At 33.5% G+C, this 144,179-nt stretch overlaps 2 protein-coding genes across 2 annotated transcripts; both read right to left on the bottom strand.

The window, feature by feature from the left end:
* Positions 1-39,623: 39,623 nt before the first annotated feature.
* On the bottom strand, positions 39,624-100,796 carry LOC129807025 (protein artichoke). The gene is made up of 6 exons (XM_055855969.1): positions 100,320-100,796; positions 63,010-63,439; positions 56,540-56,802; positions 50,018-52,886; positions 46,939-47,231; positions 39,624-44,300 (listed from the first exon to the last, which is right to left on the bottom strand). Exons 2-6 carry the CDS (start codon positions 63,203-63,205, stop codon positions 43,710-43,712), a joined length of 4,212 nt encoding a protein of 1,403 aa, XP_055711944.1. The 5' UTR covers positions 63,206-63,439; positions 100,320-100,796; the 3' UTR covers positions 39,624-43,709.
* Positions 100,797-122,781: 21,985 nt separating this feature from the next.
* LOC129806735 (uncharacterized) lies at positions 122,782-128,508 on the bottom strand. The gene is made up of 2 exons (XM_055855507.1): positions 128,417-128,508; positions 122,782-128,342 (listed from the first exon to the last, which is right to left on the bottom strand). Exon 2 carries the CDS (start codon positions 128,155-128,157, stop codon positions 122,782-122,784), a length of 5,376 nt encoding a protein of 1,791 aa, XP_055711482.1. The 5' UTR covers positions 128,158-128,342; positions 128,417-128,508.
* Between the last annotated feature and the right edge of the window lie 15,671 nt (positions 128,509-144,179).

Raw genomic sequence — 144,179 nt, 5'->3', positions numbered from 1 at the left:
ATAGATAGTGATGCGTATGGGGAATGATATCGCAACAATTTTGACAAGTGATGCGTGACCAGCCGGGTCTTTTGGCAGCGTGGGAAAACTCGAGTTGTTTGGGTCTTATCCTGAGTTTTTGATATGACAGCTGAGGAAAAATATGTTACAACTCAGAAAATATTGTAATAGTTATTAAAATACACATTATTTTGTGAAAATTTTATGGAATTAAGATGGCTATTATAGAATCCTTCGTTTGATGTACAATATTAGAAAAGTGAAGTTAAGTTGGCCATTCGCGAGTTGTTCTTTTCTTATTCTCAGGTATCGATATAATAACCGTCAGTCCACATTGTTCTTCCTACACCCTAGATTAGCCCTTTCTAAATCATTACCAATGATATATTTTTGTATTCCCTTGTTGAAAGATATTGATCCAATGTAAATTTTCGCCAACTGGATCTTTTTGAATTATCTCAATTCAATCTCGCCACAAATTTCATTTGATTTAACGTAATTTATCTATTAGATTGAAGGGTTTCCCCTTCTGGAGTAGCGCATCTGACTCAATATACTGAACCACATTGAGGAGAATTTTGATGAAAATCGATTTGGAAGCTCTAACGAGAGCATATGGGAAAAGACTTTAAGCTCTCCGGAGCACATTGAAGTCATTGAGATTATTATTGAGAATATTGATAACACATGAGTGACTATATATATTCTGTCCAGAAATGCAGTAAAGAGTGCTCAATGCCGTTCATGTCAGAATGATAAGAATATTTTTTCGAGATTACATAAGAAATACATTTAACTTTTGTCTCATGGGAGTCCTTTACTCCTTTTTCCCTATATTCTCATGAGAACCGATAGTGACTGGATGAAATGAAACAGAATATCGTCCAATTTTCCACCCTGAACATATAGGGTGGCATTTCAAGTGATACCCGAGAAAATGTTCTTTGTTACCAAATAAAAAACTTCGTAGAATTAGGTTATCAAATCAACTATTTTATTAAGATTAAAAATATTTTGTAGAAATATTGTCTTAAAGGTCTTGTTTGCAATACTTTGTCAGTTCGATATCTTGTTATGTTAATATAAATATTGATTAGAAAGAGATTATTAACGGTATAGTTAGTCAGGTTCTCAAGAAATATCAATTTTATAAGTATTTATAATTATCGAAAAAACTGATAAGCACGTTTTATTTGAAAACATCTTGATGAATTCCCGAATGTTTTAAATGAAAAATTTAGAAAATATAGGTTATGTTAATGTTGTATTTTTATATTCCTAAGAGCTTAAATTAAATATTTTTTAATATGCTGAAAAAAATTGAGAAATTATTATATTTTTACAGTCTTCTTGATCCACGTAACCCCTTATCTATCATGAGAATTCGTAATTGAGAAAAGGAAATGTATACTTAGTTTTTTTTATGTAAGAAATATAAGAAATGTTAAATTATTTCATTTAATTAATCATCAAATAATTGCAATTTCGACTCATTAAAAACAATGCAAAATTCATGGATAAATATTCTATTTTAATTTTTTTAATATGTTTGAGAAAATATTTAAATTTTTCACAAAATTATTGTTTGACTTTCCATACGATTTTAACCAATTGCATTAAGCACTTCAATCGATCACTCTATTAGATTAGATGTATCAGGCCATTTAATAGGAGATTAATTTCTTCTCTACCATATCATACTACGAACAGTTTACTTAGAACATTATCTTAGTTTCGAGTTTTTAAAGTAGGGCATTGGAAGTTTTAAGGTAGGGCATTACACCTCAATGCCCCCCAGCGCTACGGCCCTGCATTAACCGTCTCTTATTAAACGGTAAAATGTACAATCAGTTTCAAAAATTGTCAATTAATAACACAATTGTGTATATTTTAGTTACACATTTTTCTAAGGACGGCAAAAAAGGAAGTTATACCTTGGGAGTTTTTAATGTTTTGAAAAAGGCAAAATCTGCTCTAAAAATCGCAATTCTTAAAATTTCTCAATGAAAATCATCTTAGAATAGGGGAGACTGGGGCAAAATTTGTCAAAACGAAAATTTCAATATTCACTATTTTCTAAAATAAAAGAGATCGAGGCTTGAAATTTTTATTAAAGATAGCCTTCATGAACCTTCTTGAACTTACAAAGTTTCAAGGGATTCGAGGTAGAATTACATAAAATAAAAAAAATAATGAAATTTCGAGCCCTATTTTTGGAATATTTTTGGCTTACAGAAAATCTCAATACTGATTAGCTCAATTTAAACACATTTCTCGTTAAGATAGAGAAAAATTATCTTCAACAAAGTTGCAGAGGAATAAATTTCCTATACAAATATGTCTATTTGATATTTTTAACGTTTGCGAGAGTAAAACGTCACAAATTATCCGAAGACTGACAAAATTTGCCGCAGCAATTTTGAGAATCTCTACAAAATCGACTTTTAGAAAATGATTCGAAAATCACATTTCTTTCGAGATAGAGGAAAATAGTCTTCTGCAATATTGTAGAGCAGTAAATTTCCTATAAGAATATGCTCATTATAAAACCTTTAAGTTTTCTCAGAGCTCGTGAAAGAATTAAATATGCATTTTGACAAGTTTTGCCCCAGTCTCCCCTACTTCAAATGATTCCACTAATCAAATAATATCATTAGTTGAAATTTTTTTTTTGGAAAACTTTTCACTAAAAATTATCATGAACCCGGATATATTGTACACATTGTTATTGTCTATGAATCAGTTAGTTGACAACGTGAATATTCTTCCCAGTGTATCTTTTTATATTTTTTTTCTTAATATCTTCCTTCTATCAACCAAATTTACCATAGCATCCGCCCTAAATAATAAACCAAAGTCTTACTTGGAATATTCTGACAAGTCACGGATTTTATATCCAAGTTCGAGATGGGAAAGTTTGCACAAAAAACACATCACCTCACTTTGGTGGGAATTCTGAAGAAACTTTTGATATTCATCCTAAAATTTAATTATAGATATTTCAATAAATAATACGTTCTGAGTTCTGATCATTTTCATACTTTTCTGAAGTAGTTCAAGATGTATAGGGGCAACTGGGGTACTACTAAACATCGGGATTGTTGTAAACACTGTGATTCTTTAAAAATGATGAATTAGACTTCAGAGGCTGAGACCTAGGGGAAGGGTTTCAGGCTTCGCACACACACTTTGGCTTCGAACACTTCATATTTTTCCCATATTCCTTTAATGAATTTGATCTAATAGCAATATATTTTAATAGCTAGTATTAAGTGACACATTTCCTGAAAAAAATTAAGTCAGACCCATTAAAGGAATATGGGAAATTTATGAAGTGTTCGAAGCCAAGGTATGTACGAAGCCCAAAAGTCTTTTCCTATATGAATTCAGAGATATTATAGGAATCCTTATCCATTGAAGAAATAGTAATAAGAACTACAAGTACTGTAGACAAAAAAAATCTGTGTTTAGTACTACCCCATGTTTACTACTGCCCCAATTTCCCCTAGACTAAATATGCTTTGTTTATATTTCACTCAGCAAATTCTTCATATCTTGATTGTTTCATTAATTGCAGAAGACTAATTTTGCTAAATACTGTCTCTAGAATTAAACAATTAAATGTTTACAACATAAATAGATATGCACTCAACTGATTTAATGAGAAAGCTCATAATTTTTTTTTGGAAGGATACATTTTCCAACGAAATTCTTACATTATTGAAATATAATTCCATATTCTACATTTGGACGTAATGGAAATGGTAAATATTTGTAGATATTTTTGCAAGAAGTGCCTTCGTAATGGGAACAAGATGGACAGTTGCATTTAATGTAACTGCTGTATAAAATGCTTCGTGAACCATGATACAGAGAGATGATACAGTGCTGTCAAAGTATAAATTGTTTTCGTTCAGTGGAAAATCTTAGACGAGATTGCTACTTCACACACTGTACCACCCTATCCTAGCCCAATGGACCCTGGAGAGTGTGAAAGATTGGAAAAATATAATCAGTGCTTAAAAGGATTTTCGTCTGGATTTCATTAATCGTGCGTTTGAAGAAATTTCATCAGTATCATAAATAATAATTCATTTTTCTTCATTCGCCCGTCACACCAGAGAGTCGCCTCTTTTGTTCAAAGACTTCAATGGATTCTCATTGAAGATTGTTTATGTCAGAAATTGCCATCCCCGTAACATAGGAAAAGATCAAACTGAAGAGATTGTGGTGGGTGTCTGCCTTATAATTAACTCCCAGTGAAAAGCTTTCTCAGCTTTTGTCATGCTTTTCGTGCTTTTTTTCCCCACCATCGTCGTTCCCAGAGAATAATGTTCAACATGGAAATCTCAATATTAGGTGCCTCTTTATTATTTAATAGCTTCAGCCTCCCTCGCAAATCCCCACCCCTCTCCATTTGAAATAAAGAGGAATTTCACTGGGATTTTCCAGAGGGAGAGAAATGCCTAACAGATGCTTTCCCAGTCCTATCTGTTTTTTTTTCTCAGGGCATTTTACAGCCAAAAGAAAAATGAACGGGAATTTTTCTGTTATTACACAAATTTCCCCAATAATAAAAGGAAATGATGTTGAAGGGAAAGCAGAGGAATTTAGGAGTCCCAACCCATACAAATTCAATATACGGGTATTATTGTGATGAATTTGCATACAAAATAGACAGTAAAAGTGTGAGTTTATGCCAAAAGAGGCTTCATTAGAGTGTTTATGCAATAAAACTGAAGCTTCCATGTGTCATTTTCATGCTCGTTTTCACACTGAATGAAATATGCAGCAACATTTTACTGGCAGTGTCTTTAACCATTAACAGAAATTTCACTTGAAAATTAATTTTAATTGCAAAAACCTTTTGGGCATGAATTTTTTCCTTTTTTCTGTATTTTAATTAAATTCAGGGAAAATAATGTTTTAATTATTCCCGACCAGTTTTAAAAACGAAATAAATTTTAGTTGATTCTGTGACTGTTTAAAAAAAAGAGAAAGAGAAGAATGGAAAAGCATCCAAATTTTGCAGATGGTTCTAACTACACAGATCTCCATCCGCAAAGTTTTTGGTCCATACCGGTTTATGACCGATTTAAATTGATTCATAAACTACCAGAAAAAATAGAAAAATAAAGTTTAAATTTCGATCACCTTGATAGGGGAATGTTGGCATGGTTCGCACAGAGTGAACCTTCAAACAACGCAAATTTTCTCTTTGAATGCAAAGAGGTATTTCGTCATTTCTTAGCCATAAGATAGTTAATTATTAAGCTCATGAAACGAGATGAGAAATGGTAGTTCAGCTCTTTGCAAACAAAGAGAAAATTTGCATTGTTTGAAGGTTCACTCTGTGCGAACCATGCCTACATTCCCCTAATTTGCCTTGAAATAACATTAAAACGGATTAAAACATATCGCTCTTTGAATATTGCAGGAGGTAATGTCCCCAACATACAACAAAATTGAATCTTACATGCAGCCTCCCGAAAAATTGCTCAAAATGGGCTGGTCTATTAAAATTTCCAAGGACATTGAACATTAAAGGATTTAAAGGTCATAAACGAGATGGTTTATGATCGGTATATATATGTGTGATCGGCATAGTGATCGGCAAAGTTTCTCAAACCATCAGGTTGTCTCTGTATTGTTGTTCCAAAATAAAATAATTTTTTATTACTCGCTACTTTTTAGCAATTAACTATTGCAAGGATGCATTGTGTTAGTTCACATTTAATTTATACAACCAATTTCCCGCGACACATCTGGTTAAATGGATTAAGTTCATGGTGATCCGATGAACAGAGTGCATGTTTGCAATTACAGATATTTTCCACGAATTTTTGTATATCCAGCGAGCACCAAATGCTGACCGATTTCAATTCATCTGAAAACATATGTATTTTCAGCTGAATTCAAATCACATGTCCTATTATGAGAAATGTACATTCAGAGTTCGAAATTTAATCCATCCTTTGCAAAAGGATCAAATTTGAATCAATTTGATCCTTTTATTTTTACCAGTAGTGGTTAATTTTAAAACAAAACTCGCGAGGCAGTGCCATTTCCATATAATTAGTCAGCAATTTTTGTTCGAGAACTGCTGACTGGTCAGCATATTTTTGCTGATCGATTCAGCAAAAATATGCTGAAATTGCTGCTTTTTTCAGCTAAATATACTCGCTGGGTAGTAAAAATTAGGAATAGTTCAATGAACCACTAACAAAATACTGCTTTGGGGCTTATTTTAAACTATCCGTGTAAACAGACGGAATTCCTACGAGCAAGTTGATAAATCTACTACGCTAGTACCCTGTGCAAAAATGCAAGAAACTGCCCGTCCATCTATTTGCACGGTAAATCTGGACCACATCTCTTGGCATTCTAATTCGTGGTATCCTTCCCTTATAGGGGAAGGGCACCATTCAACCTTGGATTTTTTCTTTTATTTTTAAATGGAACTAGACCTTATCATGAAAAAATTGACAAAGAACATACGAGCAGTAAAAAATTCAAAATGGGCAGTAAAAAATTAAAAATGAGCAGTAAAATATCGAATTATGGCCAGTAAAAACTTAAATCTTTACCAACTTAAATCTTTAAAACGATATACGAGTTTTCGTATTATCTGCTCAAGTTTTTTTGTAACCGTCTTTTAATTTTATTTGAAAAAATAAAAAAAATAATTTTTCTCAAAAACCCCATTCTCAAAAATTTTCATTTTTTTACTATTGATCAGTAACATTGAGTACTACATTCCAAGGCGAGCTTCCAATTTTGCGCTTATTTTTTTAAAAAAATATTCAAATTTTTACAACATTTTCAAAAAAGAAAAAATACCAGTTAAACTCAAAATTTTGAGTTCAATTTTTCAGGGAATACAGTACTCCACAATACTTATAAACAGTTAAAAAATCAAAATTTTTTGATTTCCCGTTTTTGAAAAAAAAAATTTTTTTGATTTTCATATAAAAATGCATTTTATTGACAAAAATAAAGCTTTAAATCATATTTAATAAATGTACTAATTATGTTTTTTGATTTCTTTAAGTTTCTCTAGTTTAAATTTTTGAGAATGGGGTTTTTGAGAAGAACTAATTTTTAATTTTTTTCAAAAAAAATTCAAAAAACCGTTACAAAAAAAACTTGAGCAGATAATGCGAAAACTCGTATAGCGTTTTAAACAGTATAATATTATCTTTCAAATAAAAAAAAAAGGCAAGAAGAAATCTCAACCCGTTCGCGAGATAGAGCATTTTCAAATATTTGCCAAAAGTCTCATTTGACGAATGAAGCACGAGACGTCATTTTTGGTGCCATGTATCTCCGGCCAGAAATTTTTTTTTGGGCGAAAAAAAATAACGGTACAGTAGAGTCTCGCTATAGGCCATATTTGGTTCCAGATTTGACACTTGGGTCGCACTATAGTCCATGTTATTTTTTAAAATTATCAACAACTTTTAGTATTGAAATTGCTCGATGGCTTCCACTTTCTTTGCGATTGTGGTACTTGTCCTTTCTCTCTTCATTATGGATCACAATTATCACAACTACTCAATAAAGTTTGCCAGAAATATTAAAATGATTATGAAAGCATTGCACGTCGCGTACTAAAAAACATAACCTAACTCAAAATCAGTGCTTTTAAATCAACGGTCGATAAATTGTGGACTATAGAGCGATGGCCTATAGCGAGACTCTACTGTATATTATTTGATCGTGTATTTTAATATATGTAAAATTCAGAAACATCTGACACCATGAAGGGTACCCCTATGGTTGTCTTGAGATGGATTGGCCCATATACATTTAGTACATGTTTTATTTCGTCATATAAATTCGATAATAAGGCTTCCGAATCACTAAATTTACTTAGCTTATTGCACTGTTTGTGTTATTCAAATTTTAATTGAGGTTAAATGCTAAATGGGATTTGCTGCAAAATTTTATGAAAATGTAGCTTATTCACTGTAAAAGCTATAATTCATTTAAACCTTTGTTAGTACAGCTTAATGAAGTGCCCTTGTCCATCACTGTAATAGGCCCAAAAACAATGTAAGAGCAATAAAATAAAATTTTAACGAGTCTTTTTACTTTATCCATTTAGTGCTGAACAATAAATTCAAGAGCCATGCAATTCCATATGAATATCAGGTCACAGTCATTTCAACTGACTTTTTGATGGTCCATAAGTGACCTAATTGAAAAGTCTCAGACTTTTTAGTGTGGCTTTTGTGAAAGTTCAACATTTGGGATGCTTTCAAAGGGCACCATGAATGAATTCCTCATCAATTTAGGTACTTTTCTATGAGGATGCCACAAAAGTCTGGAGAGGAGTATTAATACAGCAGACTAGCTTAATTCAAGGAAAAAGGGATGTTGAATATGTCCAAGAGGCACGCTCTGTGATGATAGGTGAGCTCTGGAGAACAAGAAAAGATATCAAAAATCCCAGGGAATTCTGAAAGGAAATTAATTTTCAAGAGAAGAGCAGTGTTAATTCATTCTGCTGGAAATATATTCAACACCCGCACATTGAATCTCACCTGCATAACTTTTTCCACGTCTAGAGACTATGAGGGTCTGGTGTAAAGGGATGCATCTGCATATTAAATGGTGACAGATAATGGTGCAATTTATCACTCTACTGTCTGTGCTTTTTTTTCTTCACATCGTCCTAAGGGAAAATTAAGTACAGCCTGTATCTATACCATTTCCTCCCACTATTCTCATTGCTTTTAGAACTGCAAAAGGCAAATTATTAAATTTCTCTGTATATCCTACAACCATAATACAAACATCATGATATTTCATTCATTGAATCACTCATTCGCGTCTCTGCAAATTGATTTATTGTTGGAGTTTGTGGGGAAAATTTCTCCCCAAAAAGGAAGCCAAAAGGAGAGAAAATGGAATGTCAATCTGTTTAATTGAATATTGAATTACTTCTTAAAATTGTTACCTCTTCATGCCACTAGTTAAATCCATCAAAACTGAGTAATTTATGTTTCCGATATTTCGCTTTTGACGGAGAACTTTTCGGTTAGCCGCAGAGCGATTTGTAGTTGAAATACAGCGTTATGTTCTCAATAATAATTTCTGAATTATTTGCGGTAAACCTGGGAGTTGTCATTTCATCAACCCATCACTGATACCACGGAAATCCTATCTGTTCCAGTACTGAGCTTGTACATTACAAATTTATGTTATTACTTGCTAGTAAGTCTCTACCAGTCCTGTTGCTATTCTGAACTTAATGGGTTAGTAAGGACATTTGTTAATATAATATTTCAACATATAGGGGAAAGTACTCTCCCTTCGAACGTTCATGCCTTCGAATAATATGAATTTTTTTTAATTTTCCTAAGAGACTTTACACATTTCTATTAAATATTAGTTGACTGATCATCAATCGTTGATAATTCCGTGACAATTTAGTGTAAATCTCTTACGAAAAACAAAAGAAATTCACATTATTCGAAGGCAGAACGTTCGAAGGGAGAGCACTTTCCCCTAGGTATATGAACATGAAGTCCTTTCCACAGGAAATGACAAAACTTCTAAGCATTTTAAATAAAATTGGATAAAATTGGATCTTCTCCAAACCTTCAGCTTCTCTTCTGCCCAAAATTGTAAAATTTGTGAAGGGTCAAGCGGGTGCGGAGGACTTCGGGGTCTGCTTTGGCGGGGGTGTTTTCCTGGGCCTTCGTCTGGGCCCCTAGTGGCGGGGGCCTCTGTATCGTGCCCTCCTGGCTGTGTTGAGTCGCTCTCGTTTTTATGATAGTCCTGTGCAAGCCTTGTGTGCCTTACCGTGGTTTCATTCCATTTTGGATTTTTCCGGACTGCTACTTGCAGGCATTGCATCCTACCTTTGCCTATAGCTCTTTGTTTATGGTCCCCTCACGCGTCGATTTTTTTGCCACTTTCTATTGCTTTCTTGGTGGTATGCTCCACACATTTAACGTACCCGATTTGTTTTATGCTATGATCTCCTTACTCTTTCCTTATATGTTTCCCTTACAATTAATTCTCCTACCGCCTTTCCTAATCCTATCCTAATCCTATCCTTCCAAAACAGCCGCAGCTAATACGTACTCCTCTTAGGAGTCCTTGCTGCGACTTACCTTTTCTCATCTGCAAAGCATTTCACTGATTCATATTTGTACTGTAAGTTATATAACTGTTTTTTTTTCCCTTAATTTATTAAATTGTACAAATTATGTAATGGCCTATACGACTAATGATTCGGGATTTTCTGCCGTCTTGCCCGATGAAGTCGGTTGTGAAGTCGGCGGCAGCCGCAGATGATAAAAGAGAAATAAATTATTATTATTATTATTATTATTATAAAAATCTTATATCTTAAATCATTTTTTATCTCTTAAAAGAAATGGGATAAAATAAATATTTACATTATTAAAGCGGTACCTGAGCTCCATGTTCACTAAAGTTAACTTCGTAGTTCGTAACGTTTCTCGTTTCAATTTTACAATGAATTTTATAAAACTTTTTGAATTGTCTTATGTTGATCAATTTCTGAACCATTATGCCAAACAACATAACTCAACTAAAGTAATAGAAATTCCATTGCTATTGCAGTAAGTTCTCTACCACTGAATATGTTCTGGTTCTGACTATTTTTCTGAAAGTTTCAAAAATCCATCTAGGATGTAAGCTCATGGGGATTTTATTCTATATTCAACAATTAAGATGAATTCTATTCACTACACTCTTCTCTTCGTTATCGGGCATTTCAATGTTCGACTGACAGCTGCCCACAGCTGCCAAACACCGACTCTTGATAAATTCAAATTTCTTTTTTTTTTATTAAGCATGCAGATTTTTCACTTCATCAACGTTTTTCAGTAAAACTTATACATGTGATATAAAATGAAACGTAAACACACCAAGAAAAAAATTCGGTTGTTTTTAGACGGACAATAAATCTACACAGTACAAAATAGTAAAACCTTTAATCAGATTAAAAAAATATCCTAAATATAATTTGTCTCCAAATTAGCGAGATATTGAAGAGCTAAGTGTACCAAAATCTTTTAAAATCCAAATGAAACCGTCTTCTTTGAATCGTTTGTCCGTTATACCAAAAATACACACAGGCCGATCCTGGAGAATATTCAGTTCCAAAAAATTGGAACTTTCCAAAAAAAGCTCAGAGTATCACAGACTGGTTTTAGGATCAGGGATAAGTGTTTTTTTACTTAATGTGCTAGACAAACCTACGGCTTAAGCCGAGAAACGGCCTAACGTTATTATAATCAAAAGAATGACTAGAACACTCAGAAAAAAAGAGGGTGCGATTAACTTGTTTTCCTCATAACTTTAACACTTTATAGGTGTAAAAATATATCAACATTTTTTAATGTCAGTTTTAGACATTTTTAAGGGTAAAATTAACGTGGCAAAGGTTAAATTTAACCCCTAATACTCTTAAAAAGCATAATATTTACACCGATTTCGCATCAATACTGCAGGGTAAAATAAACATTTCCGAAATGTTATTTTAACTTTTTCCGATTTCTCTTCAGTGAATGTATTCCCATCAATTTTCCACTAAGCCGTTTCTCGACTTAAGCCTTAAGTTTATCTAAGGTGCTTGACACACTTATGATTTAAGCCGAGAGACGGCTTAGTGATTTAACTATTACTTTGAATATAATTACGTTTAGTCGTCTCTCGGCTAAACCTTAGATCTGTTAAGGCCCTAAGAAGGCATAACTTCCTAATAAATGTAGACTCTTTGATTCTTGTAAAAATTCTGAAGTGAAATATCAATATTCTTCTCAACGGGAGAAGAACACTCTGATCTTCTCATCACTCAAATCTTCATGTGTTTTAAGATTTTGTGACATTGCGTATCATTGTCACTATTTAGTCTTTTTGTGCACTTTTAAAAGACTTAAATTGAGAATTTTCTGTTTAAATTTCTATAGAAGCTCTTAAGATATCCTTAAGAGTGCGCCATTTTAATAATAATAATAATAATTCTGGCACAACATTCCATGAAGGAACAAGGCCTTCCCGTAAGGGGATTTCTAGACATGCATTAGGGGAAGTTAGGCATGGTTCGCACGACAACAATATAAAAGTTTCCCGACTGCACAGAAAAATGAATATGTAGGGGAAACTAGGGCACCACCAAACACGGGGTAGCACCAAACAGTAATTTTTATTCCTTAACTACTTGGACTATCTCAACCATTTTTTTAGTAGACAAGCATCCCTATAGTACCTAAAAATTCGTATAGGTCTTGTCCTAAGTAGAATAGCTGATTAAAAACTCACAGTGTTTGCTGCTACCCCGTATTTGGTGGTGCCCCAGTTTCCCCTATATACAGTAGACTCTCTCTCAATTGGGCATTTGGGGCAAAATGTTATCCGATTTATCGAGAGATTTGGGCATAAAAATCGTTGTAAATTCTACAAAAAGCGCTCAATTATAAAGAATCGCGATAAAATAAGAGGAACTACAGCGAATTTGAGCAAATTTGCTTTATAATTATTAAACGTGAAAATTGTCAGCAAAAGTTTTCGATTGAGCAAGAGTCTACTGTAAAGGCTACCCAGGTTCCTTAAAAAATATGTGTTACCCGTGAGTTCGTTAAAAAAATGTATGGATTCTTCTGATTTCTCGACTTTCCAGAGTTCCCTGAAAAATATAAGGATTCTTAAAGTGCTCTGAAAAATGTATGGGTTTCCTGATAAGTTATTTTAAAGCCTTTAACTTTAATGTTTAAGAACGGTTCTCACCGATCAGACATGGTAGCCCGGATCGATAAAAACCATCCTTAAGTTCTAGATAAGGAGGGGGTCAAAGTTAAGCAGGGTACAAAGTCACCTGCACTTACGGTACTAAAAAGCCCTCTGAATATTGTCACTCTTACTATATCAATGGCAAGTGGAACCTGAAACGTTTCGCTTACTAAGAAACAAACCACGCTCCTTATAGGGAGAAGTAGGGTAATAATGCTGAATTGGGACAACTCTGAAATGGATTTTTTCCCCTACTGTTAAATGGAACTGGACTGTAACATGATATAATTTAGTTCTACAAACCAATGGGAAGTCAAATTACATCACGATAAGGCAAAGTTCTATTTGAGAATAGGAGAAAAGCCTTGCTAATTCAAAAGCAGAACACTTCCCCTAATATCTTGTTCCGTAAAGTATGATTTTAATCAAATACAATTTGTCAAAAATTATTAGGAAATTATAAATCAAGTTTGTCAAACTTTGTTATAACGGATTTAAAGTAAATACATCCCTTGGGTAACACGCCTAGTAATTTGCATATTTAATCAACCTAAGTCAACCTGAAATTTTGTGATTAAGGTTAAAAATTTAAGGTCAAAGAGCGGGAATCTTTGAAAAAAATTTTTTTTTTAATGGAACTAAACCTTAACGTCACATAATTTAGTTCCACAAACCAATTGTGAAACTAAATTACGTTATAAAAAGCCACAATTTCTTTTAAAAATAAGAGGAAAATGTCCAAATACAAAGGTACCCCAATTCTGAAGAATATTTAAATATTTTTAAAAATGTCTTTAGGGGATATAGTCTGTAATGTAGTCAACCAGATTCTTCTAAGTATTATTTGTGAATGAAGTAGTTATAGTGGTTGATTTGGCAGTATTTCCTGGTGGGAACGTGACCTGAATTCATAATGCACTTAGGCTTTTAAATGGCTTATTACTGTCTTCCTGTAAATTGTACTATTTTAGAAATGGAAATCCTAATGCAATTCTCATGTTGTTAAATAAACCGCGCTCTAACATCAAAATTATAGATTGAGGTAATTTGCTCTATTTAATTTAGCAGAGACAAATTGTTGAAATTTCAGTTTGAATCATTTTACTGCAAATCATAACATTTATTTCATTGATGAATATAAAATATTCCGTTCAAAATCATTGAAATAAATATTTGAAACCATATCGTCCAACAAAAACAGCAGTAAATCCGCGTTGACTCTAAAATGCAAAGCTTCTAAACCGCGAATGGTGAGGAAGGGAAAAAAGCTCCGTGTGGACGGGTGCTGCAGTGAGCTTCCCCAGGAAATCCTCATGAAAATTTACAGTTAAATTGAAAATGTGTACATGAATCTCCGGCGCATAAAGATGTCACATATGTTCAGCCACTCCAAGTGCTCCGCATGGTGAATCTAGTGCGACTTCAACGCTTCTTTTTGGCCACATTTCCATATAAATGGTATTTGCCATGGGAATACGAAGAAAAGCGCGACATTGGCACTCATCGCGATGGACATTTGGATGCTGGGAGAGAATTTACGTGTTAAATTGAAATACCGCCCATTTTCGATTGAAGTTAAAGTCTCTTCCTGTTTCACCTGCTCCCATATGGGTTGAACCCTTTCACGTGGCGGAAGTTTATTTTGTTCACTGCACTTCACTGATTCCCTCTCAACTCACCAGAATTTCGTACATTTTGCTCCTGTTCAAATGATCAACAATTTATCAAACTTCCTATAGTTTATTTATAGTACAAAAACAGAATTGCCTTTTGGGCATCTTTGACATTCTCCTTCTTCTATATGCTGTAAATTAATATTGAAATTTAATTCTATGCTTTAGAATTCAATATGAACCTTAGATTTCAATATTCAGCAGTTGAATGTCGAGATGCTCAATATATAATTTTATTAAATTTGCATAGCATTCAAGTGCATAACAAATGTGCAAGATTATAATAAACTCATTCTGAGTTAACATAAATTGATCGGGAATGAAAAGCCCGCAGAATTGAAAATACTATTTAGGGTAAGTGTACCAAATTTCGGCCAGCTTGCAATTTCGGCCACCTCTTTTGTTCCTCAAAATTCCATGAATTTTTAGTTTCTGCAAACTCTAGAGAATAAACAGTGCAAAATAGTAGCAAAAAATGTCCATTCTACGATCGAAATGATGTGAAAAATACTTTGCAAGAATTCCGGAAGGACACGGTACTATGAGAACCAAGGTGGCCGAAATAGGCAACCAAAGCTATGTCTACATTTTTATTCATATTAAAATGCATTAAGAATGATTCAAAGGCAATAAAGATGATAAATTGTCTACAAGATACCAAGCAACACTCCTTAAAAAGAAGTAACAAAAAATTCAATTTTTATTAAAAAGGACAGATAATCCTAACCGGCTTATGTAGGTGAGATTCTTAACGTGAGCTAACTCGGAGTGCATGCAAATTCGATTTAGAGCTGAAGTTGGGAGACGCCATTCAGTTATCTTGAATCAAATTCGTGAAATTATACAAATTTTGTATTTAAACCAAAATATCAAAGATTTGGATGGAGTGACAGAAAAGTGATATATGGGTGAAATGTAGACCAGAATGTACTCTATAATTTTCCTATAGAACATGATCTCATCGATTACTCAGAAGCCAAGATAAGCGAGGTTTTTTGTTTCTTAACTCGTTTTTTCATCCAGAGCGCCCCAAGTAGTCATTTGTTGAACTTCAACTATATCAAGGAATTGTTGTATTTTGTGGGACTTTCCATTTAAAACCCTATTTTAAGTGTCTTGGTGGAGTAGAGGCAGTCAAATTGGCATCTGAGTGATTTCAAAGCGTTATTATGGGAAAAATCAATTTTTTCACACTTAAACGGCAAAATCGAAGTGATAGCGTAGTCTGAGCGGAAAATGATGTATGGACGAAATGTAGAGACAAATGTCCTCTACAATTATGTCGAAGTAATCATCAAAATCAGTTCAGCGACAGTCGAGATAATTGAGGTTATGTGATATTGAAATTGGTTTTTCGACTGTGGCGCCCCTGGTGTTGGTCCCACGAAGTTCAAATGTTCTAGAAAGTTGTAGCATTTGGTGAGATCTTTCGTTTAAGCCCTCATTCATCAAAATCGGTCACATAGAACCGGAGATATGATTTTTTGAATTTTGTGAACTTTGACCCCTCATATCTCCGGTTCTATTGAAATCACAGCGCGCATACGCACCATTTTGGAAACGTCCTAGACTGGACTACAACATACTAAAATTTCATTAACTTGCACAATGCCGTTTTTGAGAAAAGTGACTTTGAATTTCGATGAATTTTGACGCTATCACAGCGCCACCTGTGGTGACTTTTTGAACTTCCATCTGAAAGTGCTCATCGAGACGAAACCAAAAAGGTAAAATTTAGGTCGATATGTTAATTAGAACCGGAGATAGAGGCCGGTCAATGTTCGAAATTTGACCCCTTATAGCTCGGGTCAGGGGTTATGGATCGACTTAAGGTTTTTTTTGTTTGATAGGTATAATCAACGGCTACAACATACTAAATTTTCAGCCCGATGCACAATGGAGTTTTTGAGTTATTTAACTTATAAGATTTAAAAATTTTCTTTTTAATAATAGCGCCCCTAGCGGTGGTTTTATGAACTTGCGATGTTAGAAGGGGAAGTGGCATTTCACGAGAGCTTTCCAAAAAGCCCTCACTTTTCAAATTCTGACAATTAGAACCGGAGTTATGGCCATTTTAAGAAATTTTTTTTGGACCCTTATAGCTCGGGTCAGGGGGGTCGGGGGACCTTAAGTTTGGTATTGATGGAACGCTCTAAGGCCCAGCTATAACATACTAAAATTTGAGCCCGCTCGATGCCATAGGGGCGGAGCTATTGAGAAAACAAAAAAAGGGGGGTCTTCAAAATGGCGGAAGGAGGGGTGGGGGGTGGGGGGTCAATGCACCAAGTTGCAATTTTCACCCGATATATAACCTTTGCCGAAAACCGCAAGTCGATATCTTTTTTAGTTTAGGAGCTATTAAGCTCCAAAGAGCGGCCGGCCGGCCGGCCGGGAACGTAAATTAGCCACATATATATTCGTGATCAGGAAGTGCTGAAACACATTTTGGCCAAATTTGAGGTCGATCGGACGACATGAAATTTTGTTAGGATTATAGTAGGTGAGATTGTTAAGAATCTCACCTAATATTACATTTAAAACCTAAGACTTTAGCGCTTGCAAGCAAATATGCCGAAATTTGGCACACTTACCCTACCAAATATTTGCTTTTAATATCGTTTTATTTAATTCATTTTATTGAAGTAAATGAGATCTGCCTTTAATGTTCATAATCTGATGAATTCATGAATTTTTCATATACCGTTTGTCGACCGATTTTGCTCAAATTAATAATTATATTTGCGGATTTTGAGATTATCTCAATGTTTCAGATAAAAAGAAAAACCACAAAGAAGTACAAGACTTTACATTCGAAAATACTTCTCCGTTATTTTTTCTTTTTGCCATATAAAACTGTTAGGAAATTTCAAAATTCTAAATTAGACATGATTTCAAATGCCCTATCTTACCGTACTATCCAAAAATAGGACATTAAAATGTCTGCCTCATATTTAATAAAGACTGCAGCAGAATGGTATTTTGGAAAAATGGTAAGTAAAAAAAAATCAAATATGGTAAGTAAAAATGCAAATTTGGTAAGTAAAAAATTAAAATTGCTAAGTAAAAACTCAAAATTGATAAGTAAAACATCAAAACTGGTAAGTAAAAATTCAAAATTGGTAAGTCAAAATCAAGATTGGTAAGTAAAACATAAAAATAGGTAAGTAACAATTCAAAATTGGTAAGTAAAAATCAAGATTGGTAAGTAAAACATAAAAATTGGTAAGTAAAACATAAAAATTGGTAAGTAAAACATAAAAATTGGTAAGTAAAACATCAAAATTGCTAAGCAAAATAATCAAATATAGTAAGTAAATAAATCAAATTTGTAAGTAAAAAAATCGAAAATGGTATAAGTAAAAAAAAAACAAAATTGGTAGGTAAAAAAAATCCATAATGTTAAAATGTTTCACTGTTAGGAAAATGGAAAACTTTCTGTTTAGGAATTTATCAGTAACGCCTGTTGGGGTAAAGAGAAATTTTCTGTGTTAAGTTCTGCCCTTTGGGGAAAAGGGAAATTTTCTATGTTTTGGGAAATTATTAGTTCTGCCCTTAGGGGCAAAGGGAAATTTTCTTTGTTTTGGGAATTTCGCAGTATCGCCTGTTGAGGCAAAGGGAAATTTTCTGCGTTTTGGGAATTTATCGGTATCGCCTGTTGAGGCAAAGGGAAATTTCGGTGTTTTGGGAGGTTATTAGTTCTGCCCTTTAGGGCAAAGGGAAATTTTTGTTTTACTATTTTTTGTATTATTAGTTTTGTATTAATAGTTTTGTATTACTATTTTTGTTTTTTTTACTTGACATTTTTTGATTTCTATTCTTACCATTTTTTATTTTTTTACTTATTATTTTTGATTTTTTTACTTACCTTTTTTGATTTTTTTACTTTCCAATTTGATTTTTACTTACCTATTTTGATTTTTTATGGCTCTGGCACACCTTTTAGATCAGGAAAATTTCATTAACTCGAAATTTGAATCATTTTCTTTCTCACATGCCTTGCATATGACTACTTCATTCTTCAGCACTCTTCTTCTTTTAAACATCACTCCAAATTTAATTTAGCTTAATTGAAATTGGAGTTCGAAAGAATGAAATAGACACATGCAAAACGTGTGAGAAAGAAAGAGATGTGAATTTTGATTTCATGAAATTTTCCTGATCTAATAATTGTGCCGGAGCCATATAAATCCAATTTGGTAATTAAAGTAATCAATTTTAGTCACTTCATATTTTTTGTAAATAAAAAACTCAAATTTGGTCAGTAAAAAATAATTTTTAGTCAATGTAAAACCATAGTGTAACCATAGTGGTGGAATGAGGGTTGTGCGAGCTGGCACTAAAAGATGACGCCAGTTTGAATCATTCAAACTTGTTCAAAAATTAACGACTTTGTGGCTATCGTACGGCCCCCACTTAAAATAGTTTTGTATATTTTTCTCTGTCGCTCCTATTAGAGAAACCCATTAGACTATCTCAGTATTTTTCATGCCACGCACACAGTGAAACATCATCTGCGCGCGACACTTTTTCTCGCGCTCACTCCAGAGAGTTCACTGGAGTGAGCGAAGAGAGGAGAAAAACACTTCAGGCGCATGCGCAGTTCACACGCTCAACACACACACTGAAATTCTGAAGAGTGTGCATTGCCAGTAAAGGCAGACAACGCTATGAATGCTATGATTCGCAATGTGTAGCAGTAAAACATGATACAATTTGCTTTTCAAAAATAAATAAAATAAATTATTAGTAATTATATGCGATTTTTTTTATATTATTATCAACTATTATATAAACACTGTAATAATAGATCGTATAGTTGCGTAAAATATTTCATAGTAAAAATTTCTGTACTGCAACTTATTTGAAAATTCTTGGTTTGTTGCCACTCATTAGCGACAAATTCTTTTTCCACTATATTAAAAAACATTTATTGAGTACTAGGTGAATATTTTTGTAGATTGCAATGAATAACAAAGACATTGAAGAGAGCAAAACAATTGTCTAATTTTAAACAGTATTTTTCTTAGTTTACGTGGCATTTTTTGTATTATTAGAATTTTTTCATTAACAAGTTATGAAAAGAAAACAAAATTATAAAAATTTTAAGCAAAGTAGATATGTAGGCGCCTACACACAAGTGACAGCAACACGACACTCACGGCCTAAATCTTCACGACACGAAAACATCCAAAATCCCAATGCAATTAAAAAAAAAACAGTTTAGACATGTAATGCTTCACAAATTAAAACCATAGAAACGGTTTATATTTTGGAGATGCTATGCTCTATGCTCATACCGAATACTCTTACAAAAGCTCCATTTCTTTTTCCTTTACTTTTCATTCCCTTATTTTGTGCTGTGACAATTGCTAAATTTATTTTGTTTATGTAAAGCAGACCTATGCCGGTTAAAAGTAGTGTAGTTGCGGAAATTTTGTGTTGATAGTTCTAATGAAAATTGCACCAAAATTTGCGCCAAATAGACATAATAGAAAGAAAAACTTTAATAAAAATAAATTGTGTTCTTTATATCTTTGTCGGAAGACGGATAGCTGTCCACTAAACAACTTTTTACTTGAATCTTGCGAAAATATGAAGAAATTTAAAGTAAATCATTTCAAATGGCAAGCTTCCTAAACCGCGCGCAATTTAACTCGAGGTAGAGATAGAAACACAAATAACGCACTTGATAAACGTTTGGCGGCGATGCAGTTGCAAAATATCTCTGAAATGCGACAAAATATTTTCTTCTCTAATTTTTGCTTATTAGCTCGTCTTGCGCCTTCTCGAAATACGTACTTTTGCATTCCTTATTAATCAAAGCAGTGCCAGTGTTGTACAAAAGGGTTTTTCTTAAACTATCCTGAATTTTGAGATACCTAAGAAGAATATGAGCCTTCCAGTTCAAAATTTCTTCCTAATGTTTTTGTTGTAATATCAACAATTATTCACAATTAATCCAAATAGGGGAAAGTGGTCTGCCTTTGAATGCGGCAGCCTTTGAATGCTTCAATTTTTCTCTTATTTCCCGAAGCTGAAATTCCATTTTGTTAATCGAGGTTAATAGAAAATAGTTAATAGTATTAGTTGTAGTGCACAAAATAGAATTTTTGCTTTGAGAAATATGAGAAAAATTGACTTTCCTCTAACTGCAATCAAAAAACGATTTTTAGTGAAAACGACTTAACTTTTAAGGAATTAAGCAATTTTCACATTAAAAACCTCTCATTTTCTCTACGTATTTTCGCGACATTTCAAAGAATCCCAACTGGCACCACCAAATTCACTTCGGCTTTTATTTTAGCTCAGAGCTCAGTAGAGTCTAAGGCCCCGGATACACTTAACCTCAATTAAAGTGTGTAATAGTTTTAACTCCGGGTAAAACATATTTTTTTATGTAAGGTACGTTATGCCCAACGCACAATAACTTTTGTTTAGTAAACTTGTTTTTGACATTTCAATGAGGGTGAGTGAGATCTAAATCTAGTCATCTCGCTCATTCTCATGGGAAATTTTGAAAACATGTTTAAAAACAAAAGTTATTGTGCGCTGGTCATTAGGATGAAGAAAAATAAGTGCAGAAACCAGGTTCTTGTGTGCCAGATGTAAAAAAAAAAATTTGATATTGAGACATGATTTCTACGATGCCCGGAAAAGTGGATGAAGAGACTGCCGCAGGAGCTTCATCATACAAAAAATAGGTTTTAGAGGATGTACTGAATGTAGTGTCTTTCATCCCGGAGAAGATCAAACAAGGCGTCCAGGTGTAGCGGTAGTTAAAATTTTCCAATCTACCGCAAAATATTTGTGGCTAAGGAACTCTCCACTTTAAATAAGAAAACACAACCTGCCCGAGGGATAAGGATCTACTGGTGTTCGTTTCTCACAGAGACATCTTAGAAACTTGAGGGTAGGGAAGACTGGGGTAAAAAGTCACAAGTCGAAAATTTCATAATTCAATATCTTCCAAGATAAAAGAGATAGTGGCTTCAAATTTTTTCCTTAGATAGCTTCCATGGACCTTCTTCAATGTCGTAAGTTTCTTAGAATTCGAACAGGGGATTTAGAAAATAAAAAATATTGAAATTTTTAGGCCTGTTTTTGAAATATTTTTATTCCAAGAGATATCAATTTTTACCTACTTAATTTCCAAAATTGATACACTGGCGAATATTTCCTAAATGATTTGGATTCCCTGAGTACGAATCCACTATCCGTTTTAGCTTTTTCCAAATATTCTTCTCTCCAGAAATATTTTTCTTAAAAATGACCACTTGGGGTAAAAAGTATCAAAAGGTATGGGGCAGAAAGTAACAAAAACCGAAGCAATTCCTGATGTCTCACGGCGAAAAGAAACGTCATTCATTGCCATGTGTCGCCGCTTGTTGTTTATTTTGCATGCGTCAAACAATTTGCAGTTTTATTGGAATAATACTTATGAATCACAGAACTGTGATTCGTTACCTCATTCCCCTTAGCCCATCAACCATCGATGTTCTCTGAATTACTCCCCGATTGAGAAGTTTTGCCTGGTTCTCCACTTGATCATCGTGCTCATTTTTTTGTGAGACACAGAAGCAATTGAACAGCCCGGATACCCCATGGAACCTAAAAAGATTGCGATGACACGTTGAGAATCTGCATTCCTCCGTTTATAGGCATCAACTATATTATATAGCACTACTGAATGGACATACATAGTTAAATTATGCCACTCAATGAAAAAAACTCTATTTTGCGCTAGCACTTCTTCCTTTTTCTAATTTGTTTTTATTTTGAACTTAAGTGACGTTTACTCGGCAACTCTTCGGCAGATTTCGTCAAATGCATCTCGCCCAATTCGCCATTTTCGCCTTTTCAGAATGGTTAAATAGAATTTTCTTGCCAAAAAAAGCCTTTGGAAAATAACTTTAAAAATGCTTTTCTCGTTCAGATAGGAAAAACTCTGTTGCACAAAGGTGTAGAGAAATAAACATCCTATGAAAATATGTCATCTAGGCATTTTTTAATGTTATGGGAGCCCGTAATAAAGGGCCAAAATGTGATAATTTTACCCCATGCCTGATACTATTTGCTCCAGCATTTTTGAGAATGGTCACAAAATCACCTTTTAGAAATCGGCTCAATAAACGTATTTCCTTACAAAATAGAGGAAAAATTACTTCCACAAAGTTGTAGAGCGGTAAATTTCCTATAAAACTGTGCTACAGTGCCCGCTCTCTAATCCGGATCGCCGTAAACCGGACGAGTTGTCGACGGTTGCTTTTAAAATCATTTTAAGGTCATGTATACATGTATGTTCAGCAATGAAAATGAATTATCCTGTGATGTTTTTGTTTAATAAATGAAGTATAATAGCATAGAATTCTCTAATTATGTCTGTTTAATCTTCTTTAAAACTTTTATACTAATTCTACAAAACAAAACTTGTTTTATATTTTCGAGACGTTGAACAAATTCAAAAAATCTATCCGGATTACGAAGCGGACATCTGTCATATTGTCTCCCAATCATCCGGATTACAAAGCGGGCACTGTAATTAGAAATTTCTGAAGCGCTTGAGTAGCTTGTAAAAAAATAAAATATCCGTTTTGTGACTTTTTACCCCAGTCTCCCCTACCCTGTCCGTATTCAACAATAGGAGATTTCGGAAGTCGTCGGGAAGTTATTATCACTCACACAGAAAAAAATATTTTGTAAAAATGTTCGTATATGTTTGTAAATTTCTATAAGGGAGTTACGAAATGCTCGTAAATCGTATAACCCACAAACAAGTTCGTAAAAGTTTATACTTTTTGCACAAACATTGTTCGTAACATGATCATTTGACGAACATTTTTTGCACTTTTACTAACATTTGTTCGTAAATGTTCGTAAGCACACAAACAATGTTCGTAAAGGAGAATGGTCAAATCCGGTTCCAGAATCGCCATGAACGAGACCTATGTCATTGGATAGACATTAGTATAGGTAACAATTTTTGTTCTGAGACCAATGTTCTAAACCATGGAGGAACAGTTCTAGAACATAAAAACTATTTCTTAGAAGGATGAAGTAGCGTTGGTTGATCTTCATACAAAAATGAGAATAGGCTCATTTTGAAGAAATTTATATAAGGTTAACCCTCTAACGTCTAGCTTTTAAATACGCAAAATAATGTGGTGTGATATTATTTTCTAGACAAATTTCGGTTCAGTAAACTCAAAAATACCATCCGTTCTTCATTATCTCTTTTAGTTTAGGCGAAAAATGCGAAAATATGAAAAAATTTTGAAACTCTTCTTGCTTCTAAAATTCATATTCGTACTTTTTTCAAATGTTTTAAATAAAATACATAAAGTAGAACGATATATCTTTCAGTAAAAAATAAATTTATTTTAGTCAGATTACTTTTAAACAGGTTTTTTTCTTGATTTTGGAAATGAGATTTTTTCCACAAAAAAATCCTACTTTTTCTCTGACCTGTCACACAAAACTTTGGATAGCAACTAAACGAACAGTCAAAATTAAGTCAAACCTTGAATATATGTTAGCAAGACTATTATAGAGAATTCTATATCAATTTCGAATAAATTAAACCTTTATTGTCGCTGTAAATGCGATTTTTTGGGGCTACCCTGAAGTGACACTTAACCGTTAGAGGGTTAAGAAAAATGTCGGGACCCAGAACGGTAAACGCTGGGAGTCCTTGTTAAAAAAGGTCTTTATCCTTCCGAAATGTTTTGATTACGAATTATACAACAACAAACTGCTAAAGTTTTTTTCCCCTAAAGGTCTAAAGCCCTTCGGCTTATTATGACCAAGAACCATTTCTAAAAAAAAAAAACTGAGATGCTAAATAAATAAATAACAAATACCAAACACGATGAATAAATTCCAATTTGTCTCCTTATAAAATTGACTCACACACATTAGAGACTGTCTCTAACTGCTAAAGCGATCTTGATGAAATTCGGTATAGGGTCAATGTATGACTTAAACTTTTTATTCATACATACCGCTCCCTCACTCCACCACCCATTCTGATAGCCCACATATAAAATGGGGGCCCTTTACCTCATAACTCCCTTCTAAGAGGAGTTAGAAAGTTGAAATTTTACAAGGGAACAAAGCTTATAGAAGACTTTTCAGCCATGCATGTTTACCCTGTCCTCCATTCTGAGAAGAAATATAGTTGATTTGAAAAATAATGAAAAAATGAATAACTAATCACGTTAAAAATAATTTTCTAGATTTTATATGCATTTATAGACATCTAGTCAAATTACAGCTTTCTGCCTCCTCTTAGAAAGGTGTTATAAAATAAACTGGTTTAATTTTGTCTGAGGGCTACCAGAAAGGGGAACAGAGGGGAGATTGGTATGCATAAAAGTCTTTCATAAGCTTTGTTCCCATGCCGAATTTTAGCTTTCTATCTTTTCTCATGAAGAAGATGTAGATCAATGTGCTCACATTTTGTATGAGACCTACCAGAACGAAGGGCGGAGAGAGGGGGTGGTGTGAACAAATAAAAAGTTTAAGTCATACACTGGCCCTATACCGAACTTCATAAAGATCACTTTAGTAGTTTTTGCGTAATTCGTTGTCAAAACAGCGATTTTTCGGATTTTTTTTACAAGGACTCCCAGTGTTTATCGTCCTGGGTCCCGGCAATTTTTCAATGTCATATCAGTACCTACAAAATACGCATACTCTCGTTTTATCAAACGGTACAGAATGCGCTAAAAATTACGCACAACTTATTCGTAAAACGGTTAAGAATGCGCCTAAAAACACGCACAGCTCGATCATAAAACGGTACATGCACTTAAAATCATGCGCAGTTCAATAAAAAAAAACGGGAAATGCGTTCAAAATCACACACAGCTCGATCATTAAACGGTAAATGCGCTTGAAATCACGCACAGATCAATTACAATATGCTTAAGATTGAGCATCAAAAAGCGCATTTTTAAACTTTTTATGATTCACCTGCTCGTGATTTAAAACGCATTTATGATTAAGCGGTGCGTGATATTAAGCGCATTTACCGTTTTTATGATTCAGCAGTGCGTGATTTTAAGCACATTCTTACCCGTTTTCGTGCTGTGCGCGTTTTGGGCACTCTATGATGAAATCTGCGTTTTCTGCCAATGTTGTCTGATATAACAACTTATTTAAGAAATATTAATCATCAGTCGTTAAAAGAATATCGAGTACATTTTCATAAATGTTTCAAGGTCATTAGTACAGTAAGTATGGACGAAATATCTTTCTGAACAATGTCGAAAACATATCTGACAATGAAAACTATCGTAAAAGTAGTTTTCGAGATAATCCAAAAAACAACATATTTTTTAAAAATAAGTTTTTGAGGGGTGGGGGAAAAATGAAGGTCATATTTAAATTCCCAAGGTTAACTTATGGGGGTTTCATTCACCTGAAGACCCCAAGTCGCTATTTCCAACCATCTGGCTTCTAGAGCCAAAATAAAGATTTTCTACCATTGAATTTGTCGTACCCAAATTAGCTCAGATTCAAAGTTTTATATGGAGCGAACGCTGCACGGTTCGAGACCTTCCCGTGATAATAACTTCCCGGCAACTTCCGAAATCTCCTATTGTGGAATACGGACAGGGTACCCTCAAGTTTCTAAGATGTCTCTGTGAGAAACGAACACCAGTAGATCCTTGTCCCTCAGGCAGGTTGTGTTTTCTTATCTAAAGTGGAGAGTTCCTTAGCCACAAATATTTTGCGGTAGATTGGAAAATTTTAACTACCGCTACACCTGGACGCCTTGTTTGATCTTCTCCGGGATGAAAGACACTACATTCAGTACATCCTCTAAAACCTATTTTTTGTATGATGAAGCTCCTGCGGCAGTCTCTTCATCCACTTTTCCGGGCATCGTCGAAATCATGTCTCAATATCAAATTTTTTTTTACATCTGGCACACAAGAACCTGGTTTCTGCACTTATTTTTCTTCATCCTAACGTACCTTACATCTAAAAAATATGTTTTACCCGGAGTTAAAACTATTACGCACTTTAAATGAGGTTATGTGTCACTCAACGCGCAAATGCTGCAGCTTCCCAGTGACATTTTCAGTGTATATGACGTTACCGTCCGGATAGAACGGTCACTTCCAATCTGATCTAATCATTTATTTTAATTATAATTACGTCAAGCCGTCTGTCGGCTTAAGCCGTAAGTGTATTCAGTAAGATTTAAATGTTTATAGTTTATATCCTATAATATTTGCGTTTTAAATCGCGGGAATTATAGTAGGATTATTTCATGATTTTCTAATGGGATTTTTGTAATTTTTTAGTTGGGAAGATTGCATTAGCCATCCGAAAAATTCTCCAGTTCTCAAATCAGCATAAGAACCGTCCCAATTAAAAAATGACAAGAAATCCCATTAGAAAATCGCAGAATAAGCCTACTATGATTACCAGAATTAAAAACACAAATAATAGAATATTAACATTCAAATGTTAATATTTATAATATTCGTGTTTTTAATTATGACATTCATAGTGGGCTTGTTCAGAGATAATGAGATCTCTATGATCTTTTAGTTGGGAGGATACCCATGGCGATCCGAGAACTTTTGGAGATCTCAAATCACCATGAGAACCTCCCCAACTAAAAGATCATAAAGATCTCATTATAAAACCTCAGAACGAGCCTACTATGACTTCCACAGGAAATAGACGGAGACACTGAACCTTTCTTGATTTTCACAATTTTATTCTCTACGACGTTTCGAGGATGGATGTCCTCTTCATCAGGTATCGAATATGGCAGGGAAAATCACGTACAGGTGGGAGTTGTTACACTGCACTTGAACTTTGATCACGAATTGATCCGTGATGTTCACCATTCGACTGACTGACACAGAATTGATTCTGTGTCAGTCAGTCGAATGGTGAACATCACGGATCAATTCGTGATCAAAGTTCAAGTGCAGTGTAACAACTCCCACCTGTACGTGATTTTCCCTGCCATATTCGATACCTGATGAAGAGGACATCCATCCTCGAAACGTCGTAGAGAATAAAATTGTGAAAATCAAGAAAGGTTCAGTGTCTCCGTCTATTTCCTGCTACATTCTGTCGAACCGAAATTCTTCTGATGACTTCCACAATTGAAAACACAAATATTATAGAATATTAACATTTGAATGTTAATACTCTGTAACTGAAAGTGGAACATATCAAATGTTCAAAAGCATACGATATACGATATCGTCGGCTCCGATGAAGACTATGGTAAGTCTACTTACAGTAGTATAAAAAGATGGTATCATTGGATGCAGAAACCTTAGATCTACATTCCCACAAAATTTTATATTGATCAAGATATTCCTGGAAAAGTTACAAGAAAAAAACTGAAAATCAGCCTGCTCGATTATCGAGTTTTTAGCCCACAATTTTACTGTAAATAACTTAAAAGTAGCGTTAAATAGAAGGTATTCAATGCGTAAGTATGATACAATAGTTTCGAATTTAAAAGTGTGGGTCCGTTGGAAAGGTCATTTAATTTTTATTATTACAAAAAACTTCGTAAAACCACTCCTTCAGGGTGTAAAATTAGATTTTCTTTAAAATTTACCAAAAAAAATGGTCTTAAAGTGAGATTTTAAAAATTTTTATAAAATAAACTAAACAAAACATTAAAAATTCATTGACGCCAGACGATAGGCAACACTTATGACTACAATTTTGTTCATCTAATACATCGCGCTCGGATCACTCTAAATGCCTCATTTGTTGGTTTTTGTCATTATCTAAAAATATGAAGTAGGGTAAAGGCTCGTTAATTGGGACAGTCTGCTTTTAAACACCGATGATGTTCCAAGTTTGAAGTGCGATATTTTCAATACAAATTGACCATTTTTGTTACTAACTTTTCAAAAGGGTTGTTTAGAAACTTGGAAAGAGTTTATTGTCTTTTTTTTTTACTAAAATTAGTCTTGATACGTTTAAAAATGACTTGATACATAGAGGTGAAATTGACCTTAATTTTGGACAACTTGATTATTACTTTTGAGAACTTGGCTCTAAATTTGGGCAGCTAATCCGCCTTAACAGGATGCCCATTGTTCTTCATTTCATGAACCAATTTTACCAAGTCCTCTTTCTGTTCATGTAAGGGGAACGTATAATGTCACAAGAAGCCCGGAAACTTTCCATATCATTCATTAAATTGAGTTGACTTCGATACTCCAAGTATGTGCGCATTCGCTCATTTAGTGACCTTTCCGGGAGCTTTTCAAGGCTTTTCTCACTACATCTCGTTCGTAGAGATGTTCCTTTGTTTCTCCAGGCATTTGTCCATCCTAGTCATCACAAAAGCTAAAACTTCACGAAATTTCGAGAGAAAAACACCTGTGCAAAATAAGGAGTATCACCTCACTTGTGAATGTCTTAGAAAATTTCCCATTTTTCATACGAAAAATCTAATTTACAAAGCATATCTCACTTCAGATCAAATGTAAAAATCATCATTAACGTGAATCAACACAATATTCAATGAATATTCAATAATATCACTCAATAAAAGCGAAGATACTTTGTTAGTACTTCACCAAAACTAAATAAGATTGAAGTAAACACAAATTTCTGTCATATTTATTGTAAGCAATTGCTCACACTGAATTTTCAACAAAACAATTTCAACCCAAATCATATTCAAAATTTAACGTATTTTATGTTAAACTCTTCCAAAAAGAACAAATATTTAGATAGAATTCATTATTCATCAAATATTGGAATAAAAATCCACAATTTTAATCAAATAATTTTTAGTGTCCAATTTTATCCGCAAAGTATCCAAAATAGGAAACTGGACAAAATTAAGAGCCTTTACCCTACCTATTTTAGAGCAAATTTCATAAAAATTTTTGAAAAAATATTTTTTTTATAACTAATGTAAATCATACATGAATGTTGTGATTTTTCTTTAAATCGATCGGGAAATCATTGACATGATTGTCATTTACATTCCCAGTGAACCCTCGTTAGAAAGCTCCCAATTTTTCTTTAAAGTAGTCAATTTTTGTTCCTATTTATTTCAATACATATAATACGATTTCTAGTAGAGGTTAATTTTAAATTAAAGTTTGATCTAAAGTCATTGAAATGTATTTATGAAATTTTTGCTGATATGTTTTCTACATAACATAAAAAAGCATTTCAAAATGAGTGTAGGGGTTTCTTCAAGCCGCTGAATGTTGATGAAAATTATGTTGATGGTCCCTCTATCGATCTAAAGAAGAATCTTAACAACTTTAGGAAATCTTTAGGAAATTAGCTGTAAAATAGGTATTTCATATTTTTGGAAAATGACAAAAAACAATAAATTAGGCATTTAGAGTGATCCGAGCGCGATGTATTAGATGAACAAAATTGTAGTCATAAGTGTTGCCTATCGTCTGGTGTCAATGAATTTTTAATATTTGGTTTAGTTTATTTTATACGAATTTTTAAAACCTCACTTTAAGACAATTTTTTGATAATTCTAAGAGAAACTCTAATATTACACCCTGAAGGAGTGGTTTTACAAAGTATTTTGCAATAATCAAAATTGAAGCACGCCTAATGACCTTTCCAACGGATTCACACTTTTTAAATTCTGTTCACTAGAACTTGAGATATAACGGATATTGTAAGGCAAAACAGAAAAAAATATAAAAGTATTTATAAAAAAACATTGTCACGTGATGGAGCAAAACCGAGGTCAGATTCTTAATCAGGGGGCTTGACTCTATCAAATGTACCATGTGAGATCACCGTTAGTAAAAAAAAGTTGTAAATTTGTTGCATAGTGTTTTTTGTTTAACTACACACTGAATAGATAGATAGATAATTTTATTCTTCACATTACTTTGCGAGTGTTTTAGAGGATTCCACTTAATTCAATACCATATTTAAAACAACAATCAAAATATTGTTATTTGGAAAAAATTGATTTTTAGGATTCAGGTGGAAAAGACAAAAATTCTAAGGTTTCATAAAATCGATGGATTACATATTCTGCTCCCGTACTATAGAAAAGTTCGAGCACAATGCAAGAGAATTTCATTTCAGTGTGTGTTGAGCGTGTGAACTGCGCATGCGCCTGAAGTGTTTTTCTCCTCTCTTCGCTCACTCCAGTGAACTCTCTGGAGTGAGCGCGAGAAAAAGTGTCGCGCGCAGATGATGTTTCACTGTGTGCGTGGCATGAAAAATACTGAGATAGTCTAATGGGTTTCTCTAATAGGAGCGACAGAGAAAAATATACAAAACTATTTTAAGTGGGGGCCGTACGATAGCCACAAAGTCGTTAATTTTTGAACAAGTTTGAATGATTCAAACTGGCGTCATCTTTTAGTGCCAGCTCGGACCCTATCATTCCACCACTATAGATTACACTATGGTAAAACTAAGTTTGAAATACCATTAATAGAGTTTGAATTTTCCCTTGATTAAATTTTAAATTTGATTGACTAAACTTAATTTTTATCTGACAAAAATCATCGTTTTTTCTAACCAAATTTGGGTTTTTAATTGTTATGGCTCCAGCACACCTTTTAGATCAGGAAAATTTCATTTAATCGAAATACGAATCCCTGTCTTTCTCACTCGCTTTGCATATGTCTATCCTATTTTTTGGACTCTTCTTCTTCTATTAACCATCCCAACAAATTCAATTTAGTTCAATCGAATTTGGAATGCAAATGAATGGGATAGACATATGCAAAGCCTCTGAGAAAGAAAGGGATGTGAATTTTGTTTTCACGAAATTTTCTCGATCTAAAAGGTGTTTCAAAGCCATTACTTATATTTTTGATTTTTTTACTTACCATTCCAACATTTTACTTACCGAACCTAATTTTTTACTTAATAAAATTGATTTTTTTGCAATTACCAATTTCGATGTTTTACTTACCAAGTAAATTTTTTACTTACCGTTTTTACCAAAATACTTACCAAAAATATTTTAGTCTTTAATAAAGTTGTTCAACAATCAAACTCATATAAGTGAAGCTTCATAGTCAAATCATCCAGATTACTATTGCTCACAATCGATTTTCGAGTAAGAATTAATTATTCATTAGATTTGTTCGAGGCTTTGCGAACCGCTGGTTCTCCCGAGAAGGAGATCTGCGTTACATTCTTTTTAGCAATTTTTGTAGATGCTTACATAAGATTGAATTTGAGTAATTAGTCTATAAATTACCACAAAACCATCTTGAATTCGAAAATTGTTCAAGGGAATGTTGACTTGTGGAGGGGTCACCGAAGACCAGAAGTCAATATCTCTTACCGTTTGGCAGCCAGGACTGTGAGAAGTTAAAGAAAAATTGATTGTGGAAGCTGCTCTCTCTTGGAGTTCGAGCAGTTAAAATATTTATGTATGTAAATTAGGGAAAATTAATCCAAAATCGTATTCATATCAAGTTCTAGAAATGTCTATTCGATGATCACTGGGCTTTAATGTTACCCTGCTCTCGAATTTACCACGAAAATTTGTCATATGACATTGTCATATCGTTACAGAATTCTGCTACTGAACAATATGTTTTTTGGAAGGGAAAAAAGTCTAAGAAAAAATATTGTTCAGGTTAATGATTCAGCTATAAATTTATGGGGGTTTCACGTTGATTCCATGTCGCTATCTCTAACAGTTTTATCTGTAAAACTAGTAACGGTTAGACAGATGGATATGAATGGTCAAATGAGCTGAAATTGCATAAAATTTCAACTAAGAATGAATTCAATTTTGACTATATTATGAGTATTCAAGAATTCTACAGAGAGTTCTTTAGAGAAATACTTCGCCGAAGGAGTGACGTAGTACTTATCCCTGCTTATTGTAAAATGAGAATGATTATGAAAATATTACCATTCCTCTAGTGTAGGGCATTCTTACATTTTAACATAAAGAAAAATAGCAACTTGAGAAAGTCTCGAAAAGTTTCCCAGTGTTTCTCTTAGCTTGCCAACTGAAATTCAATATGCAAATGAAGTTTCGGTGTATCTGGTGTAGAAGAATTAAATTATTGAATTATTTCTCTCTGACTTCTTTCCGGCATATTTTCTTTCTCGGGCTTTCCATCATTAACATTTTTGCACCTTCAACCCTCTTCAGTTGAAAATAATTTAGGTTGAAATTTTCATTTTGACTCCCAAATATCCAAAAAGTTCTGTTTTCTGTCAGTCCAATGGTATTGTCCAAGGATCATTTTAAACTTTTTGATAGGGAACCATTGACTTTTGTCTGTAGGGAGGGGTGAATTTGTATGTTTAGTTGACCATTTGAGATATTCTTTAATTAAATCTCACCAGAAAATACTCAATATGCTTGGCATATGTCGAGAGTCTGGAGAATCTGGGATTGAATTTGTGTGGATCGTTTGGGGGTTGCACATGGTGTTGAAATGACTTAGAAATTTGATTTGCTTGATGAATGTTTAATTGAAAAGGCCTGAGCATCTGTGTCTTGAAGAGACACCTTGTCCAATGAAACACCTTCTGAGAAATCCAGATGAGGACACACCAGCCTCTCCCATTTGCTGTTGCCCAACTTTATTAATTCACCCTCGGCTTTGGCCATTGATGACACGAAAATGAAGCGATTTAATCTCTTTGGGATACATAGCACCAAGAAGACTTGCATGGCAATATAGATACGGTGAAAGAAAAGGTGAGTAATTGAAGTGTCATCAATAGGGTTCAGGTTTGATCTTTGCTTAATCTCTGGAAATTTCCAATTCCAACGCTTGACTTGTAAAGGATGCTTGAACAATAACTTTTGAAATGGGTTCATGATGCCGAACAACATGCAAGAAATCGTATAAAGCATAACAAAATGACGCATATTGACTTTCACATGTCTTAAACTAATATGAGAATCTCAAACAATATCAGGTGTAGAGGAAAGTGCGGTACCTTTGAACCATCGACCGACGCACGCTTGGAACAACTTATCCTTTTTTTTCATGTTACTTAACCCTATAACGGTGTTTTCTTTAATATGCGAAAAAAAGTTCTAAAAGAATGTTTTCTAGGATAATTATGATCCAATAAAGTCGAAAAAATCATCAATTCTTCATTATCTCTTTTAGTTTAGGCGCTAGGTGAGAAAATATAAAAAAAGTTTTGAAACTCTTTTTGCTTCTAAAATTCACATTTTTAGTTTTTTCAAATTTTTTTAAATAAAATATACAAAGTAGAATGACATATCTTTTACTAAATATAAATTTATTTTAGTCAGATAACTTTAAATCGGTATTTTTATGGAAATTGAAAATCAGTTTTTTTGCACAAATATTTTTTGTTGCTTTTCTCTGACCTGTCACACAAAACTGGGGATAGGAACTAAACGAAGAGTCAAAATGAGCTCAAACTTTCAAAAGATGTTAGTAAGACTATTACCGATGACACTGTAGCACTTTTAAATAAATAAAAGCTTTATTGTCGCTGTAAATATGATTTTTGTGAGGCGGTCTTACCTGCACTGAGGGAAATGGATCTGGAAGCCGGGGTTAGAAAGAGGTGTTGAATATGCACCATAGCAATCGGGGTTTGGATTCACACCAGAAAATGGAGAAAAAAGTGAAATTCACACCAACTTTGCTTTATAAAAATTAACTCCGCTGAGTGTTATATCTGCACTGTTCATATAATATGTGAAAAGGTGCATAAAAATGTAGTCTTTGTCATCCAAAAACGTTACAAATATATCTTGTATTAATTTAATACCTTTCTCTTCCATAGTAATATGCAAAACATATCAAAAAGATTTTATTGAGTGAAATAATTCATAGTGGAAAATTCAAACCTAACCTAGTGTTAAATTTACACCACTAACAGCAAAAATAAGAGAATATAAGACGAGTGCGAAAACTACACTTAAATAGTGATTTTTAACACCTTTTTGGTGTTGATGAATAACAAATAGCTATTGTATTTAAGTATTTCTCTTTTGGCTTCAGTGTTCTATTAGCGTCCCCGTGAATCAGTGGTGCGCGAGTTTTACCGTCAATTTCGTGTTTAATTGTGTGATGTTAAGGACAAATTCTTTACGTAAAAAGACGGTAAGTATGTAATTATATCAGGATATTGTGAAGTAAAATTAGTGAAATATTTGGAAGCAGAAGAACGATACTCCGATTTTCTAAATAATATTGTGAGATAGCTATGATGCGTGGACAAACAAGCTAAGATGCTTCATTCTTTTAGAATACTGTATTTTTCTCAGTTACAATGAGTAAAGTGAATCGTTTGAAAATGTAATAATATCAAAGTAAATATTATAAATTTTGAATCAAGTATTCATACGGGGGATAAAATCATCAGAAGAAAAAGAATGAGGTGTAAAAGTATAATCTCTAAACTAAAAAGTGCAAATCTTATCGCATTTTCTTAATACAATATTTCACGACTTTTTCAATTTCTGTGTTATTTGTTATTAAAATTTACGACTAATAGAGTTTTTGTTTAAATAATCTATTCTACAGTAATGTTACCGTGACAAAATCTAGAGAAATTTCTATCCCTGCGACAACTGAAGATGCTGTCGTATAGCAAATTGTTGCTACAGAGCCAATATAGGATGCACTGGATTTCATAATCTAACAAATTCTTAGGTATATTATATATTCACTTATTTAAACATAGTAGATATAGATTGTTCTAAACATTATCGAACTTGTTTTTCAGGGCAAAATGGCTGCGAACACGGAATAGGAGCTAGTTTTGTCGCATGGTATATATGTTTTCTGAACAGGAACTTCCAGAGGGACCTTCTCGGCATCATCAGAAAAATCAGGGCCAGTTTTTTTTGCCGTTTTCTGGTTTCAGCCTGATAACTTCTGTAGTGATTTTTCCAAACCGCCTAACATGAGCAACTCTTGCGGCCATCATCCTGAACATTCTGGAATTTTTATCTGTTTTTTTTTTTAATCCTGGCTGCTAAGAGAAGACTTCCTCTTTCAAAAAAGAGATTATATTCTTTCCAGCAGATTTAATGGGAAAAATCAATTTCCGGACATAATTATGCATTATGTGACACCGAAATAAACCTCAACGATGAGTCTTTTACGCCAAAAATACTCTTTTACAAAAAGGTACAGTCTTTGATAGCCACTCACTACTATTTTTTTAAATTAGAGTTCTTATGTTTTTCACTTATATAATTTTTTTTAATATGTTTCTTAAATCTTAACCGCAACTTGTTAAATTTTATTTAAATCATCAGTAAATAAAAATTTATTCAAAATTTTGAAATATAATAAGAAAATTATAATAATTTTCTATTCAAATTGCTTCAGTGTTAAAAATATGAAAAAAACTATTTATTCAAAAATATTTTCTTAAAATCAAAAAATAGAAACACTTTAAGTTAAATTCTACGGGCACTTGTTCAATATAAAAGAGCAATTTTACTACATTCCTTGATGAATAACAATTTTTCTAAAAATATTTAGGTAATTTATTTTGATTGTAGTTAAGTGTAGATTTTAATTCAAACAATTTATTTTATAAATACCTAGTTGCCCTGTTTATTTCTTGTTTTTTTTGTCTTAGTGTATCTCAAAATCTCAAATACCATCAAATACAGAAAGTCTAGTAAAGCAAAACAACACGAAAAGTAGTTATCAGAAGATGATTTAGTAGAAATTATAGTATTAATGTATAAAGAAATTTATGTTATAAAAAAGTTTGATAATAAAAAGAAGAATCTTTAAGACTATATTTCCTGTTTTTTTTTTATTATTCTGAAAGGAAAAATCTAAAAGGAAAAGTAATTCGTACACTCGATGGGGGTACTAAAAATTTTACAATAAAAGGTGTGAAAATAACACTCGAAGGGGTTTTTAATTTATTTTATAGCGTCGGTGTAATATTCACACTCGAAGGGGTTTGATTTTTCTATTCCATATTTTTAACCCCCGCCAGTTACCAAATTTACTACTGGAGAGGTTTGGTTGATTCGGGGTTAGAATTTGGTGTGAAAAATAACCCCCGATTTGTGCATTTTCCACACCCGTATTTCTCTCAGTGTGTTAGAGGGTTAATGAATCAGACGCATGAAGGGGAATTCTGCTACCATATGACAATGTCATATGGCAAATTTAAAAATTTGTATGTAGTAGATCCGAAATAATGATCGAAAATCAGATTCATATCAGTTACTAAGAGCTTCATAGAGTTCCTTACAATGACCATTTGATGCTCAGTGGGCTTTAATGTTCTCCTGTTCTCGAATTTACAACGAAAATTTGTCATATGACATTGTCATAACGTTACAGAAGTCTCCTAATGGTCATATATATTGCAATACTTAGTCTTATGCCTCAAATTCCTTGAAAACATCTATGGAGTAAATTCATCAATAAGACAAAAATAAATTAAGTTGCCGAAAGGTTAAGTTGATCGAAGGTATCGCGTTCTCCCCTACTATGCATAAATTTTCTCATAAAAAAAACTGAAAATAAAGTAAATTAAGGTAATACTTATGTTAAAGTCCATTTAAAAATGAATGTCATTCAGCAATAAGTTTCGTCTTGAAAAAAATAAATTGTAGAGGGTTACATTAAAATCTTTAAAATCATGAAAAAATTAGATTTTTGAAAAATTGAATAATTTTGAAAAAACTAAAAACTAATTTTGTTGTTCGTATTCACATGCCTTTACTTTTTTACCCCTCAAAACTTCCGCCTTCCGTTTCTCTCCGGAGATCCTTTTGTAAACATATCTTCGCGATAAAGATGATATCTAAAAAATAATATCTCATTGTTTGTCTAACATAATTCAATCAAGTGACAGAGGTAGAGACCAAACGGTTAAAGATAGTGACTTTGGATATTCGGAGAATCCCCTTAAATAAGACGACTTAAGGATTATTATTTATCTTATGATCTTTATTCGACCTTTACCTTACTCCACTTTTTTCTTATCTCAAAATTCACTTTATAACTAAACTTTAGGCAGCAAAAAATATGTAAAATTGTAACACAATAATATGCAGTCGGACATTTTAAGTTTTTAATTGCAAATTGTATAAAAATTGTCACTGTTAAAGTCATAAATATTATTAACAAACTTGTGTGATATAAAATTTCAGATAAAACCATTTTTAAATTTAAAAAATGCTTAAAAAAGCATATCTTAGAATATTTAGCATGAGCAGCAAGCAAACAGACAAATAAAAATGTAAATTCGAGAAAGAACACAGAGAGATATCCGAAAAAGTTAAAATAACATTCCGGAAATGTTTATTTTACTCTGCAGTATTATTGATCTGAAATCGGTGTCAATATTATGCTTTTAAGGTATCTTAGGTGTTAAAGTTATCCTTTTCCATGTTAATTTTACCCTTAAAAAGGTATGAAACTAACATTAAAAATGTTGATATATTTTTACACCTAAAAAGTGTTAAAGTTATGAGGAAACAAAGTTAATCGTATCCCCGTTTTTTTCTCAGTGATATAACATTTACAACATGTACTTTACCGGTTCATTACCAATTAAATTCGATGCAGTCGAATTCGATTCGATTCGATTAAATTGGATATTTCAAGTTCTTCCAAAAAAGCCTAATTTTAATTCAAAAATTTTAAATTCAAATCGATTGGAAAAATAGGTTCTCCAAAGTTGTTGAAGTTTTACCTTCGAATAATTCGACATCGAAATATTTTTCGGACATAGATGTCTCAGCAGGAAATATTCATCTTGACCACCTTCAAAACATATTCGAAAATGAAAGAAATTCCAGAAGCCGTTTTCGAAATAAACCAAATATATGGTTTTGGAGGGGCAGAACTTCAAGAAGTTTGGACTCTGTCTCAAATTGAAAAAAGGGGTGGCAAAGTGTCCCAGACTTTGAGAAATGCTCAAATTCGTGACTTAGATGCTATATTTCAAAACTTATTTCGCATCATTATCTGTTTACCGGTGCATAACCGATTTAAATCGACTCATAAATCACTCAATAGATTCCACAAAATAGTTTAAAGATTAATAAAAATTATATTCGAACAAAAATTACTTATTGGTACATAACCAGTTCATTACCCGTACATAACCGATTCGAACCGATTTATAAATCACTCAAAATATTTCCCAAAATACACCTCAGGAATAATTTAATTGAAACGGGTAAAGAACTAGTGTGATGAGTTGATTTGAAAGATTCCGGTGATCACCGCAGTGAGATTTTTCTTCACCTCAAGACTAAAAACACTTTTTTAATCTTGCCCAGAGCTGTCGGTCCGAAAATGAATCTGGTCGATCTGGTGATCACCGGAATCTTTCAAATCAATTTAATTGAATTTCGTACAAAAATTATTTATCAGTTACGAACCGGTTCATTACTGATTCAAAACCGTTATTAGGTATGATTCAACGGTATTTTCGTCTAAGGACGAAATGTCCGCCTAGGTAATCTCTAAAACATAGTTTGGAGGGGAGAAAGGGGATGGGTGGGGGGGGGGAATGAGGGGCATGATAACCATCCTTGGATCGACTTATGGGGGTGTCCCTCGAACGTCCCAGGTCGCTATCTTTAACCGCTTGACCTCTAGAGCTGGCGACCTTCGGACGGACAGACGGACAAACAGCGTGATGACATTTCTCAGAAATCGTCTGAAACGTGAAGATTTGTTAACAAAAGTGATCTTTGAGGCGTGGCTGGTGGAAATTTTGGGGGAAGGGGTGTGAAAAAATCGAGGGATTATATACTGCTCTCTCCGTGAAGTTCGGGCAGTAAAAATGGATTAAATATCTTCTCCTTCTTTGAGTTTAGATGGAAAAAAAGGAAAAAGCCATATTTCACAGGTACCCCAATTCAAAGTTGCCCCACTTGCCTCAAAGTTTTCAATTATCACAAATTTTCCATTTACAAAAGCACAAAAGCGATTTAACATAGCGAATTAATGGTAAACGAATTGAAAAACCATACTTCATCTGTCAATCAAAACATTCCAGACAAAAATCAACACAAATTAAAGTCGATAAAGCAGAAGCAATTGAAAGACACGTGTATTTTTTGGTATAGCACCATAATGGCTGAAATAAACATAAAAATGTAAAAATGTAATTAAAACGATTACTTGTTAATTATCGAAGAAAACTTACCTTTCTAAACAAATCTCACATTGTCTGATACATTTTATATTTCTCCTTGATTTAAATAAAAAAACAAGATTAAAGTATCCTCATTTAATACTCTTTATTGTTATACTTATAACAATGACTAAATTAAACAATATGTTTTCTAAATCATGTATATATTGTTTCTCCATCATTGTAATGTGGTGTAAGGTATAAATATTAAATTAAAATTAAGGTATTATAAAAAATGTATTGGAACGATGATCTCAGTGATGAGAATCGCCTCATTAAATTTACATTACACAAAAACACATCGATTTTATACTTTAACGCTGATGTTACCTCTGAATAATGCATGCTTAATTTTCTCAAGAGTTCCTCACATACTTGTTTGATGTTCACAAATGGTAAAACTTTGGGTGTATGTGTGTGGAAAATCGACGAATAATTTTATTTGTTCTGAAGATGGTGTGGCTTGAGGAGACACAAAAAGGAAAATGTTTATTATGGGAAGAATCTGTGGGTATTTTTTTTCCTTTCTCCCAATTTGACTGAATGTCTTTCGAGGATTTGCAGGAGGATGAGACAAAAAGTAAGATTGAGAAAAAGACAAGAAGTGGAGCATAAAATTCACTGAGAGAAACATCCAAAAATGAATGAGTTTTTTTCTCATGATTTTCCACCCATGCCCTGCAATTACGAACGAGCCTTTCTGTTAAGGAAACTTTCTCGTATAGCGTCGTTGAGGCAGAAGAAGGGCAATTTGTCATAAAGTTGCCATCGGTTTTCCATCAGGATTCCTCCTGGTGCCCACAGAATCTCGCCGGAGAGGCAAAAATTGTGGGGTGTCGATCGAAATTATACAAATACTGAGCTCACAATTGCAGGAATGTGAGGCATTTTGTTGGGGAATAAGGAGTTGGCATCCAAAAGTGCCTTTGGGGAGAATGTCTGCACCATGTTCAGGCCTCCGGAAGATGGTAGTTAATGAGTAGGAAAGATTCTCATCAGGAATTCCTTTCTCTTGCCACCCGCCTCAAACGGGTGAAAGTGTGAAAGAGACATCCTAATGAGGTTGGTGATTTTTTTTCTACTTGGAAGCTCGTAAGTCTTAATTTGCCCTTCTTTTATGGTGCCCCATTATTCAGCATCTTACATGGTATCCTTTGCAGTGAAACGATTCACTTTTTCTACTCCTTTAACTATCCCGGCTGACATTCCGTCATGAATCTACTAAGATCACAATTTGCTTAGCCGATCGCATTTTACTGCTAACATTGCACATTATTTTTCAGATTTATTGCGAAAATCTCCAAAAATGGATTTAAAAACAACAAATTTGGACTTTAAAACCTGTGATTTATTATTAGTTTACGTCAAATTGAATCAATATTTTTATTTTAAATTCATTCTAAAGTTCATTTCTACGCTTCAATTAGATCATTATCCTTATTATACATATTCCTACTTAGAAATTTCAAAAACTTTCTGTATTTATGGATTATCTGACTATTGACTAATTAGGCCCAACGCAAAATATTAATAAAAAAATAGTAAGAGAAAAAATGCTTTTGATTTTTTTTTCATACTGAACCGTTGATTGAATTAATTCTAAGTGTATTTGTTCAGAAAATCGATAAATCAAGTTACCTTTTTGTAAGTTCAAATTAATTAATCGTGCATTATGGACCTCGAACAGAGGGCTTATATTTAAAAATAATCTATTGAAATGTTTTAATTTAACACTAAACCTACCATGACCCGGTCAAATTGACCGGTTTAAAATTAACACATATTTAAACGGTACAATGTCACTATCAAACTTTATGAATTTCTTAAAATATGCATGTAATATATTTTCAGAGTTTCAATTTTAATTTTTTGGTATTTTCCAAGACAAATTTGTTGAGTATCCTACCCTATCGCGATTTGTCGTTTGACCGAGAAACGACTAAAAACGGTCTGTAGGTTTAGTGTTAAAATTCTCTTTTGTAAACTAAGTGAAAATTTCCATTTCTTTTAAATAAAATTCAAAATCCTTATCGGAGAATGAAAATTTGTTTCATAATAGAAGTAATAAAAAAATAATGCTGGCACAATACCCCATAAAGGAACTAGGCCTTCCCACAAGTGGGATTTCTAGACATTCGTTATTATTTTTTTCTTATACAGGGATGAAGTTAGTCCCATCTGTGAAAACAAGTCACTTGATGCAAGTCGAACACCTTCTATGCCAAAAAAATTCCTGATAACCTAAAGGGGATTCGAACCCGAAACACTACTTGCAATATAGAGTGGGTCCTCTATCATTTTATCCATTATGCGCCTAATTCCGCTGTTGATGCCAATTTAGACCAAAGTATTTTGATTCCAAATTTTACTATCTGACTGAAAATGTCCCACTGCGTTATACCCAGATTCATATTTCACTTGGAAAACTTTATGATTGAAATATTTTGGAAAATATTTCAGATTTCTGGCAATTTAAATATCAATGAATTTTATAAAAATAATCAACCAAGATGAACTGTATTTGCATAATTCTTTATATCATCAAGTAAGGAAATTTCATTAAAAAATAGATTATTTGCATTTTCGAACTCATGTTATATGAGAAAAAAAGCTCGATTGGCGTTGTCAGATTTCAAACTCACGTGTGATAATGCTATAAAAATCACAGAATTCCCCTACTACACACGTAAAGTATAAAACGCTCGAGATTGTGCTGAAAACACTCACAGTTCAACCACAAAACGGTTAAAATGGCACTGGAAACAATCACGGCTCAAGAATAAATCCGATTAAATTCGCCTGAAAATATGCACAGTTTAAACATAAAAGAGTTAAAACTGTTTTAGAAACACTTAAGCTCAATTAAGAAATGTTTAAGATTGTGCATAAAATATAGATAACTCAAGATAAAGATTGTGCTAAAAACACGTACAGTTCTAGCACAAAACGCTTAAGATGCTGCTAAAACGGTTAAAATCCAGCATAAGCTCAGATCTAAATTCTTGACAGTTTTCTTAATCTTAACCGTTTTAGTTTAATCCAAGTGCGTGTTTTCAGCACAATATTAACAGTTTTATGCTTGAGCTGTACGGGTAGTTAGCATGATCTTGATCGTATTATTCTTGATCTGTGCGTGTTTTAGAACAATCTAAAGCATCCGAACCATCTTATTCTTGAACTGTGCGTGTTTTCAACACATTCTAAACCGTTTTTTGCTTAAACTGATTTCATCGAAAGAATAAACGACTAGGTGAGATTTTCCAAGTCTTATTCGTATATGACAGTCGTGAGATATATTTCGAAATACTCCCGTTTGAACGAATACTTACAGGACAATTTGAAAATGTAGGGCTTTGAAAGGCATATATGCAATTTCCAGCAAATAATATTTTCTTTTAACACTTGCGCACAAAAAAGCTATTTTCGATTTCATCCTTTCAAGTCAATATTACTCAGTGTTTTTAAATTTTAATACTTTTCTTTGAATTTGTGTGCATTGTGTGGTCAATATATTATTATTATTCTTTCAACTTAAGGATAGATAAGCAATTCACATGGCAGTAGCATTCTTATTTTTTATATAATTTTAAATCGGACATTATACAAATTTGAATTTGGGCTTGTCGAAAAGACTTTTCCCAAAGGCAGAGGTCTCATTCTAAGTGATAAGTGGATGAAAAACTTTGCTATTCGTAAGAGGTAGTTTAAAATCTTGGTCTACGAATTCAACTACGTCGAAACACTTACGAGAATTCCTTGAAATACCGAATCACTAAGAAGAAGGCCTATGTGTCAGCCGGGTAGGTTCGCATTGCCTCTACTTTTTGTCCTTTTCACATTCACTTTTTTTTACATCTTTCATCCCGAAAAGGGCATTCAGCGCTGTTTCTTTCCTCGGAATACTTTTTTTTCATGCGCTCACCACAGATTCATGAATTATCACCCGCAATATGAACGCCGGGGAGGCGACCCATGAGGAATATGGACGTGTGATGGGAAGGGATGAAGGAAGATGGAATGGGATGCTCAAGAAATGTCGCATTCTCCGCACTGTCGCACTAATTAAAGGCTCATTTTCAATTAGTTTAATTGCTTGAAGAGGAAAACGTCATACATGATGGCCTTGTATCTCTCGGAGCACGCTTTGCACTGGATCCTTTCACTTTGTTACGCATTGAGAGTCGTCATACCCAGCAAATTGGTGTTGGTGGCTATGAAATTGGGATGGCAATTATCCACCCGATTTGCTTCTTCATTGGGAATCGAAAAGTGTCGGTATGTTATAAATTCTGGTTGCATTGGCTGCAGACGTTTATTGGCCTCAATAATTCGCTGCTTCTTTAGCTTCAGCCATCCCAAAACCGATATCAGTACGATGAAAACAATTATTCCCAATACGCAGCCAACAATCAGTCCCAAACGTCTAGTCAGAATTGAATGTATAAAACTCTGTCCAGCTACACCATTATCATCCATCATGAGACTCGGAGAAGCGTCCAAAGTCGTAACTTCCTGGCACTTGGTCGTTGCATTGTCACTCAGGAGCCGCTCAAGTTCTCCTGGAAAATAATCTCCACCTGGTCCAGAGCTTATCTGATTAGGAGATGACCATTCCGTTGAGTCAGGATCTATCATTGGGGCTTGTTGGAATGCCACCCAATTACCAATACCCAGTACGCAAATCCTATACCGTGTGCTTGAAGCCAGCTTAACAAGCTTAGTCGAACTAGCTGAACGATTGAGAGTCTTTGTGAAGATCTAAAAATAACAATTTACGTAACAAAAATTGCAAATTTGTTCAAAGAAACAATTTAAGTACTCCCAAGCATTGCAACTTTTTCTAGCTAAAATTATCTTTCAAATCTCTTTCACACATTTCCCAGCTTTAGAGATTTTCTGAAAGCAACATAATTCGCCGTTTGCGGCTTTAGAAAGGTAAATTTATTAGGAAGATAACTACCACACGTTTTTCGTGAAGAATTCATGATTCTTGATAACAACTAAATTATGTAACTTTGCAGAAAGAAAACAGCCCATTTAATTTGCAGAGGATTTCATGAAATGCTTCCGCAGAATATTACTCTCAATTTTTTCAAAGCTCTCAAGAGGGAGACAAGTGTTCAGAAATATGTACACCACTTTTGAAAGTTATACTTTATAAAAAATTTTAAAACTTTTCGTAATGTAGGAGAAAGGCTCATAATTTTGTCCAGTTTCTTATTTTGGACACTTTGAGGATAAAATTGGACACTAAAAATAAATTGATTAAAATGATGGATTTTTATTTTAATATTTGATGAATAATGAATTCCATCTAAATATTTGTTCTTTTTGGAAGATTTTAACACTAAATACGTTAAATTTTGAATATGATTTGAGTTAAAATTGCTTTGTTGAAAATTGAGCAATTGCTTACGAGAAATATGGCAGAACTTCGTGTTTACTTCAGTCTTATTTAGCTGTGGTGCAGTACTAACAATGTTTCTTCGCTTTTTTTGGGTGATATTATTGCATATTCATTGAATATTGTGTTAATTCACGTTAGTGGTGATTTGTACATTTGACATGGAGTGAAAGCGCACTACCTTCGGACGACTCAATTTTCGGACAACGTAATTTTTTCTCTATGTTCTTATGAATTTCACCTATGGATCTCTTCTGAAAAATTGAGGCATTAGACTAGCTATTACGGCGTTATCACACTTGCGCATTAAAATTTTAATGTGATTCACATTAATTGTCGCTTGTGAGCGTCCAAATATGCTATTTGTGTCTTTGAGTCAATTAATATTTGGGTTTTTTCTATTTATTGATAAAGAAGTGGACTTGGCCTGCAAAAATAAATTTAAATTTACCTAAAGCATAAATATTTTTCACATTAAAAAATTAAAGAGAAATTCGTATTAATTTTTCACATTAATGCTATAAATCAATTTATATCAAACTTTGAGGGCCAAGTCTAACTTTTTAACAACAAATAGATCAAATTTTTTTTTAGATTTTTTTTTTAATTAGATAGATAGATTTATTTGCTCTTAAACTTTGAATTTGAATTTGAATGTAAAATGATTCAAACACACAAATTACACATTTAGACTCTCACCAGCGACAATTAATGTGAATCATATTAAAATTTTAATGTGCAAGTGTGATAACACAGTTAAGATATAATATTATAATGGGCCAAATTCATTTATAACACATTGAAAAAGATGATTTGTGCGAAGCATAAGTCGGCCGAAGGTAGCGCGCCTTCCCCTACTCAAATCTAGATTTTTTTTGCTTTGTCAATTGGTCTGGGGTTTCACAGGGCATGGGATTTGGGGCTCTGCACTTTGAATTATTAATATTTTTCTTAATTGTAGCTTTTAACGATTTTTCTTGTTGTCTTTGATATGGATTTCTTTGTGAGACTCGTTCAAAGTTCATTTTATCATGTAATGGACTTTCATTTAGTTGTACACCACTTCTGTCTACAGTCTCTCACCCTTGAAAGCTCAGTTATCGCATGTTTATGGCACAAGCATGAGAAAAAAATTATGCAATTAAATTAATTATGCGCTGAAAAAGTAAGGATACAAAAAGTGATGAGATATTTTGCTCAGAAGTATTCTTTTACATGGTATTACTAAAATTTTTATTGTGATTAAAAGCTTCAATTTCACTTCATAAAATGGAAAAGCTCATTGAGTTCATACACTTTTTTTTCAACTTCATTATATAAAAAATATTGCAAAAATATTGCTTTTTGTCGACATCAAAGTTCAATTTCTAAATGAAAATTGCAATGAAGCATGGAGAAATGATAACCAAATATATTCCTTTTGTGCTGGAAACCATAGGGAAATTAGATTTTAATTAATTTACTCGGTAATATTAAGCTTTCAAGCAAGGTTTTTTTTTATTCTGACTAATGGGTTTTAACGTTCTTATAGCAGCGTTCACTCTATGAACTCACAAAATAAATGGATAATATCAAATAACGTTGTTGTAGCTTATATTAATTTTAGCGCATATAAAGTTTGAAGCTCCACCACAAAAGGCTAAAGAGATTATGATGTAAATCGGAGTTTAAGTGACAAAGTTATAAGTATTGCTAACAATAAAGTACACCATACATAATGCACTTGATAAGTGAGAAAAATTCGAGAGAATTTTAAAAAACCTCAAGTTGTGCTGAAAATCTTCAAAACACCGCAAAAGAACGAGTTTTATGAGGCAAGATTGTCATACTTGACACGATTGACTTGCGGAAGAAGGATTTTTTTTCTTCATTTTAATTTATAATCTCTTTGGAAACTCCATGAAAAGTTCAAGTCGACGTTACGGGAAAAGTTCCTGTGGCTAACTAAAAGTGCAAAAAAAAAGAAGAAAGAAAGAAATTATGAGGACTCACCTCATTGCCCAGAATGTCGAGAGGGTGAAAGACTACATGGTATCCAGTAAGACCGGTATACTCTCGACTCTGCCAGGAAACAATCACAGAGTAGGGCTGAATGTCCTGAATGGCCACTTTGAGAATTAGTGGTGCATCACAGAATTCCTGAGGCTGCATCTCGAACAGCACCCTCCCCCGCAGTTCCATCGGTTGATCACAGTGCACATGATGCTGACCCATCATCCACTTCTGATGGTCACGTAGCCACTCCCATAACTCTTGGGTGTCGCAGGAGCAAGATATAGGATTATCTAATTGATATGGTGGGAGAGAATAGCTCCATTAATCACAGGGTATAGTAGTGGTATTGAGTCATGGATTACGGTTCTTAAGAAAAATTGCAGTATTTATGGATTTGAAATGCATTTAGTAAAGTTCTTAAGCTATTTAACTGCTTTTCACGAAAAATACCCAAACAGCAAAATCATTTTTGCGTTATTTTTTGTTATGCTTACGAAAATGTTGGCATACCAAGTGGTAAAGCTCACTTCTAAAAATTACACACTGTACATGTTTTTCTTTAATTTTTAGCTCTTTAAATTTACAATAAATTAAAGCACCCCAAATAGCAATTTGGAGTAAGATTACTGCTGGATATATGTATTCTGGATTCCAAAATCGGGTCCTATGATGGTCGTCAGAGAGTCGAATGACGGTAATTGAGGAATAATATGACGGCAATTACTGAAGTCAATTGGCGTCATAATAACTCTGAAATTACTCGCTCACGACTAAAATATGACGCCGACTTCCAGTAACTTCCAGTGTCCCTATAAAAAATATTCCCCTCGCTGGGTATATCTCAGGGGTAATTTAACGTGTCAAATGGCAAATAAAACTATTCAGTGCTGTAAATTCGCAAAGTATTTCGCGTGTTTTCTCAACAATATTATAGTGCGTATTGAGAAAAAAAGCTCTCCCGATAGACATGTGTGTTGTGATTCGAAAAAGTACAGTGCCAACAGGAATTAAGTGAAAATTAGGCAATTTTTGGCATGATAAATACACAAACATTTTTCTGTAAAATGAAATTTTGTGGTACAGGAGTTTGCTCCAGTTTCTGTAGTGTCCTGTGATTGAAATTTTGTGTTGAAAAGACCTATTTAGTGAAAATTTTAAAAGATTTTTTTGTGTTGTTGCTATTCAGTTGGAAAATTTTCAACATGTCGGATGCCTCATTCAGCAATAGTCGAATGGCAAAAATCTTCGCAAATACGAGTAGTAAATTAGGGAAAAAATAGAGAAATTTACAAGATTCCCCAGAAAAGCTATGCAAGCCATTGTGAGGAGACCTCGGCCTCGAGGCAGACCTAGGACAAGGTGGCTGAATCAAATTCAGAATCTTGCCTTGGAACGCCTCGGGATCGAACCCGAACATCTTCCTGAAGTGGCGGAGGATCGACAAGCGTGGGCTGCTAATTTGGATGTCATGGGCCCGCGACCCCAATAGGGATAAGCGGTTGAAAATGAATGAATGAATAGAGAAATTTACATAGAACGTAGTAGAAAACGACAGAAAATGTGATGAATTGTTGAGAAAATAGTGTCTGCGATGGTAGTACAATACAAAGTAGTAAAGTTCACTTGACGTTTTCATTCAAAGTGCGTACGTCGATTTCGTACCTATGCGTTAGTAAGGAACTCCAAATGCATTTTTTGGCGCGTTACTTTTTGTACGGAAAAAGACCGTCATTTGGAGTCGCTTTTGTTACCGCATGGTAGAGTAAACTTTAGAACCATAAAATAACGATAATATTACTAATTCAATCTATAGTAATGCTGTGACCAAAATACGACGCGAATATGACTAATTTTTAAGATTCCAATTAAGAGAAATCTTTTTGACCATTTCTTGTACACCAAAATCCAGTCATTTTTGAGTCATAGTAATTTTTTGCGGATTGAGACTGCGCATATGTGCAGTAAAAAAACAAATTTGTTCACCAGAAATATGATTTAATCAGTATTCAATTTAAAACTCTGTGAATTTTTCATGCTAGTTTCGACAAGTGGAAAATAAAATGGTCGTTATTTACCTATTTTGTTATATTAAATATCAACTTGTCAGAATAAAAGTCAAATACGTCGATTTTCTGCAAAATTCGTTTCTTTCGCTTTTCGGGTACTGCTTAACACCCTCTACCTTCCCCGTGAATATTATACCGGAATGTTAATTTATTCCCAAAGGGTTAGAGGTCTCAAATCTTAAAAACCCTATACTTAACATGTAAAAGCTCATCTTGATATTGTTTTTTTTTTTTGTAAAATTGGCCTTTCGCGACTTATTCGTTTTATATTCTGAACCATTGATATATAAATTAAACCAATTTTTATAAATATTATTTAAAGTGTTTACTGACCAAATTTAATTTTTTTAGTTATCAAATTTATTTTTTTACTGCTTATGTTTTTCCGTACTTTAATTATAAACCTTTTTGAATAACTCACTTTTCATCTCGTAAGTAATCTTCCAAAAGAATATGCTCTTCTTCTTTTAGGATGTACTGAGTGGCATGTTTGAATTGGAATACCTTTAAAATTGAGTTTAATACAATAGAATTGAGACATATTACAATGTAATTGATCTTCACGATTAGTTTATTGAGCTAAATTACATCATGGTAAAGTCCAATTCCATTTAAAAATAGGAGGAAAAAACTCTATTTCAAACGTCTTCAATTCAAAAGTGCCCCACTTCCCCCTAATGCTTGAAAATATTGGGGAGATTAAAGCCTTTTAATAAAAAAAAATAACAAAAATATGACAAATAATTGGAGAAAAATTTTACCGGTTTGAGATATATAAGAAGAGTAAAGCAAATGTCATTATTTAATACGAATATATCATTAGCTTCCTTTTCCTTAAAAACTACATTGTAATAAATTGTAAAAAAAAAACAATGAAATGTATTAATGTAGAATGAAAATTTAAAGAAAAACTGTGAATCGTATTTACCTACAATTCTAAGTAATTAATCTGATTTTGCTACTTGGATATCTTGAAGAATACTGATAAAGAAAAGGTATTTCAGACTCACCTTCAGCTCTTAAGGTCTTAACATGGGTCTCAATGGTCCTTAGTGCTCTCAAAGGAAGATTCTCGAAGTAATTCATCCTCAAATCCAGTACATTCAGCTTTCTTAAATTCCTGAAAGCCTCGGCTGAAATAGTCGTCAGTCTGTTACCCCGTAGATAAAGGTCCGTCAGTCTAATCAGATGCCGGAAAGCAATTTTTCCAATCCTACTCAGTTGATTGAAAGAGAGATCGAGTGTCTGCAAATTGCCTAGGTCATCAGTGAACTCCTCAAGTTCCTTAAGGCTATTATGAGACAAATTCAGCATTCTCAGATGCTTAAGGCCCTGGAGTCTTTCCCTGGGTAAAATCGTGAGTTCATTAAGACTGAGATCTAGAGTCAAAAGTTGCGAGAGCGTTGAAAAGGCTCCTGGAGATATTCTTCCAATACGATTTTGCACGAGATAGCAATGCTGCAGAGCTGGGAAGACCACAAAATCCCTACTTGTAACAATTGAAATGTTCGTTCGGGTAATGTGAATCTCTTTGAGATGGGGAAATCTCTGATTGTCGTTGCCGTAGTAGAACTCAGTGAGAGGATTTCCCGTGAGATTGAGCCAACTCAATCTTGGTAGGGAGTTCTCAGATAAGGCTGAACTCGGTATTTGACGGAAGCGATTCCGAGCCAGATCAACACGATGCAAACTGTAGGAGTTCTGGAAGAAGTTGGCAGGCAATGACAAAAGAATATTCCCACTGAGATCTACGAAATCCAGTTGCGTCAAATTAAAGGTGTTGAACCCACTGACGAGTGAAATAGAGTTGTCACTGAGATCCAGATGCCTAAGACTCGGTAATCCGTTCAATCTGAAGAAATCCACACTCGTAAGAGTATTCTTGGCCATTGTTAGTGTCTCTAGCGTTGAGATATTCTGCAGAGCAATATTGGGAAAATCCGTAAAGATATTACCATCGAGTCGTAGCTCCTTGAAAACATTGAGGCCACTAAAGACGTTTCTCTTTATGATCTTCATCCGATTTCTGCTCAAGTCAATTCTAACGAGATTGGTATTTTTGGCGAAGATGGCTTCTGGAAGCACCTGTATGCTACAGTTTGTCACCACAAGACTCTGAAGTGAGGGAAGTTTGTCAAAGATCCCTGTAACGATTTCTGTAAAGTTATTGCTCCCCACTCGTAGAGTCCGTAAGCTAGGGATATCCAGTTGCTTAATATCAGCCGGGATTAGGTTATTCTCTTCTAGATTTAACTCATTGAGATTGGTCATTCCACGGAAAGTGCCTATATCTATTCTGGATACAGAAGAATTCCGAATACTAAGGACTGCAACTGGTAGTCCGTCAAAAATATCCCTATTGAGGAGGGTGATGAAATTGTTGGACAGGTCCAGTGTCTTGAGTTTTTTCATCTTCCCGAAAGCCCTGCCCTCAATGACTTGAATGTTGTTGTTGGCCAAATTCAGGTCTTCCAATTCAACCAAATGCTCAGAAAACATATCTCTTGTCACATGTTCGAGACGATTGTGACTGAGATCGAGCAATCGTAGGACCACCATGGCTTGGAAAGCATCAGCAGAGATGGAGGAGATCGAATTGTTGTTAAGATAGAGCCGCTCTAAGTGATGCATATCCCTTAAGAGGGTGCGGTTTAGGGTCTGTAGATGATTGTTACTGAGCCAGAGGACTTGAACACTAGATTGACCTGCCAATGCACCTTCAGCTATGTTCGTGATCTCATTGGATTCCAGCTGAATGGATACGATGGCTGATTGATCGGCTGGAAAGACGGCTTCCAACTGATTGAGCTCATGATTATTCTGTAGCGTAATGGCTTGAAGGCTCATTAGGCTTGCCAATGCTGCTGGTTCAATGGCTCCAATTCGATTGTTATGTAAGTGTAGTTCTAACAAACTCGGCAGTGGATAGAAGACACTCCGCCTGATCAAACGTATACGGTTGTTCTGTAGTCTCAACAAACGCAGGTTATTTAGTCTGGAAAAAGTACCCCGTTCCAGTTCACTGATTTCATTCGCATCCAAGCTCAGGGATGTAAGCTTAGCTGTATTTTCCAGGAAATTGCTTGGAAGATGGGGTATAAAATTGGAATTAAGATGCAACTGCTCGAGATTCATGAGTGTTCTAAGAGCATTGCCATCCAAGCGCCTAATTGCATTGGCTTCCAGGTATATCACGATGATCTGGGTGGAATTTGTAAAGGCATCACCAGGCAATTCGAGAATATTGTTGCCAGTGAGAAATACTTCCCGCAACAAGGGTAGATTGCAGAAGACACCATTGATGTAGTGGATGTGATTGTGACTCAAATCCACAGTCTGAAGCTTCTTGTTCCACGCAAAAATTCCCCCATCCAAGTGGATAATATTGTTGTGACTCATGTCGAGACTCATGAGCTCATGTAGACTCCTGAAGGCATTTCTGTGGACTGTCTCAATAAGATTGGAATAGAGGGAAAGTGTCTTGAGTTTGGTAAATGGGATACAGAAGTCCTCGTCAATCTGTTCCAAACTATTGGAACTAATGTCGAGAAATTGGAGTGACACGAGCCGTGATACACCATCCCATCGGAATGCGCTAATCCCATTCAATGCCACACGCAGCGACCGGAGATTATCCAAATGGGTGAGTGCATTCATTGGAAATAATTTTAGCTTATTATCTGACAAATCCACCTCGGCCAGAGACATTTCCAGCCCCTTGAAAGCATCCACGGGGATTGTCTCCAGGGCATTGCTCTTCATGTTGAGCTTCACCAAATGGAGACCATCGAAGCCCCCATTGAAAGTCTCAGTGATTTCATTTGACTCCAAATCCAGCACCATGAGCCGCTCCAGGCCAGACAGTGCTTTGTGCGGAACCTAATTTAAAGGAAAACTATTTACACACCCTCACCATCAGCAAAAATAGATACAATGGCATTTTCCACGAAAATCCTTTTTTTATTATTTTAAGGGTGAGCTATAGGATTTTGAGTCAATTTGAGATCTTCCTTAGAAACATGTCCTTGGGTACTCATTATTGTGTAACTTTACCCCCTTACTCTCTCTGTGGTTTTGTACTAGCAAAGTTTCCAACAGCACTGCAGATTTTACGATATCGTCATAAATATTTGAACACAGAAGAGTGAAAATAATTTCCCTAAATAAATGAATAATGGTTAATTACTAAAACCATTGAAAATTTTGTGAGGATTAACGCACCTAATACAATAAACAATAAATGAAATCCATTATAAATTCGTTAAAACTATGTGTTATGTATTGAAACAATAAAACAACTTAACTATTTTATTTTAATAGGAATATCAACACAATAGTATTAAAAACAATATTCCCAATAATCCTATTAAAATTTAACAAATTATTTGCAAATATTCTCTTTATGTAAATCTTCAATAATGAAAATGTTTTGATTAAAAAAAATTGTTTATGATTTTGCAGAGTAGTACAGGAATTTGTTTTTAGATTATTTTGCTGGAAGTGAAATAAACCATTTAGAAAAAAAATCAATGGAACATGGTAAATCACAAAGTCGTATAAATCATTCGATAGAATTTTGCAGATTATAGGAGATTGCAGGAGCTATTCGGATAATATCTTGATGGTCTCATTCAATATTAGTAGTTTATATGGTGAAGAAGTTTCTGTTTAATAAATGGACTATAAAAATAAAAGAATCCTTTAATATTATCTGTTTAATTATTTTTTCTTTAAATACTTTATTCTTTATTCTCATAATATAAAAAAAAAGCTCGTATTAATAATTTACTCTCAAGACGTTGAACAAATTCGATAAGTCCAACGAAGCGGACATCTGTCATTTTTCCTCCCAATTATTTGTAATAAAATAACTGGATAATTTTGTATTGTAAATATTGTATTATATTGTGTGAGATGAACCTAATACTCTAAGACGGCGGTAGACGTTAAGCGAAAAATTTTTATTGCTGCAAATTGTATTGACATCGTGTTCTGGATTAATTAATAAATCGTGTTGGAAGAAGTAGGGAAGTCCAAGTAATTGAAAACATTTCAAGACTCGTCTTATGCTAAATCTACATGAATTTTCTTTAAGCCATGTAGCTTCAATCAGTTCTTCTTGGATATTGGCCATTTTATATTACCAGGCACATTAGAAGTAATAAAAGTTATAATAATTAGTATTGAACTGTAAAGTCCAAAATGGACAGCCGTTATTAAAAAAAATATTATTATAATTAATAAATCTTGAATTATATTGGTATAGCGGATGTCAAAAGGTTGTTGCCTAATATACATTTGTCGAGAATCCATATGGAAAAAAATGATAGCATTTTTTTTTTATTTTTCTAAAAAAATTTATATATTTCATTTCATATAAAAAATAATTGTTTTTCAAAAGTTAATCATTTTTTATGAGTCAAAAGTTTGTTGCCTCATTTGTAAAGTAATTCAAAATTATCAAAAATGAGCAACTAGCATAATGTAATCTGATTATATGTTGAAGTTATGTTAATTTATATGCAAATGGTGGCTTTGAACACTTCTAAAGTTTCCAGTGTTCCCGTTGTGATTTTCCATAAAATTTGGCAATTGACAATACAGATTTATTCTTACAGGTATCTCTCGACTATTTCCCTTCTTTTAACTTCTTGTAAGATTCCATTTTTAACCTAAATCATAAATTCACAAAGAAACTTATTCTTTATCACCACTTTTATATAAATATATTGACCACTGAAAACTTCAGAAATATACGAACTCATCATTTGCTTCCTAAACAAGATAATTTCAAAATATAGTCGGATTACATTAAGTTAGTTCCATGTTTTTGATCAATTTGTATTACTTTTTAAATGATGGCCCCTACACACTGAAGAAATTTATGTCCATATTGAAGCAAATTCCTTACGATTGTGTAAGAAAAGCTCTTTAATATGGACACAAATTTATCTAATGTCTAGAGGCCATGAGGTAACAAACTTTTGATTCACAAAAAATAATCAACTTTTGAAATTTTTTTTTGCATGAAATTAAGTGCGTTTTTTTAAATACATAAAAAAAGATATACGGCTTACAGGCAATTCTAAAAGAAAAATAATTATTTTTTATCATTTTTACCACATTGTTTCCTGAACATACTTTAGGCATTAAGCTCTTAACACTCATTGTGAAGAGAGATTTCATCCAGATAGCATAAATTGACAGTTAAAAAATGAAGTTCCAGAAAAAAGGTTTGTAAACTTTCTCAAAGATAAATTAAAACGTTATAGTAAAACTTAATGTGATAACAGAAACTGCCCTATAAGTCTGCTTAAAACTGTCCCTGATTCACGTCTTAGAATTCAAAACGAAATTTGCAGAAAAAAATCCTAATTAATTCTGTGCTAAACACATTACTGTCAAAAAGTAGTAAAAATATAGTCATAAAAAAGTACCTTTAGGTATTGACTAATAACGGTCAAAGAGATATTTTTTATAGAAAAAACTCAATTTTTTTTCAATGGTTGATAAATTTGAATTTAAATATTTACTTTGCTGCAAATAGGGTAAGTGTGCCAAATTACGGCCAGCTTGCAATTTCGGCCACCTTTTTTGTTCCTCTAATTTCCATGAACTTTTAGATTTTACGTACTCTAGAGATTATACAATGCAAAAGAATAACAAAAAAATGTAGATTCGACAAACGAGATGACGTGAAAAAGGCATTGGAAGAATTCCCGAAGGGCAACGGACTATGAGAATGAAGGTGGCCGAAATAGGGTACCAAAGCTATGTCTATATTTTTATTCATTTTAAAATGTATTAAGAATGATTTTAGAGTAAATTAAGAAGGTAAACTCTTTACATGGTTCCCAGCAACACTCTTTCAGAAGAAAGAATAAAAAAATCAATTTGTATTTGAAATATTACATTTCAAACTTGAGACTTTGACGCTTGCATGCAACTATGCCGAAATTTGGCACACTTACCCTAACCATTTTACAATTAATCATTTTGATAACTATATCATTTTGCAAGCTAAAGGGTTAACATACAAACTTGAGCCGGAAGTGTGGGCCCAACAAGAGAAAGTGAAACATTTAACATTTAAATTGATCTCAATTTTCGCACTATAGTGACACCCACTGCCAAAAAAAGAGGAGTGTGCACAAGAAAATAGACACAGCCGCGAGTTGAAATGTTGAACAAAAAGGAAAGTGTGTTGAATAAAAAAAAAGTTCAACATAGAAAAGGAAAATCGATTGAAACAGTTTACCCTCTCCTCGTGTGGTATCTCTTTCAGCAACATTCTGTGTAAGAGTCAACAAGAATAGAACAGCGTGTCGAAAATTCATTGTTTGCCCGAAAACGACAGTATTTTCAACTTTTGGTAATGTAGCAACTGCCAAAAGAGAAATTGTGTATCCTATCTCCTCATTCATGAGCATGACTATTGATTTATTATCCCATACTCCTTCAATAAGGATGTGCCATTTTCATTCATGGTATACTATACGTGGGAAATTATAAGAAAAGTTCTCTTGCCATACCTGCGTCAATTTCCCATTGACAATGCTGAGAGATTCGAGCGATGAGTGGAGATTACGTAGACTATTGTCCGCTAGAAATTGCAGGTGAGAGTGCGAGAACTGCAGATGACGGATATGAATTTCCCCGGCGAACAGTTCGGATGATAATGAAGTCACTGATCTGTCGAAATCATATACGGAGAGTGACTGAATTGGTGCCCTAATGAGTTGTAGTGTACTACGCAGCGAATGAGCCGTTGTTCCTGGACACTCCAGGAAGAGTCCTGCGGACAAAATAGGCACGTACATCATTCAAAAAGGTCACATTGCATTCACTGTTACTTATGACAATTCTCACTAAATAAACGGCTGATTTGCCAGCAATATTCGTCAGAATAGAGAATAGTTACGTTTTGTACCTTCACCATTGTAACTCCCCTTCACCTTCATCCTAAACCCTTCTTTCATTAAAAAGCAGTTCATTGCTAAACATAAATTCTAAAAACAGCAAACTAAAAAAAAACATATTTATCGAAGCGTATTAAAGACCTTTTATAATAAAATTTGTTAAATTATCAAATCTAAATTTCATAGTCAGAAAAATCATACTTCAGAGAAATATTTACAAAACCTATTTGACCGAAATAACAAGTAATTTGTATAGCATAATAAATTTTAATAGGAATTTCTGTTAAATTCACTCAGCTCTATTGGGTATAAAAACAACATTATGAAATTGCAGAATTTTGCTTTTTCCAGGAATTTTCCTCCAGGAAAATGAAAAATAAAGCTTAATGAGATGCAAAACACGTTGTCAAAATTATTGAATATTCATTTAACCAAATGGAAACAAAATAAAGAAATCTTAACATTTTTCTTCAAATCAATTACAGAAAAATTAGGCATTCGAATTACAATGATAAACTCCGTAGCATAAAAAATGTCACATTACAATAAATTTTACCAGACAGTGTGGAAGTGGGGCAGTTTAAATCATCAATTACTTTGGAAAATAAATTATTCACCTATAATCAATTGTTATTAAATAATTATACTACAAATTTTCGAACAAAGACACAAGACATACCGTTATATATATGCATATAGTTAAGTTTAGTACAGTTCGTATCAACTTAATACAGAAAAAAATAGGATAAGCGAAACCGTGTAAAACCGCCCCACTTTCCCAATAATGAATTAATTTTAGGCTATTCATCTATCGTTTCTCATAATTTTACAATTCGCAGAAGAGAGACTAATGGTGTTATTGCAATAAAAAAGTGACCATGTTTGTTTAGCACATTACTGTTCTCAAGTACTAAAAAAGATCACATCTGTTCCCATACGTCATTTCAAGGAAAATAATGAGTAGAGAATATTAATGCTACTCGCCGACTTTTCACCACTGAAAATTCACGAAAAAACTCATGGAAAACCTGAGAAAACTCGCGGTTGAGGCTTAAGTTACCAACTGCATCACGCCACACAGAAAAAAAATATTTTGTAAAATTGTTCGTAAATGTTTGTGAAATCCTAAGGCAGACTTACGAAATGCTCGTGAATCGTATAACCCACAAACAAGTTCGTAAAATTTTGTACTTTTTTCACAAGCCTTGTTCGTAAAATGATCATTTGACGAACATTTTTGTACTTTTACAAACATTTGTTCGTAAATGTTCGTAAACACACAAAAAAATGTTCGTACAATTTTGTAATTTGTTCGTATTGGTTCGTAAATTTTTGCCAGACAAACAAAACTTTACAAACAAATACGAACAAATGACAAAATTTTACGAATATTTTTTTGTGTGTTTACGAATATTTACAGACAAATGTTTGTAAAATTAAAAAAATGTTCGTCAAATGATCATTTTACGAACAATGTTTGTGAAAAAAGTACAAAGTTTTACGAACTTGTTTGTGGGTTATACGTTTCTCGAGCATTTCGTAAGTCTGCCATAGGATTTCACAAACATTTACGATCAAGTTTACAAAATATTTTTTTCTGTGCACAAAGCTGACATGACAGGTTACTCCATTGACTGAATATCAGTTGGCATTGTGATCGGGTGAAAACTTGTACGGAGGGAATATTCGAATTCGGATTTCGGTTGAACTTTTCTTTTGTGTCGGTTCCTGTCATGACTATTTCGTGATTTTGAAACACGACGAGGACTGGGGAAAATATGAAGTTTTTGTGTAGAGAGAAGAACCTTACATCTTGTCAAAAAACCTTACATCTTGTGCTAAAAAACATGCTCATTCTTTCATTGGAATAGCCCCATAATTCAACTGAGTAAGGAGTCTTAAAATGTTTTGACACAAGGATTATAACGCAAAAATAGCCGGTTTACCAGTACAAAATCGTGTAGAACTAGTTTTGACTTGTTAGAGTCTTCAAAACCTTTCCAACGTGTACTAATAAGTTGATGAATGGTGCTATTCCAATGAAAAATCAACATTTTTTTAGCACTTTACTGTTCCCAAGTGCTTCTGACTTATCGACTTTCTTTGAGTTGGTTATTCTTTTTTTTGCCCCCCCCCCCCCCCATTTGATCCCCTTGCTCAGGTCTTAGGCCTTTGGCCTATTTTGATCGATATCCTGTCCAATAAAATACTTAAAAAGGATCAAACTGTCAATAACTTAAAATATAAATAATCAGTAAATAACAAAAACGGACTACAACACACTTAAATCCACGCCTATGAGTAAATATAGCTAGACTTCAGTTGGATATACTGTCTCGATTGTTTTTCCTACACAGAAAAAAATATTTTGTAAAATTGTTCGTAAATGTTTGTGAAATCCTATGGAGGACTTACGAAATGCTCTTGAATCATATAACCCACAAACAAGTTCGTAAAATTTTGTACTTTTTTTACACTGTTCATAAGATGATCATTTGACGAACATTTTATTGTACTTTTACAAACATTTGTTCGTAAATGTTCGTAAACACACAAAAATGTTCGTCAAATTTTGTCATTTGTTCGTATTTGTTCGTAAATTTTTGTCTATGTGGCAAAAATTTACGAACAAACTACAAAATTTTACGAACATTTTTTTGTGTGTTTACGAACATTTACGAACAAATGTTCGTAAATGTACAAAAAATGTTCGTCAGATGATCATTTTACGAACAATGTTTGTGAAAAAAGTACAAAATTTCACGAACTTGTTTGTGAGTTATATGATTCACGAGTATTACGAAAGTCCTCCATAGGATTTCACAAACATTTACGAACAATTCTACAAAATATTTTTTTCTGAGTAGTCGTCGCCGAGTTTTAAAATTGTCAAACAGTTGATTATGTAGAACTACTTGAGAACTTATCTACTTAGCTGACAGTACGTCCCTTGCAGGGACAAGGCACAATAAGGCCTCTGTCACCACATCTCACCACCCTGTCGACGATCTGCAACCGTCGCCTACCAGCATCGAAGTATGACAATTTTAGTACACAACTGTTCTCAAGTGCCTCTGCATTATCAACTTTTGGTTGTGCTGGTTACTCTCTCGACGGTTTTACAGAATCCTCGCCGTGTTCTAAAACTGTTAAACAGTCAAGACAGAAAAAAATCAGCCAATACAAGAAAAGTAGATTATGTAGAAGCACTTGAGAACAGTAAATTGCTGAAAAAACGTTAATTTTTCATTGTAATAGCACTAAACCGTTTTCTAGAAATATTTGAATTTTTGACCTTAAGTTTAATTAAAATTAGGAATGATTCAAGGACATGAAGAATTTTTAATATTTGCAAATAGACTTTAAGGCTCTATTTCCAAACATTTGATTTCTAACATTCGGGACGACCGGATGAATGAAACGTATGAAATCGACGGACAAATAGCTTAACATTATTTCTCAGAAATTATTTGCTTGGAAACATAAGGCCGCAAATATTATGATAAACATTACAACTCTGATGTTATAATTCATTTCCAAATATAGAATTCCTAGAGGTTATTATAGATAGATCATTAATGTGACGAAACATGTTCTTAGACAAAAAGTATGAACAATCTTAAATTCTAATTTATTGGTGAAAGTTGAAATTCGTTCACAGTATGTCCCAAGCGATTGCCAAAAATATTTGCCCTTTTTCAAAAAGTTCTATTCAAATTGTATTTAGGTACATTGATGAATTGAATCGATATATATTCCTCACAATTTCCAGTTCCTGAGCAAATCAAGAAGAAAAATTTATGCTTCAACGATACGACAAACGGCAATTTCACAGGCAATTTCTCATATTTTAATTCGATGAAATTATGACTGAAATTCAGGAGACGAGAGTCTTTTGCTGGAATTTGTCTTGGCTGGGAATGGCTGAAGCTGAAGAGTCAATTTTTCAAATCGGCGGGTAACATTTCTTCCTCAAGGGTTTGCCTTTGCATCAGATTAATAATCTTGGAGTATTCTTATGGTAGAGTGTAAAATATATGAACACGTGTGTTAACGGAGAAAATGAGAAAGTATCTTAAGGGAATGTATCATAAAATAGCGAATAGAAAAATACGTGAAAATGAATTTTCTCTAGGGGTTTCGCAATCAGAGGCAAAATCCTAAAAAGAATTGAACTGAAATGTATACAGTTCAACTTTTTGACTTATAATCAATTGAAAATTACGGTACACATTATAAGCTTTCACACTATCTGGTTAACGAAAGCTGGTCCAGGTGATTCCTAAAAAGGGCAAAGAAGGGTGTGACTTCATTAAATAAATTTAAGTTTCCTAGAACATTTTAACGCTATCCAACGCCAGGATTTAACCTGTGGACAGGACATAAAAGACCCTGATGTTTAAAAAGTAAACCACGCCGCCTCTAAAAGAGTACGAAAAATGAATAGGGGAAAGGCTCATAATTTCGTCCAGTTTCTTATTTTGAACACTTTGAGGATAAAATTGGACACTAAAAATAAATCTATTAAAATTATGGATTTTTATTCCAATATTTGATGAATAATGAATTCTATCTAAATATTTGTTCTTTTTGGAAGATTTTATCACTAAATACGTTAAATTTTGAATATGATTTGAGTTAAAATTGCTTTGTTGAAAATTCAGTGTGAGCAATTGCTTACGAGAAATATGACGAACTTCGTGTGTACTTCGGTCTTATTTAGCTGTGGTGAAGTACTAAGAATGTTTATTCCCTTTTTTTGAGTGATATTATTGAATATTCATTGAATATTGTGTTGATTCACGTTAGAGGTGATTTGTACATTTGATCTGAAGTGAGATTTGCCGTGTGAATTAGATTTTTCGTGTGAAAAATGGGAATTTTTTAAGACATTTACCAGTGAGGTGATACTCCTTATTTTGGACAGGTGTTTTTCTCACGACATTTCGTGAAGTTTCAGCTTTTGTGATGACTAGGCTGTATAAATGCCTGAAGAAACAAAGGATCATCATCTCTACGAAAGAGATGTAGCGAGAAATGCCTTGAAAGGCTCCAGGAAAGGCCAGGGAATGAGCGAATCCGCACGTAATTGGAGTACCGAAGTCAACTCATATTAATGAATGATTTAGGAAGTTTCCGGACTTTTTGACACATTCTACGTTTCCCTTACATGAACAGGAAGAGTACTTGGTAAGATTGGTTCATGAAATGAAGAACAATGGGCATCCTGTTGAGGCGGATTAGCTATCCAAATTTACAGCCAAGTTGTCCAAATTAATAATCAAGTTGTTCAAAATAAGAGTCAAATTCACCTCTACATATAAATTCATTTTTAAACGTATTAAGACTAATTTTAGTACAAACAAAGCCAAAAAACAGCTTGCCAAGTTTCTAAACAACCCTTCTGAAAAAAGAGTAACAAAAAAATCTAATTAGTATTGAAAATATCGCACTTCAAACTTGGAACATCTATGCATATATGCAGACTGGACAAAATTAGTCTAATAATAGTCTAATAAGTACCTTCCGACAACTTTTTTCTCTTTTGGGACTTTTGGGATGGGACGGAAGGGGCCATATATGCAAAAAGGGAACGTTTCAGTTTGGACTCAAATAACTTTATTTTCAGTCTACCCAGCTTCTTAAAAAAATTCTACAATTTATTTATTAAGTCACATAAATGGGGGAATTAATATTTGTTGAGAGAAAATAAACTTTTTAATCCTGCAGAAAATCAAATGTTCTTTGTATTTACACGGATAACAAAGGTATTTCTCTAATAAAAATTAAAAATTTAAAATTTAGTGAGTTAATAAACTTTTAATATTTAAATTAGTCATTATCTAAAAGCATTTTAGAGTTGTGTTAAATGTTTTTGAAGTTTCCTGAGTAATGGAAGAATAGTTCTAAAAATGATAAACCCCTAAATACTTAAGGAGAAGGGGTTGAGTTGAGAATATAAAATGATTCCTGATTCTTAGCATGTTTATGTGCATTTCATAAGTGACTCCAAGAGGGTAAATTTATGTTCCTCATTAAAAGTAGATTTGCACGATAATTCAGAGAGCACGAGTTTAACTTACCGTCGTCGAATTTATAGCAGGGACAGGCTGAATTCTCTGCAAAACTGGGACACTGAATTGCTGTGTCGTTGAGAGAACTCTGATAGCTCCTGCCTGGTCGACTCATCAGCAGGAGAATCAGAGCGTACGTGACTGGAGTCAGGCGTCCAGTCGACCACCTCGACGGCCCGTAGTCGTAACCACTGCAGTCTGTCATGGCTTAAGAGGTTTCAGGAGCATTCTCAGGAGTGCAGCACAGTACTTGACATCCCTGTTAATCCGGACACTCCCTCAAAATGTCACCCACTGCAAAAGCTTCCCATTGTGCTCCTAGATGCCTATCCTCACAATTATGGCCTTTTCAGTAGCTTTTATTATTCACTCAGTCCCTTCGGGAATGGTTGATTGCGTACCTCAGGACAACAACGGTGTAAATGACTCGTTTAGTTGTCTGCAAATACAAAATTAAATATTCAAAATAAAGCTGTACGAAGGAGAAGCGAAAAAATATATAATATTTCTCAAGTTTCACTAATAAAACGGCACATTCTTCTGTCCATTATAGCCCTTGAAAATGTTTTCACTAATGACACCAGCAATTTACACCCCGTGGATACTAAAAAGGTTGAATTTGAAGATATCCACGGGGAAGTTTTTTATTTCCATTTGTTGTCTGTTTTGATCACGAAAAAAATAGCAAGAAGTTGAACCTCTAGAAAAATTCACGGTGTCATGGAATAAGGCCAAGGTATAATTAATTTTTCATGAATAATTTAACAGAAAAAAGCGTAACCAAATTTATGTTTATTTGTGGATTGTATAATAAACAAATTAGACATTAAAGTGCTCTCCGGTAATATGGAAAGGACGCTGATGGTATTCTCAAATACTTCCGGACTCAATAATGCTTGACATTGCATACACAGAAAGTTTTGGCATAATGAATCTCACTTTTTAGAACCTAGCTCCACCACTCCTTTTAGATCAGGAAAATTTCATGAAAATGAAATTGAAATTCCTGTCTTTCTCACAGACTTTGCATACGTCTATCTCACTCTTTTGCACTCTTCTGCTCCTTTTAAGCATTACAAAATTTAATTTATTTTAATTTTTCAATTTAATTTTTTTTTATTTTAATTTTTCACAAATTTAATTTAGCTCAATCAAATTTGGAGTGCGAAGAATGAGATGTAAAACGAGTGAAATGTGACGTGAATTTTGATTTCATGAAATTTTTCTGATCTAAATGTGTGCTAGAGTCATTAGAATTAATATTAAAGAAGATAGGGGGAAGTGGGGCATTTTTAAAAGTGGAGTACCTTTGAAATTGGGATTTTTACCTATTTTCAAATAAAATTGAGCCTTATCGTGATATAATTTAACTTCTCAATCTGTTTGTGCAGCTAAATTATATCACGATAAGGCTCAATTTTATTTAAAAATAGGTGAAAAATCCCAATTTCAAAAGTGCCCCACTTTCAAAGGTGCCCCACTTCCCCCTAATCTGAAGATTAAAATTAAAATGAAATGTTAGTATTCTAACATTCTACCAATAGGGCTACTTTTTTAATTTGGTGGATAAAAAAGGATAATTTATATTTTTTACGTTTGTGTCTATATTTTTATTCATTTTAAAATGTATTCAGAATGATTTTAGAGTAAATAAGGACGGTAAACTCTTTACATGGTTGCACGCAACACTCTTACAAAAGAAAGAATAAAAAAAATCAATTTGTATTTAAAATATTACATTTCAAACTTGAGACTTTGACGCTTGCATGCAACTATGTCGAAATTTGGCACACTTACCCTATAGACAATCCATTTACAAAAAAGAAAAATTTGAAAAACTTATTTTTTTCTATCATTTTTCCACTTGATTTCTCGAAACTTTTGGCCGATACTGTATTTTTTCCTAAATGGCGATATTTCCCACATTTTGGTACGACAAGTAGAATAACAGATTTAAATTTAACAATTTGCAAAAGCAATATATTTCTTCTTATATTTAGCTATTTTTGTTGTTTATTATAAATATTGCAGTTTCTTTTTAAATATTGAAAAATGTTCAAAACCATTTTCCGCAGTGAAAAATAGTGTGTTCAAAACTGTCCCAGGATAAGAGCAGATCTATTCTGCATATATTGTGACAAGTCAAAAAAAACGAAGAGTCATAATATTTAATTCCCAATATCCCGATTAGTATCGTTTGTCCAAAGGAATGTGGGGCAGTTTAACACAAATGAACTTTGGTTCAAAACTGGTTAAAAGGATATGTAACACATTCAACAATGCTCAACTAGTTTCTCTTGTGTATTGGCAATCTGAAAATATACACCACAATTTCCAGATTCCATAAATTCCACAATTTCACAATATAGCATGTGTTAAACTACCCCATCCTTCCTTAAATACAACAAATACAACAGTAGAACTTGATTCATGCAATACATTTCTAAAATTACATAAGAAAAGTGTTATATTCAAAAATTTCAAATGTGTGGATCTGCCCCAGTACCCTTTATTTTATTTGCCTTAAAACACAAAGTTTTATAGAGGTGTCATCTAAATACTGTAGAAGTGAGTAGTTTTGCCTCCAGGGGGATTTTGCTACCTTGGTATTCGTAAGCTTTTCTTTAACTCTAGTATTTAAGGATGTTGTTCACATTTTATAATGAATAAAAATATAGACGTAGTTTTGGGTAATATATCGCCAATTTGATTCTCGAAGTTCATTGTCCTTTAATTCTTCTAAAGTCTTTTCCACACCATCTCGTTCCTAGAAGTAACATTTTTGGTTAGTTTTTGCATTGTATAATCTCTAGAGTATGTAAAAACTAAGAATTAATGGAAATGGAAAGGTGTGGCCGAAATTACAAGCTGGTCGAAATTTGGTACAGTATTCCATAGGGAGCTGGAATAAAAGCATGTAACAGATAGGAACGAAATATCTGAGAACAAAATAGAATGAATAGACCATAAATGTAAGAAGATTTCTAGAGGTATTGTATGCTTTCCTGGAATTTATCGAATTTAAAAAAGTTATAATGAACCAGAAGAATGCTTCCAAATTCTCTAACAATTTCTCACATAGTCCATACAATTTACCAAAATTTCTATAGTATTTAGTATATGTTTGCATGCAAAAATAAGGTTAGAGCTTTAACACTGCAAACTAAGAGATATGCAAATATAAGCAAAGAATTTTTGGAGTGTTCCTCTTCAGATGGCTATATAAACCACAATATTGGACATTTCATTTTGCCAAGGTTTGAATGGTTTGAATGAATCTGCCGAGGACATGATGCTAAAAGTGGAAATGAAAAGGAAAATATTTAAAGTCAATAAAATTTCAGCACAACCATAAAGATATCTCATGTGCAAGAGGTTCTTGAGGATGGAAAATTCACATGTCTTTTCATCGTTCTCCACTTGAGATTTTAGAGATTTCCTCTCTTTTTTTTAGAGCATTTCCCTTCGCACAAGCTGTTTGTGCGAGGATGTCATTAAAGGAAGAATACTTCGTTTAGAACGCATAGGGCGTGTTTTTTTCTCGTGTTGAAGGGATGTGGAAGGAAAATTGTGTTATTTGAGGGTGGATGGCGCGAAACTTTATGAGGTTAGCATGACTTTCATGTGGAGAAGTTACTTTTGCTCTCCCGTAGGAGCCAAACACGCAAGATACCATCGTCCTTAAGCTACCCACAGAGGCCTCTCCCTAAATTTACATCCAAGATTAGTTTAGTAGGGAAAGAAAGTGACGAAGAACACCCAAATGCTCAGTGTTGACAGCGAAAAAGTGCCTTTTCTGGGTAAAACGGTTTTCATATCATACCATATCATGCTTCTAAACAACATTCCTCTTCAAACAGCATGAACTGGTTGAAATGCAATTCAGAAACTTGTAAAATTCTGTGTATAAAATTCTCTATTTTAGCTGAGATCATTTACAATCTCTTTATTTGGACAAGGAGCTCACTTAAATTTTTTTTTGATTTAAACTGATATTTGTGGAAATGGCCTCAGTGTCGATTCACCAAACAAATCTATCTTAAACTGATATTTTAAAAAAGTACTATCCCTAAATCGAAAACCGTAAAATAAATATTTTTCTATCATAAAATTTTACCCTTCCAATATAAAAATTTCAGAAGCATCTTGAAAATTGTGATACGATATTTATGGGAAATACGCTCAGTCAGTAAAAAGTGTAAAAATGTGATAGTAAAAAATATAGCATTTAATCAGTAAAACATAATATAAAAAGTACTTATCCATTGGAAATTTTACTGTATGCAATGGTCAAGCTTCAAGTATATATTTTAGATCAGGAAAATTTCATGATGATTCAAATCCTTTTGTTTCATAAATTTTGCATATGTCTGTCATACCCTTCCGCACTTTTCTTCTTCTTTTGAACATCACAAGAAATTCAATTTGAATTTTGGTTTCATAAAATTTTCTCTTTCTAAAATGTATGCTAAGGACATCAGTGAAAAAGAAATTCAAAACACGAAACAATTACTAGGAAAAAATGAAACGGTTAGTAGAAGAAAGTTTTCATGACCATGTCACATATAAGATTAATATTAAGATTAATACTTTCTGAACTGCTAGAATGCTAACAAAGGATAGCAAGTGTTTTATCTTGCCTCTCTCTTATGTTTCGCTCGAAAACTGACCGAATCACAGTTGGCTCGCATGGAAAATTGCTCGAGTTGCCTGTAATACGATTCAGAAAGCAATTGATACGAACAGTAATATCTTACTCATCGTATTACTCCACTAGAGTGTACTCTTTCTAACACACGTGATTTTCCATTTGAAATTTTGCATAGTATGTACGTCTCTTTCCGGCTTTTCTTAATATTAATTAATCTTATAGTGACACCACGGTCAGGCTTCGCACGCATTCTGATTTCAAACACTTCATATTCTTTCTCATATTTGTAAGAGCTTCTCACCGTGGTGTTACATAAAGATTAATATTAATGTTAAGAGAAGCCGGAGAGAGAGGTATATAGTATTCAAAATTCAAATGGAATATCACGTGTGTTAGAAAGAGTACACTCTAGTGGAGTAATACGACGAGTAAGATATTACTGTTCGTATTAATTGCTTTCTGAATCGTATTACAGGCAATTCGAGCAATTTTTCATGCGTGCCAACTGTGATTCGGTCAGTTTTCGAGCCAAGTGCGAGAGAGATGCATAATAAAGCACTTGCTATCCTTTGTTAGCATTCTCGCACTTCAGAAAGTATTAATCTTAATATTAATCTTATATGTGACATGGTCATCAGCTTCTCAATATGATTTTGCATAAAGTTTCACAACTTGTATAAAAATTTAGTTTCAAAATTCGAAAATAAGCTTGCATTCTTCGAACATCAACAATTTTTTGTGCAAATGGTTTCATTAGGAGAATGAAAATCCAGCTGTGAATAGAAAGAGTGTCAGTGTAGGGGAAACTGGGGCACCACCAAACACGGAGTAGCACCAAATACTGCGATTTTTTAATCAGATATTCGACTTCTAAGAACAAGATCTATAGGAATTTATAGGCACTATAGGAATGCTTGTCTACTGAAGGAATGGTTGAGATAATCCAAATAGTCAAGAAATAAAAATTAGTGTTTGGTGTTACCTCGTGTTTGGTGGTGCCCCAGTTTCCCATACTATTCCCCCAAACGTATTATTCATAATACATTTTTTATAGTTACTCATTTAAACAGCAATATATTAAGATATTTAAATTATTTCTTTTATTAGGCAATTTGTGTAGTTTATTCAACTTCATGAGAAAATTCTAACTTAATTATAACTGCTTTTGATTAAAATCACTGTCAAATCACTTTAGAATTGAAATAGTTTTGTTATTTCTTTAAATGTCTTGTCGCAATCACTGATGATGTTACTACTATATAATTTATATTTATATTATATTTACTATATTTATTATACTATATTATATTACAGGCCTAAGCTAAAAGAAAAGCCGAAATGAATTTGGTGATGCCTGTTGGCATTCTTCGAAATGCCGCAAAAATTCACGTAGAGAAAATGAGAGGTTTTTTAATGTGAAAATTGTTTAATTCCTTAGAGTTGAGTAATTTTCACAAGAAAATCCTTTTAATAATTTATTTGAATACAGTTATTTGGGTTAATTGTGAATAATTGTCGATATTACAACAAAAACATTAAGATGAAATTTTGAGCTGAAAGACTCATATACTTTTGAGCTGTCCCAAAATTCAGGATATGTTTGAGAAAAACCCTTTTGTACAACAATATTTTGGTTAATAAGGAATGCAAAAGTACATATTACAAGAAGGGACACGACCCGCTAATAAGGATAAAATAGAGAAGAAAATATTTTGTCGCATTTCAGAGATTTTTTGCAACCGCAGCGCCGCCAGACGTTTGTAAAGTGAGTTATTTGTGTCTCTTCTCTATCTCTCACTCACAGTTGAATTGCGCGCGATTTAAGGACTTTCCATTTGAAGTGATATTTGCATTTAATATCTTTGTATTTCTGCAAGGTTCAAGTAAAAGGATGCGTAGTGAACAGCTATCCGTCTTCCGACAAAGATAACAAGTTTTATATGAGTTTTTATGTCTGTTATGTCTTTTTGGCGCAAAAATATTTATCATGGCACTGTGAATGAGCGGGATTAGTTTACCAGTATGGCTATCTGTAATTTTCATTAAAATTATCGACACAAAATTTCCGATATTACACGACTTTTAACGACCACAGGTCTGTTATATTATATTAAATTATATTATATTATATTACATTGTATTTATTAAATTATATTTACTTTGTGTTCAAAAATATTTTAGGTGGTTCTGTCAATTACAAAATTCTTTAAAAAGTTTTCAGTCGAACATTTTTTTAAATTAATGAACTATTTAATTTGTTTATTTATATATTTATCTATTTATTACCTTCTTTTATATATTATTATGAAATTAGTCTATAAGAAAGTTGATTTAAGAAAAAAGACAATTTTATTCCTAAACCCAAAGGCATTTCAATTGACTCAGCCTTTGCAATGCTAGAATTTTGTCGTCGCATAAATGATCCTTAACAGGAAGATGAAGCATTATATGTGTAAGAATAAATGGTGGGGGTGGATTGTAACATATAAAATGACAGATGAAGACATTACATTACTATCCCCTCATTTATTCCCTCTTCATCACAATTCCACAACGGAAAACATGGAAAAAGGATAGCGTCATGCTTTAGCGGATGAATTGTCGAATTAATCATAAATATTTCTATGGTTACCCAAGAATTATTTTTCCTTGCAACAGCTCCTTTTTTCCCTCCAATTGCCTTCCTTATAGCAATTTTCTGTACACAAAAATTCCTCAGCAATTCAATTATGTATTTTCCAAGAGAAATATCTTCTGCAGAAAAAGGGGAAAAAATGGACAGAGCAAAAGAAAAATTTTTCTACTGCTATTCTGGAAGTTTTCAAGTCAAAAATTACTCACTAATTAAGAAATTACCACAGTTGAAACTTTTCTTATTCCGGGAAAACTTGAATGCAATGTCTTTAATCAATGTTATTATGTATAAGCATAAGCAAGGCAATTTTTTTCTCGCATTTCTACAAAGAAAAAGAGACACTTCCACTACAATATGGTGATTTGAATAGCTTTTTCCAACTTCATTTAATATCTGCAAAAGTAGTTCTTGTCAAACCTCTATGAAAAATCCCATGCAGAACTCATAATTTCAAATTGAATGTACTTTGCAATTTGTCTTGGAAATTTTCCAACAATATCATTTTACTTTACAAGCTTGTTTGTGAAGGAAATTCCACTTCTTGGAACGAAAAATAATATTCTTGCTAACAAATAGATTTACTACTTTTATCAATATTGTTCTCGATTTTTAAAAATTGTTTTTATAAATTATAGAACAACCTAAAAAAGTAATACTCTTCTTCAGTTTAATAAAATCTAGATTTAATTTATTTTCATTTTTATAAAGGATGACAGGGTAGTTTCAAGTAGCCAACATTTATTTCATGACTTATTTGACAAACACTTTTAGAACACAAGTTAACTAAGTCCAACCAAGTGTTTTCTTTTGTATTGATAAAAATATGCAACATATTTCCCAAGTATTTTTTTATCCAAAAATTTAAATATTTTCAAGAGAAACTGCCCCACCATCCTCACCTTAGTAAAACGTATAGCTTAAAATTTTCAACGATAGAAATCATATTTATTCTTATTTTAAACAAATAAACTTTTTCAACAACGCTTTATTAAATGTATTAATAAGCACAGTTCTTGTATTTACGTAAAATTGGCGACTTTATGACTGTTAAATTCCGTTTAAAGCGTGTCCACGACAATATTGTTCCAAATGATTTGATATTTTTATGACAGTTGTCATTAGCTCCGCATTTTCGTTGTACGTAAACATTGTAACATGTGTTTTTACCTTTCTTTTGGTGAAACTCTCATCAAATTCTGTTCATTTTTCACTTAGATGCGAAATAATAATAGAAAAGAGAAGGGCACTGATCGTGTACACGTATCTAAAACATCCTGGAATCAATTACGCGGACCTTGGAAAACTTATAAATACCTCACATCAGACCGTCCGGAAGGTGATTCTTCGATTTCTTGACAGTAAAACCTCTACCCAGAAACCTGGATGTGGAAAAATCGGGGTATTAGAGATCGAGATTTGGGGTGATCATGCATTACAAGAACAATCCTTCGACATCTGTGAACTCGAGACAAAGATGCTATACCTCAAAAGTACTTTAGCATCATTTATTGTTCACCGGTTCTCAACCGATTTGGATCGATTCATAAATTACTCAAAAGATCCCCCAAAATAGTTTTAAGAGTAATAGAACTGATTTCCAGACAATCCTACAATCGGTTGATAACAGGTGCATTATCATTTCACATCCAATTTCAACCGGTTCATGACCGAGGCTTGTTGAGAATTCCAAGACCTTTCCAACGAGCTCAAATATGATATCATTCGATTGAGCAATATGCTTTCTAGGGCATTTTTAACGTTTGACCTTGAAAACCCGTTATTAGGAATAATACAATGGTTGTCCGCCTAGGAGACCTCAAAAACATATCCAAAAATGAGAGAATCGCAAAATGCGTCTTGGAGCAATTCCAAAAGACATTATCAACTTATTTAGGGGGGGGCCTCCGAAGGTCCCAAGTCTTTAAGTTCAAATTAGTGAATAAAACTTTCTCTCTTAACCAATAACACAGAGACAATTTTTCAAGAAGTTTGCTAGAAAAATGTGGTTCTAAATTATTATTCTTAGAATGATCTGAATTTTTTGCAGTTATGTGCCCATAAGCCATGCTGAAAAAGCTACTCTAGATTCCTCTACCACATAAAAATATCGAAAATATTCAGAAAAAAAAAAATGAAACAAGGATAAGAAAATTGAATTGTGACAGCAGATGATTGTGAGAAATTTATGTTGTTTTCTTTATAAGAGTATCATCACTTTTCAACACATTCATCTTCCTTTAGGGAGAGAAAAATTCTGCCAAGATGGATATGGAAAAAGCCCAAGAATTGAGTAGAAGCAATTATGAGATTAATTCATAAGGAGTTCACTCTGTTCCGCTCATATTCAACTTTTCCTCTTTCCGGCTGCTTCCATACAGCTCAGAAGGAATTTATATCCACCCCTATTATAAACACATAAAAATTCTCATCATGCTTGTCGTACGACGAAATGGTATTATTAAGGCAAGCCTCACTTTTGGACTGAGCTTCGGAGAAGTATAAAAATTCCCCTCTGTATCCCACCTTAAGATATATTTCATAGGAAGCGTGTGCAGGTAGCAAGAGCGATTAAACCTAATTAAATTGTGAGGTATACTTCCTAAGGGAGGGTGAGGTTTCCTTATTCAATTTAGTCCCATGCACTCAATTATTGCAATAAATAGGATTATCCTCATTAAATTGTTTGTAACTTTCCCGTACAATATGTTCCATGGAAGCATCTGGGAAGTGATCGCATTGAGGAATAAACAATAGAATTAAGTCACTTGGAATTCAACAATTCTTCCATTCTTACTCATTCGACACCTCTTTCACTCTTCCCTTTAACCTAATGATTAAGAGTAAAGTGGTGGAAAATCCAATTTAAAACCACGATTTAAAATCCCACAGAGTTTTTCGCTTCTGTTGAACAGCCAAGCTTTATTCTGCCGAAACCAGGGGTTGCTCACAGAAAATTGGTACAATATATTTTGAATATTTAATACAATGCTTGGTTTATGATCTGTTGAGTATAATATATTTTACGAAGTTGTAAAAAATCTTGAATCCTGAAACAAAAGAAATCCTAAACAAGAACCAAATTTTATAGTTTTTCAATATTAATTTTCATCAACTGAATTTAATATTCAATCTTTAGTAAAAATTTTCCCAAAAGTCTTGTTCAATAAGCAATTACAGCAGTTAAGTTAGTTAAACCGTTAGGTCCAAAGTCTGTCTTATACGGGCTTCAGACCTAAAACTTAACCATAGGGTAAAGTGATATAATTTGGAATTAGTGTTACAAGTTGGACAATTCGCCGGTACAAGTTGGACATGGCTTTTTTCTTTATAAATACAGTACAAAATTTGTTTTTAAGCAGAAGGAACCAAATTATTAAACTAAAGCATTAAAAATATACAAATAAAAATGAAGTACTAAATTTATCAAGACAAAAAGCCCTGTCCAAATTGTACCATTGTCCAACTTGTACCACTGTCCAACTTGTACCACTGTCCAACTTGTACCACTACTTCTTAATTTCTCTAATTAATAAACATTTTTTTTTTGATAATTTTGACTTGGGATTGGATTATTAAAGGAGGATCTGGGAGGATCCTTATGCAGTGTTAGAAGTGAACTAATACAAAGTGGTGCATATAGCCCTGGTCACTGCGCACCTGATAAGGCCATAATGGGTTGCATTCGATTATTAAAGGTAAATAACCTATTAAATTCTGAAAAACCAATAAAATTGATTGCTCTTGAGATTATTGCTATTGACATTACACCTTCGAGAACTGAACTAAATCTTTATCTAAAGATCGCTTTATTGATAAAGTAATTCAAAGTAGAAGCTGGAGTGTTTACACGTAAGATTCTGATTCGAAGGAGCAGTTATTCTATCCTTAAGTCGTCGCAACCAGAAACCGGAAACATTACTTGTTAGATCTTAATAAGTTATTCTTTTAAAACCCCTCAGAGGAACCTAAATTCGATAGATTACGCTTCCGATCTTACGTGCTGGGCAGATTTACGGCTTAAGCCTAAAATCTGTCTATGGCATTATTCTTTCGGCCAAGACCTAAATCTTATGATCATACGTAATTATTTCTGTTTTTCTGTTATATTCTGTTTTTCGTATATCTTGACAACTAATCCGATGATTTCGTTTAAATAATCGATATATCTTGGAAGTATCTACCACATTAAGTAGATAAATTTTTAATAAATAGTTAAGTATCTACCACATTAACATATTTTTTTTTTATTTTTCGAATTATTTATCAAGATCAAAGGTCAACAAAATATTTCTCAACCGAGATATATTAAGTTCGAATTTATTTAAAATATTCTGCAAATCCCATAAAAAATATAACCAACGTCGATCGACAAATATTTAATTAAAGAACATGTATTTTGGTATATTAGGCTTTTGACTTTGCAAAAATGTATGAAGTTTATTTTCAACTGTGCAACAATAAATATATGATATTTTAGTGTTTGCAAAAAGGCTTAATAGCCCATTTGTAGCCCCTCAATGGACTTTTATTTTGTATGTTTAATTAATGCAAAATCGCAAAAAGTGTCCGAATTAAATAAATCACACCATTCAATTGACTTTAATAGAAGTCCTCGCAGAATCAATTTATGATGGTGAATGGTTTGTTAAATTAAAAGTTCGCAACTGAAAAAACGTTCAATTTATTCATCATTCATGCATTTTTCTCAACCCGACGTAATTTATACACAAATACTTCAACAACTTCAACAATTAAAACAAATGTTTTTGAAAACTTCATAATATATGTTATGTCTATGGGATATTAAAGAATGGGTTGAGTCAAAAATATCTGCAGCATTTAATGCTAAAGTTTTTCGTGTAATCTACCAAACATTTTATGAAATATATCATACAAACATAATTTAATATAAAATTATTCTGCAATAAATTCTTCACTAATTTATTTTTATGTTTTCATCGCATTCAGAGGTGAAAAATATATTTGGTGGTTTGTAAATAATCCGCGGGATAAACAGAAAATAGGGGGAAATTATCAAAATTGCCAATATCATATTTTGTAAAACGTAATTGGACATTGGTTGTTAAATAATAATTGAAAATTTATCATGCTATCTGATTTTTTTTTATAATATTTAAACCCCTTTAAATAAAAATAGGGCAATATATCCATTTTGATTATGATTTGGTTTCATGCACAATTTTCGATATAAATGAATAATAATACTGCTTTAGACATCCATAGAGGAACTTGGCCTTCCCAACATGTATAATTATTTCTTATAAACAGCTAAGGTTTTCCAGTCTTATGTCGCGTGGAATTATGTGAAATTAAGCTAACTGGATACAATTCAGACATATTCAGGGGAAGTGTGCCAAATTTCGGCCAGCTTCTAATTGCGGCTACTTTGAATGTAATTTCGGCCATGCAAATAAATTAATTAATTATGTATGTAATCTTCGAATAGTCAATGAATTCGTTTTGCTTTTAAATATTTATTCATTTTGGGATGTATTAACACAAAGACCGTTAAATTCTAGGTATAATTTGAATTTAAATTGCGTTGTAAAACGTTCCATTTGACGTTTTGAAATTTTCTATCCGATGCGTTACAAAAGATGGTCAGAAAAAAAGATGTCCGGTATTTCACTCAAAGTGGCCGGAATACTACCCAAAGCAATGTCCATATTTTTATTAATTTTTCAATATTTTAGGAAGTGATTTAAAAAAAAACAAAGATGATAAACTAGTTTTCAAGGTTCCACACAACCTTCCCGAAAAGGAAGTAATAAAAAATATCAATATGAATTAAAAATATTGCATTTCAAACTTAGGACTTCGGTGCTTATATGCAACTATGCCGAAATTTGGCACACTTACCCTAATGCTAAAAAAAAGTCCTGGTGACCTAAAGGGGATTCGACTCCAGAACACTTGCATCATAGGCAGAATATGGGAACTTGGGAGAAAATGAAAAAGGGCTGTCCTATAGATAATACTGACTTCTTGGGGGGGGGGGTTCCGTCGAAGACTGAGAGTCGACAACTTTTACCGTTTGGTTTCTATACATGTCACAAGTTGCAAAAAAAGCATTATGTACCTGCTCTCTCCTTAAATTCGATCAATAAAAATCCCAAATTTACCAAAAAAATAAAAAAAGTAGGTAATAATATTTCATGAAACGTAAACAAGAAGAATTTGTTGTAATTTAATTTAAATTTCTCCTCTTCCGGAATTAATCAAAAAACATAGGGAATCACGGCATTTATTGACGCAATTTTTAATTAAAAGGTAACCCCGCAAAAATGCTAATGAATATATTGGTCCACAAGAAATTTCTTTCATTAGTGGTGTGGAAATGCATACAATTACCATTAATGTTATCAATATACCACTAATTAGGTTTCCAATTATTTGGATGAATGATAAAGGTATTAATTGAATTTTCACTTCTAAAAAAAATGTTTGGTCCAATTAAAATGGTATCTATATGTTGTTTTTAGCGCTTCAGTAAATAAAATTAATTTGAAAATTGAAAATAACCCTTTAAACTTGATACTTTGAATAATTTTCTCATTTTTCACCGCAAATACACCAATTTTGTCCTTCATCCCAGTTGATGGATCTCTGACTGTTTTCTTTTTTTTTTTGCGTTACCAATTCATTGCACACATGGGTTGGGTTTTGGCAGGACATCCAAATAAATTTAACAACTGGTGAGTGTTTGGGTAAGAGGGGTGGATTTAAGTAAAAACAACAAGTAATTGAAATTGCATTGTGACCCAAGAGTCCCCTTTTGCAAACCCAACCGAGTTTCCACGCGGAAAAAAAAACAACAAAACATGCCTCCAAAATGCTGGAGCATTTACAAATAATTTCCGGAAGTGAGGTGAGCTTTTTCCCTCGACAGCTACACAGTGCTTAATTATGTTCGTGCGACGAAGCTTTTTCCAACATTTACCCACACATATAATCTTCTCCCTGTTGCCTCTTTTTTTTTCCTGGCCAGTTCTTCCCTCATTCTCCATGTAATCGCGTCTATGCTAGAGCCAAATGAATTGAGAAATGGACTGGGTGGAGCTTTCAATTAGCCACTTTTGTATTTTCCCATCCACAGCATTCAGTTTTACTTTCCCAACTAAAACGCGTGTGTATCAAAATTTCATGAACTGAGAGGAACTGTTAAGTACACAGAAATTGATTGGAAGGAATTTTAGTATATAAGAGAATTGTTGGTCAAAGGTTCATGGCCTCTATTGTACGCCTTATGGAAAGGTCATATGAATTTTGAAATGTCCTTTAATTTATTTTGCTTTATTTAAAAACAGATTAAGAGATATTACAGGATGTAAAATTGCAGGATACAGCAACAGAAACCAATGAAGGATACACACCACGCATACCACTGTTTTATTCTGAATATTGAGAGTAATGGTAAGACGGCGATGGACACATTACAATCCCCTATATATAATATGACACATATAGCTCAACTATAATGACCGAAATTAATTACATAGGTGAGATCGGGGTACATTTGTCCAGCAAATAAAGCTTTTCTTCGCGCATTATTTGTGAGAAATAATACTACCTCCGTTCCGAAATAAGTCATACGTTTGGCAAAAATTGGGATTAAGGAAAAGTTTGATGCTCTTTTTATTGCTCATTCTGCAAAATTTGAGATATAAAAAGTGTCATATCGGTAATAAAGTGTTGAGTTGTACTTGTGCATACTAAAAATTTAGAACAAATTCTAGCCTGTAATGTTAATCACAGTCCATTTATTAGTAATTAACTATCTACCGGAGCTCTTTAAAGAAAACGCGAAAATTTGACAACTTCAACATACGATTCCTCAACTTACCATCTATAGATAAGATCCCCATATTATCCCTGAACATGGAGGATAGTTCATACACAAGATATTTGCAAATGACAAAAATATTCTCTGAAACCATTCCTTAATCCCTAAGTTTTCGTCAAACGTACGACTTATTTCGGAACGGAGGAAGTAAGATTTTTCTAATGTTTTTTTATTTTTCACAAGTAGTGTTACGATATTAACTGCATGAAGCAATATAGTTCGAAGCTCTAAAATTTCTGACTTTTTCTAGAGAGGATAAAGAAAAAGGGGTGGCAAAGCGTCCCAGGCTTTGCGAAATGCTCGAACTCGTGACTTAGATGCTATACCGCCAAAGTACTTTCGCATCATTTACCGTTTACTGGTTTTCAACCGATTTGAACCGATTCATAAATCTCTCAAACGATCCCCCAAAATTGTTTTAAAAGTAATAGGATTGATTTTCAGATAAAAATTTTTTATCGGTTATGAACCGGTTCATTATCAATTCAAAACCGATCGGAACCGATTTAGTTTTGTCGGAAATTCCAAGACCTTTCCAACGACCCTAACTATGATCCCATTTGCTTGATAAATGCGCACTCTAGTGTCTTTTTATCTTTTGACCTTGAAAACCGTTATTAGGAATGATTATTCAAGATGACGATTTTTTCAGTTAAATTTGTTTATGGACAAAATATTCAGCTGGACTATATCCACCCTAAAATAAACTATATCGCCTAATACAATTTTGAGATGAGGTAAGTTTAGGTAAGTTTCGCAAGAAAATGTTAACTTGCGGACGGTGGGTCACTGAAGACCGGAACTTGGATATATGTCACCGTTTAAACCGTGTACGGACTTCCGTTCTTTCCAGAAGACTGTATAGAGAAAAGATTTCTGGTTTCTCACACACTCTAGCTTCGAACACTTCATAATTTTCCCAAATTTCTTTAATAAATCTGACATTTTTTCAAAAAATGTCTGACTTAAGGGGTTACATGGGTCAAAAAGACTGGAAAACACCGTATATTCTCTAATTTATTTTCCACATACAAATTTTTAATTTTATTTTAAGTTCTTAAGCATATAATATTACAACATCTAAACTATATATTTTCTGAAAATTTCAATTAAAAATCTTTAAAATTCTGCCACTGAGACCTGATTTTTGGAGACTTATTTTGAAAAAAAACATGTTCCGTTTTAGCAAAATATTTATTGGTTATTTTATTAATTTAGAATAGGAGGGAAGTGATTTTAGACATGAATACTATTTCATTGAATTTATTGGAGTTTCTTATATATTTTCAGTATAAATGATTTATTTTGTGGAATATGTGACTCATATACTTTGATGGCAATGTCGCTGAGTGTATCATATCAGTCTTACCAGAAATTTAAGGAAAATAATTTCTAAGATTTAGGGCAGAATCACATTGATAGTAAAATGCTCACCGTCACCGTCAAAGCCCTCACCGTATTTCGTTGATTTACGCATTTTCATTGTAATTTTTACGCAAATTCTCAATTACCGTGTTACATTATCTCATACTCGGTGGCACTAGGTAAGAATAATATAATTGAAGAAATAAAATGAAAATGCGATAAACGGTGAGCAAAAAAACTGTACGAAAAACTGTAGCAAAAAATCCTACAGTTTTTATTTTGATTACCGTTTATCGTATATTCGCTTTATTTATTCAATTTTCTTATACTATTTTCACCTAGTGCCACCGAGTATGAGACAAGGTAATATCGTAATGGAAAATTTGCGTAAGAATTGCAATAAAAATGCGTAAATCAATGAAATACGGTGAGGGCTTTGACGGTGACGGTGAGCATTTTACTGTCAATGTGATTCTGCCCTTACTTGAAAAGATTTTGAAGAACATTGACCAAAATTTACACCGGAAGTGTTGCCAAAACTATTAAGTTCCATCTCTCCTCAACCCTCAAATGCACGTATTCTTATGGCGAAATAAAAATTTTTGGACATTTTTCAGAAATACAAAAATTCAATTTCAATTTTCTCGTACAATTTTAAAGGTAGAAAACTGTAACTTGGGGGTTTTCATTAGAATGTTGAAGGGCACAAATAGACCAAATGAGGTGGAGATAGTGTATAGGGTGTAGGCAGGAGGCGAAGTGGTCCATCTCTCCCACTGTTTCAACTCTCCTCGAATGACTATATTTTATACACCACATTTTGTCTTGTAAAATAAGTTTTGATCAAGATAAAAAAGATTCTACCGTTCAAGTACGAGTTTAACTTATCAGATAATAGGAAATATTTAGGTTTTAACTGTCAGGTGAATATAGTCTGAGAAATCTTATCCACCGAAAACCATTTAATTTTTCAAAAACTGTCTCCAAAAATCAGATCCCAACCCAACAGCTCAATTTTTAAAATATTGATATGAAAATTTCAGAATATATAGTTAAAATGTTATACTTTTGTATGATTAAGAGCTCGGATTAATTTTTTGTTAATTATGTTGAAAAAACTCAGGGAAATATAATATTTGCGTTTTTTTTTTCTTAGAATGTGCGGCCCACGTAACCCCTTAAGAGTAGCTACTAAAATATGCCATATGTAATGTTTGAATCTAGAGTAAAACTTTCCCCTACTTTCTTTAATACTTTAAACATTGACGATCTTGAAATGTTGTCAATAAACTATTATACATATTGTTATATAAACAAATGTTTTCAAGCCATGCAATGATCTCTGTCTCTTAATATTTAGAAATATTTAACAAGTTCGAAAAACCTTTCATTTTCATGTTAAAAAGCTCAAAATCGAGCAATTATTGCCAATTTTAACGAACTTTATGAAAATATTATCAAATTTGGAGTCAATTGTTCCTATATTCTATGATATATTGAAAAAAATGTTGTTCTTTGTGGAAGGGTGAGGCTACCGATAGTCCATTGTTGCTCTTTCTGACTGTTTAGCTTCCAGATATAAACTACGTAATATCATATTTCATAAAAATTCAGTCAAAATATTATTCTTTGCTTGAAGGCAAAATGCTGTGCTTTTATTCAGTATAGAACAATTTGCAATTTTTTACTAAAAACCAGCGGGTAATATATCTATATATGTATATGCATTGCTGCTGCTGCTATTTAAAATTCGAGTAAAAATAGCTGGATTTCATGAACTAATTATAGACGACATCCTAAACTAATTTCCATAAAGTCCTAATTTATATTTTTTTCATATTCAAATCATATCAAATATTAAATATCATAGCAAAGTTAATGAGGACTAAAACATATTTTTTCTATGATTCATTTTCCAGTAAGGTTGGTTTAATTTTATCATTTTATCTTTAAATAAAAGATATTTTGAGTTTATAAAATTTTCAACAGAATAGTTGACTAACATAATTAGTATACGGTTTACTTTTAGGAATAAAATCGAACTCTGTAGATTTTACTCAAGCAGATACGGAATAGGTTTCAGATTGTATAGAGTACAGTAGAGGAATGAATGAGTTTATTAGAATTTTATCAATAAGGATCAATTTTAACTGCTCGAACTCCAAGAGAGAGCAGTTTTCACAATCGACTTTTTCACATGTGTTAAAATTTTTAGGAACAAATATTTTTTTCATTTTTTTAAGTTTATATTGAAATGACAAATTAATATTAGTATGAAAAATTAAATGCTACTTTATATTTTAGTTAATTATTTATTTATTTATTTATTAAAATTAGTAAAAGTAATATCCGTTGTTCCTTGACTTATATGAAGAAGGGGATTTGATGTCGGCAAGTCCGCTTGTCATTGACGTGGCCTGTTATTGGGCAAGACATGTGAAAATTTTGTGCCTCGACACGATTAAGGGCACAATCACATTGACAATAAAATGCTCACCTTAGCCTCACCGTATTTCGTTAATTTACACATTTTCATTGCAATTCTTACGAAAATTCTCGATTACCGTATTACCTTATCTCATACTCGGTGACACTACGTAAAAATAATTTAAGAAAATTGAAGAAATAAATCGAAAATGCGCGATAAACGGTGGGCAAAAAAAACTGTTCGATTAATTTCTCAGACGGTTTTTTTTGCTCACCGTTTATTGAATTTTCGTTTTATTTCTTCAATTTTCTTATATTATTTTCACCTAGTGCCACCGAGTATGAGATAAGGTAATACGGTAATCGAGAATTTGCGTAAGAATTGCAATGAAAATGCATAAGTTAATGAAAAACGGTGAGCATTTTACTGTCAATGTGATTCTGCCCTAATAGTTTCGTTGCTTCTATTATTCCATAATTAATAGATTAACCATAACAGAGCTGCAATTTTAATTTTCTGAGCCTGGGTATAAGCTTCAAAGTCCCATAAGACAAGAAAAAAGTTGCAGAATTCTGTGCACTTTGAAAGTCTGAAATTCTTGAATTGAAATGAATTCTGAAAGTGATAGAACTGTCTGAATTGCATGCCCAAAGACAAATTCGTGCATAAGTTCTTCATGCTAATTGAGATTTTCATTGTGTATTTGTCAAAAGCTTTTACCCAGCAATTTTCCGCTAGACTAAATTGGTATCACACATAGAACAATATCTGACTGTTGGAGCAAGACAAGTTGAGGAAGACTTCCAAAAGATTAAGCTAATGTCTCTTTCAGATGAATGTGTGTCAGTTTAATTTAAATTTGGCAATCGTTCGTTTAATTGTGCACAAAATAAGCTCCGATAAGCTTGAAGTCTTCTTTTGTAATTTGATAATAAATGCAATCTGCAGTAAATGACAAACAGTCCCAATAGAATTCGATGGTATTGAGTAAATTTTGTGTTTGAACATTTTTAGGTTAACGGGTCAAATTTCCATGAAAATGAAGGGTGAATCCACTTGGGAGCAAAGTGGGAAAATACCCTGAAGAATTGTGGAGATAACTGTCAGGGATGGGGGTGAAAGTTGTTGGATTGTGGGGTCGAATAGGTCGAAAATTGTTCAGTTGAAAAGCGGGAAGGAAGTGTTTGACGGGGGGATTGTAAAAGGGTATATAAAATGGATCAAATTATATATCCTTTGTGATTTCTTTTTGCTGTCATCGTTCTGGAAAATGTCTTAAGACATTCCATACTTCTTTTTTTTTTCTGGAAACCACTCTTTTCGAAAGTGGAGTGGTTTAATGCGCAAATATTGCTGATGAAGTTGAAAAAAAATATCGCATAAATATAACCCCTTTTTAGGTTCACCCTCATTGTCACAGGGAGTTTTGTCTCGTTCAATGCGTCCCTTTTTGTTCTATGAGCACTTGAATGTCAAATATTTTCGAATATTCTAATCAATCCTCCGAAAATTCCATTTTAGGGTGGCCCCACAGGAGGGACATATTGGTATTTTATTGCTCTAATTCAAAGAGAAAGCAATAATCCATTGATTTTTGGAACATCTATATATTATGAGGACTTTACACACTGAGAAAAATATGATTTTTTCTGCAATTCAATCATTTGCATAATTTTCAGGCGTTAATTTTTAGAGTAAACTTCTGAGTAAATATCGCACATAAATAATTTTAGGCCACGCCCCCTTTAATTTTTTTTAATTAGTATCTTTTAGTCTGGAAAATAGACAAGAAGGAGATGGTGAAATCCTATATTTTTCTCTGTATTCAACTTAACAAAATAATACGGATCAATGAGGCATCAAAAAGAGGTGATAACAATAAACCATTAAGTTCAAAAATTAATACAAGAAACCAGGGGCCCATCAAGTCTAATAAAAAGTGAAGCTATTTTTCACTTTTCCTTGTAAAAATTTTTCACCTATCGCACCGCGACTTAAAGAAATTTGCTCATAGTTCTTGTATAATTTTGGCGAACATTATGAAATATGTATTTAGAGATAGCTTTTAATGCACGATTTCGAAATATATCAGACTGATAAGTCAATACTCTTTAGGAAAAAACTTGTCAATAGTCTTCAGTACCTCTATGCAAAAACGCATGGAAAAATAAAATGTCGAGAGGCCCCTGCAAGAAACCTTGAATTCAAAGAAGGTGTAATTGCAAAATGGGCGTGGTCTAGACCTTTTCGATATTTTTTAAAACAAACGTGTTTCCGGAAAAAAGACGGATTTAAATCTAAATTCTTCACCGACTATGATGTTTGTAAATTTAACTAATGGTTGGACTATACAAGGAGCTTTCCACCACACAATTTGACACTCAAAAGAATTAGTTAAAGGGGCGTGGCCTTTTTTACAATGGGAAACTCTTTGCAGTCCAACCCACATTTAAAGAGTACGGCCTTCCTTAACCGTTCTATCTAACATTAAAATAGGGTAAAGTGGTACAAGTTGGACAGGGCTTTTTTTCTTGATAAATTTAGTACTTCATTTTTATTTGTATATTTATTTAATGCTTTAGTTTTATAATTTGGTTCCTTGTGCTTAAAAACAAATTTTGTACTGTATTTATCAAGAAAAAGCCATGTCCAACTTGTACCGGCGAATTGTCCAACTTGTAACACTATGTCCAACTTATATGACTTTACCCTACACTGAGAAAAAATTGGGGATGTGATTAACTTTTTTTCCTCATAACATTAACACTTTTTAGGTGTAAAAATATATCAACATTTTTTAATGTTAATTTTACACCTTTTTAAGGGTAAAATTAAAATGGGAAAGGGTAACTTTAACCCTTAATACACCTAAAAAGGGTAATATTTACACCAATTTCGGATCAATACTGCAGGGTAAAATAAACTTTTCCGGAATGTTATTTTAACTTTTTCGGAGTTCTCTCAGTGTAGGTTCTAAATTGGCCGTGACTTAAAATATTTATGGATTGTATGAGGATTGAGGTTACCTCAGCTTATTGCCAGTGAAAATTTAGTTTGATCCCAAGAAGAAAACCGATATTAGATGCAATAACTCTCTACAAAAAATACTTAAAAGAAAGTTCCAATAAAGTGAATGCGAGGTCGTATTTGAGTCGTTATCAAATTTGCCCAATATGCCAATTGCCAATCAAATATTAAAGACTGAGCATTTGGCAAAGCCTTTTTCTCACTTCCAACCCTTCCAACCATTTTTAATAAAATCAACTAAAGTGCTTTTACCCTGTACTTTGCCAATTTCTATTTTTCATTTTTTAGCATTCAACTCCAGAAGCCTCAGTAATGGTATATTTTCCACCGTCTGTTCGATGGGAAATTACCCATTGTATTTGCAATGCGATGCCCGCCATCATATGAAAATCCTGCCAGATAGGAAATTCTACATAACCCTCGTTTAGTCTTTTGGGTGTATGATCGGATTTGCCTAACTGGAGGGCAAGCTGAGAGAATCCCAATACGGATGGGGTAAGAGCTGAGGAAATGTTTAACGGACATAAATTTGAAGAGGATTACATTGATTGCTGATCACTTTAACGCAAAAGAGGAGGAAGTGGATGAGTGGATAAAAAGAGCAAAAGAAACTTCATCAATTGAGGGAAATTCCACCTCAAGCCCACCACTCTTGGGTCTTCTCTTTAACATACATGAGATATTATCCTCAGTGAATATTCTCTATGCCACACAAGACACCACACATGGTGGGATAAAATTGAGTTATCCCTCCGTTCCGCCTCTGTTGGTCCTTTCAGAGGAATTCGTCGGCTGTGAATATAACCCAGGAAGCTCCTTTCTGCACCCAACTTCCCGCTCAGAAGATGTCAACAAGGATTTATGTCACAAATACTCCAGAAGGGGATGATGCGATAGAATACTTAATTTGTACAATATACCATTCTCTTAACATTTAAACGACTTCTTACAACGTGATCAGCATTATTAGCTTTCGATTTTTTTCTCTTGCTACATATACTCATTCATCCTGATCTACTTTTCACACTCCTGTTGTCTTCCCCAAAGAATGTTGTAATATGTGACAAAGTCATCGCTCAGTTGAGTTTTCCGTCACTCTTTCAAGAAGAACTTAATTCTAAGAATGGCTTTCAACACGTTTAGTGTCACACAAAATTCTTATGCTTAAGGCAGAATGAGTGAATTTCACAGAACGTTAAGAAAATTCTTTAGGACAATACCTTTGAATTATATTCAGTATTGAAATTACTGCACGAAGAGCTTCAACATACATCTCTTAAATAAGTTAAATGAATAAATGTGAGCTAATTGAATGTGGTAAAATTGTAAGGAAAACAAATAGAAGAGGGTTGGGCAATTTCAGGCAACTAAACTTGTTAAAAAATGTTGAGCCAACAGTGGATGAAACTCTTATACTTAGTTCTAAAACAAAAATAAAAGAACTCATTATAAAGAGTCATTTGCCAGAACGTCTAAATTCTTTTGGATATTGTATATTAAAATAATACAGAACATTTCCCAAATATTAATTTATAGTCCCGAAAGGACTATCCCTGCAATTGCTTCCTCCATCCTTAAAAAATATATGAGAAAAAATGTTCACAATAAAATTTTTGCTTTTCCATTCAAGAATTTCTTTATTTTTTCACTCATGAAACAAAAAACGTGTAAAACTTACTCGAATCGTCGACCTATATATTTTAGAGTTAATTTTACTTCTATTTGGGTGTAATATTCATAAGTTGTTTCAACTTTTTTCAGAGTAACTCTTCCACTTTTTGTCCTAAATTTTACAATAAAAAAAAGGAATAACTCTTTTTTGGATCCTAAAAAGAACATATTGTCCAGTTTTACGTTTACTGTCATTTTGTTTTATTTTTATTTCATAATTTTCTTTATTATTTCTTTTATCTCGATGTCCCCAAGTTCCGGGATACCCGAATATGATGCACTGCATATGCCTTCGTGAGACTCTGTTAGGCATATTGGGAATATTTCTAATTGATGTTCAAAACGAAAACTATCTTAACGAGAAAAAGAAACATTTAGGCATATGCTTCAGTCGAGATGAAATTGTACATCAAAAAGGTGTAATAAGAACATCTATATTCGTCGAGTCAATTCAACTCTCACGTAGAATTATTTCAGATTAAACTTACTAAAATTTACAACTAAAAAGTGTAAACATTACATTGATATATTTCGAGTTAATTCAACCCGACAAAAGAGTTGTTTCAACTCTAAAAATTTGTTATTAACGTTTAGAGAACGGCGGACATCTGAAATTATAAATAGTACAATATTATTTAATGCTTCGTTTATCATTAACATATTGTATTTAATTTTGTTTTGCATTGTATAAATGAGCAGTAAAAAGTTAAAATTGAGCAGTAACAAAAAAATTGAAAGAGTGATATTATCGTTCAAATTTTGGCAAAGGGAATATAAAGGATTTTGCATTTTATCTGCAACAATTTTAAATGCTAAATTATTATATATAAATTGGACCGATTTTTGTAAAGATTTAAGTTTCTTACTGAGAATAATTAGATATTTTACTGATCATTTCTTTTTTGCCATTTTGTTTGTCACTGTCACAATCAAAATTTAAATTTCTATTTAAAATTTAACTTTCTCTGAAAATATCGTTATAAGTTATTAGGGTGTAAAAATTAGAACTATACATTTTCTTTTACTTTTCAAATTATAAGACATTTCAATGAAGATCATATTTTGTATGAGATATAAAAATTCTTCAATTATTAAAAGTAATTGTTTAATCAAGCACAATTTTTAACATCGAGAAAAATAGTTTATTATTATTCGTATCAATCCATTCTATTTGTTTCATCTAACTCTTCTGATACGGACTTTTGAAAAAATACTTTTGGAAAAAGCAATTTTTTAGAAAAATACGAAGCCAAAGCGTTTGATGAATGCTTCAGATGTTTGATCTAAGACTTAAATGCAAAATAAATCTTAAATAAAGACTTAAATAAATCTGTAACAAAATATAGTAAATTTCAATCCAGCTGAAAACATATATTATTTTTAGCTGAATTCAGCACTACTTTTTTCAGCTAATTGTGCTCGTTGTGAGGTACAGATTTTTTCAATTTTAAATTTAAAAAAAAACAGCACAGAACCGAAAATATACGTATTTACACTAGGGGGAAGTGGGGCACATTTGAAATTGGGATTTTTCACATATTTCCAAATAAAATTGAGCCTTATCGTTATATAATTTAACTTCTCAATCTGTTTGTGCAGCTAAATTATATCAGGACAAGGCTCAATTTTATTTTAAAATAGGTGAATAATCCCAATTTAAAAGATGCCCCACTTTCAAAGGTGCCCCACTTCCCCCTACATTTTATTCTAAAACAGATCAAGCACTGAATGGATCAAGTGATAGAGCACTCACTCTATGATATAGGAGGAAGTGGGGTACCTTTGAATTGGGGCACTTTTGAAATTGGAATATCTTCTAATATTAAATGGAATTGAATTTTATATTAATATTAATGTAATTTAGTTTCATAAATTGTTTGTGGACATAAATTATATCATGGTAAGGTCCAGTTTCAAATATGCCTCATTTCAAAGTTGCCCCACTTCCCCCTTAGTATCTCTTATCCGGGATTCAGACCTAAAGCTTAGCCATATGGTTTAACTTCTTTTATTTATCATTTAATCCATTTATTATAAATTAAGGTTTTTTGAATTTTTTTTAATAAGATTGTAATTACGGGTAAATGGGGTTTGTAAATACATTTTGTGTAATACATTTTGTAGTACATTTTGTAAAAACCAGTTAAATTGCTTGTTATACACGACTTAACGTTTTAACGATTAGATCATCCTCCCATCAGCTTATCACTAAGCCGTTTCTCGGCATAAGCCGTAAGTCTGCCTAGAGGGCATAAGACTCTGGTCTGAAGACCGCTTTAGGCAATTGTAACTGAAAATAATGAGCAAAAAAAATCATAAAAATTAAATGAGATAAAAAGGCTTGTGAAAACTGATGCTTCTCTTTATATTGATTTTCTTGAAATTCATTGCTTAATAAACCCTATAATTTATTATGAAAACAATTTACAGTCCTACATAACAAACATTTTGGGTGAATTTGAAGACCATAGGAAGCATCACAAAATATAAGAATGTCTTTTTTTTAAAGCTCGTCTAGTAAGAAAAACATGTTACAGTGCTTGCGGAGAGACAGAAAATAAAACAGATAAATCCGGGAATTACGTCGGAAAGGCAGAAAAAGTGACAAGAAAAGTCGAGCAGGAAAAAATGATAAGTAAATCCCTTTTTTTTTCTTCTGTAGACCATTTCCATTCATTTTCTGACACTCTGCTTAGAAAGCAATCACCGACTAAAAAATAAATTGTTAGTCTCTATTTAATTACTTTGAATTATATTTCAAATTCATTGCTCAATAATTTTGTTGGGAAAATGAGTGGGAGTTTTTGTATTTAGTCTTGCGGAGAATTATCTCCATCAATTTAATTAAATTCATTCACAACGTGAAATTTTTTCGAACCTATATGCAGTGGTATTTTTTCATTAGTATCAATGTGAAAATAACGTGGAGGGAAAGTGGTGAAAAAAGAATGATACGCATAGAGAATATTTTTTGGTTTTCTCTTTTTTTGGTAGGTTTATTTCTGTTCACTATAAATATCCAATTGTATACATCTGTGCCCTTCTGTCGCGTGAACTCTCTCTATGATATTTTATTTAATAACGCACAGAGAAAACTCATGGTGTATAATTAACGATTTCCTTATGCAGAGCATGTATCGACCATTTGGGAGCTATTTTTGGGGCCATTTATTGTGTTCCATAGAATGGTAGACTATATTTCGACGCATTCAAATTGGCATATGTCACAAAGTACTGCAACCCTTTTGAATCTCTCACCATTCAATAGACTGACCCTCACTTAAGGCCCCTAATCCCATTCCATATTCCCGGAATTAATTAAATTCCATCAGAGAATAAAATATCTGATGCACTTCCTCTGCAATATTACCAGCGAACTTTTCCATCATCAATGACTGCCATTCAGTCTGTGACGATATCCATCTCCGACAATTCCTCAAAGGGGTCGGTGATGAAAAATATTTATAAGTTGCCTCCCAATTTTGTTGAGCTAATCTTTGTGATGAAGTGAAAGACACATTGAGAGCGAGAAGTCCAATAAACACCTTCTACATGTATTTTTAATGAACAAATCCAGGGGCTGCTAAATAACAAAATGTGAACCTTTTGTAAAGAAAAAAAAAGATAGTTTTAATTTAGATTGAGACTTTCGAGGTTCAGGTCTTTAAGGAATTTAAAAGGTTAAATTACAATTTAATTAAAGTTTTTATAAGTAGACAAATGTATTTTTTACATTTAATATGTCCATCGTCGTCTTAGCGCTGTTTTAATTCTCCGGAAGAAACTAATGGAAATGATTTCTAACAGACTATTACGATAAAAATGTTACATTGACGGTTAGATTGCCTTTCGAAAACTAAACTAAAAGGAAAATGAATATAATTATGCACAGCCACATTTTCGTAATTTAAAGGTGTCTTGGCTAAAAGATAAATACCTTAAAATTTACTAAAATTATAGAATAACAAATTAATAAGCTGTTTAAAAAATGTTCTCGATAATTACGCGTAGCATAACAATCATACTGAGAAAAAATTTCACTCCTCGATAATTCCGCGAGATGGCTGATGTATTTCTTGTTCGAATTTCGAAGTGCTCAAGTGTAAAAAGTGTCGGTCTTCACTTCTTTGTGAGGTAAAAATAAAGCAATTACGCTTAGGGGAAACTGGGGCACCACCAAACACGGGGTACCACCAAACACTAATTTTTATTTCTAAACTACTTGGACTATCTCGACCATTCCTTCAGTGGACAAGCATCCCTATAGTGCCTATAAATTCCTATCGGTCTTATCCTCTGATATCCAATATTCGATTAAAAAATCGCAGTGTTTGGTGGTACCCCGTGTTTGGTGGTGCCCCAGTTTCCCCTACTATACTCCTGTTCCATTATTTGATCACTTCATAATCGCTGTGAGTAATTCTTGTCAGCTTTTTAGTCTAACATTTTATAAATTTTCTCCATCTTGTGCGAAAATTGAGTATGCAATTTCGAAACTAAGTTTGAATTCTTCGAATGTCAACGATGTTTTGTGCAATAATGCAATAATGAAATTTTTAGCGAAAAGACTATTCGAAAATCAAAATCCTTGCGAAATTATTTGAAGTCATAAAATTTCATTGACTTTGGAACCCAATCTTTTAGGTTTTGAAAAATATTAACACAGAATGTCATTGATGTTTGGAAAATTAAGACAAAATTTCGAATTTTCAAACTTAATTTTAGTGCAAGAGTGTAAAATTTTATGAAATATCGCACTAAGAAATTACTCAGAATATCTTAAAATTACTCAGAAATTGTGAATGAATTTTATAATGGAATAGGAATATTATTGTGCTCACTATACTCTTTCCAAATCTCGCAACTCCGAGAGTAAACGATTGCACTGCACAGAGCAATTGGTTAAGGTCGTGTAGCAAGTCAAGCAGAGTATGTGGCCTCTAACAGCTCAGAGGTAGGAATGTTTCCTATCTCCATTCCGGAGAAAATTGAATGATTTTAGCGTTACTTGCTCTGATTGGCGATTCTCTGTACTCAAATACAACTAAAATTAAACAAAAGTTCGCAAAAAAATCTCATAGGAATATTATGTTTCTCTTTGGTTTAATTTTCCTCACGACAAAGTCAAGGATGACTTATTGGCTCTGTTCAGTAATAACCTTTTGAAGAGACAAAGCCATTCCAAAACCAAGCTAAACCTATTCAAAAAACTACCGAAAGCCAAAAGTGCAAGTTCACGTACTCGCCGCTTTAGCGCTGATTGTTATGTTATTTCAAATTTCGGTATTCTTGACACTTCAGTCATCAACAATGTCAAGAACAGTGCGTAAACGTTTATTGCAAAATGTGGTTTTTTGTGTGGTTTTATGAAATTTCAGGGTGGGATAATATTTGAATTGCAATTTCATTAAAATTAATGTCCTTTCCGTGAACTTGTGCATTTTTGGTAACTCGTCAGTTTAAATGTTCGTACTTTCTTCCAACTGGTTTTTAGGTACTAAATCCTCTCTGATATACCTTCGATTAGGTAGAGAAAAATCTTCAACCGAGACCCTCGAGACACTTCGAAATTCGAACAAATTTTACTGAAGCCACTGTACTGTGTACTGGCTTTCGAAACAGATTTTCGAATGTCTGTTCTCTTGGGGAACTTCGGTTATGAGTTTTCGGATGTACCGGTTTCGAACGTATAATATTCTTACTACTCATGTTTTATCTCGCAGCCTAACTTTTGATCCATGTGAATGTACAAAGATATTGTTTCAATTGTTTTAGTAGTGAGTATCCCCTTATCTGAAAAAAAAACTGTATTGGCAAAACGAAAGAGCAATGGTGAGGCTGAAGAGAGTGCAATCAATCACGTTGTCATACAATTTCCTCAATAAAATATCACACTTCAAACGAAGTGGGAAAAATATGGTTTGCCGGAGTAAAATATACAAGTATTAGAAATAATAGCTCCAGAGAAACACAAATAAACAAATCAATTTATGATGTTGAACTTCTCGATAAGAATCCTCCTGGAAGAGTGAAAACCATTCACTGGGAGATTTCCCTCATGCCCCAGAAAAGAGTTCTTGTGGATTTTCACTGGAACTTCACATGGACTTCTTATAGCCTTTTATTGACACAAACACTACCATTGATTTGTTTATCCAGAAATCATGAATCATAAACACAACCATAACATGAAAGATTTTCTTTCAATGTTTGAGTACAAATATTTTTTTTCTTTGAGGAATTTCCGAGAATCCTAAGTAAAAGCCCTGGAAAAATATTGTTTAGTAAAGCATTTTTAAGAAAATAATAAATTTTACAAAATTTGGGTCAATTTAACGAGAAAGAGATACTAGAAATCATTATGTTATAGGAATATCTTTTAATGATTCCTACTTCTCAAATAATCAAATTGGAATTAAACGACCACATTCTAAGTACTTGCTATAAAATGCGATTTAGGACGGTGCATAAAATCCATGGCATCCAATATCGCCACTTTGTTGGCTGTAAAATTTAAATCATAAATCTATTTCTGCAATCATTTTAGCCATAATACTTGCTTCCTGAGGAATCTCTCGTACTTTATGGCCCCCTACTTAATGTGCATTGTGGGAATGTTGTGTAAGGAGATAATTGAAAATGTCAAGAATACCATTTACGGAATTTGGTCACAGTCCAATAGGCATGTAAGGAATTGAACACCGCATAACTTGGCATTTCCAAATGCATTGAATTCCTAATATTATCGAAAAAAATTAAGAAATATTCATTGAACTTTCTGTAGATAGAGAACTAACTGACTCTTTAGTTGAGATTTATCGCTCTACAGATTTAAAGGTGATTAGAAAAGAATTTACGTTCAAATCTCTGTTTTTTTTTTATTGAACAGAAGGCGAAGAAAATACATATTTTACCGTAAGTATTAACATATCGTTTTCTTGTGACTTCTCAAATAAAACTTAATTGAGCATTGTAATCAGAATCGTTAAAAAATCAAGAAAAAGTAATACAATCCCTTGATTATGAATATGTTAATTTGTACGTCAGATTTCCACAGGTTTTTAAGTAAAGTCCTAATGTGCGGCTTTAGAACTTTGATTCAAAAAATACTTTACTAAAGTAAAAGGATTCATATAGAGGAGAGTACACGAAACTTTTAAAGATCAGGCTTTCAAGAAAATGAACTAAAAACAAAATATAATTACTGGCTCTAATTTTTGTGAGAACAAGCCGAGATAAATTTATGATGACTAAGAACTTTTACTGGATGCCTCGAAGTGTTTGCAATTCCGAAAGCCTAAAAATTTGACTCAGAATTGAAATTTTTGGGAAAAGACTCACTGATTAGGAGCATTTGAAAGATCAATCTTTTTTATGAAGAGCTCCAAGGCCTATCTCATCAAGCTTTTGCTGTGAAAGTTTGGCTTTCCATCAAAAAGCACGTCTCCTAAAGAAATTTTGAGACTTATCGTTTGTACTGTGTGGTGACTCATATTGTCTCTACAACTGCCTAAAAAGCATAAGAATTTCAGAATATTGGCACCATTTGATAAAAATTTCAAATTTTTATCAAATTTTTCGAAATTTGATAAAACTATTAAGGGGTAACGTAGGACAAAAAGACTGGAAAACACGATATTTTCTCTGATAATTTTTCGACATAACTCATAAATGAACTGTACGTTTTTAATCACATTTGGATTTTTGGCAGAATTTTCTACAAAAAATACTCTTTTCAGCGTATTTTACACGATGTTTTCTCTTTTAAAATACATTGAGATTAAGGTAAAAAAATCTTCGGTTCAAGTACGAGTTTAACTCATCAGCTAACGGGAAATACTTAGTTTCATGATGTCAGATTATTATAACCTGAGACATCTTGTACACCGAAAAGTATGTTTTTCAAAAAAGTTTTTGAAAATCAAACCCTAACGGTGCTATCACACTAGGATTTTTTGCAATTTAAATTTAAATTGAACTCAGCAAATTGAGCATTAAAATTGCGAGAACCACTTGAAATTTTTCATAGCCAGGACACATTTTTGCGAGAAATTTGCTAAATTCAAAAAAGCCGTGCTGATTTCCAGTTGTTTTATTATGTCATTTGTAATTTTGTTATATTATTAGAAAAATCAGTGAGTCCAGTGATGAGGAAGAAATTTTCCTACTTTATGTAGGATATATGTTCAATAAAAATGTGTCTCAAGTCTCAAGGTAAAAGGAAGAGATTGTGGGCCAGAAAATGGATCCAAGAGAGATCTGCCCACGGATTCACTGAAAAAATGTATGATGATATCGCAACTGTGATTTTTTTGGACACAACAATTTTCTCCGTATAGCTTGGAGAATTTGAGGAACTACTTCACATAGTTGGACTTCATTTGCAGAAAGAAACAACGAAAATGAGGGTGCCTATATCGCCAAAAATTGTAATTGTTGAGCAATTGTAACACTTAATTTGCTGAGTTGAAAATAATTTGAGCAACCACATTTGTGCTATTTTAACATATTTAAACATGTTTTGGTGTGCCAAGTATTAGTTTATATCAATAAATAAGCGAAAATCTTTTAATTCAAATGATTCTTAATGCAAAATAACACATAGGAACAATTCATCTGAAAATTAAATTGAATTTACAAGTCCAAGCTATCCAAGTGTGATAGCACGCTAACGACTGAATTTTCAAAATTTTGAAATTAAAATTTCAGAAAATACAGTTAAATGGTGCAAAGGAAATATGCTATTTTTTAGTTTGCGTGAGCCATGTAACCCCTTAACGCTCAAGCGTCTTCTACGAGAATTTCTTTTTAGTCATATCTAGTAAATCTTGGATTTTCATTTGATTATTTTTGATTTGATTTGATGATGATGAAATTATAATATGAGAAAAATATGGTAAAATAAAAGAAAATCAATGTAATTTAATATTGTTGCACAATCTTGGATCTTGCCCTTATAATTATGGTTGCACCGGTTCCACCATTCAAGTACAGGTTTAACTCGTCTGCTAACAGAAAGTATTTGGTTTTCTGATTTCAGATAAATATTCTGAGAAATTTTGTCCACCGTAAAGTAAGTTTTTTTCAAAAAAAAATCTTCCAAAATCAGGCCCCAACAGTTAAATTCTATGATTTTGACCCACATTACCCCTTAAGGTTTAATGGTGTAACATTTAAGGATATTGTGCGCAAATCAAAAGTACTTTTTATTGTACACTGAGAAAAAAAGAGGGGGCGATTAACTTTTTTTCCTCAGAACTTTAACATTTTTATGTGTAAAAATATATTAACATTTTTTTATGTTAATTTTACGCCTTTTTAAGGGTAAAATTAACATGACAAAAGATAATTTTAACTCCTAATACACCTGAAAAGTGTAATATTTACACCGCTTTTGGATCAATACTGCAGGGTAAAATTAACATTTCCGGAATGTTATTTTAACTTTTTCGGATTTCTCCCAGTGTATAGATGACGCAGCGGTAAGTTGTCAATTTCATCCAAAAAATTTAAACTCAAATTAGACAGTTCGAAAATGCATATCAAGCGATAACTCATAAAATCTGTGACAAATGCACGCACACTCATATTGATTGAAAGATTGAAGTCGGATGTTATGGCGGGAAATGAGAAAGATGAGCCAAACACTTCTTTTTGTCAGGCAGTATTAATATTGTTAATGGCAATAATGGAAATGGACCGAAAGATTTTTCGCTCCTCATTTTTCCATCTCATGTTTGCCTATGATCTTCTCTAAAAATACAATAAATCAACAACCTAAGCCCTTGTTTGGAGATTCATTACTTCAATTGGTTAGTTTTTGGCTTATTTTCTGTTTCTTCACATCAACAAACCAACTGTTTTTTTGCTTTCTTCGACTCAAGCAAGATAAATGAGAAAATTCTGTTCTCACGGAAGAATAAGATTCAGTGATTTTATTTTGTACACAGTGCTAAAGGAGAAAAATAGGGAAAGAATATACAAATTCACTCTATTTTCAGTAGCATTTTCGCTTTTGTATATTTTATTGTCCATGGGTGGATCTTTTTTTTCTTATATGGTTCCCGCTTAGCTTGAGCAAAAAGCCTATTAAAAGTAAAGAACAAACTGAGAAGCATCAGCATTAATGATGAGGAACAACTGTTTCCATTACGAGGAATTCTCAGATATAATATACCTTTAACCCCGTGAAAACTCCACATGGACAGTACGATTTGGAATGGGGAAAAAGAAGTTACGATGAAATTTTAAAAGGAAAGATAAAGCCACAGACGAAAAAAAAGTAATTCAGAGAGAAAGTTGCTGTATATAATTGAGTTTGTACTCAATATGGGGAGACTTTTCTCAACAAAAATAGATTCAATTTTCTTTAAATATTTACACAATATTTGCTGTGGACCCTTTTGCACAATTTCCACATCCGACAGTGTATATATTTTCACTTCTTTTAGCTTAACCATCTTAAATTAACGGTGCAACTGAGATAGTATAAACGTACAGTGGAAATCATACAAAATGTATCGCTTGCACGAATTTCTGAATAAAATGCATTCATGTTCTTGAAAAGATTATAGGATTTCATTTAACTTTTCAACATTCAAGAAGAGCCTTTTTTTTTGAGTGAAAAGCTGGGATATGCTATTTTTCAAGCTTTATAATCTCCTAAAAGTACCAAAACACCAATACAGAATTTAAGAAAATTCCGGGAAATTCATATTTTATAATTTTCTATGTAGTTGTAGTCTGCTTTTTCTTGAAAAATTCAAACTCCAATAATGCGCTTTCAGGTAAAAACATAAATATTATTCTCCTGAATTCATATCAAAATCGTATTTGCCCAACTTACAAAAAAATTAATGTAATTTATTTTAGAAAATAATTTAGAGCAAGCAGGGTTTAACCTTTTTTATTAATGTTTGGTAAGTAAAAAAAAATATAAACAAAAGAAAAATTGTAAAAGTAATTTGAGTAGTGATAAAAAAATTAAATAAGAAAAATAGAATTTGGAACAAAGTAAAAACGTATGGTATAAAAAAAAACTAATAACTTAAACCGATCCTGAAATTTTTTCTTACTAACCCTATAGAGAAGCTACGAGCCTCTTAAGAAAATTATATTATACCGGCTTTAGACTCAAGGCTTAAGTCCGGATGCGAAGATCATTCATTCCTAAACAAGCCGTAGCATCTATTTTTAAAAGCTATTATGTTTAATTACTTTGATAAATTGCTTTAAAAATACTTTAAAAATCATTGGTTTTCCCGAAATTCTGCATTCTCTTGAATTCTAATGGAATTCGAAATCAATTATTATTCCAAATTAATTCCTTCACCATCATCACCAATTACAAACCTAATTCTGAGAATACCATAAGAGAAATACTTTGAAAAGACAGTGAAATTAAATATTAAAAAAAAAACAAGAATAACAAGAATAGAAAACGATGAAAGTATAAGTTCTTCAATTTTTGTTGAAATGGTTAGCGGCAATACCAACAATACTAATATAATATTAAACGATAAAAATATTGACTTTCTTTTTATACTCTTCATATTTGTGTCATTTCCCACATTTTTAATTTCTTTAAAGTAACGGATACAATAAATTGCACAGTATTAACTGCCTTTAAATTATTGTTTTTTTGTTTTCTTTTTTAATGTACGAAAAAAATCAAATTTTAAATATGATCATTTTTTTATCCCCAGGTTAACGGCAAAAACCATGGTTCAATCTAGAATGATTAACCGGATAGAGCATTTTAATTCACAAATGGTATATTTTTGTTAAATTCTTTATAATCTTTGAGCTTTAGATCCCACAAAAATAAATAAAACAAGAAAAGGTAGCCACATATACGGAAAATATATTTTTACTAAATTTAAAATTTTACTGGTGTTACAGATAGAAAATTTGTTAGAATAATTCAAAAAATTGCGAATTTTACGTATTTTTCATTAGGGTTTTAGGAACTATTATCCTCATGCAATCATTATAAATTTTGTGCTAATAACATAACATTAGATACTCTTTCATTTGGCAAGAGTTTTAAAATTATTGCATTTGGTTTTATACCAAAATTAAAAAAACCACTTAAGAAAAAATATAGCACATTTTGTACGGAAAATATATGAGAATGCTCTGCCCTGGGTTCAATAGGCCGTATATGCCACTCATACAATCGAGTAGTTTGCAGTACAATTATGCAATTAGTAAATAAACTAAAAAATAAAAAATGAAAACCCAGTAGCATGAGGCTATCATTTAGCACGAGGAGGGTGCATGGAGGTCGGACATAGCCACAAAGGAACAGAGGTGAATTAACCCTTTAAGGACGATTGGAACACCGGTGTCCCATAAAGAAAATAATTTTTCCTGACTACCTAAAGGTATTTTTTCCTTATATTTGTACATAATTGCAAAGCAGAAGGTTGAACGAATCTAGGATATTTTTTGCCAGTCTCCAGTTATTTGCTATGTAAAAAATATTTAAGCTAAAAAATGGCGAATTTTTAAATTCTCAAATTCATAATTGATTTTATTTATTTTTTATACTCATAATTTTTTTTAAGCAAAACCCTTTTGGCAATAAAAACTACAATACTCATACGTAATATTTTTCATTAAAGCGATTACTTAAATTTTTGGGTATTTTTGTCCCTATCGTTCATAGAAGCACAAGATATACCGAATCATGCTCTGTTGGACATTCCAAGGTTAGATGTAAAACTTATTATTGATTATGTTTCTCAGTTTAATTTTTATTGTTGATTTTCAGTCCGTAAAAAGTGTCTCGTCGTTAAAGGGTTAAGCCCTTGTAAAACTAGGCTATGCTTCTAAATCATCTATTTTTTCATTTAAAGGACCTTCACGAATTCAAAAATAAGTATTACTTAGTATTAATTAAACATACAATCCCTAAACACACGTTAAACTGAACATAATATAAACAAAATAAACAATAAATATGTATAAAAAATTTCTGTATATGATAATTTTAAACCCTGTCACAAAAAAGAATATCAATTTCGCAAACCAATTTTGTGCCTTTTTAAGTGCACATAAAACCCGGCCAATATTTAGTTAATTCTGTTCAATAAAAAATATTGGTATATTAAATAATATAAATTGCCAATCATGAGTACCAAAAAATCAATAAATTGCGGTCTTTTGAGTACCTGCATTTCTGTAAATAAAAACACTGAATAAATCTATATATTTTTTTCCCATTTTCCATTTAATATTGACCAATTTTAGTGATAAAATTATAATAAAAACCTTCAAAACGAGTATTTTTAAACATAATTTCTGAATAAAAGTTTAAATATTTACTCAGGCGGTTTACTTTGAATTTTATTAAAAATAAGGTGTTAATTAGGTCTTTCGCTGTTTTTAAATTTATTTTATCTGCTTCTTCGTCTTTAATGATTTTTTGTGCTACAAAAAATTTTGTGAAACTTGAATTTGAAAACGATTTCGAAAAGTTCGAATAATGAAATATTTGTCCTTAAAAAAATTCAAAAAGCAGTTTATTTGAAAGTCCATTTCTTATTATCTCCACAGTAAATTATAAATACTACCAGTCGTACAACTTGAACATTGTGAAATATTTCTCAATTGAACAAAGTGCGAAAAAGCCTGGTATAGGTAACACTTTTAAAAAATTAACACCTATGCATACCTGAAAGTTGCCGAAATAACTCTGCACGGAGAGACAACGTTTGGACGATGTGTGGAAAATTATTTATCAATTTGGATCACTCCACTGGGGACTAGGATACACACTTAATTCCCGAAATACACGTTGGGTGATTAATTAAAATCGTAAATCCTCTTGGCTTATTTTTTACCACTATAACATCCGAGTTTACTCTTATCTAACTCTCTTGTGGACACAAGCACACAACAATTAATTATCCATTTGCACAGGATAGAATTCCACCAACAAATGACCAATTAATTTTCACCTTCGTTAGTGTTTCTCCACTATACGACGACAAATCCTCAAGAGGTGGTTAAGTCCACCTTGACCTCACACCCACTCACCTGTCCACACTCAGAAGACACCTTGGAGCAAGTGGGTTGCGTGAGGGATACTGTCTTGGCTGAAGGAGCACACCTGGAGCACCACAATTGGGAAGCACATGTGCATTGGACGCAGCTCCACGACTGACTGACGGACTCTCTGGCAGATGGTCTGAATGGACCACAGTTTCAAGCAAAGAGAATGCCACTGAATGTCACTGATTTCCCACGCAAGGCGCACGCGTGCCCTATTCTCACGATACCTTCCCCAATGGAGACTCTCGCCTATTCATCCTCATACTGAAAGTCTCCAAAGACTCTCAATATGTGGAGACTTCGTCTCTTCACTGGCCAACCAGTGAGAGAGAGAGACTCATCCAAGTATCTCTTTGACCTTCGATTCATCATACTTCCGCAATGCACTTCCCCTGCATCCAACAATCTCTGAAAACAGCTTTGAAGGTCACGCAAAAATTTCAAGGAACTTCTTCTATAGATTTTGATATTTATTGGCGTCTTAATACAGATAAAATTGGAAACTTCAATAAAACTTGAAATAAGGATAGTTGAATTCAAATGACTACCATTTGGAATGATTTCAATTTCAAGTTTTTCCGACAATTTAAAGCATGACCTATGGTAAGGAAATTTTCATCTTTGCATTTGTGTCTGGACCTGGACCACTTTTTTATAGGTTTAAGACTAAACCTACCAAGACCTGGTCAAATTGACCTGTATAAAATTAACACATATTTAAGCGGTAGGGGGAGGTGGGGCTACTTTGAGCTGTGAGGCTACATTGATGTACAATTTTTTCGTATATTTCTAATGGAAGCTGGGTTTTAACATGATGTAATTTGGATAGACAAAATGATTGTATTGTTCGTATAACAATGTAGCCCCATATCTCAAAGTAGCCCCACCTCCCCCTACAATGCCAAAAATGAAATTTTTCCTACGGCCTTATTATGTTGTATTTTACAATAAAAAGTTATAAAAAATGATTTTTTTCTGACCTCAATTTTTGATCTTCTCGTCCTTAAAGGGTTAAACGGATTCATGAAACACTCAAAAGATCTCCTAAAATGGTTTTAAGAGTAATTTTTAGATAAAAATTACTTATCGGTTCATAACCGGTTCAATACCGGGTAACAATCGTCTTGAGCCGATTCATAAATCATTTAAAATGATTGCCAAAAATACCATAGGAGGAACATATTGATTTTCGGATTAAAAAAATAGCTCAGTTAGTCAAAACTCAGAATAAATCGGTTCATTACCGGTTCAGAACCGATTAGAATCAGCACAGCCTTATCAGGAATTCCAAAACCTTTCCAACGAGCCCAAAATATGATACCTCTCGATTGAGAAATACACACTCTTCTAAAGCCTTGTGAACCTTAGACCTTGAAAAATCGTTATGAGACCGTTTTAACGATATGACAAAGCCTTGACAGGCATACGTATATAGACCTAGCCCCCGGCGAAGTGTTTTTTTTATATGGAGCTGTTTGAAGCCAACTCACAAATTGATCAGAAACTCAGCTTGCACTTCTCAGAACAAGACCGCATTCCGACAGACATATAGTACATTTATCCCTCTTTACAAAGCTCAGAGTCTTGTACACAAGGTGAGCCTCAATTTTGACATATTTCGTGTAACGGTCACGAGTGCAGAAGAATTTCCATACGCCTTTGTATGTAAAAGTAAGAAATTGGCTGCAACTTTGAAGGCCACTTGCCGGGGACTAGGTATAGGCAAATTTTTAGCATTTTGAATATCTTCATTACTATAGATTTTGTAAGTGAAAAAAATGTTTACTTTAAACCTATGTTTGTCGATTTAAATGTTTGTTAGTCTAAACAGAAATTAATCTTTAGATATTTGTCTCGTAAAAGATGTTTTCGGCAAGAAAAGTCTTATAATCAGTTTTAAGAGAGACAGAAAAAGAAAATTGGAGATAAAGTGAGTTGAATAAATATGACTTAAACGGGATTCAGACCTAATATGCTGGATAGACCTACAGGTTAAGTCGAGAAACATCGTAATGTGATTATAATCAAAAAAAAATGTTAAGACTGCGTTCACATATTTCTTTAATGAATCTCATCTAATTGCAATATATTTTAAATAGCTAATTTTAAATCTAAATTAAATAGGTCAGATTCTTTTAAAGGAACATTGGAAAAATACGAAATGATTGAAGCTAGAGTTTGCACGAAGCCTGAAAGCCTTTCCGTAGTCCTCTGTGATTTAGAATAAACTAGTTAGTGTATATCACCTTGGATAAAACCATTAGACTTCTATAAAACGGAAAATTATGTATTGATAGATTCATCTATAAAGATTATCGAAGCATATCCAATAATAATTCAATTTGTACAAGTATGTATATTCAAATATTAAGTTACGGATAACATTCATAATTTACATATTCTGACAATAGGATAATAAATATCAAATACACTTAATAATTATTGTGAGCATTACACAATTAAACCTCCCTTATTCATTCTATATGTCTATTTCTTTTATTCATGTTTACTGTTAACCATTGTTGTTCTCTATTGTTGCAAACTCTAGTTACTTCCAATATTAGTTCTAAATTGAAAGCTTTTCCCACATTTCCAATTGAACCTTCGTTGTGTTGCAGTTTGTTGTACAAGTTTAGAAAGGAATAATTTATTAAAGCATTGAGATTTCCATTTCAGTCACTGTTGAATTGCAGTTCCTCAATGGGCTCTCCTAACTGGGATATCAAGTCAAACTAGAATTGTTTTGTGAATACAAATTATTTGTCCCAGTAGGAATTTTGTGTGGATTATAAACGATACAGGAAATACAGGCGATACAAGATATCTCACATCAATTCTTCTTTTGTCAAACAGACAGGTGTTCTGTTACACAAAGAAGGATAGCAATCCTTCTGGTGACCTAGAATCGGATATAAATTGTGCTGTCAGCACTATTTGCATTTTCAAGTAAAACAATGTCAAGGGGAATGTTACAAATTTTCTTCTTCAACACTAATTAAAAACATTCTCAGCAATGTTAAAAGTAGTTCACATTTAATCAGCAAAAACTCTCAATCTTCCCAATAAATCATCAAATAGAAAATAAATCTCAGTTCAAAAAGATTGTACAAGACTACTTCACAAACTTTGTGCCAATACCAAAAGTGTTTCGAAGAATTATTTCAAAGTACTATTTTATACTATTTTGCACCAATTTGCACTCTACACTATTAAATAAGTAAAACTTCAATTTTATCAGCACTCAATTTAGCACTTTAAAAGCAATTACAACATTATATTTTTCCAGAGAAAAGTTTATCATTTTCCCTGCAACTATCTTAAACGCTAGTTAAATAATTCAGGTTTTCACTAAACTACAATTAATATTTTATTGATCCCATTTAGATCTGATTTCAAGTTCTTTTCTTAAATGAGTTTTAAACTAATAACATTCCTGCTGACGCACCAGAAAAGTTAAAAACAATCATCCTCAATATCCATAAGTAATAGAATTATAATAATTGCAGTTCAAAAAACTTTTTCTCTAAGACAAAATAGTTATCAGAGATACGTAAGAAATTCATTTAATAAGGATTTATACGCAATATTTATAAAATTATACATAGAAAAGAGTTGAAAAGTTCTCTCTAGCAAATGACTGTTTCAGTTCTTCCAATTTAAATTCGTTTAAAACATATATTTATATATTTAAAAATGAAAAACAACAGCAGAACTTAAATGAACAAATGTGTACAGCAAAAAAGAATGTTGAATGCACACTTTCTACACAGCCATTGAAGAAGTTTTCCACAAAATATTAATAAACTGTATTAAAACTCGCTAAACTATGTACTATAAAAAAGACGGATAATTCAATTTAAAAAACAATCTACAAATTGAAAATCTAATGTATAAATTACTTTTCTGGAAATTTGACAGTCATGATACTTATATCGAAGTAGAGGCTAGCCTGTAAAAGATACTGTTATACGTCTTTGGATGACCCCTTTTACATAAATCATTCTTTTGAGGTATTCTCGTATAGGTGAAGGCTTTTAGACTTCGGACAGAGTCTGGCTTCGAACATTTAATATTTTTTCACATTTTTTTAATGAATCTGACCTCTCTATGACAATATTAATATATTAATATATTAATACCTGTCTTAATTCACACATTTCCTGAAAAATATCAGGTCACTTTCATTGAAGGATTATAGGGAAATTATGAATTGTTCGAAACCAGAGTGTGTGCGAAACTTGAAAGACTGACCCTATTTGAAAACCATTTATAGTTAAGATTCTTTATGGTCTCTTTTTAATTTTATTTCCAAAAACAATTCCAACGATTTCTTTCGTTTTCAGATCTTTTAACGAAGTAAGGGTCAAGAACTGAATGTCAGAGAAAGTAATTTTAATGACATCTTTTAGAGCAAAACATAACTTTAGAAGACTCTGGGAAAAAATGTCTTTTTAAGTCACCGGTAACCCAATTGTCCTTAGGGGTTAACTCTTTAAGAATTAGATGCTTTTCACTGACCAAAACCACAAATAAAAATGAAACAGATAAATAAAACAAATAAAACGTCTATTTCACACCTAACAAATAACTTCAAATCTTGAAAAATCCAACACAGAAGGATTCAGTATTTTTTTCATCCTGTATGGGCAATAGGAAACTATGTAGCCTATAACATATCACACGTTTTCCTGAAACTACCACTGAATGATAACTCCCGTTCTTATGAAAAATTTTATATATGGTTATAGTAGTTTCAATGGCTAGCATTTTTTAATTAAAAAAAAAACAATAAAATCAATAAATTTCAGTCCTCAACGCGTGAAATTGAAAATTCTACACTTTTGTAGATTTTTTGTGGACTTTTTTTCACGACATAACAAAGCTAGCAAAAATATCCTAAATTCCTACAGAATGGTATCATATTTGGGCTTGTTGGAAAGGTCTTGGAATTTGTGACAAATTCGAACCGGCTGCTGTCGGTTCTGAATTGGTAATAAACTGATTCATCAAAACCAATAAATAACTTTTATCAGAAAATCAATTGTATTACTCCTATTACTCCTAAGCTATTTTGTGGGACCTTTTGAGAGATCCAATAAGTTCAATAATTGGATTGTGTACCGGTAATCTGTAAATGATGCGAAATTGTATTTGAGATATAACGTCTAAGTAACGAGTTCGAGCTTTCCGCAAAACTGGGATAGTTTACTCGGTGGCAGCCAAAATCCCGAAAGCCAAAATCCCGAACGCCAAAATCCCGAAAAGGCCAAAGTCCTGAAAGCCGAAATCCCGAACACCAAAATCCCGAAAAGGCCAAAATCCTGAAAGCCAAAATCCCGAAAATCAAAATCCTGAATTTTCAAAATCCTGAAATTGATGAAATTATATGGAGGAAAATGTTTAGAATAATAAAAACTAAGACACAGAAGATTTCCCTTTGTCTTCAGCAAGCGCGGGTACAATCTTGGGAGTAGCTGTGACACTTTTAAGAATTTGGGATTTTGGCTTTCGGGATTTTGGCCCATTCGGGATTTTGGCTTTCGGGATTTTGGCCCATTCGGGATTTTGGCTTTCGAGATTTTGGCGTTGGGGATTTTGGCTTTCGGGATTGTTGCGTTCGGGATTTTGACCGGGACCCGAGCCTTATAGGGGGGTTCATAATCAATCGAAAAAACAAAAAGAGATATATAACTGAAATTAAGAAAAAGGTGAGACAGTTTCAGACATGCTAAATTTCTAAGACAAACCAACTGGATTTAGTTATCCTGAATATAATTCCAAATTCGTATGGTAAATGAGCCTTATAGGGGTAGTAAACTGGGTCCCGGTCCCAAGTATTTTGAATTATATTCAGGATAACTAAATCCAGTTGGTTTGTCTTAGAAATTTAGCACGTCTGAAACTGCCCCACCTTTTTCTTAATTTCAGTTATATGTCTCATTTTGTTTTTTCGATTGATTATGAACCACTTTAAGTATCGTAGATACGGGTGTCTGACCCCCTCCTGTTCGTCAGCATTTCTTTAATTCTAATGTTTAAGAACGACTCTGACAGATCAGATCTACCATTGGATCGTTAAAGACCATCCTTAAGTACTAGAAGCCAAGAAAAGCTTACGAACAGCAGAATGTCAAAATTACCCGCAGGGGACAAAGTCACCCGCACTTATGGTATATAGTGAATCAGTAAGTCGTCAAGAAAGTGTCAAAATTATTGAACTCGTAATACTTATATCCCTTATATCTTCTTAAACTTGCGAAATTGTAATTGATTTTTTTTTTAAATACATAAAATTTTGCAACAATTTTGTCAAATTCGAACAGTACTATCCATGCTATCGTAATCAATCTGTTGCTCTGCGAAGGATTTCAGTGTTCTTCAGGAAGTATGAAATAAATATTTTCCACTACATTCGAATCCCTTGCAGAGGTTGTAAAATGAAGAAAAATTGCGCAAAAAAGTAAAAGAGAACTTGAAATAGTTGAAGGATGAAGATATCGAGGAGAAAATCAACAAAATGTGTGCGAAGGTTGAAGGGATTTTCGTGAAAATCTCTGTGAAAATCACTACATTTAATCTTTGTTGGGATAGGCGGGGGTCAAAGGTGTGAGGGGTGAAAGTTTCTGTGCATGTGGGATGCCACTAATCCCCCGTGGAGTTAGCACACTTGTCAGAGACTGAGGGTACAATAATTCAAATAGGCGACGAGACATCCTGCTATAACTCCTTCTATAAGAGTTCACATACACCCAAAGCTAGGGGTAGATCACTGCAGAGACGAACTATGGGAGATGTCGAGGGCTCAACCCATCCTCCCATCCATGAAACACCAGCAAAAGAATTGAGCAGGAAAGTTGTAGCAGTGATCAGCAAGTTACAATTTATTGTATTTTCTCATGTCTTTCTGGCACATTCTCAAGTATATCTCACAAGCCGGAATGTCGTGATGCCGAAAGAGATTGAGATTTATTTCACGGTACACCGAATCCCATCATTAGTAATCACAATTCTATGGGAGATAATAAAAGAAGCTGAGACTCAGAGGTAAGAAATAAGTAGCATTTGCTCAGACGATGGCAATAAATTCTAACAAGAATACCCACCAACAATTGCCACTCATATCCCTGTCGTCAAAGCCAATGTTTACACATAGAATTATTTTAAACATGACCTATCAATTTTGCATTAATAAATAACTTATTATTAGGGTTTTTCCAATTGCCATCCTCAAACAAAAACCTTCCTCTTGTCTAGGGAGTGGTTCCAAGGACAAGGAATTGTTTTAATGTTTAGTGGCTTTATCTACACTGAGAGAAATCCGAAAAAAGTAAAAATAACATTCCGGAAATGTTTATTTTACCCTGCGGTATTGATCCGAAATAGGTGTAAATATTATGCTTTTTAGGTGTATTATGGGTTAAAGTTAACCTTTTTCATGTTAATTTTTCCCTTAAAAAGGTGGAAAATTAACATTAGAAAATGTTGATATATTTTTACACCTAAAAAGTGTTAAATTTATGAGGGAAAAAGTTAATCACACCCTCTTTTTTTCTCAGTGTACTCATCCCTTATCATTGTCATAGAATATTAAAAATATCCTAAAAGTATTTGTTCCAGTTAAAAAAAAAAAACAAGGGACAAAGAGGCAAAGTTTTATTGGACCTTGAAAACTAAAATGATTTATTATACGATTAAGAAATATTTTCTTAAAGAGACAACCATAATACATCAAGGGTAAACTTAAAAGAGGATATTTTTATTCAAAATCTCTCTTTAAAAATAAAATCACAATGTCAAAAACTTGTTCGAAAATGTCTCATAATATAAATTAAAGAATTATTCTGAGGTAATAAATGCAAATTTTACAACACTGAGAAAAAAAGAGGGTGCGATTAACCTTTTTCCTCAGAACTTTAACACTTTTTAGATGTAAAAATATATCAACATTTTATAACGTTAATTTTACACCTTTTTAAAGGTAAAATTATCATGAGAAAGGGTAACCCTAATCCCTAATACACCTAAAAAGAGTAATATGTACACCGATTTTGGACCAATACTGCAGAGTAAAATTAACATTTCCGGAATGTTATTTTAACTTTTTCCGATTTGTCTCACTCAGTGAAGAAATATTTAAGCCGGATCATCGATTTGATGATTGTGAGATGTGATTGCCTCATTTAGATTTAACAATTGTTTTATTTTATTCAACAATATATTAATCTGTTGATCATTGATTTAGGAATGAGTCAATGCTGTTATAATTCAACAGCTATTATTGTACAACACATTTTACAAAATTCCCTAAATAAAACAATTTTAAAAAAGTAAGTGAATTTGTGAGAAAATGAATAATAGTTAATTATGCTTAGAAAAAAAACCGTAAAATTGTTCGTAAGTGTTTGTGAATTCCTACTGGAGACATACGAAATGTTCGTAAATCGTATAACTCACTAAAAAGTTCGTAAATGTTTGTACTCTTTCACAAATATTGTTCGTAACATCATCACTTGACACGCATTTTTTGTTCTTTCACAAACATTGGCCTCAATTCTGAGACCAAGATCAAGATCAAAATTTCAAGCTGTCAAATATTTCCAAGATCAAGATTTCATATTCTGACGCAAAGCATTTATGGAATTTAAAATGTCTTAGCTAAGAACCAAGATTTCAAGATTTTCCACACTTAACAAAACGTCACTTCTGACAAATATCTTCATTTCTTTGTCGAATTTGTTGAAATTTCGCCATATAAATTACAAAAATTAATTATAGGTTGTATTAAATAATATATGAAAGGCCATATTCGGGAATTAAAGAAGTTCAAACAAAACTTGTAACGTGTGATAAATTCTGAAATGCTTATGCAAGGTGTGATTATTTTGCAGGTATTCTCAGAGTGTTGTACTTCGAAACGTACATCTAGAAATATGTATCATAACGATTAAATTACAAGATCAAACATAGCGTTTTTCATAGTAATTCTCTTTTTGTATCATCTATTATAGAAATATTCCTCGTCAAAAATAATTTCCGCATGAAACTCTTCAAATTGTTAGTATCTTGAAAATTCCAAGCACCTCCGAGAGGTTCTTGGAATTATTTAAAAAAAAACAAAAAATTTGACGTTTTGAAATCTTGAAATATTGGTTCCAGAATTGCAAATCTTGATATCCACACGGTTTGTGTCTTGGATTTCAAGATTTCAAGACATTTGACAGATTTGACATCTTGATCTTGATTTTTTGATTTCATAATACCAAAATCTTGAAATTTTCTTTGTCTTGATCTTGATCTTGGTCTCAGAATTGAGGCCATTGTTCGTACATTTTTGATTGTCTGGAGATGTTTGTAAAAGTTTAAAATCTGCTCATTAAGTGATCATCCTATCAACAATGTTTGTGAAACATGTATAAACTTTTACAAATTTGTTTGTGGGTTATACGATATACGAGCAATTCGGTCGTCGTCAATACGAATTTACAAACATTTATGAACAATTTCACGAAATATTTCTTTTCAGTGTGCGAGGGTTGATTTATAAGACAAACACGAAATCCAAACGACTATATCTGAGCATTTGCCATCTAACTTTGATAATGACTATACGAACCTATAGTGGGATACCTTTTTGTTGGGGCACTTTTGGAATAGAGCTTTTTCTTTCTATTTTCAAAAGGAACTATAGATTCTACTATAATATAATTTAGATCCACAATCCAATTGTGAAGCTAAATTACAACATGACAAAGCTCAGCTTCAATTGAAAATAGGAACAAAAGCCTTACTTCAAAGCTGCCCAATTTTGAAGGTGCCCAACTTCCTCATACAACACATAAAATGTTTTCAAAGAATGTCAGCTCAAATATTGCTTATTCCTTTGTGAGTAATAAAAAAAACTGAGTGCCAATAGATAAACTTCAAATTTTAAACTAAATTCAATTATTTTATCAAATTACAAAGTATAATTGAATTGCATGAGCAATTGAATTGACTTTGTGGTAACTTAAACTTAATCCTCTTCAAACAGTGTATACTCAATAAATGTGCTTAAAGCTCGAATGATAAATCCCACAACTAAAACTTTGCGTCAGTGAAATTACACAAAACTTGACCTCTGTCTTCACTTTCTCATACCACCAGAATCCTACAGAGACAACTATCCTGTAAATCTCCGGATGTACCATTCGTGTTCAGTGCACTGCATCAGGTCAAATCCAATCCACTCCGCCCAAAGGCAAGAATCCACCCACAACCCATCCTATATATTCTGTCATGTTTTGTCCAATTTCATATGGTTCAAATATGGCCAAAAGTGCTATATAGGATTGCTCCATTCTAACTACCATAAGTGCTTAAAAGAAGCCACAAAGTAATTTATTTGCAGTAGAACACAAAAGAACTATTGAATTTCCACCCAACGAGATATACCTATATTTATGCGTCATATTTCGGCTTTGTGCCATTTTCACTTGGTAACCCGTTCATAAACTTCTCCGTATTATTCTTTGTGAAATACATTTACCGGCTTCTATTCCATAACGACTGTGACAATTTAAGGCTTCTTGAAATTTAAAAATTAACAGAACCGTAGATACAGGTGATTTTACCCATTCTTTTCGTTTTATTTAATTCTAATACTTAAGGGGGTTCCCCTAAAGATGTCTATTTTTTATTCGTTAAGAAGATAGACGAACTATCTAAAAATATACCACAAAATTTCAGAAGCCACTTCGAAGTATTTCCAAAAATACGGAGATGAAAGCAAAGGAGCACCAAACAGATTTGCAAGTGAATTTCCAAAACTTTGAGGCGCTATTTCTCCACTTCTCATTTTTACGAATCGGCGAGATATCCGACTTATGGACCGATTTAAGTAAATTAATACTTATGAGGAAATAGGGCACCTTTGAATTTAGGTACCGTTCGTCCTGTTCGTAAGCTTTTCTTTACTTCTTCTTTACGGATGCAGAGTTCCCGCCATTTAGGGACTGCTTTGACGAGACAATCCACTAAATTACTCATTAGTTCGCCAGCTTATACTATTTTTACGGAAAAAAACAAGTACTTAAAAAAACAAGTAAGTGAAAAGAAAGTAATGAAAAAAGGCACTGAATAAATGAGAAGTAAAAAGTTAAAATTGAACAGTAACAAAAAAATTAAAACAGTGATATTATCGTCCAAATTTTGGCAAAGGGAAAATAAAGGGATTTTCATTCTATCTGCAACAATTTTGAATGTTAAACATATAAATTAGACCCATTTTTGTAAAGATTTAAGTTTTTTACTTACAATAATTAGATATCTTACTGCTCGTTTGTTTTTTGTCGTAAAAAAATGGAGTTCGAGCAGTAAAAAATTGAAGGGAAAGGGAAGAATATGACATAAATTAATTCCAAATAATCCTAAAAAATTGTACTTATTTAATTTAGAAACATTGTTAAATCCACCCAAAACTTTCAACTTCAAAAAATCGTCTCAGTGAATTCAATTAAAGAGTAACAGAGTAATCAAATTGAATCAATTCCATGCATATCATGTATGAAAATTAATTTAGAAATTTTATTAGTGAGCCTACATTAGAGGATTATTGATAAAATGTTATCTCATGTTTGGAGCAATGCGATATGATTAGCCGTAACAATACGCTGGGCAAAGTGACTGTGAACAAAAGTGATAAAATGGAAATTTCCATTTGATTTGCATTTTCAATCCTCACGGATGAATGGATCAGGTTGTGGTTGGGGGATTCAGGCGAGACCTCAGTACCTAATCCCTGACCCAATAAATTAGCGGGCATGGTTCAAATAGAATTAGAAATAATTTACTCGTGATGGGTGGTTTTAATAACATTTGGTACATTTGTTAACTTCCATTTATTTTAATTACTGCCGTCAATTACATTTCCCTGTCAATGGTTCTATATGAAACCCAAAGAGATTCAAACATGAAAACCAAAATATTTCACTACTTTTCATATGCAGAAGCCTAATATTTTACAAAAGTTATTGTGCAAATTCTCCTTTTTTTAATTTCATAAATAATACGTCGGATATATTGCACACTATATTTTCATTTCCTAAACATTCCCAAACATAGAGAGAGAGATAATTTTAAATTTATTGATAAACAGTGAATAAATATTGAAACAGTGGCTTTAGATCGGCAATTGTCCTAACTTTGAGTAGGACAATTATTGTTCCAAGCAACGAATAGACCACACAGAAATAATTTTTAACTATTTCCAGTTCAGTTTTTATGAAAAAAAAAGTCTAGTATATATATAAGTTTACTGTTTTTAAGACCGTTTTCAGAGATTATTAGAAATTTCAATTTTAGAGAAAATTGGAGCAGTAGTATACATTTTGCAAGTGAAAACACTGATTTTTATGTCTATACACTGAGAAAAAAAGAGGGTACGATTAACTTTTTTTCCTCATAAATTTAACATTTTAGGTGTAAAATTATATCAACATTTTTTAATGTTAATTTTACACCTTTTTAAGGGTAAAATTAACATGAAAAAGCGTAACTTTAACCCATAATACACCTAACAAGTGTAATATTTACACCGATTTTGGATCAATACTTCAGGATAAAATTAACATTTCCGGAATGTTATTTTAACTTTTTCGGATTTCTCTCAGTGTAATAAATATTTGGCCTTGTATCGACCATTTCCTCAATGAAAAAGGTACTCATATCTATGAATTCATATAGGTCTCGTTTGAAGTCTAATATCTAATTCAAAAAATAGCAGTGTTTACAACTGCCCCGTGTATACTACTGTCCCAGTTCCCCTATTTACGCAAAACTCCTGAAAGTGGTATAACTATACCTGTTTTTCGATTAACCTTTCATCAAAGAAATCTCATGCTTACAAGTTCGAAAAATGAAATCATAGTGAAGTGACAAATTTTATCGTTTTATCCATAGGTTGTTTCAATATTGAGACGGCGATGGATGTCGTCTAAGCATAGGGGTTTAAAAAAAAGAAGACTAAATAAATATAGGGTGGAATCACCACTTCTCGCCAGTGCCCCACTTTTCGCCACTTATATTGAAATCGCTATTATCAAATAAAAGTGAAGAAAAATCGTTTAGAGTGAGTAATAATAAGGTGATCATGAGGAAAAAGAAATGCTGAATGTATTCTTTTTATAACATTGACTAAAATAATCGAGTTTGGACCTTTTCAATTGGGTGGCGGAAGTGGTTACAAAACTGGCGAAAAGTGGTGAAAAGTGGCGACGAAGTGGTTATTTTTGCATAGTAAATAAAAATTATTTTTTTAAGTAGTCCAACGTTATATTGGAGGACTATTGTTTTCACGAATCAGGAGCCAATACATCTTAGTAGTTTTGTGTCAAATTTGAGTTATCTTGTAATAAGAGTTCAAAAGTTATAATAAAATTTATTCTTCATTTTCCTAAACATGGCGATAAGTGGTTACTCCACCCTAATTCAAATGATGTTGTAAAGTAGTTCAAGATTTTGAATGTTCTCTGAATATTCTTCGTGTCATCCCTCAATATTTTTATATGAAAGAATAACTTCTTTATTCACCATGCTATTTATTCCATTATCAAGGTCTTTTGACTGCGATATAATAGGATTGTTTTGTCTTTAATATTTCCTCAGAAAACAATTTCTTGCCCAAGATATGTCCTCGTCAACTGCCTAGAGAAGACGATGTTGCATCGTAAAAGTCAGAATTAAGTGTGCTGAATGTTCTTTACGAGGGATGTGAGTGCAAGATAAGTTGATTTAGTGGTATACTCGCAGTATCTCCCAATTCATCATTTTCTACTTTGGCAGGAGGGACAACTCCGGTCCAACTTGATAACTCATACTTTTTCCACAGATATTCCATTACATATACGAAATTATTCATCATGTTTGGCGAGGGGAGATTTTATTGTTTTTCGTGTTAGATACTCTGGGTCAAACTGCCTCATGAGATTTTTCTTGCCTTTCCACAGCTGAAGTTGTCCCATGATAATTTTCCAAGTCGAAGAAAAGCACGAGAAAAATACTTTGCATTCACTATCTTCAATATTTAATGGTAAAGTAAATAGAATGGGAACTGTTGAAATTGGACAAAATGCCCATTATGGAAGAAGATAAAAAAATAAGTGTTTTGAAAGCTCCCTGTGGATATGCTATTTATTTGTCACACTGGAAACAGACAAAATATGAATGAAAATTAAATTTGAACTCTTATATTTAGATCGTCCTTAAACGGAGCAGATCTTGGCTTGACTTATGTGTGTTCTGACCGATTTATTTTAGTTTTTATTTTAATTTCGTATGATATTTTGGATATTGTCAAAGGAAAGATCTCATATCCATGGAACACCTATGACTGAAAAACTTATTGACATTGAATTTTTGAAGATTAAAGATTAATCACTCAAGTGAGCCTATTTCTCAACCGATTTGGTCAAATTTAATTTTATTGAAAGGTCTTAAATTCTCTAACCTACATACCTCCATTGACCTTAATCGATAATGTCCTGATAAAGTGCCCGTAATTTCCGTAACAGAGAGATAATTCACGATTATAATGCCGGCTTCAGACTGAAGGTTTAGCCCAGTTCCCGAAGTTCTCAAAAATCTTAATAACAAGCAATTTTATTGATTTTTCAAAATCTAATGAATTATTTGCCCTTAATATTCAATCGTAAACAACAATTTCCTAAAAAAATCATGCTTTATGAGGAATTAAAGGACTTAAGCCAGATATCCAAGCCTTAAGTCTGAAGCCTGTGTAACTGAGTTTTTGAGTGACTACTGGATAATATTTGTATTTTATAAAGGAATAGTGGGAAAAGTGTGTCAGATTAATACAAATGAAGTGTTGCACGATATAATTGGTTTTGGCTAAGGCTAAACTTCCGATTAACCAGGCAATCGAACAAATGAAATAAACAGTAACCCAATAATACTTGTGACTGGTTACGTTCAAGAATTTGATCTCAGTTATTTTTTCGAATATTTATTTTTTAGATTCAGATCTTCCAGTGTTCGTCAGGTGCATCCCTTTCTGTCTCATCCAAAACCGTGTTTTGGTGTAGTTAGCGGCTCCAATGATTTCTTTCATTTTCAAATGTACTTTTAAGACTATCTAGGCGAGTAGGGCAAAGTGATATAATTTGGAATTAGTGTTACAAGTTGGACAATTCGCCGGTACAAGTTGGACATGGCTTTTTTCTTGATAAATACAGCACAAAATTTGTTTTTAAGCACAAGGAATCAAATTATAAAACTACAGCATTAAAAATATACAAATAAAAATGAAGTACTAAATTTATCAAGATAAAAAGCCCTGTCCAAATTGTACCACTTTACCTTATTTAATTTTAATCAATGACGTGGATTTTTATTTATTTATCACTAAATAATAAAGTTTTTTATATATATTTTTTAAATTATTTTGCAAATTACCTTTACTACCTCTAAAATTATTTCGCTGATTGATTTTAAAACAAATTTACAATTTTAGAATATGTTCCTTAAATTGTATGTACTAAGCAAAAAAAATTCTCGGAGAACCCTATCTCTTGTGTTCGAGCCGTTTGAGCATTACTCAAAGTTGTTCAAGCTTTGTTTTTTTTCCCTTAACCTTAAATACCATCTTATAAAACCATTACAAAATGCGTTCTTTTGTTGAAAAACACACCTTCAAGAAACCACAGAAAAAGTTGTAATACAGACCTATACTAAATAGAAAAAATTTAGTCTGATCGGAGATACACAACCCACTTTATGAAAGTTTCTTAATTAAATTTCGCTGGGTGTATCAGAAGTTTATCTAGGCTTTTTAATGTTTTTATTGTTTAAATGTTTAAGCATACATATGAGAAAGTAATATTGGTATGAAGATACAAAGTATAAATTTATACTCTGTATATGAGTTTAATTGGAAAATAACTCATCCTCATCCATGCTTTAATGGAGTGTGTCTTCATCTTATGATTTCGTATTTAAGCCTGCAACATTGGCTTCTGAATTTCTGTTTCTGTGCCAAATTGGGAAAAATTCATCGAGTGCAGAGGAGAAGAGCAGTAAGAATACCATATGAAGAGTTTCTCGTGAGAGAGAATGCAATCACTGTAATTAGTTACAGCAACTCTAATGCCTTCCGCTGAGATTGTTGAGAGTGCACTTAGCAAATTGCACATTTTGCACACTACTTCCAGCATCTCTTCTACATCCATTTCTCAATCTTCCCCTCCATTTCATCACATTGCATATTTTTTTATTATTTAAAAATCATAGATTTTTTTTTCAAACATCCTGATGGGATATAAACATTTTCCGCCCCTCTAGAAGATTGATATGAAAGAAAAAAGAAACAGTTGAGGGAGTTGAGGAGTATTGACAAGCATTTCCCTCTTCAAGATGATCCAATTGATTCGTCTATTTTCACTCGCAGACAAATCAAAATGTATTTGGATAAATTCAATTTCCTGTTTGATAAATTTCCTCTAAGGACTGAAAATAAAACCCCATGGTAGGAGAGCCTTGATGACAAGGAGTGAGTGAGTTTATGACAAACAGTGTTGTTGGTTTTTTATATGGAGGAGGAACAACAAAAATTCATGGATCAATAAATGGGGTGACTTTTCCTTTACTCTGCTAAATATTATTCTGCTTGATTTATTAAAATGTAGCTGTGAGAATATTCAAGACAACACTAATATTCCATCCAAAATTTATGTATTTTTGTCCTTGTTAGAAATATAGTTCAATTTGATTTATGATGTATTTTTCTCTTGTGTTTCAAAAAAAAACTGAAGACAAATTGCTATGTATTACGGAAACTAAAATTGAAAATTTGTAGTTGATTTTACTGTCCTTTTTTAAATTAGAGACTTTGTTTTTAAATTATTTATTTAATTCTTCGAATAAGGATTTTTAATAACGCCAATAAGGCTCATCCAAACGGGGAGATTTTGATTTGAAACCTCTATTTCGCGAAATAAAAACTCCATAGGCTTTAGCTCGATTTAATTTTCCCATCTTTTTGCGTATAAAATCTCCCTCTTAGGAATATGTTTGGTTCAATTACGAATTTCATTCAAATATGTAAAGGGTCCCAGCCAAAATCCCGAAAGCCAAAGTCTGAAAGGGCCAAAATATCGAAATCCAAAATCCGAAAAGCAAAAACTCCAAAAGGATCAATATACTGAAAACCTAAAATCCCGAATGGATCGAAAATTGGAAAATCAAAAATTTGGGATTATTATTAATTTCGCTTGTTCGAGCGAAAAGATATTTTCTAAGTTTCGAGAAATTATTATTGATATAGATAATTAAAATAATTATTAATTTCGATTGTTCAAGACTTTAACTTTCGGTGTTTTGTCCTTTTTCGGATTTTGTTTATTCGGAATATTAACCTTCGGAATTTTGCGTTTAATATTTTAGCTTGAGGGATTTTGACTTATTTTGCTTCATTTTGGATTTTGTGTATTCAGGATTTCGGCATTCGAGATTTTGGGGTTTGGTATTTTGGCTTTCGATATTTTGTCTCTTCCGGAATTTTATCTACTCGGGATTTTGATTTTTGATATTTTGGCTTTGGGATTTTTTGGCGACCACAGATGTCAAACTACTTAAAATCTGTTGTTTCATGTAGTTCAAGTAATATTCGTGACAATTAGAATTTGATAAAGAAAAATTGTAAAAACATATGTATTGCGACACAATGCTTTAAGTCAGTTCTTGAAAGCTGGAAATTAATTCTCCAATACTGTCTTAGATAGAAAGTAAACAGATACAAGCTTAGATATTAGCTAGAAGGTAAACAAGTGTCTTAGCTAGAAGGTGCACAATCTTCCCGTACAGAAGTAGATCTTGAAAAAATTAGAAAATCCATTTGAAGGTCCAAAAAAGAGACTTTCTTACATCTTGATAATTTCGCAAGGTGGCGGAAATTACATCCTGTTCGAATTTCGAAGCGCTCACGTGTCAAAATGTTACGGTCTTTACATTATTGTGAGCAAAAAAATAGAACAACAACTTTGACTGTTCTTGCCCCAGTATTTAATCACTCCATAATCACTTAGTAACCCTTTTGCCAGCTTTTAGTGTGATATTTGATAAATTTTCCCCACCTTGTTCGAAAATTTAGTATGAAAATTCGAAATTGAATTTGAATTCTTCGAACTTCAACGACTTTTTGTGCAAATAGAGTTCCATTTACCATTCATCCAAGACACTATTGGAGAATCAAAATCTACTTCTGTTTGGGCTCAATATGTCGTTAACACTCGGAAAATTTAAACTGAATTTCGAAATTTCAAAGTACAATTTCAAATAAGGTCGGGAAAATTTATGAAATACCACATTCTTTCCGTACAGAAGAGATCTTGAAAAATTCGAAAATCTATTTGAAGATCCAAAAAAGAGACTTTCTTACATCTTGATAATTCCGCAAGGTGGCTGAGATACATCCTGTTCGAATTTCTAAATGCTCAAGTGTCAAAATGTGACGGTCTTCATATTGTTGTGATCAATAAAACAGAACAACGACGCTTACTGTTCTTGTCCCATTACTTAATCACTCCATAATCACTGAGTAACTCTTTTGCCAACTTCCTAGTGTGATATTTGATAAATTTTCCCCACCTTGTTCGAAAATTTAGTATGAAAATTCGAAATTGAATTTGAATTTTTCGAACTTCAACGACTTTTTGTGCAAATAGAGTTCCATTTACCTTTTATCCAAGGCACTATTGGAGAATCAAAATCTACTTGTGATCGGGCTCATTAAGAAACCGTTAAAAAGATTACTCAGTAATTATGAGAGAAATTATAATGAAACAGGAATATTATAAACGTCGTTACTTTGGTTTTTTCTCATTATCATAACAAAGTGAAAACCTATTGACCTCGAAACACTTCGAAATTCGAAAAATGAGTCCTTCAGCCACCATACAGACGAAACTAGAAGTAAAAATGACTTTTCTTTGGTTTCAGAAACCAATCTTCCCATATCTTATATATTTTATATCCCATATATTTTGGGTATGGTAAAGTGATATAAGTTGGACATAATATTACAAGTTGGACAATTCGCCGGTACAATTTGGACATGGTTTTTTTCTTGATAAATACAGTACAAAATTTGTTTTAAGCACAAGGAACCAAATTATAAAACTAACCGTTTAAGAGCCTTATTTCGCCTGTTTCTATAACATAGAGATACCAACTTCAGTTAGCTAGTGCTAGATCTTGAATATAGCGTGACTTTAAATTATTTATGAGTGATAAATATTTCTCAGAATAAGATAAATATATTTTATTAAAAGCTCTATTTGAAATAAAATTATTTTGTCTTAGAAAATATCTTCTTGTGATGTATTTGTGTCTCATCAGAAATGCATATCACAAATCTATCTCAAAAATATCCTCTTGATTTCATTGAATATACAGCACAAATATAATATTTTCCATTCGACTGTCTTTCTATCTCTTGGAAAATATTTGTGAGTGTACTCAAGAATATGCAGTGGCAAGGATCTCTTTTGATTTCATAAACAAGAACTTTCTTCTCGATTGCACAGCTTTCTGCTAACATTGTGGTTACGGGATAAACGGATATATGGGATAGTACTGAATATTCCAAACACACATGAGTCCATATTATTATCATTATGGCTACATTTGCTTAAATTTCAAACTGTGTGTATACCCTTCGCCTTGGGTTTCTGGCCGACAGTTTGTGGAGCACATTCAGAATCGAGATGGTTAGAAAAGGGAGATAATTCAGAGCCATATCGTGATATTTAAGTTAATATACCCCCAAAACTGAATGGAAATATTCTTCTGGCAGATTGAATAGGCACAGGAAAGAAATAAGGAAAGCCAAATAGGGGCCAAAATAGCAAGGAAATCAACATGGATGTTATTTTGTGCCCTCTGTCAATTTCACCATTTAAATCCACCCTGATTTGATATTGAATTCATGCCGTCTATTTCCTTAATAATATATGACGTTAGTCATTGGCATTGGAACAATTCAAAATGTGTATTATCTAGTGATAGGCCATTATCTTCCAAGACGAATTATTTATCCAACACACATTCAATAGCAAGACAAACAATTTTCCAAATTGCCTTTTCCGTTTCCCTTCGATCTCAATTTTTGTTCTCTTTATTCTATTGTCTGTTTAGGGTGGATTAACCACTTTTCGTAATTTTACAAAAATAAATACTATTTTAGCAATATTTGTCTAGCTTAATAAAGTTGTTAAATGTTCCAAGTTTTAACTGGTGATGATTTTAGTCTGTAGAAAAGAGAATTTATTAATTTTTCTTAATAAAAAATTGTATTGAGAAAATCCTGTGTAAAGCAGTGCAAACTTCGAAATGTCGGACAGTGCAGAATGTTGAATTAAACAATTATAAAATTTCGACAATTCCCTTAAAACTTGATGGTTTATAAATTTCAATATACCATAAAATTATATAAAAATATTAAATTATTACTAGAATACTAAATTTCGAAGTTTCAAATTTGTTTGTCCGATATTCAGCGTTGTCCGACATTCTGTGCTGTCCGACTTTTCAAAATATTACACATTTACACATTTCAAAGTCTAAATTTATAACTTATAATTTATATGAATAATATAGTAATTAAGAAAAAATCTTAAACATATCTGTCTTTAATTATAATATTGCAATTAAATATTATCTAAAATTCCATTCTATTGAATTATAAGATATTTATTCAATAATGACCGAATGTGCTTAACTCACCTTATAAAGTTCTTCTCATTCCTCCAAATATTCCTGAAAGACACAATGCAAGTAAATCTTGCAATGTATACAGCAATATAGCAATTGTATCATCTTTATACTTCCAAAGAATCGTGACTGCTTGAGGTACCGGATATATAGAGTGGGAAAAGTGTAAAGCCCTGGTAAAGCACCAAGAATGGTATGATATGAATATTTTCACATCGTTCTTTTTTTTACCACCTCACTTGGCATCCGCCAAGTGACTAGGAAACTTTCACGGAAAACTTTTGCCGAGAACAAAGTGTTATGACTCTATCTTTTGCACAGTAAAGACTATTTTGCAAACTAAATTCCATAAATTTACTCTCATTCCCTTTATCCTGTCTCTAAGTACATCTTGAAATTGTTTCAACATTTAAATTCATGCTAGGAGAGAAACAAAATTAATTTTCACTACTTTGAATACTCATTAAACCATATCATGAAATATTTTTTCCTTTTAGGTAAAATAAATACAATCAGTTGAAAAAATAATAATATTAAATTTCGAGAAAGTTAGGCAGTTTTGATAATGTAAAAGAAGCTATGAGATTAAATTGGATAAAGCTTAATTGCATTTTGTCTTAAACATTAAACACTGACAAAACTTTGTGATACTTGGAAAAGCTTTAGGAAGTTCATGTGTAAACTCTTGCAAGATTGAAAGCATACTGTGGGCTTTACCGACCTGTGTAATAAGCAATGACCCGTTAAAGTACTATAACCTTGGATTGAAACACCCCTTCGAGTTTAACAACCAACCTGTGTAATGATAAATAACCCTTAGAAGTATCCCAATAGTGGAATGAATTACCCCTTTGGTAGTAACACCAACCTGCGAATGGAAAATCTCCTTTAAGATAATCCGGTCGAAATGACCGATTCCCGCAGGCTCCAGATCTTGGTTGAGTGGCCACAACAATCTGCCTATCTCGAAGACACTCTTGCCGCACTCGGTAAGCCCAAAACCTAAGACGCAAGCGCTCGCCTTTCCTTTTCTTCAGAGGCTGTCAGCAAAATCTGCCAGCTGGATGTCTGGCGGTCTATCCGGGATATTTCTCCACAAGAACTCAATTTAACTTCTAAATTTCTTTATTACACAACTTGATCTAACACCTTTCTAACGATTAACGAAACTAATTCAATCCTGAAGGGAATATTTCATCAATTTTCTTTGAGTCGTTTTACACGCGTTGCACTTCTCCTATTGCGTCAGCCACACTCTCTCTTTTCACACTGAAGTTTTTCACAAAAAGCCTTACAAAATTCCGTCGCTCAGTCCGCTCAATTCAAATGTTTTGACGGTTGGCCTTCTGTTCGTCTTCATTTCCCACATTTTCCCCCTCTTGAGTCCTGGAGGGGCTCAAGAAACCGTCTGTGGGCAGCCAGGCCAAGGTATTGACTGCCCGTTTCTGCATGCCGTCGGTTGTTTTCACTGTTGCGACCCGAACGATGTCATCATTGCCCGGATGGACAGCAGTGATTTTTCCCATTCTCCAGTAAGTGGGTTTGAGAAGGTTATCTCGAAGCAGCACTAAATCTCCAACACAGAGGTTCCTCTTCTTCTCGTACCACTTGGATCTGTGTTGAAGCGATGTGATGTACTCCACATGCCAGCGCTTCCAGAAGTGTTGCACCATGCGCTGAAGTAGCAACCATCGGCTCAAACGGTTGGGATTAACCTCAAGCAAATCTGGTCCAGGGGTCAGATTCATCGCGTGTCCGACCAGGAAATGGCCGGGTGTCAATGGTTCGTTGTCATCTATGTCCGAAGACTTCGCACAGAGTGGGCGTGAGTTCAGGCACGCTTCTATTTGTGCCAGAACTGTTGCTAGTTCCTCGAAAGTTAGCAGACTTTCCCCCAGCACTCGTCGTAGATGAGATTTCACACTGGAAACCCCACGTTCCCAAAGACCTCCAAACGTGGGTGAATGGACTGGAATGAAACTAAATCGTGTTCCATTACCTGACATCTCTGAAGTCACTTTGTGCTGGTGGGTACGGATTCCCTTGAGCCTCTCTTCACGAGATGTCCCTGATGCTCCAAGGAAATTGGTGCCATTGTCACAGAAAATTGTGTGACAATGCCCTCTACGTGCGGTAAATCTCCGTAGACTCGCCAGGAAAGCGTCAGTGGTCAGATCACTGACGGCCTCAAGATGCATCGCCTTCGTGGTCATGCATATGAATACACATATGTAGGCCTTCATGACCGGTGCCTTCCTCAGCTTGGATGCGCGAATCTTGATGGGTCCCGCGAAATCACAACCCGTCTGGTAAAATGGCCTGTTCTGTTGGACTCTAGCTGCAGGCAAGTCGCCCATAAACGGTGTCTCAGTAGTTGGTTTCGCCTTGATGCACTTCACACACTTCCTGGTGATGCCCTTGACAAGATTCCTGAGCCCAAGAATCCAATATTTCGTGCGTAAAGTGTTCATCAGAATCGCCGGTCCAGCATGAAGATTCATCTCATGGGTGAACACTATCAGGTCTCTCACAAATTTGTCAGCAGATGGCAAAATGATGGGGTGCTGTGTGGAGTAATCCATGTTTGAGTTTGCCAGTCGGCCCTGAACCCGCATCAATCCATCTTTGTCCAGGAAAGGAACAAGTTTCAATAACTTGCTCGATCTCGGAAGAGGGTGTCCTTGTCCACAGCTCTTGTATTCAACCGGAAATACTTTCTGCTGAATATGTTTCAGAATACAAGTTGTGGCATTCTGCAACTCACTAACTGTCAGGAAACCCGTTTTTCGCTCCTCTTTCTTGACTCTCAAATTCCCAATAAAACGGAGCCAGTAAGCTAGATACCGCACAGTCTTCAGATGTCCGGAAGTTCTCTCAATCAGCAGATCAAGAGGGTCGACTTGGTTTTGCGTCACGAGGGAAACTGCATGGGATGATCTCTCTTCGCCTGTTTTCCCCCTCTTCACCTTGTTCTCTGGCCACTTCTCTTCATTCTCACTGAGCCATTGTGGTCCATGCCACCACAAGGTGTGCTCCGAAAGCTCCTTTGGGGATACTCCTCTGGAAATGCAATCTGCAGGATTCTGTGCCGTAGGCACATGGCGCCAATGAGTAGGTGGAACGACCTCTTGAATAGCGTAAACACGCCTAGCTACATAATTGTTCCATGTCCTGGGTGGTTCTTGAAGCCATTGAAGAACAATTGTTGAATCAGACCACGCATGAACTTCCACCATCTTGTTTCCCAGAGAATCTTTGACCTTTGTGACCAGTTGTGTAAGCAAAACAGCAGCATTTAGCTCCATTCTTGGGATTGTGATTGGTTTTAGGGGAGCCACTTTGGATTTGGCAATCACAATGTTGATCTCGATGTTCCCATCAGCATCCATACCCTTTGCGTAGATGACAGCTCCGTACGCTCGTTCTGATGCATCAGCGAATCCATGAATTTCAATCACATCTTTCTGGGTTGGAATCGCTCTCGGAATGACTATTTTCTGAATTAAGGAAAATTCAGTCTGCACTCTCTCATACGATTTCGCTGTATCATCTGGCAGTTCATCGTCCCATTGAAGATTAGGAATCAGCCAAAGAGATTGGAACATCATCTTTAGATTTATCGTGACAGGGCAGATAAATCCCAATGGGTCAAACACCTTCGCTGCAGCAGCACACAAATCGCGTTTCGTCCTTACCAGGGGTAGAGCATCAATAACCAAAGAAAAGTTGTCTGGACCTGGTGACCACTTAAGCCCAAGGGCTGAGATCGATTTGGTGTGTGCTTTGACCTCGTCGGGTGTAATAGCTTGGAGATCAGGCGGAACTTGATCTAGAACCTCACTAGAATTAGATGCCCATTTTCTAAGAACAAAATGTCCCTTGCCTAGAACATCCTGGATCTCCTTTTGAAGTTTCTTGCCGTCTTCGATGGACTCAGCTCCACATAGCAAATCATCCATGTAAAATGATGTGGAGATAACTTCACAGGCCTCTGGATAATCATCCTTGTAGTCCATAGCTATTTGATGAAGAACTCTCACAGCAAGAAACGGTGCACTTGACGTACCATACGTCACGGTACCGAGTCGAAAGATCTGAATCTTCTCCTGAGAATTTGTCCTCCAGAACACTCTTTGGTAATCTCTGTCCTCGCTTGCAACCAGGATCTGTCTGTACATCTTCTCTACGTCAGCGGACATAGCTACTTTGTGCGTTCGAAAACGCAAAAGCAACACAAGCAGATCATCTTGTCGGGTAGGACCAATCGCCAGTATATCATTGAGCGAAGGATTGTTCGGGCGAGTGGTTGCTGACGCATCAAAGACAACTCTCAGTTTGGTTGTCTCACTTGTAGGTCTGAGAACAGCTTGATGTGGCAAGAAATACGATTCATCCTCAGGTTTCAGATCATGTCCAGTCACTAGTTCCATATGATTCAAGCCGATATATTCCCCCATGAACGCCTTGTATTGCTCATGGAAGTCTGGGTCTCGGGATAGCTTTCTTTCCAATGATTGGAAACGAGCTAGCGCTGTTGAGCTTGAATTTCCCAATGGTTTGTGATCCTTTTTGAATGGTAATTTGACGACATAACGGCCTGTGTCGTCCCTTGAGTGTGTTTGTGTGAAGTGTTCTTCACACATGACTTCTTCCTCTGTAAGTAGAGGTTGTTTGTCGAGGTGGCTTTCCTCAACCTCCCAAAATCTCTTTAGCATCTCATCCAAATTGTAATGCGTATGCAGTGAAGTGATGCTGTTGAGTGGGCTATCGATCCGACCACCCACAATCCATCCGAAAATGGTAAGCTGAGCTATTGGTTGTCCAGAGTCCCCTTTGAGTGTTTGCGGCAAGTTGATCTCAAAAGCGTATTCAGCCCCAAGAATGATGTCTATCTTTCCCGGAACGGTATATTGAGGATCAGCAAGCTGCAGGCTCTTGATATGATCCCACTTAAACCCTGAGAGATCCACGGAAGGCAACTTGGAAGTAACCTTTTCCATAACATAAGCTTGAACCTCGATTTTGTCATTCGGATCATATCTTGAGACGACTTCCAGGTGGACTAGCCCCCTTGTGTAGCCTACATTCACTTCTCCAGCTCCATGAACAGCAATCCTAGCTTTGGATCTAGGCAACGCAAGTCTCTGAGCGCACTCTTCTGACATCATCGTGCACTCTCCTCCGCCATCAATAAGCACTCGACAAGCCTGATACTTGCCGTAAACATCCCTCACGTTGACAATAGCGGTTGGCAGTAATGCCTTGCGGTGAACTGCGGAGTGATGAGTTGTGATGGTTGAAGAAGTAGTTGGTGACTGTTCAGGAGTCTTCTGTGACTGAGGTACAACTTCCTTTGCGGCTACTGGTTTCACCTGAGGTTTCACAGATTGATCAATCTCTTCCGGAACTGGATCCATCTTTGGAGGGTGTAGCAGAGTGTGATGCCTCCTACCGCACTTCTGACACTTCCCCTTGGATTGACACTTGGCAGCTGAATGATGTGGTTTCATACAGTTGTAGCAAAGATGATGTTGTGCCATCCTTTCACGCCTCTCGTAGAGCGAAAGTGCCAGGAACTTCTCACATTGTGGCAAAGCATGTTCACCCTCGCATTCCGGACATTTTGTAGCATTCGTGTGGTGGGTCTTAAACCCAGACTTGTTTGACTTGTTGGTAGTCTTTTGCACTGAAGGTGGGGCAGGAGAAGTGCCATGAGAAGCACGTTCCATAACATCTGTCACGTCACTCATGAATTTGAAGAATTCATCGATTGTTGACATCTGATCTGCACTTCGTCCTTTCTCCCACTCTTGCCTGAAGTTCTCGCTCATATTTAATTTCATCAAATAAATGAGCCACATGTCGAGCGAGAAGCACTCGGGTCCCAAAGCTCTGAGACCATCAACGATCTGCTTGTATCTCCTACTAGCAGATGGCAAATCTGACGCATTTTCGACCTTCTTTTGAGTTTGTGCCATAAACTGTTGGATGTATGCATTCACGAGGTGAACCTTTTTGTTGTACTGAGCCTTCAGACTGTCCCAGGTAGATTGATAAGTCTGATTGGAGATCGGTATAGTACTGATGTCCGCAGCAGCACCTCCAGTTAGATACATCTTCAAATACTGCATCTTTTCACTATCTCTGAGAGAATCGTTGTTGTGAATGGCATTCTCAAATGCGTCCCTGAATTGCGGCCAATCTATGTATTTTCCATCAAAAGACGGAAGGTTCAATTGTGGCAGTTTGGAGCGTGTTGCACTACTCTCAGAATTGGTTGCTCCTGGGCTAGACCTCTGCCACTCAGCGATCTTATCCAAAAGATCCGTTTGTTTCAGTAGAACATCAGCGATGCTACTGTCCAAAGCCTCTTGCTGTGGAAGACTTCCGTTCGAACTCCCTTTGCATGTTTCAGCAATGTGCCCAAGTTTGAGTCGAAGATCCACGCATCTGTTGTTGAATGAGTCACCCTCATTCTCTTCGTGAACTTTCAATTTGGGATCGTCATCAACGAAAATCTCAATTTGTGTCTGAATTGGTGTAAACCTATTCAGTGTAGACTGGACTTCGCCAAGAAGTACATCAATCAACTGCTCAGTGAAGCTTGAAGTCTCAGAGACTCTTCTCTCAATGTTTGTGAGCATCCTCTTGCAGATACCTCTTTCGATATGGAGAGCTTTCAGCTCGATACTCGCCATCTTGAAGCAGTGTTGACGAGGGCAGGTGTAGAAGGACAAGCAATTCAATCCTTAGCAAGGAGCAATGCCGACGTTGGCGAAGAAGGATTGATTCTCGATAGTCCTTAGCAATGAAAGGGCGTCTGCTTTGTCGATGATTCTGTCCAGTTCCCTCGAAGGACCAGTAATATGTGGGCTTTACCGACCTGTGTAATAAGCAATGACCCGTTAAAGTACTATAACCTTGGATTGAAACACCCCTTCGAGTTTAACAACCAACCTGTGTAATGATAAATAACCCTTAGAAGTATCCCAATAGTGGAATGAATTACCCCTTTGGTAGTAACACCAACCTGCAAATGGAAAATCTCCTTTAAGATAATCCGGTCGAAATGACCAGTAATATGTGGGCTTTACCGACCTGTGTAATAAGCAATGACCCGTTAAAGTACTATAACCTTGGATTGAAACACCCCTTCGAGTTTAACAACCAACCTGTGTAATGATAAATAACCCTTAGAAGTATCCCAATAGTGGAATGAATTACCCCTTTGGTAGTAACACCAACCTGCGAATGGAAAATCTCCTTTAAGATAATCCGGTCGAAATGACCGATTCCCGCAGGCTCCAGATCTTGGTTGAGTGGCCACAACAATCTGCCTATCTCGAAGACACTCTTGCCGCACTCGGTAAGCCCAAAACCTAAGACGCAAGCGCTCGCCTTTCCTTTTCTTCAGAGGCTGTCAGCAAAATCTGCCAGCTGGATGTCTGGCGGTCTATCCGGGATATTTCTCCACAAGAACTCAATTTAACTTCTAAATTTCTTTATTACACAACTTGATCTAACACCTTTCTAACGATTAACGAAACTAATTCAATCCTGAAGGGAATATTTCATCAATTTTCTTTGAGTCGTTTTACACGCGTTGCACTTCTCCTATTGCGTCAGCCACACTCTCTCTTTTCACACTGAAGTTTTTCACAAAAAGCCTTACAAAATTCCGTCGCTCAGTCCGCTCAATTCAAATGTTTTGACGGTTGGCCTTCTGTTCGTCTTCATTTCCCACACATACAATTACAGCTAACATTGTCTAGTTTAATTTCACTGTGCCAAAACATTGCTTAACATAAAGTTGTTAGCATTATTGCACACAATCGATTTTTTTCTGAGATTGTTACTTAATAAAGTCATTGAAACTGAAACGTTAAAGTAAGGGAAACATGTATAATCTCTGAAGATCGGATCACCGCGCATTTCGAGATCATTTGTAAAGAATCTCAGCTACCATTAGCTTATTAGGGCTTATCACTGGTTTTATTTTTCATTTTTTATTTTTATTTCAGGAAGAGCACCATTACTTACTCTACAACTGTTGGCAAATGTTTCGTTTTAGCTTATTTACTGATAAGAAACTGTTCACTTTCTGGACATCCACAAGACATATTTATTTCATACACAAACTTAGATGTTGTTCCTCTTATTATAATATCCTTCAGGCAATACCACAAGGACAAGAAGAGAGAATTTCACACAAGAGAAATGAAAATATATGGGAAAGTTAAGTAGTTTCAAGCAAGACCACGTTCATACATTGTTCTTATTAACTTATTCCTTGACTTATTCTGATGTTGAGTAGTTTTAAAATATAATATCATAAAAAAATCTTCTTAAATTGATGATTATTATTTAAATTCCACAATTGATTATACTTTTTTTTAGTAGTTAAAAATAAAAATGTAAGTTCTTAGGAAAAAGACATTTTGAATTGTATGAGTATATTAAGAATTTAAAAAAATCATTTAAATAAATAAATATATCTTATAGAAAATATTAAAAAAAAATAATAATAAAATAAATCAATTCTTGATGCAACATTTTATAATCTTAAAAGAAACTCAAACCTTGCTAAAATGTTTTTTTTTTCAACGTCTTGATTTTAAATGGATAAAAGCTTTCTTGGAAAACATATTTTTCATCTTATAAACTTAAAAACTTACAAAGTTTTATAAAATTGTACGGCTTCGAACAGAAGATCTGATAATTTTTTCAACTAGATATACTTACGCCATAAAGACAACCACCCCGTTCTCTCAGTATTCATTTTAGTTTAATTAAGTGTTAATCTTTATTGTTAACGGTACTTGATGTTTTCAAATGAAGTAATTATTACCTATTTCGTGAACAAAAAGGGTTTTTCTGAAGTGTCTGCAAATGCTTCAATAGGAAACCCTAGAAATATGATTTTTTGGAGAGATTTTCTTATTGTTTTAGATGGAAAATGAGAAAAAAGCCAGGAATAAGAACAAATCCTGCACTCAAGAGCAACTCAGCAAAGTTTTGGAAGCCTTTCGTCACGGTTTCTGTTTGTCTTGAAGACTGTTTGTCTCCAATTAGAAAATTTTCCTTGTCTCCATTTAGATTAATTTGTTTCCAATAGTAGCATTTTGCACTTGTGTATTTTTCTTGTATTTAAGAAGTTTTCAATATATATTTAAAGAATTTTCACTAAACAGTAACATTCTAGAGGAGCCAAGAAGCAAATTTATGTAATTGTCTTCAAAAAGGAATTGAACTTAATGTGTTTAATTTTCTGTCAAAGTTAAAGCGTCTGGAAATGATCTTGAACTTAACATCGAACTCTCATTTCGACCATTTAATAAATCAATAAGAATTACTTTTAGAAAAGTCAAAAGGAGAATGTTGGTGACAAGTTTAAATGTGCCAATTGGATTAAGAAAACTAACAATTGACAGTTTTTTCAAAATTTTTCGTATCTGAACGAGAAGGACGAAAAACTGCAATTCGAAACATCGTGTGGGATCAGGAAAAAATAAAGGAGGAAATATTACAAAGTTCATCATTCCGAGCACCTACTGTCAGGGTTTCTCAATGGGAAGGACATCCGATTTTACTGAAGAAATTGGGCTTTTATTTTTTTCCTATTTGTAAATGGAATTGAGCCTTTTCATAAAGTAATTTAGCTTCACACTTGGTTTTGGAACTAATTTATATCATGATAAGATCTAATTTCATTTACAAGCAGGAGAAAAAAGCTCAATTTTAAACCTACCCCAATTCAAAGATGCCCCGCTGCTCCTTAAAATTGTTTTCAGTTTTTAAATACTTTAAAATTTTTGATGCTCAGTATGAATATAAAATTTTTGGTTAGGCCATACTGCCTCACATTTCCCTAAAAATATCATTTGATAATATAAAAGCAATTAAGGAAGATACAAACACACTATCTGCCTTGCATAGATGTTGCGATAAGAGAAAGCCAATATCGATTATTTTATGGCCATTTAATATATTATTTGATGGTCGGAAATTGTAAATACGTCAATATGTCATGTTCAGGATTGTTGTTGTTCCCCAACACAACTTAGCCCAGCAGCATCTTGACTGGATGCTCTCAAATTGAGCCTGGTAGTTTACGAGGAAGGAAAACTTTGGGAATAGGTCAGAATTTAATTCACCAAGTGACTTCAGTAGTGTGGAAAAATGTTGAAACAAAGTTATAGCCTGAATCCCATATTTTTGTATTAAATTTATGTCACTACACCGAAAAATACCAATCCATTCCCCTACAAATAAAAATAACAATCAAATTGAGAGGAAATGCTATTTGAAATTTTCCATTTCAGTAACTTTTGGCATTTGGCACCCCATAATGAAAACAATCATACAATTACTATTTTGTATTCAATTATATTTAGTTTACATGCTGTTCAGATGGCTTATTATAATGCACCAATTCACCAAAGTTTGCGCTTAATTAAATCTCCACTAATTACTGCAAGTTTCTAAATGAATTAATCATAATGCTTTATTTGATATATATATAAATTGACGCATCAACACCACAAAATAAATCTTTTAACAACAATTCTGTTCTAATAACATAAAGTAAATATTTGCTTCACAATTTGCAAAACTTCATATCCTTGCCTTATATCGAGAGAATTAACGGGTAAAACCTAAAATGTGAAAATAAAATAGTATATATATTCAAATAAATTAACACTTTGAATTTTGCATTCAAATTAAACTCGGGTACATTTGTGAGTTTCAGCAACGTTTAATGAAAAACATGGAGGATGAAGCGGAAATCTTGGGAAATAGGTGGAAGTAATTAAATTAGCTTCTACAAGAAGTTACTGCACTTTCGAATTGAATGAGACATACCTAGGAAATAGATTTATAAACATTTTCTCACAGTAAAACATGCAATTTATCTGTTAGAACATCTCTGTACTGTGACCAAGAACATTATACACTGCATAAGTTCTAGGAAAAGTTAACGTATTTTCTTTGTACTTAAATCTCAATTAACAACCAAAAATGAGAATTTTAGGTTTTTTACGTGAAATATAAAATAGGAAACCTCAGTTCTGTTATTTGGATAATTGTGAAACTTATTATCGTAACTTTTATTATTGAAACTTATTAACTTATTAAAACGCATACACATTACACAATATGTGAGCGTCTTGCAATTAAGTTCCTCGAGTTGAATGAAAAAGAATTAAAAGTAAATTAAATTAAAGAAGTTAATAATTAGCAAAGAAATAATAAAAAAGAAATTATAGAGGAATTGAAAAAATTAAAAAATTAACAAAATAGAAAATAGTGATAGTAAAAAAAGAAAATTTTAAACTCTACTCTTCATTAAATTCACGTAAATCACAAAAATATAATAAGGAAAACTGTAGGAAAACACAATTTCCACGATAAAGCTTTTGTATACACTCAACAAGGATTTAACTTTTAAGCCTTAGCCTTACAGAAATGTTAATCCTCTTTAAGGGGTAACATGTGAAAAAAAGGCTGGAAAACATCATAATTTCTTTAATTTTTTTTCGACATAAGAAATTTTTATTTTTATTTAAGTTCTTAGGAATATAAAAATACAACAACTAAACTATATTTTCCGAGATTTATATTTAGAAATCTTTAAAATTCAGACGTTCGGACCTGATTTTCGGAGACCTATTTTGGAAAAACATGCTTTTTCGTAGAGAAGATTTCTCAGAGTGTGTTCATCAGAAATCAAAAAAATAAGTATTTCCTAGCTGATGAGTTAAACTCGTACTTAAATGATAGATTTTTTTTTAATGAACTTTAGATTTTTGGAAAAAATTTATACAAAAAAATAAAATATTCGGCATATTTTACACCACGTTTTGTCTTGTAAAATAAGTTGTGATCAAGATATAAAAAAGATTCTACCGTTAAAGTCCGAGTTTAACTCATCAGAAAATAGGAAATATTTAGTTTTTAACTATCAGAAGGATATACTCTGAGAAATCTTGTCCACCGAAAATCATGTAATTTTTCAAAAACTGTCTCCAAAAATCAGGTCCCTACAGCTGAATTTTTAAAATAATGACATCAAACTTTCAGAAAATATAGTTAATACGTTATACTTTAATATGCTTAAGAGCTAGAATTATTTTTGCTTACTATGTTGAAAAAAGTTATCAAGGAAATATGCTGATTTTTCTTAGAATGCGCGACCCATGTAACCCCTTAAGTTGCTTTAATTTAGAAAACTATTTTCAAGTGTATTTTAATCCTGTTACTGCTATAACTCAAAGAGAGAACAGTTATATAATCCACTTTTTCAACTTGTCACAGGCCTAGGGCACAAGCGGGAAGAAATATCGACTTCCGTTTTTAGGTGTCTTCTCCTAAACATATTTATAATAGCTCGTTCATGAACTGAACTTGCGAAATGAGAAAAGCCTACAATCCTTAGGAGATTAAATGTAAAATATTTATACTCTACTTAGTTCAGAACTCCAATGTGGCTCTGAATTCGCTATAGGGTAAATTAAGCTAATTCAAAACCTGCTCCAATTGGAAATTTTTTGCTACTCCAAATGGAAACTGATTTTTTCCATAATAAATAAGGTAAAGTACCCTTTATTCGACCGGTTCCTCTATTCGACCGGTAGATTTATTTATTCAATTTAATTATATTTGCTATAATATTTTGTGTATGATCTAACATTAATAGGTCAATTATTCTTTAAATAATACGAATCAGTGACAAATTCATAGAAATTGATGAAATTCACCATCAAATATTCAAAAATTGACCCACCGGTCGAATAGAGGAACCCGGTCGAGTAAGGGTACTTTACCTTACTCTAATTATATTTTTATTCATATATTTTCTGTGCTATATTTTTATTATTTAGTTCCTTGTGGTTCAAATGAAGCGTAAATCCATTCATTTAAAAGTCTCATTTCAATTGACAGTGTAACTTTTCACCGTCGAAAAAATTCATCGATCGACCATTTTTTCTTATGAAAAAGGCAAGTAAGCTGATTGTTGTTTATTAATTTTTTGACGTTTATGCACTATATCTGGCAAATTTTAGTGAAATTAAGTCTTAAACTTTATTGTTAACCGTAAGTGAAGTGCTCAATTAAAATAATTACATATTTTCTAAACAAAAAGTACTTTTGTGAAATGTGCGCAAGTGCTTCAATGGGAAACACCGAAAATATGGGTTTATTGGAGCGATCTCCTTATTGTTTCAGATGGGAAAGGTAAATAAGACCAGGAAAAAGAACAAAACCTACACTTAAGAGCAACTCAACAAAGCTTTGGAAGCCTTTCGTCGTGGAAAATCACTAAAAGAGGTGTCCTGTTTTGTTTCACGTTCCGAAATCAACACTATAATAAGCTTACTAGAAGATATCCGGAGGAATGCAGTGTGGGAAGGCGCCCCACTTTACCAAAGGTCATGGAAGACGAGCTTGTTGAATGGATTTTGGAATGCGCTGACAAATGGCATCCCATAACTAAGGATCAAGTCCTCGACACTGTACAGCTCATGTGTAAGAAGTTCGAGATCACCAATGAGTTTGTAGATGGAAGGCCAGGATATGCTTGGTTCAGGAAGTTTTTGAAGAGACATCCTGAATTAAGCCATCGTAAACCAGAATCATATACCACCCAAAGAGCCTGTGTTACCTCTGAGAACATCACTGACTGGTTTGAGAAAACCCGTGAATACTTAGAATCGAAAGATCTTCTGGAATTCCCTCCTGATCGCATCTTTAATCTAGACGAAACTGATGTTATGCTTTCTCCCAAAGGCGAAAAGGTGGTCCATTCTCTACTGAGCTTTAGCTCAGTGGAGAATGGAAAATGATGGAGACAGATTGAAACCAAGAAATCTTGCAAGGGTATTATCAAATGCATTGCCACTCTTAAATCTCGAAAATATAGCAAAAAGTGGATTTAGAGGATACGGCTTGTTACCATTTGATCGTAATGGTATTGACAATGCAAAGTTCTTAAGCGGTTCAAAAGATGATCAAAAAGTAAAAGAGCAAAAAGGCGAGAATGAGGATACTAAAAATGTCATCTAAAAAAATGATTAAATAAACTATTTTCTTAATCACTTAGTGTTTGTCTCCAATTGGAAAATTTCCCTTGTCTCCATTTGGATTAAATTGTTTCCAATAGAAGCATTTTGCACTTGTGTATTTTTCTTGTGTTAAAGTAGTTTTCAAACTCAATTTAAAGAATTTGCACTAAATAGTAACATTCTAGAAGAGTCAAGGAGCAAATTTATGTAATTCTCTTCAGAAAAAATATGAACTTAATGTGTTGAATCTTCTGTCAAAGTTAAAGCGTCTGGAAATGGTTTTGAATTAGGACAGTTACCCTATATAGAAATGCTCTATCATTTCTTAGAATCGTGGTAACCACCACGAAAAAATAGTCCTATCCTATGTCTAGGACCATCAACAGAATTCGGGCAATTTCTGCAGACTTTGATTAGTTAACAATTTGACAGTTAAGAGCCTCCTATTGGAACTGGCATGATGGCTTTGTTCCATATTTGCTTACATTAAAAATCTTATTTGCCATAAAGTGATCTAGACATATTATTGGCTTTTTATTCCAGATCCGTAAGCAATTTTTCAACGTTACAAATATATTTCAAACTATCTATCTATACGCAAATTTACAAGATAGTAAAATATCGCAAAATGTTATTCAAAAATCCATCATAAGTGCTTAATTTATGAAAAAAAAAAAGTTAAAGGACTGGAATGGGTGGGAAAAAAAGAATAATCAAATGATAAATATATTCATGATGGAATACATTAGAGTGTGATTTATGCAATGTCTTGTAAATTTGTTGCCTTATTCTTGATTTCCGATAGAGGCATCACTCATGCAGATAAAGTCGTTAGTCGCAGTGCAAAACTCCTACACAAGGGTTTCACTTCCGTGTATTTCCTACCCATGATGTCACTGATTTTCCATTTCACCATGGAAAATATTATTCTCCCGATTCTCCCCATTTTCGGCAACACCATTCCATTTTCGCGATCTGTACAAAAGTTAATTTTTCCCTCGTCTCCTTTCGAACCATGAATTTTTCTGTCTCATACTAAAAACGAATGATATAAACACAATAAATGATAATAAATTCATGAGTGTGAAGACAACGTAGTCAAGTCGTGAGAAAAAAAAATATTTGAAAATATATAAAAACCCAGAGACATGACAGCAATAAATTTCATAATAAAGTAGCAAATTTATCGTCTGATGAGTGTTACACTTAATTTACCAGAGTAATAAAATTTCCTAATAAAACGGTGATTGCCATTTTGCACTATATATCCCTTAGTGGAATCTCTCAGACTAATTGATAATTTTACTGGCTTGAATCAATTTATCAAGGGTAAACTTTATACAGTGGTAAAAGCGTGATAAAACTTGAGAAATGTTCATTGAGTTTTACTGGCATTGGAGGTCAAAGTTACAAAATAAATAGGCGAAATGATGAAAAAGAAAAGATTGTTGAAGACGGTGGCTTAAACTTCTACGGTGGGAAGGCAAGGATAAAATAACCGTTTTAGACAATGTTGATTTATGAGGGGGTCGTCGAAAACAGAATGCGATATCTCTTACCGTTAGGCCTGTAGCCGTGTCATAAGTTGAAAAAAAGTGGATTATATAATGCTCTCTCTTTGAGTTAGAGCAGTGAAATAATATTAAAGATTTTCCTATTTTCTAACAATGAAAAAATAAGCTATCTCTATAACCAAGCCTTTTAGATAGAAAAGGACACAAAAACAGAAGTAGAGAAGATGAAAAGCATTACAAAATTGTCAACATTTCTAAAAACAAGAAAGTTAAATGGAAAAGGAGTGTTGCAACAAATTATTTTGTACCTTGAAAAGAACTTAAAAGGTCTTTGAAGGTATTTCTTAATTCCATGCCTTGTTTTTTCATAGAAAACACAATGAAGTGTCTTGTAGAAGAGGAAATTCCACAAATTGCAATTTATTCCTCATTTTACTCGCATGGGGCAAAATAAAATAAACTGCTGGGAGCTTGGGCATTTGCTTTAATCTTCTTAAGGAAGGGTGTGTTTGTGGGTGTTTCCAGGAGTTTGAGATGGAGTATGATGTGCTATGTATTCACACAGGGTCGATGTAATTCAATGTTGCAGCATAAGAGGCAGAGGAAGAGAGGCCTCTGGATTTATTCAATGCCAAAAAAGCACCAAAATATCCAACAGAGCTCATATGTACTTTCCTAGGAATAGCATCCAATCCCTGAATGTTAACAAGATCATATTGAAGATGTGTGGTACACAAGAGTCTCCACCACCACAATTTACCATCAATTGTATTCACATCTTTGCTCAGCCGGTGGTTCTCTCCGGAGGAAACTGACGCTTCATTGTGGTACGAGTTAGGGAATGATGAGGATAACACCGCTCCACTGGTACCGCATTCACAATTTCGCGCCAACAATAGCACCTTTCCTGGTCCGTCTCACAGAAGGTCATTGTTGACAGTGTCGGTGAAATACCTATAAGATTTTACGCTTTCATCTCACCTTCTGCACAATAGAAACCCGAAGTATTCTTGGAATATCACTAATCTGAAATATTCTTCATCCCTTTCCTTCACTTTCAACCCTATTTTACAGTATAAGAGAAATTCTGGTATAGGAACACGCAAATTCCTTCTCTGATTATAAATAAAAACAGTAGATATTTTAATGTAACAGCAAGAAACTTCTTCCAACTCTATCATTCCATTCAATAAATTGGAAAGGGGTAGCCAAATGGACTAGAGAAGCAGAGTAGCAGTGCTGTTCTATTTTCATTTCAATTACTTAGTGTAGGACTTGTTCTAATTCTCTATGATGACTACTTATGTTCATGAATACGTTCATTATCGCCTTAGTGCAAACAACACAAAATTCGTAATATTTAAAATCAATTATTTCAGCCAATTTTTTATCCATCTTAATGGTAAGACCCCAATATTTTGCTGAAGATTGTTAGTGTAACACCTGTTCTAATTTTTTATGATGACTACTTATGTTCACGAATGCGTACATGAGCGCCTTAACATAATTCGTAATATTTAAAATTAATATTTCAGCCCATTTTTTATCCAGCTTATCTAATGGTAAGACCCCAAAATTTTTCTGAAGATTGTTAGTGCAGGACCTGTTCTAATTTTCTATGATGACGACTACTTATGTTCACGAATGCGTACATAAGCGATTTAGTGCAAACAAAACATAATTCGCAATATTTAAAATTAATTATTTCAGGCAATTTTTTTGAAAAGCTTATCTAATGGTAAGACCCCAATATTTTGCTGAAGATTGTTAGTGTAGTACCTGATCTAATTTTTAATAATGACTACTTATGTTCATAAGCGCTATAGTGCAAACAATATATAATTCGTAATATTTAAAATTAAATATTTCAGCAATTTTTTATCCAGCTTATCTAATGGTAAGACCCCGATATTTTTCTGGAGATTGTTAGTGTAGGACCTACTCTAATTTTCTATGATGACTACTTATGTTCACGAATGCGTACATGAGCGCCTTAGTGCGAACAAAACACAATTCGTAATATTTAAAATTAAATATATCAGCAAATTTTTTATCCAACTTATCTAATGGTAAAACCCCAATATTTTGCTGTAGATTATTAGTGTAGCCACCTGTTCTAATTTTCTATGTTGACTACTTATGTTCATGAATACGTTCATAAGCGCTATAGTGCAAACAAAACATTATTCATAATATTTAAAATTAAATATTTCAGAAAATTTTTTATCCAACTTATCTAATGATAAGACCCCGATATTTTTCTGGAGATTGTTAGTGTAGGACCTGCTCTAATTTTCTATGATAACTACTTAAATTCACGAATGCATACATAAGCGCCTTAGTGCGACCAAATCATAAACCATAATATTTAAAATTAAATATTTCAGAAAATTTTTTATCCAGCTTATCTAATGGTATGACCCCAATATTTTGCTGAAAATTGTTACTGTAGGATTTGTTCAAATTTTCTATGATGACTTTTTATGTTCACGAATGCGTACATAAGTGCCTTGGTACGAACAAAACACAATTCGTGATATTTAAAATTAAATATTTCAGAAAATTTTTTATCCAGCTTATCTAATGGTAAGACCCCAATATTTTGCTGAAGATTGTTAGTGCAGGACCTGTCCTAATTTTCTATGATAACTTCTTATGTTCATGAAAACGTATACATAAGCGTCTTAGTGTTAACAAAATACAATTCGTAATATTTAAAATTAAATATTCCAACCAGTAAAACTTTGACTGAATGCACTAAATCAATTTCGAAATGTGATTTTTGTAATGACCTTCTTGAAGTGTACTTACCTAAAAGGTTAAATCTACTCTACCACTCCTCTTAATGTGATTGCACAAAATCAATGGATTAAGAAAGGATAACCATAAAATCCACACAAAGAATGAATTAATTATGACAAGTACCAGAGTATAAGAATAAACATGAGCTACGTGTAACTTATCAGCAGTATTCCAAAAAGAAATACCATAAAATTTACCTGCTACTCTGATGGACCTACGATTCCACCCCAATCCACTCGTCCGATTACATTTTCTTGTATCAACAGACAACCAGGGATCGAAATAGGATGAAGATTTTGGGCGGAGGTGGTCTGGATTTTTCTGTATTTGATGTCAGAAGGCAAGATTGCATGCTCCACTAGACAATCTGTTGGAAAATTGATCAGAATGGGAAAGGGGGGTGGCTTTGTTGAGGGCTTCATTTCAATTTGAATTGAATTCGAATGAGGCAGTGAAGCAAATATTAAGGGAAAAATTTCCTACATTCCTATCTCTCTGCCAAATTCTCATGACAACCTCCTCCATTAACCCAATTCCGACGCAACACTCCACCCACTGACATATGCCGAAAGCTGCAATGTGTGAATGTTTGTCGTTGGCAGCTAATAATGTTGATATTGTGGGATAGTTATGCCCAGATATCACAAATGCGGTAACAGAGATGTCCATTGAGAGCATTCCATTCCTTCAATGTTCTCTCATCAATGCGACCCTACAGTTAACTTTCTGATTATAATGATCTGCTAAACTTGTTTCGAGATTAATTCTTCTAGCTCTGTTGAAGAGTAACTATAACCACAGTTGATTAAATTAAAAAAAAAAACTACTTTAAAACACTAAAAAGGTATGATGGATTTTAAGAGGGTTTAAAGAAGAGTTGTGATAAAAGCAAATGATAAATTAATCAAAACTAAAATTGCAAAAACCTCCGATGAAAGGGAATAATTTTACAAAAAAAATGTTTCAGTGGATTCCTAAGTAGTAAAATATGATTAGAGGCACAATTTTAGGTTAGGAAAATGGACTTTAAACGTGCTCAATATCTATTGTATTAACAGAATGACTAATAATTTACTAGTTTCGCAGCTTATGCTAAGTGTTTTTTTGTTACTTACATTTTATTCTTTGAAACATTTTTAATAAAACAATACTTTACCAAACGTAATCTTTTGATGGGATTGATCGCTATCTCGTATCGTCAACATTACCAAGATTCTAACCTAGACACACTTACGACTTAAACCGAGAGACGACGTAGTGGAAAATGATGGAAATGTAGCTCAACCATTACTTCTAATATAATTACGCTAAGCCGTCTCTCGGCTAATCCTCATGTCTGTCAAGGCCCTAATACCAGTAGTCATCGGAAAGACCCTAGATAAGAAAGTAGGGGGAGGTGGTACTTCTTTGAGCTTTGGCTTCTTTGACCCTCGCTCTATGATGCATGTGTCCCAGATTTTAATCCCTTTTAGATTATCCGAAAATTTCTAGCATAGTAGGTGTTCCAATTGAATTCAATTAGTTAAACTGCACTTAATTCCATAAGGCATAGAGCTTATAACAAGGGTCAAGATCAAGAAAATGGTACCAACATATCCTTCGGAGATAGTTGAACTAATTCTAGTACCACTACGATAGTGTTTGTTTATGTTTTTTGTTTTTTAAATTATAGTAATTAATTAGTTTAATGAAATTGAATAAAAGAGCTTGAAGATCTAACACTTAATATGTCATGTAAATATTACATGACCAGGTTTAATATATTGGATGATTGCATGAGTTCGTAGGACTGCCTAAGATAAATTTTAACTGATATTTTCTTTTAGAAATATAATTTGTATAATCAAGGATATAGTCTCCATTGATCTTAACACTTATCCTTAAAAGATATATAACCTTATCAATCCCTTTTTTTAAGTAAGGACCTGTTTTTTCTTGAAAAAAGTTCGCATGGTCGTTTTAGACAGCGTCCAAGGAGTACATATTTTCGGGAATCAAACTATTCCGTAGAGATTAAAACAAATGATAATCTGAAGGGTCAATATCTGAAGAATATTCTTGGTTCCGGAGACTTTCCTATTGTAACTGCTGTAATTTTGGCAGCGTCTGCTATTCGATGCATGATTTAGTGTTGTCATTTTGAAAAATTATGCCCTTTCTTTTGGCCGAAATCGGAAGTTTCTATTAAATAGGCGCATTGAATCTAATAAATTAGTCACTGTGCTTATGTTTTATGATTGTTTCATCGCGTTGGAGTAGCTCAAAGTGATTAATTTCCCTGAAATTCTATCAAATTTACAGCAACTCTTCGAATAATTACAAATCTGCTTTTACAGCAAGCCAAGCTGTTTTTCCGTGGACCTATTCTACTGTTTGTTGTTGTATTAGATCCATTTCCCATCACCTATCACCAATCGATCCAGAAAAATTTCTTCATCGTAACATATCAGGACAGAAATGGCTACATTCCCTACAATCATACGGTTCCCCTTATTCCTTTCAGTTAAAAAATGTGACACTCATCTATTGAGCTCTTAAACATATCAAGGCTTTTCGAAATAGCGAAATACGATCGACTTATTATTGTCTAAAATCTTAACAATCTGTTTAATTGTTATCCACAAATTTTCCTCAGCTAGGCTACTCCCAATATTGCCATTAATGATAGAGGCCGTTTAAAATGTAGTTTTTAAAGGATAAATCCTTATTTCGAAATTTTCGAAGACACCTTTAATCATTCTAAGAGCAAGAACGTCATCTAAATAAACGCCTAAAATGCTTTTCCGTGGAAGTCCATCACTTGCAACTATCCAAAATTCGCTTAACATAAAATGTTGCAAATGTAACTTTTTGTTCCACATTTTGGAAATGTCCTCCAAAGGACATATTGACTTATTTGAAGGATACTTGGCATTAGAGGGATGTAAGACACTATATAATCTTTCCAGTACAAGCAAAAAAGGAAACATTACTGGTGGAGGTAATCTACGGCATACCCCTTAACGACCTGGATGCAAAAGTCCCACGAACTTATGCAATCATCCAATACTTCTATTCATTTCAGTAATGTATATTCATTAAGCATAAGAGAGTTCTTAAGTCAAGAGTCCTCAAAAATACTTTACTATGTGATACTGCCCTACCTTCTCCATACAAATTTAAAGCATTTAGACTCAACATTTGGGACTTGGTCTTCCTTCTGAATAGCAATCTGACTCCTAGAGTCTATAATACAAGCCTTCACAAAGAATCAAAGGAAATAATAAAAGTTCATTTGAAGTAAAACCTCAGTAAATTTAAGAGAACAAATTTTAGTTATCTTGAGCTATCTATTTAATAGCCAACCTCACACTTCAATTCAAAAGCACTAAAGCTGTAGTATATACAGTTCTGCTAACGGATGATGGAAGAGGAAGAATATTGGGGCGCGGCGTTCTTAAAAGGAGACAACACTCCTTCAGCATGAGTCTCCATCGATCGATTAGATTGAGCCAGAGAGATAAGATTTATACGGCATGGCAGGCTGTACAATGCCAGGAAGAATTCCAAGAAGGGAATTTCATGGGAATCATGGGAGCGAGAAGTGAAGTTGGGAAAAATTCCTGTGGCTGGGTAAAAAGCTCACACGACTTTTGATGTGAATAGCGTTGGTGGGCTTGGGGGTTGAAAGCTTCAAGGCAGGGAATATAGGAAGGTGAAGGAAGAAATGTTGGAAGAGATATAAATTTATGATGATTTACTTTTATTTTGTGGGTGTTTTGTGTGCGAAATCCCTTTCTTCCGAATCGCTGGGGTGTGGAAATGTTCACATATTCGTCTGGGTTCGGAGGACCAAAAAGCAAGTGATGTGTAAAACGGGAATTACACAACTTAAATCCTTGTTCCATCGCCCATGCCATATAGCGCAATGCCCATATCAGGCTTTCGCACTATTATAAGAATGGTGGCTAGTTGGGTCATTGGAGTCATTTTGCTCTACTGACGAACAACAGCACCACAGAGATGGACGTGAACAGGCGGCAGAATGATGGACCGAAACAGGGAAATTTGGAGCGCAATTGAGGAGGAAGAATAGAGCTTTTCACAGCCTGATGATCCTCTCTGTGGTTGTTGTGCGAAATGAATAAATGAAAATCTCTCCATCCAACATATTCTACATATTGCTTCTGCTCTCTAAAAAAAAAATAACTTGCATGGACAAATTAAAGTGTTCTGTAGCATTCTGGCCTCTATCGCAGCAAAAACTCTTCAATATGACGAATGATTTTCCACAATTCACATTTTATGTTTTCGAGAGAATTGCCTACATTCACCGCATCCCCTATCCTAAAATATATATCA

The sequence above is a fragment of the Phlebotomus papatasi genome, chromosome 3 (genome assembly GCF_024763615.1).
Source record: "Phlebotomus papatasi isolate M1 chromosome 3, Ppap_2.1, whole genome shotgun sequence".
Taxonomy (NCBI): Eukaryota; Metazoa; Arthropoda; class Insecta; order Diptera; family Psychodidae; genus Phlebotomus; species Phlebotomus papatasi.
The sequence above is the reverse complement of the archived record's forward strand: the minus strand, read 5'-3'. Positions and strand labels throughout refer to the sequence as shown.

Bases quoted from the DNA above. Each gene is read 5' to 3' on its own strand.
- LOC129807025 (XM_055855969.1), bottom strand. From the start codon at position 63,205: ATGACAGACTGCAGTGGTTACGACTACGGGCCGTCGAGGTGGTCGACT. The intron at 56,803-63,009 runs GTAAGTTAAACT...TTTTGTCCGCAG, and splicing joins CTGCTATAAATTCGACGACG to GACTCTTCCTGGAGTGTCCA. The intron at 47,232-50,017 runs GTGAGTCTGAAA...CATATCAATTAG, and splicing joins TAAGACCTTAAGAGCTGAAG to ATAATCCTATATCTTGCTCC.
- LOC129806735 (XM_055855507.1), bottom strand. From the start codon at position 128,157: ATGGCGAGTATCGAGCTGAAAGCTCTCCATATCGAAAGAGGTATCTGC.